Source organism: Heterocephalus glaber, unplaced genomic scaffold, assembly GCF_053883595.1.
Source record: "Heterocephalus glaber isolate CG9 unplaced genomic scaffold, H.glaber_assembly_v1.0 deba00001690, whole genome shotgun sequence".
In the NCBI taxonomy this organism is placed as follows: domain Eukaryota; kingdom Metazoa; phylum Chordata; class Mammalia; order Rodentia; family Bathyergidae; genus Heterocephalus; species Heterocephalus glaber.
Genome location: NW_028258415.1, coordinates 4,538,170 through 4,682,348, shown reverse-complemented (window position 1 = coordinate 4,682,348; position 144,179 = coordinate 4,538,170). Strand labels below are relative to the sequence as shown.

The 144,179-nt window shown below is 36.7% G+C and overlaps 1 protein-coding gene and 1 pseudogene across 5 annotated transcripts; one reads left to right on the top strand and one right to left on the bottom strand.

The window, feature by feature from the left end:
* Window positions 1-7,698: 7,698 nt before the first annotated feature.
* LOC101702544 (rho-related GTP-binding protein RhoQ pseudogene) lies at window positions 7,699-10,633 on the bottom strand (annotated as a pseudogene).
* Window positions 10,634-48,479: 37,846 nt separating this feature from the next.
* Window positions 48,480-142,232, top strand: Ugt8 (UDP glycosyltransferase 8). 5 transcript variants are annotated; one of them, XR_015446540.1, is made up of 9 exons: window positions 48,480-48,716; window positions 69,657-70,480; window positions 109,879-110,021; window positions 111,717-111,793; window positions 115,524-115,743; window positions 118,868-119,013; window positions 125,518-125,611; window positions 139,632-139,695; window positions 142,008-142,232. XR_015446540.1 is itself a non-coding variant. In XM_087199256.1 (7 exons), coding segments are annotated over exons 2-7 (1,410 nt in total). In that variant the 5' UTR covers window positions 48,480-48,716; window positions 69,657-69,658; the 3' UTR covers window positions 125,520-127,977. The 5 variants fall into 5 exon arrangements, 4 of the variants coding, with proteins under 4 accessions (XP_087055382.1, XP_021104124.1, XP_004870091.1 ...); XM_087199256.1 differs by lacking the exons at window positions 139,632-139,695; window positions 142,008-142,232 and having other exon boundaries at window positions 125,518-127,977; XM_021248465.2 differs by lacking the exons at window positions 125,518-125,611; window positions 139,632-139,695; window positions 142,008-142,232 and adding an exon at window positions 62,159-62,227 and having other exon boundaries at window positions 118,868-121,426.
* The last annotated feature ends 1,947 nt before the right edge of the window (window positions 142,233-144,179 follow it).

The window sequence follows — 144,179 nt, the reverse complement described above, 5'->3', positions numbered from 1 at the left end:
TTATCATTATTTTCAGATGACATTATACTCTACATGGAAGATCCAAAAAACTCTTAGAATTAATAACAAACTTTGGCAATGTAGTAGGATACAAGATCAACACACAAAAATCATTAGCATTTGTATACACCAACAATAAATGGGATAAGAAGGAAATTATGAAAATAATACCATTCATAGTAGCTTTAAGAAAAATGAAATACCTAGGAATTAACCTAACCAAAGAAGTGAAAGACTACTACAAAGAAATCTAAAGTACTCTGAAAAAAGAGATGAAAGGGGTCATCAGAAAATGGAAAGATATACCCTGATCCTGAATAGGCAGAATCAATATCACCAAAATGGCCATACTCCCCAAAGTGTTACACAGACTCAATGCAGCCCCAATCAGAATACCAACAGCATACTTTACAGAGCTAGAAAAAGCATTCTAAAATTCATATGGAACCAGAAGAAACCTAGAATAGCAAAAGCAATTTTGGAAAACAAGAGTAAAGCAAGAGGCATAGCAGTAACTGACTTCAAGCTATACTACAAAGCAATAGCGATTTAAAAAAAAATGGCATAGCATTGGAATAAAAACAGATACAGAAACTCCACAAAACACATTCAGTTATTTGATCTTCAACAAAAGGGGCAAAAGCATGTGCTGGAGGAAAGATAGCCTACTCAACAAGTGGTCCTGGGAAAACTGGTTATCTGTGTGCAGAAGATTGAAACTGTACCCTTACCTCTCACCATATACTAAATTAAAATAAAAATGGATCAAAGATCTAAACATTAAAACAGAAACATTTAATCTACTGTAAAATAAAATAGGTAAAACACTCAAAGCCATAGGTATAAGAAAAGATCTTCTAAACACAACCTCAACTGCACAAGAAATAACAAGAATCAATAAATTGGTTTATATCAGACTAAAAAGCTTCTGTACAGCAAAGGACTCAATCAGTAGAGTGAAGAGAAAATCTACAGAATGAGAAGTTTTTCTGTTTTTCTTTCTTTCCTTTTTTTTTTTTTTTTTTTTTTTTTGCAAGCTACTCCTCAGATAGAGGACTAATATTTAGGACACAAAAAGAACTCAAAAAAATTAAACTACTTAAAATTAGAGATCCAGTCAAGAAATGGGTAAGAGAAATGAACAAACACTTCACCAAGGAAGTATTACAAACGGTCAACAAATATATGAAAAAATGCTCAACATCTCTAGCCACTAGCAAAATGCAAAATAAAAAAAACCACTAAGATTCCATACTACTCCAGAAAGAATGGTAATCATTAAGAAATCAAACAATAACAAATGCTGGTGAAGCTGTGATGAAAGAGGAATCCTCTTCCATTGTTTGTGGAAATGTAAATTTGTACAACCATTATGGAAATCAGTACAGAGATTTCACAAAGAATTGAAATTAGAAATTCCACATGACCCAGCAATTCCTCTGCTAGGTATCTTTCCCAAAGAGCTTGACACATCATATTACAGTGATACACTCATGACAATATTTCGAACAACTCATAAGAGCTAAATCCTGGAAGCACTTTATATAACCATTAACAACAGATGATTAAAGAGAATGTGGTATTTATATATAATGGAATACTACTTAGCTGGAAGGAATGATAAATTTGAGGCATTTGTAGGAAAATAAATGCAAAATGTTGAGTGAAATAAACCAGACACACAAGCTTAAACACTGTATGGTATCATTTGAGTGAGGCAAAGTATGAAGAAAGAGAATAAATAAAGGATGGGGATGGACCTCTTCCTTTTTTCTTTTTTTTTTATTAAATTCTTTTATTGGTACATTGTACGTATACAACACAGTTACATTTCTCATTGGGAATTGTACCTTTATATAGTGCATCTTGGTTCTTATTTTTTTCCCATTCCTAGCCCTCCCTTCATGCCCTCCACCCTTCCCTATTTACAAAGACTTTATTTCCATTTTTTCAATTTCTCATCATTTTTCCTTTCCCTTCTTTCCTTGCCCCTGACCCTCCCACTACCCCTACCCTTTGGACTTTTTCTTCCTATTTTACATTATTGATTATTCATTCTAATCATTGGTACATTTTAGGTATACAATATAATGACATTCATCATTGGAAATTTGCACCTTTACATAGTCTCTCTTGGTTCTTATTTTTCACCCTTGCCCAGCCCTCCCTTCAACCCCTCCAGTCCTCGCTATTTACAAAGATTTTGCTCCTATTTTTCCATTTTCTCATATTGATCCCATTCCCTTCTATCCTTTCCCCTAGCCCTCCCACTTCCTTCCCCTTTGCCCTTTTCTTCCTATTTCACATTACCTAGTATACATTTAGTCCTTATTTACACTTTCAGTTTCTCACACCAGAGAAACTATTTGGTATTTACACATGTGTGTCCTATTTATTTCACTTAAGAGTATCACCTCAATGTGCATCCACTTAGCTATAAATGTCTCTAATTTCTCATTTCTTATGGCTGAGTAGTACTACATTTTATAAAAAAAACCCCCACATTTTCTTTATTTAGGCTCCAGTTGATGGGCATTTGGGCTGTTTCCAAGTTTTAGCTATTAAAAACTGTGCTGCTATGAACATGGGTGCACATATATCACTGTGGTATGATTCTTTTAATTCTTTGGGGAAGATCCCCAGCAGTGGAATAGCGGGGTCAAATGGGACTTCCAGTCCTAGTTCTTTGAGGTATCTCCATACTGATTTCCACAGTGCTTGCACCAATCTACACTCCCACCAGCAGTGGAGCAGGGTTCCTCTTTCCCCACAGCGCTGCCATCATTTGTTATTGGTTGATTTCATGATAGCAGCCATTCTTTCTGGAATGAAGTGGAATCTCAGCATTGTTTTCATTTGCATTTCTCGAATGACCAGTGATGTTGAACATTTTTTCATGTATTTATTTGCTATTTCTACTTCTTTGTCTGAGAAATGTCTGTTCATTTCAAATGCTCATTTTTGGATTGGGTCTTTAAATTTGGGAGGTCTGATCTTTTTAAGTTCTTTATAGATTCGAGATAGTAGACCTTTGTCTGAGAAAGAGCAGGTGAAGATTTTTTCCCACATTATGGGTTATCTCCTCACACTGCTGGTGGTTTCTCTTGCTGTGCAGAAGCCTTTTAATAAGAAGAGATCCCACTTGTTGATTGTTTGTGCTAGTTCATGGGCAACTGAGGTTTTGTTCATAAAATCTTTTCCTACACCGATGTCTTCAAGGGTTCTACCTAACCTCTGTTCCAACTTGTTCAGAGTTTCTATTTTAATATTTAGATCTTTAATCCATTTTGATTTGAGTTTAGTGCATGGTGAGAGATACAGGTGTAGTTTGAATCTTTGGCAAGTTGAAGCCCAATTTTTCCAGCACCATTTATTAAAGAGGCTATCTTTCCTCCAGTGAGGGTGTTTGGCTCCTTTGTTGAAGGAGCTTTGTTGATGGCTGAGTGTGTCTGGCATTGTTTCTGCATTTTCTACTCTGTTCCACTGGTCCTCAAATCTGTTTCTTTGCCAGTACCATGCTGTTTTTATCACAGTAGCATTGTGGTATAGTTGCAGGTTGGGGATTGTGATACCCCCTGCCATGTCTCTGTTACCTAGAATTGCTTTTGCTATTCTGGGTCTCTTCTTGGTCCAAATGAATTTTTGGATTGTTTTCTCAAGGTCTAAGAATATGCTGCTAGGATCTCAATTGGAATTGCATTAAATCTATATAGCAGTTTTGAAAGTATGGCCATTTTCACTATATTAATCCTTCCTACCCAGGAGCAGGGGATGTCTGTCCATTTTCTGATATCATCTTCAATCTCTCTTTTCAGAGTGCCATAGTTTTCAGAGAAGAGGTCTTTGATTTCTTTCATTAGGATGATTCCTAGGTATTTCGGTTTTTTGGATGCTATTGTGAAAGGAATTATTTGCCCTATTTCTCTCTCAGTGAGTCTGTCATTGGTGTAGAGGAAAGCTGTTGATTTTTGTGTGTTGACCTTGTAACTAGCTACTTGACTGAATTTGGTTATTAAGTCTAGAAGACTTTTGGTGGAGTTCTTGGGGTCTTCTATATAGAGTATCATGTCATCTGCAAATAATGACAATTTGACTTCTTCATTACCTATCTTTATTTCTTTCTCTTGTCTAATGTTTCCAGAACTATATTGAACAAGAGTGGTGATAGTGGACATCCTTGTCTTGTTCCTGATTTGAGTGTAAAGGATTTCAGTTTTTGACTATTTAGTATGATATTGGCTGTTGGTTTTTCATAGATGGCTTCTATCAGTTGGAGGTAGAGACCATCTATTGCAACTCTTTGTAGGGTTTTTATCATAAATGCATGTTGGATTTTGTCAAATGCTTTTTCTGCATCTATGGAGATAATCATATGGTTTTTGTCCTTGGCTCTATTGATATAGTGTATTACATTGATGGATTTTCGTATATTGAACCATCCCTGCATCTCTGGGATGAATCCCACTTGATCAGGTTGTATGATCTTCTTGATGATCTTCTGCATTCTGTTTGCCATTATCTTATTAAGGATTTTTGCATCTATGTCCATTAGTGAGATTGGCCTATAGTTCTCTTTTTCAGTTGGGTCTTTCTCTGCTTTGAGGATCAAGGTGATGCTTGCTTCCAGGAATGAATTTGGGAGTATTGCTTCCCTTTCAATTTCATTGAAGAGTTTAATCAGTAGTGGCAGTAGTTCCTCTCTAAATGTCTTGTAGAATTCAGCAGTGAAGCCATCAGGGCCTGGGCTTTTCTTAGTTGATAAGTTTTTAATTACATTTTCAATTTCATTGGTTGATATTGGGTTGTTCAGAATTTTTAGGTCTTCTTTGTTCAACTTTGGTAGTTCATACGTTTCTAGGAATCTGTCCATTTATTCTGTGTTGTCCATCTTATTGGCATATAGGTTCTGGAGGTAGGTATTGATGACCCTCTGGATTTCTGCTGGGTCTGTTGTCACTTCACCCTTTTCATTCCTAATTGCACGATTTTGGGCCTTTTCTTTCCTTTTTCTGACAAGGTTGGCTAAAGGTTTGTCAATTTTGTTGATTCTTTCGAAGAACCAACTCTTGGCTTCATTGATTTTTTTGTATCGTTCTTCTAGTCTCCATTGCATTGATTTCTCCTCTGATCTTTATAATTTCCTCTCTTGTATGAGCTTTGGGTTGTCCTGCTCTTCTTTTTTGAGAAGCTTGAGGTTCAGCATAGGTTGTTTAACTGGACTCTTTCTGTTTTCCTAATATGCGTATTCACTGCTATGAATTTCCCTCCTAAGACTGCTTTCATTGTTTCCCATAGATTCTGATCTGTTGTATTGTCATTGTCATTTAACTGAAGGAACTGTCTGATTGCTTCTTTAATTTCCTCTGTGACCCATTGGTTATTCAGCAGTGTGTTGTTCAATTTCCACGTGTTTATGAAATTTTTTGAGTTTCTTTTGCTATGGATCTCCAATTTCAATGCACTATGGTCTGATAATATACAGGGGATAACTTCAATTCCTTTGCACTTACTTAAACAAGTTCTTTGTGTGAGTATGTGGTCTATTTTGGAGAATGACCCATGTGCAGCAGAGAAGAATGTGTATTCTGATTTTGTGGGGGGAAGACTCTGTAAACATCTGTTAAGTTCATTTGTTCAAGAGTTTGATTGAGTTCTAGTATTTCATTACTTATTTTGTGTCTAGTTGATCTATCTATTTGTGACAGTGGGGTGTTGAGGTCCCCCACTACAATTGTTTTAGTGCATATATGACTTTTCATGTCCGTTAGTATTTGTTTTATATAGTTGGGTGCACTAGTGTTTGGTGCATAGATATTTATGATTGTCATTTCTTCCCTTTACAAGGCTGTAGTGTCCTTCTTCATCTCTCTTAATCAGTGTTGATTTGAGATCTACTTGATCTGCCAAGAGGATAGCTACTCCTGCTTTTTTTCAGGTTCTTGTTGCATGCAGTATTGTTTTCCACCCTTTAACTTTCAGTCTATGAGTTTTCTTTTGAATGAAGTGTGTTTCTTGTTTGCAGCATATTGTTGGATTTTGCTTCTTGATCCATTCTGCCAGTCTATTTCTTTTGATTGAATTGAGACCATTAACGTTGATGGTTATAACTGAAATGTATTGACTTGTCATTGCCATGACTTTTTCTTTTTGTTGGGTTCTCCCCCTTTACATTTAATTTCTTGTCATGCCAGATGGGTTCATTTTGCTTTGCTTCCTGGGGTTGTGATCCTCAATGTCTGTTCCTAGGATATTGTGTAAAATTCTTTGGAGTGCTGGTTTGGTATTCACGAAGTTCCTAAGGTGCTCTTTGTCATCAAAGTATCTTATTTCTCCATCCATTTTGAAAGATAGTTTTGCAGGGTACATCAATCTGGGTTGGAGGCTGTTTTCTTTTAGGGCTTGGAATATGTCTCTCCAAGCTCTTCTTGCCTTGATGGTTTGTGTTGAGAAGTCTGCTGTGATTCTGATGGGCTTTCCTTTGTATGTGATTTGTTTCTTTTCTCTGACAGCTTGGAGAACTTTGTTCTTCTGTTGGGTTTCTGGAATCTTAACAATTATATGCCTATGCGTAGATTTCTTTTGATCAAGACTATTTGGAGTCTTATATGCCTCACTTATCTGTATGTCAAGCTTTCTCCCCTGCTTGGGAAGTTTTCTGCCATTATTTCTGTGAAGAGATTTTTTATGTCATCTCCACTCTCTCCGGTTTCTTCATTGAGCCCAATCAGTCTTATGTTATTCTTCTTTGCACCATCTAGCAGCTGCTGGATTGATTTCTCATGTTCCCTTATAATTTTGAAGCAATTTTCCTTTTCCTGGTCACTAATTGCAATCTTATGTTCTATATCTGAAATTCTGTCCTCACATTGGCTCATTCTGTTGTGTAGACTTTCAATGGAGTTTTTCATGTCCTGGAAATCTATTTTCATCTGTTTTATGGATTCCATTTGTTTCTTATGTTGGGATTCCATCATATTCCTGAGCTCCTCTCTAGATTTATTAATCATGTCTTGCACTAGGGGCACAATTTCTCCTATTATCTGAGAAATTATTTCTGATTTCATTTTTTCCAGATCCCCTTTTGTTACCAGTTCAGTGGGTCCAGGTAGTTGAGTATCAGAGTGTTCCATCTCATTTCCCTTTGGGGTTTCTGTAGGTGATCTGAAAGTCTGGTTTTGAGACTTATTTACATGTTTTCTTATTTCAACTGGGGCGGGGGCCTGTTAGTGCCTGCATGGATTACCTCCTCTGAGCTGGGAGAGGTGGGACAGGGGCCGGGAGCAGTGGTAGGGATTGTGACCCCAAAGCCCTTTCCTGTGGGCTGGCAGCAGCGGGAGGGATGGTGGCCGGGAAGCCCCTTCCTCTGGACCTGGAGCAGTGGGATGGCAGCTCAGAAGCCCCTACCTCTGGGCTGGGAATGGTGGGAGGGATGGTGGCCCAGAAGCCCCTTCCTCTGGGCCAGGAGCAGCGGGACAGAAGGTGGCCCAAAAGCCCTTTCCTCTGGGTTGGGAGCAGTGGGAAGGATGGTGACCAGGAAGCCCTTTCCTCTGGACCAGGAGCAGTGGGACGGCAGCTCAGAAGCCCCTGCCTCTGGCCCAGGAGCTGCGGGACTCAGTACCTTGGTCTGGTGGTCTGGTGTCCTCTGGGTCTTTGTAGTGTGGAACCAGGTGGCTGCCTGTCTGCAACGGGGTGATTCAGTGTGTTCTGCATGACTCAGAACCTCGGTAGGGCGTGCGCAGACCTGCCTATCTGCAGCGGGCTGATTCAGTGTGTTCTGTGAGACTCAGGACCTCGGTAGAGTGTGGGCAGACCTGCCTGTCTCCAGCGGGGTGATTTGGCGTCTTCAGCGAGACTCAAGACCTCGGTAGGGCGTGCACAGACCTGCCTTGGACCTCTTTCTATAGAGAATTTGTCCAAGTTTTGGAAAAAGCATGAGAGGTGTGGAGGAGGGGAAGGTGAAATAAATAGAATAAAGATATGCCATGTAATGGAATTTAATAACATCAATTAATATAAACATTATATGCCATAACATGAGCTAAGATTAATAATATCAACAAAAATGAAAAATGCGGTAGGGGAATTGGAGCAGGAAGGAGCAAGAATGGGGAAGGGGGTTAATACCAAAAACAAGCTGTGGTGGATACATGTAACCATTCCTAAAGATGATTGTAAACTGAATAAACTGTAAACATGTACTAATAAAATGAATAAAAATTTCAAGAAAGAAATATAAAATCTAAAAAATTTTTCATAACCATACAATAAAAAATAGCTATTACACTATGTATACTTTTTTTTTAATGGGGAAGATGATGCTTGTATTTTTAAAAATCTCTACAAAGCTCACATACAAAGACAGTACATCCTAGATTTGTGACTGATATAAGCATTTAAGGCTGTCATTTTCAAGTATAAATGTTTAGTGTTGCATTACCCAGTCTGTGCAATACACATAGCTGTAAGTACAAATCATAAAAATTAACAGAAGCCTACCAAAAACAAATCATAATTTAGGCAACAGCAAGTTAAATGTAAGGAAGGCTAGGGGAAATTATGGATTAGATTATGCATCTCTAAATTGCATTAGGTGGCTCACACTTTGTCTAGCACAACTATCTGTTGTTTGGCATCTGGAACGTGGCAGATACACAGCAGACCAAACAAAGAAGGTAGATTAGGCAACAGGACCAGTTATTAAGAATGTTCAGCTCTAACACAGTTCTAAGGCCTGTTCCCTCAGATGATGATAAGAAATGGCTCCAGTACGACATAAGCTTTACAGATGACCATGAAAAATGTTTCCAATTTTTTTTTGTTTTTTAAGCAGAGCCTTTCACCTTGGGACAAATACATACTGCCCTGAGATTAATTAAATCAACATTATCTACTTCTGGCTTAATGGAATATTGTGAAATGTAATATAACTGGAGAGAATAGGTATTTGGAACCCAGTAGTATTCTGTTTAACTTACATTCTGAGTGTGTACATAAATTGTGGTTCTGTAACTTCTGCTACAGTTGCAATATCTGTATCTGAAAAGTGACAACAGTTTTATTACAGAAGCACCTGCTCTGTTTTAAATTCCATGTAACATGCTTAGATTCTAGGTCTTGCCTCTTTAACGTAAATCAACGTTCTCTTGTGTTTTGGTCAGCATACACAGTTCTTTCTCATCATTTGATGTACACAACCAATGTCGGAATTTTAAAAAAATTACCAGAGAGCTAAACTGACTCCATGATTATGGCAAAGTCTGACTCAAAATTTTAATTTGTAATTTAGTATGTATCTCATGCAATTTGGGGAGCATCAAACTAAATCTACAATTGTCAGAAGCCTTGTTACAGTTTAATGCACATTAACTAAAATGTGTACATTTTTAGTGATGATAAATGCAGTTATGACCTTATTACACTTTTGGCATTCTTTAAAAAAACATTAAGCTTTAATATAGAAATATTTAGTTTACCTTTAACTTGTGCTCAGGTAATAATAAACATTTCTTTGCTTTTGATCTCATACATTCTCTCTTCAGGTATGACCCATCTTCTGTATGCTTGGAGCAACGTGGCTGGCCTTGTTATTTCACCACTCTGGATATACTGGAATAAAAACAACTTACATACAAGAACAATTAACTGGAGCAAGAGGAGAAGGTATTTCTTTGTGCAGATTCTGTAAGGGCTATGCAGAAATGTATATGATCAAAGCCAAGCAGTTCCATTTACAGCACTGTTGTTTTTTTTTTTTCTTTAATGTAGTTTCAACATGGTGTGATTGTAGCTTTTTAAACTATGAAAACCCTGAGAGATTGTACCTTCTAGTTGAAATATTTATAATAGATTGTGGCTTCAGATTGTTTGCTACTTCTTAGACCTTTAAGGAACATTTTTAATGAACTTTATAGAATTCTGAGGACAGGTTTTTGTTTTCTTTCAAGTTTGAAACTGCTTCATTACAAGAGGTCTGGGTATCTCTGTAGCATTTCATATGCTTTCTGAGAGAAATTGACAGTTTTCTTGGCCACTGAAGTTGTTTTTCACGTAATCAAACAACAGTTTATACATCTTGATCCTATTCTTTTTTTAACTGTATGTTTTTTTGGAGTTAAAATGGCTATGATAACCTCATGAAAAAGTCTTCAATCCCTTCTGGATTAAAGCTGAACATTCCACATAGCAGCATGCTCCTGTCTCTTCTGCTAGTTTCTGTCCTTGTTCCACACATATAGGGGTTTTTTTCATATCATTCAGTCTTGCTAAAGTTTTGGGGTCATCTCGGAGATCAATCTGAGTTCCTGTTAATAAAAAGGGTACATTTGGTGCGGATTCTTTAAGTTCCGGTACCCACGGTTCTTTCACATTTTGAAACGAGGCTGGATTGACCACGGAGACGCATACGAGGAAGACATCGGTCATTGGATAGGATAAAGGCCTCGGAGGATCACAGTCTTCCTGTCCTGCCATGTCATAGAGTCCCAGGTGGTACTGCTTGTCCCCCACAGTGACGCTACGGCGTAGTGTCGAAGACGGTGGGCACGTACTCCTCGGGAAAGGCGCCGTTGTCGTAGCTCGTGAGCAGGCACGTCTTGCCCACCGCCCCGTCGCCCACCACCACATGCTTGAGCATCAGCTCGCCGGCCCGTGAGCCATGTTGCGGCCGTCCGGCCTCCGGGTGTGGTCACCCCGCGCCCCCGCGCCGGGAGGGCTCAGCCTCAGCGTGCCTGGGGGGGCCGCCGCCGCCGTCCCCCGGCCGCATGCAGTAGCGCCCCCCGCCCGAGGGGCGGGCAGGGGCTGACAGGCCCGGGGCGCACCCCCCGCCGCCTCTGCCTCCGTCGCTGCCGCCCAAGTCCCCCGCGCCGGTACAGATCCCCCCGCGCCCTCTCCGCGGCCCGCCCTCCCCGGGAGACTCAGCCGGATCATAAGACCGGCCAGTCCGGGGGAGACGGCAACTTCGCAGAGGGCGGCCGCGGGGAGGGGTTATGTATACTTATTTTCAAAGTAGTTACTCAGTACAAGACGTAAAATTCAAAATTCATCCTATCTTTTTGTAGCAACTACGCTTTTCACTTTTCAACTTTTTACAAACCAACCTAGTAATTACTGCATAGGAACTTTATCCAGACGCCGATAAACTGTGGCCACAATTAAATGCATATTTGTTTCCAGATCATTTGATAGATTTTATATTGAATATAAAAATTATTATATTTTCATTTTTAATTTGTTCATGATTTTTTTCCTGCTACAGTGTAATAGTTGAATACTCAAGAACTCCCATATTACAGAAAGTTAACTTAAAAATAATTGTTTTCGTCAATAGTAAAGGTCAATAGTAAATGGCCCATCATGACAAATAATTTAAATTAATTTTGAAGGAATTTCTGTGAATCTTAGGAGGACACAGGTACACAATTCAACAAAAATCAGAAAAACAAAATATGAACAAAAAGGAGAAGCTCAATAAGAGATAGAAATCATTAAAAAAAAAAAAGAACTGAACACATTCTGGAATTGAAGAATACAATCAATGACATTTTCAAAATACAGTAGAGAGGGGCCAGGGATTTAGCTCAGTGGTTCCATCACCTGCCTCGCAAGCGCAAGGTCCCGACTTCGAATCCTATAACAACAACAACAACAACAAAAATACAGTAGAGAATAACAATAGCAGACTTGACCAGGGAGAAAAAATATTCTTGTGAGCTCAAAGACTGGTTATTTAAAAATAGATAAGAAAAAGATTTAAAAATATATGGAATTAATGAGACACCATTAAGAGAACTAAATTCACATTTCAGGAAACTAAAAAGAGAGAAGAGAGAAAAAGGAGTAGAGTCTATTTAAAAACAAAATAATGGCTTTAACACTGTAAACTCTGAAAAGAATTACGGATATCAGATATATAGATCCAAAAAAGCTCTGATGAGATTCAAACTAAACAGGTGATTACAAAGGCATATTACAAACAGTCAAAAATCAAAGACAATGAGAGAATTCTGAAAGCAGCAAAAGAAATGAAGATTCACGTATAAAGAAACCTCATTAGGGCTATCAGTAGATTTTGGAATGGGAGTTTTGGAAACATAATGTTAAATGAAATAAATCAGGTATAAAAGCTTAATTACCATATGGGTTCTCTCATTTCAGTAATGTAAAGAACAAAAAAGGACCAAAATAAAAGATTGATAAAAGAAAACAGGGTAATAGATCTTTTGCACATAGGAAAGTGTCCAAGAGACTGAGGATGAGGGGAAGGGGTAGGGAAGAAGACATAAAAAAGATTCAAGGTGTGTCATGTACATGTACCAATACCTACAACGAATGTAAATATTACATAACATAAACACAAACTGTAAAAAATAACAGCAAAAAAAAATGAAAATGGGGAAAGGGGATCTAGAGACCGAAGGAAGGAAGCGGGTGGGAGGGGAAGGGAAGTAAAAGAGAATCAAGGTATGCACACGTATCCATTCCCTAAAATGTATATGAACATCATATACTCCAAGCATGGACTAAATAAACAAACAAACAAATAAATAAATAAATAAAAGTCTAAAACTCACAGGCAATAAAATAGGTATACACTTGAACTCAGAAACTTTGTACTCCAATGGTGGAGTGCAAGTGATTTGCAACTCTGGGATAAAAGTTAAAAATAAAAATATTTAAAATACAATAATTTTAATAGATGAATGATGTAAAAGAAATAAACTGTGACATAAGACTTATACAATGTGGAGTAGTATAGTAAAAAGGGTATAATTTGTGTATGTGATAGATGCTAAGTTATCAGCTTTAAAAAGAACTTTTAGAATTATAAGATATTTTTTATAAATTTCAAGATAACCACAAAATAAAGACTTATAGTAGATAAAGAAAAGAAGAGAAAGGAATCAAAGCATATTATATAGAAAGTCAAGAAATCACTAAGTTACAGCAAAAAAGAAGAAAAGATCTACAACACAATTCAAAAAAATAGCAATAGCAAGTCCTTATCTATCAACAATTACTTTAATTTCAAACAAATTAAAATTATTCAATCAAAAGACATAGGTGGCTGAATGGGTGAAAAAGCAAGATTCAACTATGTGCTGCCTACAAAACTTTAGCTTTAAGTACACAATTGGCTGAAAATTAAGGAATGGTAAAAGATAATCCATGTAAATAGAAATCTAAGACAGTAGGGGTAGCTACTCTTCTATCAAACAACATAGACTTTAAGTCAAACTATAATGAGAAACTAAGAAGATCATTACATAATGATAGAGTTAATTCATAAGGAGAATACAACAGTTGTAAATATATATATGCACCCAACATTGTAGCACCTAAGTATATGAGGCAAGTATTAATCTAAAGGGAGAAATAGTAATACAATAGGGGAAATCAATATTCTGTTTTCAACTATGGACAGATCATTCTGTCATAAGATGAATAAGGAAACATTGGACTTGAGCTGTATTTTAGATTCAATGGACCTAAAAGATAAATACAAAGCATTCCGCACAACAGCAGAATATACTTGATTCTCCAATCCATGTGAAACATGTACCAAATAGACAATATTGCAAGATCACAAGTTTTAAGATATTTAGGAAGACTGAAATCATATTAAGTATCTTTTTGAACCACAACATTATGAACGTATAAATCAAAAAGCCTGCCTGGACAGTAGTGGCACAGGTGCATAAATCCCAGCCGCGGCCCCACCCAGACACAAGCCAAAGGCCCACCTGGAAACAGCTGCACATGTGAGCAGTCCCCAGCCAGAAGCTCGGTCACATTCCATCAGTGTGTGCAGACTCCAGACAGAAGCCCAACAACAGCCCAGCATGGGAATCCAGAAGGCCATCATTCTGAACCCAGGTATTGGTGTAGTGGGGAGTAGCAGAGAGAAGGCCTCTATGAGGCTTGTTAAGAAGTGAAACCCACTGGCAGAGCAAAGAGTCACCTCAAAAAAGGCCCAGCAGACTGCATTGGTTGAAATGAAAAGACACGTAAACAAGTCTCAAAACTTGTTTCTTTGGTGCCAGATCACCAAAGGCAACTTCAAGGGGGAACAAGATGGAACAATATGAAACAACCACCTAGACTCTCTGATCTGGCAATGAAGGAGGATATGGGAAAAAAAATCAGAAATAATTTCTCAGATAACAGCCAAGATTATATTCATAGTGAAAGATGTGATTAATAACTCTAGAGTAGACACAGACAAAAAAAAATAGAGGAGCTTAGGAACATGATGGAATCCCAGCATAGAAAACAAATGAAATCCATAAAATAGATGCAAACAAATATCCAGGAGATTAAAAACTCCATTGAAAGTTTATGCAACAGAATGAGCCAATGTGTGGACAGGATGTCAGATATAGAAGACAGGATTGCGATTAGTGACCAGGAAAAGGAAGATTTCTTAAAAAATAGCAAGGGACTACAAGAAATCAATCCAGCAGCTGCTAGATGATGCAAAGAAGAATAACATAAGATTGATTGGAGTCAATGAAGAAACAGGAGATAGTGCAAATGACATTAAAAAAAAAATATTCACAGAAGTAATGGTAAAAAACTTCCCAAGCAGAGAAAGACCCAGCCAAAAAAGAGAACTACAGGACAATCTCCCTAATGAACATAGATGCAAAAATCCTCAATAAGCTACTGGCAAACAGAATAAAGATCATCAAGAAGATCATACACCCTGACCAAATGGGATTCATCCCAGGGTTGCGGGGATGGTTCAACATACACAAATCAATAAATGTAATATATTAACAGAGCCAAGGACAGAAACCATACAATAATCTCAACAGATGTGGAAAAAGTGTTCAACAAAATCCAACACACATTCATGATAAAAACCCTACAGAAAATTGGAATAGATGATCTTTATCTCAATCTGATAAAAGCCACCTATGAAAAACCAACAGCCAACATTATACTAAATGCTCAAAAACTGAAATCCTTCATGCTAAAATTAAGAACAAGACAAGGATGTCCACTATCACCACTCCTGTTCAATGTAGTTCTAGAAACATTAGCCACAGCAATTAGACAAGAGAAATAAATAAAAGGAATAAAGATAGAAAACAAAGAAGTTAAATTGTCATTATTTGAAGATGACATGATATTCTATATAGAAGACCCCAAGCACTTTACCAAAAGTCTTCTAAATTTAATAAACAAATTCAATAGAGTAGATGAATACAAGGTCAACATACAAAAATCAATAGTTTTCCTTTACATGAACAACAGACTCACCGAGAGAGGAACTGGAGAAACAACTCCTTTCACAATAGCATCCAAAAAAATGAAATAGCTAGGAATCAACCTAATGAAAGAAATCAAAGATCTCTACTCTGAAAACTATAGCACTCTGAAAAAAAAAGAGATCAAAGAGGGTATCAGAAAATGGAAAGATATCCCTTGCTCCTGAGTACAAAGAACCCATATAGTGAAAATGGCCACACTTCCAAAACTGCTATATAGATTCAATGCAATCCCAATTAAAATTCCAACAGGATACTTCACAGAGCTTGAGAAAACCATCCAAAAATTGATTTGGAATAAGAAAAGACCTAGAATAGCAAAAGCAATTCTAGGCACAGAGACATGGCAGGGGCTATCATAATCCCCAGCTTGAAACCATACTGCAAAGCTACTGTGATTAAAAAAAACAGCATGGTACTGGCAAAAAAACAGACCCGAGGATCAGTGGAACAGATTAGAAGATGTAGAAACAACTCCAGACACACTCAGCCACCTCATCCTTGACAAAGGAGCCAAACACCCTCACTGGAGGAAAGATAGCCTCTTTAATAAATGATGCTAGAAAAATTGGATTTCAACTCGCCAAAAATTGAAACTAGACCTACATCTCTCACCATGTGCTAAAATAAAATTGAAATGGATCAAAGACCTAAATATTAAAACAGGAACACTAAACTGGCTGGAAGAGAGGTGAGGTAGAACTCTTGATGACACTGGTATAGGAAAAGATTTCATGAACAAAACCTCAGTTGCATGTGAACTAGCACAAAGAATCAACAATTGGTATCTCATCTTATTAAAAAGCTTCTGCACTGCAAGAGAAACCACCAACAGAGTAAAGAGACAACCCACAATGCAGGAAAAAAAAATTTACCACCTGTTCCTCAGACAACGGTCTAGAATATATAAAGAACTTACAAAAAATCAGACACTCCAAACTGAAAGACCCAATCCAAAAATGGGCTTCTGAAATGAACAGGCATTTTTCAGATAAAGAAGTAGAAACAGCAAATAAACATATGAAAAATGTTCAACATCACTGGTCATTCAAGAGATGCAAATGAAAACAATGCTGAGATTCCACCTCACTCCAGAATGAATAGCTGTTATCAAGAAATCAACCAATAATAAATGCTGGTGGGGTTGGGAGGGAAAAGGAACCCTTCTCCACTGTTAGTGGGAGTGTAGACTGGTGCAACCATTGTGGAAATCAGTATGGAAATACCTCAAAAAGCTAGCATTAGAGGTCCCATTTGACCCAGCTATTCCACTGCTGGATATTTTCCAAAAAGGATTAAAAGAATCATACCACAGTGATATATGTACACCCATGTGCATAGCAGCAGTTTGTAATAGCTAAAACTTGGAAATGGCCCAATTACCCATCAACTGGAGACTAGGTAAAGAAGATGTGGGTTTTTTTTTAATGGAGTACTACTCAGCCATAAAGAATGAGAAACTAGAGACATTTATAGCTAAATGGATGCACATTGAGGCGATACTCTTAAGTGAAATAAATAGGACACACATGTAAATGCCAAATAATTTCTCTGGTGTGAGAAATTGAAAGTGTAAATAAGGACCAAAAGGTATAATAAATAATGGGAAATAGGAAGAAAAGGTCCAAAGGGGAAGGGGAAGTAGAAGGGATAGGGGAAAGAAAAAAAGTAAAGGAATAAATATGAGAAAATGAAAAAATGGAAACAAAGTTTTTGTAAATAGGAAGGGGTGGAAGGGTTGACAGGAGGGCAGGGGAACGGGGAGAAAAATAAGAACCAAGTTATAAGTAAATATAACATAATATAATATAAGATATTAAAATATATAATATAGTATGTTATAAGTAAATATAAAGGGTTATGAGTAATTATACATCTACAAAATGGATAACCTACAAGAAATAAATAATTTTTAAACATATAATTACAAAGACTAGATGAAGAATACAAAATCTGAGCAATCTAGTAATAAGGACACTGAATCATAATAAAAAATTTCCCATCAAAGAAAAGTGCAGTATCTAATGATTTTATTGGTGAATCCTAGCAAACATTTAAAGAATTATTGTCAGTCCTTCTCAAACTCTTCCAGAAAGTGAAAAGAAGTGAATAATTTCAAATAGAAAATTATTCACCCTTAAAAAGAAGGAGATTTTGCCATTTTATATAACATGGATGAACTTGGAGGACATTACTCCAAGAGAAATAAGTCAGACACAAAATGACAAATCTTATATGATCTCACTTGAATCTAAAATAACTAAACTCATAGAAATAGAGAGTAGCTGTGTAGTTACCAGAGGCTGAGGAGTGGGTAAAATGGGAAGATGCTGGTTAAAGGGTAGAACTTTGCAGTTTTAAGATGAATAAGTTCCGGAGATCTATTTGTATATCATGGTGACTATGGGTAATAATAACATATTATATACTTGACATTTCCTTAGACAGTAATCTTAAATATTTGCATCATATACACACAAAAGTAACTGTGAAGTGATGGAAAGGTTAATTAGTTGGATCAAGGTAATCAGTTATACAATGTTACCTATACCAAACTATCCATTATACTTTACTAAAACTGAGGTAAAGTTCATACAACAAGTAATCTTGTAAGAATAGAAGTGTGTCCAAAGGAATACAAAAGATGATTCAGACTGTAGGTGCCACAGAAGTTTACCAGGCAGGCAACTTTCAGTGAGGTTTTTTTTTTTTTTTGTGGGGGGAATGGTGTGGAGGGATGGAATGATTGGTTAGAAATTAGCAGAGAAAGTGGGATTTCATTCTAAGGACAAGAAAATGGAATGTGGTCAGGTAACTGCAAAGTCTATGAGAGAAAAATCGATTAAGCTGCACAGTTGCAGTACCTCATCAGATGCTCTAACATAGGTTACAAGGTGAGGGAGACAGAAGAATGTAAACTAAACACATATTAGTTGTCTATAGATCCCTGAGTTGATCATGCAGTAGTGGAAAAAGGAACCACTAGAGTTGTCAGCCCTTCTCGCTGTCTCTGCTGCCCCCTGCTCCTTTTCCTTCTGCCTGAGCTTCTCTTCCTTCTCTCCAGGTCCAGCTATCTACCTGTCTTCATAGTGCCTTACACACTCAAGTGTCATCCTTGGTAAAATGTCTCCCTCTAGCACCCTCAGTGGCATTTCAAATCATCTCAGGCTCTGAAAAGAACCAGAGTCAGGTTACAGGTGATGTAAATTCCCAAGGTTTTTATATGTTGCTCTCCTCCTCTGCACTGTGTGGAATCTTTATAAATACATGGTTCTTTCTTGTCCTATGGGGAACATGAATCCACTGTAACTAAAGTTATACTTAATATGGATGCAACATTTTGTTGGTTCTTCCTAAATGTTAAATATTAAAGAAAGGAGATGAAGTGGAATAAGAATAAGAAAGTTACCAATAAAAGAGATCCCAGTTGTTCTGGGAAATATTAGAAATATAAGGGAGAGAAATAAATACTTATCAAAATATAAAGTTAAAAAACATTTATAGGAAAGCAGGGAGTGTTTAAAATTATTTGCTTTGAACATAAATTATTTAAAAGTACACAACAAAAAAGTAGTTTTCCAACAACCTTTATTATACTGTTACTGAGAATGCAAAATTTGTTTTACTTATAATTTAGATTTTAAAACATTTCTCCATGTTATATTAAAGTGTGAAGTTTGACTCTCCAGTGTTTTAGATGATCTTTTAGTGAGATAGCTAAAATCTAGCTAATAGCTAAAATAAAATTTAGCTAATAGTTAGCTAAAATAGCTAACTATTTTAGTGAATAGAACATGGTAGTAAAAAAATATACATTTTAATTTTTGCCCTTCTGAAGCCCATTGTTTGCTTCAGCCTGATCTAGTAGACTCCTTGAACTGAACACCTCTGGTTGCATTCTACCCCACACAAAGGCATACTTTAGGGATGCACCTCTCACAGAGAGGTACTGATGGACCAGGAATCAGACTTTGGACAAATGAACATTTCTTTATAACACAGCCTAATTGTTAAAGCTCTTCTTATTGAAAAGAGTAAAAATTTCATTAGTCATCACAGTAGCTCAGCACAAACTCCTCATCCGTTCCCCATAATCCCCAGAAAGAATGGTAGTTTTAAGCTTAGTGCTGAACATTTGGAACCTTTGGCCCTTTCTTACTTTTGTGCTATGTGCATTAAGAGGTATTTTAGTAACTGTTATGAAATAATTATGGTTATAATTTTAGATCAAATTGTATAGGCATAATTGTTAAAACATAAAAGCTCACCTTAGCAACAGATTGGAGGATCAGCTCTTCTATGTTAGGATCATATTCTATGTGCTTATTAGGGATTTATCTAGCCATCCTGAGGCTTATCTGAAATAAAGACAAAAGTGCTTTAGAAACTGAAGGTGCTGTAAATTTAAAGGAATAAAATTTGTACTGATATTTCTTATTGCCACAACAGCTTTTTATTTCAATATCTTTTCACTTTCCAGAAAATATATATATTTTCTCATTTTCCTAATATGTAAAAACTAAACAGAACAGAAAGTCCAGATACAATGAGATTACTAATCTATTGGTTTAAATGTCCTGACATTAATCAGGTGATGACATGTAACTAGTTGGAAGTTCAGCATATCTAAATGGCAAAAAGGTAAAGGTAAGACCACATGCAAAACAAAAACTAATCTTAAAGCCCTTACACTTGAGCAGCCATTGCTAATCGATCATAGATGTGTTTCTAACAGAGACAGAGTTCAGGCTCGGAATCTTTGCCAACCTAGCATACCAGTTGGAGTTGATTCTCAGGATTTAAACCTATGTAACAGGCTGAGATTAGAGACAATTTTTTAAGGTCTCTTTCTTCCAAATATTAGAAGCTAGAGTTGTTACCTGTTATTGTAGATAAATTACATCGTTCCTCTGTTGAAAGTCCTGCAGTGGCTCAACTTTTTATTCAGAATAAAAGACAGGGTCCTTAAATGGCCTACTATACAGTCTCACCTTTATTGCTTTTCTCTTTTGGTCTTCTCTTCATTTTCTCACCCAACCTTCCATTCATACTGGCATACTGTCTGTTCCTTAGACATACCAAGCATACCCCTGTTTCAGAATCTTTTCAATGATTATGCGCCCTGGTTAAAATGCTGTAAGATGCCCACATCTTACTCTCCTATCTACTCTGAGTCTTTAATAATCCCAACCTTTCAATCCACTGTCTGTTGGCCCACTGTCTGCTTTTGTACAGCCCCCAAGTTAAGAAGGGTATTTAGGCTTTTCAATATGCCCTCTACGTAATACTCAGCAGAACATGTGATTCTATTTTTGTGTGATTAAAATAATTCTATCTCCCCATTTTCTGTTTACACACACACACACACACACACACACACACTTTGGCACATATTAGTTACTTGTTATTTTTTTAATCAGTGAAAGAGAAAATGGCTGGAAGGTAAGGGAGGAAATAGCAGAAAAGACTCAAGTTAGCCGGGAGGCAATTGAAGAGAAAATTCTTGGTCATATGAAGAAGTTCTAAACATCATCTTAAAAGTAGCAGGATATGGAAAAAATCTGAAAGCTACAGTTTGAGTTTTAGAAAGATGGCTTTGACTATAACATAAAGGACAGATTGGAGAAGAGCCAGAGTCAATCTGTCAGTTACCTGAGTGAATTGAGACTATACCATTGGATATAGATTTGAGAAAGAGTAGAAAGAGAAATGGACAAGACCCAGAAATTGGTTAGGGACGAAAGGAGAATAATGGAGTTCTCCGAGATGACGTATAGGTTTCTGCATTGGGAAGTTAAATGAATCATGAGAAAAGCATTCTGCCTTTGTAGTGATGAAAGGAGAGGTGGCAGATTCAGTTTCGAACACAGTGACTTTAAAATGCCTGTGGGGTGTGTAAGCACATCCAGGAGGAAGCTGCACATACACCCCTGAGGCTCATGGAGAAATCTTGATTACAGATGGCAATTTACCATCAGATGATAGGTAATAAATAAAATTGTTTTGCACTGGTGCACCTGAAAAGGCCCCTGCAACCCTGCTTCCAATGTCAAACTCTAAAAGATCTCCTTCTTAGGTTGACTTTAACCAGTCCATAAACTGAGAAATAAATCACAAAAGATGGCTTATAAAACTTTGAAAAAAATAACATGGAATTTTTTTTTTAGAATTATCAAGGCCATTATAATGGGAGAGACAGATAATATAGTTCTTTACACTCTGGTACAAAGTTCACTTTCAGCTACTAATTGGAAAATTGTGTCACTAGTTTTCTTGGGTGTCTCTGAGTAACAAACACACATAGCAGATACTGTTATCCTTCAATACTGAATTCATAATGCCATGTAAGGTTTATATGTACAATTGCCTTCCATCTTAAATTAAAATTGCTTTTCCAGTGGACACATCTTAACAACAGAACCTCACTGGTTCTTCTTAGCACTGACCTTTCGTTTTAATTATGCTATGATATATATAGGGAGGAGGATCATGCATGCCTTAGATATGTTTAATCTGGTTGTTTTATAGTGCCAAAAATATTTTTACAAGCAGTTTAATGAGCAGCTTTTATGCTTAGATACAATATAGCACCTTAGCATGCATTGCCTTTCATTCTACCTACTTCTGGCATTTATGCTAAATGCAAACCTTCTTCAAGTATTTGGTTTATTGCCTTTACCTTACAGCATTAAGTTCAACAACAAAAGTACATACATGGTATAGAAGTAGAAAAGAAGAGGAAAAGATAAACTGATGCATGTGTTGGGCATTGGAAGGTGGAATAATTTTTATAAAGCCTTCCTCAAAGGTTTAAAAAAATAAAAATGGGCTTGCCATCTTGCCAAGTAGAGCTTGCAGAGGAAACTACATAATCAAAGACAAAACATGATTAAAATATTTCTTAAATGTATAGGTGATATAGTGGTAAGTGTGTAATGTTTGTAGGCCATAATGAAGGACAGCAAATGCCATGGCAAAGAGGCTAACATACCTTTGGCACAGGCAGACAGGAAACTGTGTAATGCCATAGAAAAACATGATCAGATTCTTATTTTAGAAAGAGTGTCTTGGCACTAGTAGGATCCTGGACTTTAAGGAAGTAAAGTCATAAAATTTATCTCATTTTATTGGCATTGATATCAGAATTCACAATCAGACTGAAATCTCTGTTTATTAAAATGCTGACCCATAAACTCCTGCTTTTTCAAGTCTCCTAGTAAATACAACCCTTATTCTTTTGGGGAGCAATACCCTTCAATCTTTCTTCTTTACTGAAGCCTGATACAGTGGACTCTTAGGAGCTTAGTTTTTTCACGAGGACTCGTTATAACTCAAGTTGGTCAATTGAAGGCTCGGGCTCCTCTGCACAGTCTTCAAAGTCTCTCTCTTGTATAATTTTAGCCACACTTTCTTCCAGGCAAATCTCAATATCCTCGGACATTGGCTCAAGATTTCTTAATTAAGCCGATAAAGGAAAGGATGTTGTAATGTTTCTTCCAGAAGTCTTTAAGAGTTAAATCTGTATATGAGACCATCTGCAAGCACAAGCAGCTTGTATTTGGGTCATAACACAAGACTTTGTTCATAAGTTAAAACTAAAATTCAGGTTGTAATCCAAGTTGTTTGTATGTTAGGCCAGTTGTAACTCGAGGGTCCTCTGTATTCCTCTTGGCTTGCCTTTTGTCCCTATTCAGCCTGAAGCCTGCAGATCAATATTACAACTGCACACCTACTGCCACCTCAGGTTCCTTTTGCCTCTTGACCTGATTGTAACTTATTTTTTTTGCCAAACCTTAATCTAAGATACACCAAGTAAATGCACCTGCCTTTTGGCTCCAAAAGCAACACCTTCTTTATTCATTAAATTATTTACATATTCATAAATCCATTTAAGACCATATCTTTATGAAGTTTCCCTCATTATCCAAGTTAAAATGATTTTTTTGATATCCCACATGTTACTTCATTTGTGTTTTTGGCATGTATTTCATTGTGCTTTCTATTTATTATTTTCAAACCCATTTTACCCAATAATATTCCCCTGAAAAATGAAATGAAGATCATTGTTAAAAATAAATATGACAGGGCCGGGAATTTAGCTCAGTGGTGCCGCCACCTGCCTCGCAAGCACAAGGTCCCGATTTTGATCCCCAGTACCAAAAATAAATAAAGAAGTAAAATAAATATAACAAACACTACTTTGACTGGTATTTTTTCTCTTTTTTTGGTTGCTGTTTTTCAAACTTGTTAAATGAGTATACTTAGGTGAAATACATAGGCTGCTTGGCTTAAATTATTCCTTATTATATATTAGCTACACACATACAATCAAACCAAGTATAGACAGGTTTACAAGTTAATTATAAACATATTAAAAATGTCTAAAGAAATAATTAGGAGGATGTTATAAGGCTGTCTTACTGAAACCAAATCATCAGTGCTAGATACTAGATTTAATGATGGAAAGATAAAATATTACCTTTAAAATGTTTCTGTTTTTCAATTTCAATACTACTAGCCGGGTTTTTTTTTTACCATTTTCTTTGCACAAAGACTACTATTCCAAGTATTTTTTCATGTATTGTTAATTTAATCTTCACAACAATCCTACGAAGTAATTGCTACCACAACTTTACAGATTAGAAAATTAATACAAAGATGTCCATAGCTAGAGTAATAAAAAGACCTGGACTCTAAAGAACTAAAATTTAGATTTAGGCATCTTGATTCTAGAGCTTGAGCATCTGACCAGGAAGCCTTATTCCATCCTTATGTTTGCTAAATCTGCATAATCAAATTTCATATTTAATCATACTGCCTTCAACCAATCTGCAAATGGTTATTAATGAGGTATCAATTAATAACATTCTAGGACTGTCTTTCTTCCCTTAGAGAAAAATATGGGAAGTAAGATCTGTAAGAATAAAATACCTTAACTGATGATTGTTGGGAGAGGAAGCATTTTTTTTACATGTGTATTACTTTATTCAGGGGTGTTATAATTCTGCAAGATGATTGTAGAACAGCATTGAGGAAAATTATAGAAAAAGCTTTCTGGCATGAACCATGGTGCTGCTACTTACATTTACACTGTTTTAACTTGACATGCACAAAGAAGTATATCCAAGCCAGCAAAATATCCAATTATAGCAAGAAGATAATCTGACTATTAAGGATTCTTTGACTCTATTAACCTCCCATTTTTCTTTACTTGAGATACTCTAAAACCTGTTATTCTACAACATTCTGTGTTCTTTGCCCTTCATTTAATGAAATGTATCTATAAGTGAACACAAATGTGGGTAATGGTTCCATGTGGGAAATGATTCCAAGATAAAAGGCTGCCATCCAAAAAGTAAAGGATATACATAAGTCAACTTTTAATTTCTCATAAATTACTCCAGAATATCAAAGAATAAATTTCAATTAGTGAATTTCTGACTTAGAAGGAAAAAGACCATTCTTAGGAACATACACCCTCTCTTAATGCCTTAACATCCTGGAAGCTATATAACACAGGCAAGACAATCAGAACGAGGATCAAAAGAAAGTAAAAATCTTGTTAAAGGCTTAAACACAGGTTAATCAATTACTCATGACTTTATCTTTCTGACTTAAGTCCAGATCTTGCCCCTAAATGACTCAAGGAATGAATAGAGAAATGTCACTCAAAGAGCACAGCACAATAATTTTCAAACTTTTCAGGTCCATAACAGAACTCTATCCTCAGCACAGTTTTCACCCATCTTGGCCCTCTCCTTCCTCAAAATGAATGAGAAGGAATGTTAGATCTCACCAGATATGTAAAGTTTAGGGTGTTTAATACAATTAGCCTAAAAGTGTGAAGAGAGGAATTAAAAGTCTGGAGGCATGGAAACTAAGCATTAACTCATTGAGTGACTTGAGTCAAATCAGTTAATTTATGTTTGTTAGTTTTCTCTTCCATCAGATGTGGCAGTTGGACTAGACCACAGTCTCCGTTGTCTAATGCTGATATAAGTTCAGATGTTCTCCAGAGGCCAAAATGGAGAAAATCATAGCTATGCTTTCCTGCATGGAGCCCCAGTGCTATTCTGGAGCCTTTGTTGTCTGAAATCAGTGGAGTATTTGTGTGCAACTTTCTGTCCTCTTGGATAGGGTTGAAGAGGTGAGTTCTCTCTGTTCCGCCCCACTCTGTAAATTGCACATGGTGATCCAGTGTAAAATGTTTTAGATGGTGGAGTAGGATCTTTTCCTGTTAGGAACAAGTTGCAAAACTTTGAATTTTAAAGGGCTTGATGGAAATGAATAGTTAGTTTAAACAAGGAAAATCTCATATCTTGAAAATCATCTTTCAGGTAAATAATATTTCATCATGTTAGAAAGTGGCAGTTCAAGGGTTAAAATGATTAAAATGAATAATTGATAATTTGAAATAGGAAATAAAGTCCAAAGATGAAGGAGTGAAGGGAGGGGAAGGGGACAGGAAAAGAGGGAAAGGAAAAACTATGAGAAAAGAAAAAAAAATGGAAATGAAATCTATGTAAATAGAGAAGGGCAGAGGGGGTGAAGGGTGCACAGATAATGGGGAAAAAAAATAAGAACCAAGATATATCATGTGCAGGTACAAACACCCAATAATAAATGTAAATGAATGGTATACCTAAAATGTACCAATAAAAGAACTAAAATAAAAAAAGAAAAGAAAGTGGCAGTAAACCTTATTAAGATAATAACCAGATATTTGTGTATCGACTAGTATTTATTTCACAATATAAAGGCACACATGCTTTTGTATGTATCTATGGGGAGACTTCCAAAGGCTAAGCAATGTTCAGATAACTGGTAAAACATTACTTCTGGGTGTGTTTGCTGTGAAGGTGTTTCTAGAAGAGATTACCACTAGAATTGATGAACTCAGTAAAGCACATGGCCCTTCCCCATGTGAATGGGCACCATCCAATCAGTTGAGGGCTCAAGTAGAAGAAAAAGGCAGAGGAAAGGTGAATTTAACCTCTACTTGAGCTAAGGCACCACTGTCTCCTTCCTACAATGATAGGCACCCTTGGTTCTCCGTCTTGTGAACTCATAAGACTTACATATTGGCCGCTGATTTCCAGGCCTTTGGACTTTGATTAAACTACACCATTGGCTTTCTTGGTTCTGCAGTTTGCTAAGAGTAGATCATAGAACTTCTCCATCTCTATTGCCTCACAGCCCAATTCCTATGTCTCCTCTTACAGGTATCACTTGCTACATATATCCAACTGATTTTTCTTCTCTAGAGAACACAAGAAATATATACACACACATATACAGCAGATACATTACATACATATATATCATATATGCACACACATCTATAAATGTACACATACATAGTAAGCCCTTGATTTACAAATGAGTTCTGTTCCAGGAGAACATTTGTAAGTCAGATTCATTGTAAGTCCGACAAAATGAGTCTTTACACACCTTTGACACAAATATACATTGTGTGTTGCTTTGTGCTTCCTAGCAGTGCTCTCCCCATCACCACTGCTTTTCCTCCTGCTTCCAGACATCCTGGGCTCTGGTTGAGCCCTGTACTACTTTGTACTGTCACACTATACAGTCAGCACAGCTGTGACAATGTCCAGCAGACATATGACCTATTTCTGAGATTTGTTCACATCTACAAATGTTTGTAATTTGAGGTCCTTTCATATCTGAGAATGTTCACAACTCAAACGTATGTAAGTTGGAGACTTACACACACTTGATACAGTTATTAGTGACAATCAAAAACAAGCAGTTTGAGCTAAAGAAAATCATAATCATCAATTCCAAATAGAAGAAACCCACAAAATAATAGAGGCCCATCTCTTTGTACTGTGTATTATGATAATCAAACATGGATGGGTCTTTCCTTAAATAATTTGAAGTAGATACTTAATATCAAATTTAGTAACCTTCAAACTTTGAGTTTATAAGAAACACTTGGGACCTGTTAATAGAAATTTTGGCTACTGCCCCAGACTTTAGAAATCTTTCTCTCTAGCCCAGCAGCTCAAAACCTTTATTGCACGTTAAAATCAAATGGAGTATAAAAAAAAATACTTGTGCCTGGCTCATTCTGCACTGTGGCTTGTATACTTGGATTTTAAAATATTCTCTAGGGGATTTTATTGAGCAGATAAAATTGATAACCACTTCTCTAGGAAATAAACCTATCAATTATTTTTTTTTTACAAAGTTTCCAGGTTGATTCTTATCATTAAGCAAGGTTGGTGATCAGTCATGACTATTTACGGGATGTCTTCAGAAACCACAAGGACAGGGCCGGGGATTTAGCTCAGTGGTTTCGTCGCCTGCTGCACAAGTGCAAGGACCTGAGTTTGATCCCTGGTACCAAAAAAAAAAAAAACAGAAAAAAAGAAACCACAAGGATTAATTATGTTGTGGATTCTGATGTCACATCAACTTGGTTCCTGGTTCACACTCATTTTAATGTACATAGCTAATCTTTAAAGCAATGATTTTGTTGCATCAGAGCCTTCTGATCTATAGCTTCTTTCAAAAAGGCAAATTCCTGAGCTGCATCCCAGAAACAATGAGTTAGAATCTCTGAAGATGGAGCTCAGGAATTTGTCTAACAAGCTTCCTAGGTGATTTCTGTGTACACCAAACTTAGAAAGCAAGGGTTTAAACAGTGGATGGAATGTAGAGGAAGAGAAAACAATAAATTAATTGTAGGATCTCAAGAGGCAAATATAACCATCCTGCTATCATTTCCTCCAAGTCACAGCACCTTTTATAGAATGAAGCCATGTTATTCTGTAGTAACACTAAAGAAAACTCACAGAACTTAGTGTTTGGATTGTGAAAACTGCACATAAGAAAAGTGGAAATGACTCACCAGTCAATGTGATTTCAATTTGTCACTCAACAAGTACAATCCACTATATATAAACATTGAATTTGGGGACATGGCTTAAAACTAGGAATGGTAGTGTTGCCAATATATACTCACTTTGTAGCTCCATGGACTTCCTGAGGTTTCCACATAACTCATGAACTTGACAAAATGAACACATTTACTAGCGGAAAATAGAAAACCTTAAATTTATTATTACTATCTTCTATTTGTAAATTGAATTATTATTTTTACCAAAAAAACCCCCCCAAAACTTTAGAAATAAAAGGTATAAAAACCACTTTATATAAAATACCCACTTGTTTAACATATATCTACACGGCTACACTGTTCAGCCCGCTTGGGAACTGCACATTCTGTCTCCCTGCCGCTGTATAACAAACACTGGCCACTGCACCTAGCATGTATGTGATTAAAAGCACTTGCTGATCTAATTTTAGCTCTACAACTTGTTATATATTGTCCAAATATGAAAATCTGAAAAGATTTTCACTTATATGTACAATTAAAGTAGTGTGGGAAACAATTACAGGAAGTGCACCAGCTGGAATAATTTGTCAGCTATAAAACTGGAAGTAGAAAATAGGCAAACACTTTTTATGGCATTTATTTTAGAAAGGACTACAGATATTCTAATTATCCAATTTAAATGTAAAAAGTTACATTCCTGACTACCTCATCAAATATCTCAAAGTCATAAGTAGATATTTAGCTAGCTATCTACATTTGTCTCTCTGCCTTTGAATATATATTATACCTATATGATGCAGTCATCTATATCTCTATTAAAATTGGAAATATTATTTAAAGCATTTCACATAATTGCATAACCAAATGTAGATTTAAATTTGACAGTTTATTTATTTTTTAAAATTTTGACAGTTTATAAGCTTTAAGCTTTGTTTTTGTTAATTATTTTGGTATTTTATTTTCAACTACTTTTATCATCTATTTAGGAAAAGATGACAAATGAATAGGAGTATTTTGTGCATGCGCACACACACACACACACAATATTTCACAGCAGATAAGAGGTGTGGTTACTCTACTGGTCCAACTCTAGTTGCTCATTTTATCACTTTAATGGCTGTTTTAAAACATTGTACAGGTCAGAGTCCATTTCTGAGACACCTTTCCTAAGTGTGAGGTGTGTGAAAGGGGACTGTCAATGTCACAGAGGTTCAGAGGTTGTAAATGCCGGAGGCACACCTTACCCCTAGTACTGGGAGACAAAGAGATAGATTTATTGAATTTTCGGACTTCACAGGAAGCACTCCATGCGTAGGACTCAGCCCTCTCAGGCCGTGGGGTTGCAAATGTCTGAAACCACAAACTGGATTCTCATTCAACTACAGAAAGGATTTCTGCAGCAGGAAGAAGGAACCATGGAAGGCAGCAAGCAGACAGGAAGCCCACAGCAAGGAGTCAGGATAGAACTTCTCTTTCTACTCCAGCCTCTTACACCCCTTGTTGGGAGAGCCTAACAATGCAGCTGGAAAAGCAGAAATGTGGATGCATTGCCTCAAATGTGAATTCCAAAGCAGAGAGGAAAAAGTCACTTTGAAGCAGAGGGATGTTAATGACTGGTGCAGGTAGCATAACGAAAAAAATTACCCATGGTAGATAAGAGCTGGGCCTGGAAAGTTTGCCTAAATATTTCCTGATCCCATCAGTAGCTGTGTCATTTCTGTACTTAATGCTTGTTAAAATTAGTTGCCCTATGTACAAAATGGGAGCAGTGTTAACATCATGGACATGTGAGAAGGAAATCTGATAATGAGATAACTGCTTAATTTATTGCCAGGCATACAAGTATGTGACAAATGCTAATTAGCACATATTTTACTTGGATTATATAGTGAAAGTGCCTTGATTTCTTTCCTTAAAGCAAAACCCTCTGACTATCCTATAAATAAAGATCGATGATTTTCTATTTATGAGAATCCAATACCCGAAATCTTGGATCTATAGAAACATACCTAGATGTTGAAATATACATTTCAAAGAACAGGACTCTGAGAGTATATCTACTATCATTCATTAAATTCATCATTTCTCTATTACGTACAAGGTCCCTGTCATTATAGGATATATGATTTAGCAGAAGATAAAGACAATTGAACAGTTACAATAATGTTAAAGACTAGGTTAGCAGAAGAATAGGCATGCAATAGACGACCAACCTCAGCAAGGGCTCAGCGGATATTTTCTAAGGAACACAAACTTAAGCTGAGACAGGGCCAGAGATTTAGGCCAGTGGTTCTACCACTTGCCTTGCAAGCGCAAGGACCTGAGTTCGATCCCTGGTACCAAAAAAAAAAAAAAAAATCCAAAACACACAAACTTAAGCTGAGACATCTAAGTGGCATAGTCCAGCAAAGTTTGCTGAGAAGAGAGACACACTGCATGCTTTTTAAAATTAAAAATAAAGAATTTGAAAGCAAACGTTTTGGCAACATTAGGAATAATGGAGAAGCTGAATTTTTTCCATTAATTTTACTGGTACATTTTAGGTATACAATTCGGTATACCCTGACTTCTTTTTGTAACTGAGATAACTTAATTTTATAAATGATAAGTTAAATTTTTATATTCAGTTTCACACATGATGTTGTTTGTTGTATTACATCATTGATTAGGAAATCTAGGCTTTTAGTGCAATTCCAGACACAACTTTAATTATTTCTTGTTCTCTGAGCCATAAGTCATGTCCTTGATAGCTAGTTCTCTATAAAATAGATATGATATTTATCTTGAGGCTACCTTCAACAATTGTACAATTGATTAGTAAGACAATGTTTTCAAAGCTATGTGGGCTTCCCTGAAAGACCAGTTTGTTGCATAAGATTAGAATTTAAATAAGAGAATGCACTCATATATAAGTTGGAAATGCTGGTGATAATCCTTTACACTTTGGGATCTCCAACTTTATTAGGAAGGTAAGAGAATTTTTTTTAGTATCTTCTATAAAAAGGAAATGATGTAAAATGCAAACACTTCTATATATGTGTATAGGTATGTGTTGAACAGAAAGTAGTTTGGAGTTGAATAACTGGAAGACACAGGTTCTTGATGCCTTAATTTTAGCAGAGATAACATAAACTGAAAAAGGAACTAATCAAAACATTCACAGAATAGCCATAAATTGTTTAGCAATAAAATGAGGAAAAGACTCAGAAAGGAGAAGTGATTTTTCTAAAGCCACAAAAATAGGGGGATGGCAGAGAGAAGTTATAAATTTCCAACTCCAGATAAAATCTGCAAATAATGAACATTTACTAAGCATCCTATTTGGGAAATATAGGAAGAAGGCCCCGTTCCTCGGGAGTGTGGTTAGTATAGTTTTCAACTCTTCATAGGTTTATACTGAGAAGTAATGTATAGGAAAGGCAGAAACCAAGGGTCTTTTTGATAAAAATACATCATTCTGAGATACTCAGACACTCAAATATATAGATCCAGTACATTTCTATGTAAGTAGAAAAGTTAAAATAATTTTTGGGGAAAACAAAGTAGGGAAATACTACAAGTTGAAGTCAAATAAAATACAGTATAGCTAAATTTTGCAATAGGAAATATATTTACCAAATTAACATTTTTGAAACTCTGAGCATGTGGGACCTATCTATATCCTACACGCAAGGTAACTGCCAATGTCTGACTGTTCAAATTTAAAAAACTGAAACCCCCATCTTAAGATACTATGTCAATGAAATTTTCAAAATACTGATCATCTTTTATTATTTTATATTTATTTGTTCTTATTGTGTATTTAAGTTACAGACAGAAATAATATCACATATAAAGAGTACTCTCAATGCTACTAACTTATCTTTTTGTTTAAGGACTAATTTCTCTTGTTTCAGATGTAGCTAAAATTAAAATCAATCATTTTATGCTGCTACCATAGATAAATACTAGTGGTAAGACTTATAAGTGGACACTTAAAGTTCTAAATGGCAAGGGTTTTCTAATTGCTTACTTCAGAAACTAAGACATCTTCAGTGATGAGAAAGAACTGCACTTAACTTGTGAGAGCTGTACCAACAAGGGCTGTGCCAAGTATTGTGACTATTTGTCATATTTTAATTGTTCTTTCCATGTTGCTGGCCAAATCTATGCTGGTATGTGCAATTATGAATCTATATTATCTATAGAATATCAATCTATATTGCTTTTTAAAATATTGCCTATTTTTCTAAAGTACGAAGCTTCTCACACAGGAGAGTCTTTGAATATGATAGTAATAGGCAGAATAAAATATATTGTTCTATTATGATAGATTGAAGTAGGCAACACACCACAGCTGAGTTTCCAAAAACTTCAAGTCAATAGGAAGATCTTATTTATTACTAGAGTATGTAAATTTCTACTTCTAAGCAAGTATTCTTCAATTCATTACTTATTCAAAGTATATTGCCCCATTCAATTATCCAACAACTGTCTTTTGCATCCTAAGCTCTTAGGATAAATGTCTTCAGAAGTTTGATTACCTCACTCCAAAGATATTTCAAAAATACATATCATATTTTAAGCCATAGGTTTGTGGCTAGTACTGTAAATGATTGGTTTGGTTTAAAAGTAAATATATATATCATTACTCTAAATATTTTAAATGTAATTGCCTAAAATAGTATTATCGTTCAACTATGTTTTGAAATACTGCTCAAATATGTTTCTATTTCTCAAACTAGGTTTGAAAGTTTTCTATTTGCAATTGTTTTAGAGCATGTTAGTAACCCGTATTAAGCATATAAACGTTTCTTATTAGTGATTACTTTTTGACAAGGATGGCTTTATTCAACTTAGCTACCCACTCAGTTTTCTGGGTTTTGCTCAGAATGCTATTAATTGCTAAGAAGCAAATTCATTCAAAGAGACAAAAATATCTTATTATTGGTAATATCCTAAGAATTATATCATAGGCCCTGGCAGCAACTGTTCAAGATTAATTCTATCTTTCTTTGGTAAGTGAGCACTTTGGAAGTGTGCATTTGCCCAAGTATACTTTGCAGGCAATCATTGACTAGAATGTCTAAATTCTGGTATTTTTGTTAAAACAAACTGCTTCATTAATTCACATTTAAAAAAATAGGTGTTGTGAATTAAAGTGTAATGACTCCTTCTGGTACTTAGTTGTTTATAGGTGGTTCAAGTTAACACAGCTCTTACTGCCACTTCATCCAAGCTTTGAAGAAATCATTTGAAACTAATTTAAAGCAATAAAGGGTTTGCAGCCATTTTTACTAATCGTGAAATCAAGGCTAACAAAATGAATGTTTCTGTCACAAAGATTACTGAGAATATATTTGCACGATGCAACTACCATTTTCCTTTTAACAAAATCTGTTTGTGTTGAGGCTGTGATGTGCTGAGCCATGAATTTCTACTGGTAGAAGCACATCATAAAAGTACCTTCCTGTCTGTCAGTGATTAGCTCTCATAGCCTAAGTTGGCCTGTGAAAAGTAGGAGGGGATCTGTGGAGAAATTTCTTCTGAGAAATGTACTCCCTATAAAAGAGAGGTGCTCAGGAAAAAATTCTGTGCTTATGTACCCTCTTGTCCTTGCCTGGGATATTGGACATGTAGTTATGGAATCCACATTGCAAGTATGAAAGGAAAACATAGACACATAAATCCAGATGGGATCATTGGGTCACTGAACAAACTTGGGACCACTAATGTTTAGGCTTCTTATATGAGATATAGATCTTATTGTTTAGGCTACTCTCTATGATTATGCAGTATCTCTAGGTGACAGAATCCTAACTGATATAAGGAATAGGTGATTGTCGAATGAAATTTTGATGATATGTAAAAGCTATTGACTCCAAAGCTATCAGAAGGAGTGATCTAGTCTCCTCTAAGAAAAAAATCTAATATCAATAGCTTAATTTTGATAAAATATGTTTAGCAACATCAGTGAGTATTTTTAACATTATAACATGATTTATATATCACAAATTTTATTACCTTTCTGTTTATTTCCTACAATGTATTTAAAATATCGTACATTACCATCTAAGTCCTATATTAGTATTGTTTATAGACTCTTCCTTGTTATAGAAAATTTCAAGTCTGTTTTTCTCCTAAGCATGTGGTTATAGATTTACTTCAATATTCACTCATCAAATATTCTAAATGTGGGCGAGGGGAAGTTAGAAAAGATGGGGTCAGTCATAAAAATGAGACCACTCATGCCTCCAAGAAATTCACATTCAGATAAACTTAAATAATTAAAGACAATATTTATATCAGAAGAGAGGTGTGACCAGAGAGCTCTGGGTGCTAAATAGTACATGTCCATAGAGATTCTGGCTTTGGTGTAGTGAGAGTTAACAACGGGATGCCTTGAATTCAGGCTGGACCTCAAAGAGATTCAAACAATCTATTGAACATACACAGTTACTATTTTTCTTTGTTTTCTTTTTGTTCAATTGATCCAAGAAGTGGTTTTGTATGTATGTTTAATCAGATGACAGCCACTGCTGAAATTTTGGTCCAGCTAAGTGAGCCAACTAAATGCATGTATATGTGTGAAATTTTAGTGGAAGAAGCAGTTCTTTCCTTTAAATTTGAATTATTATTGTTATTTTTAAGTTATTTGTTCTTATTATGAGATCTTTTCTTTTTCCCAAATTTCTTCATGGCCCCCAGAGAAATTTGGACTAAGACTAGAGTTAGCTAATAAATTAGCTTGACTTTAGAAGCATTTGAAATTACATTAAAATTATGTGAAAGGGCCAGAGATTTAGCTCAGTGGCACCGTGCCTGCCTTGCAGGCACAAGGTTCTGAGTTCGATCCCCAATACCAAAAAAAAAAAATTATGTGAAAGCCAGTAGTGTCGTGTGTGTGCGTGTGTGTGTGTGTTTGTATGTGATTCAGGTCTATAGAGAGCAAATATTTTCTCATTCAGGGGTTCAGTTTTCCAGCATCCATTCATTTATTCATCCAATTGACACAAGATTTTTAGCATAACATAAATCAGGTAGTGTCCTAGGCAATGAAGATACAACCATGAACATAAAAGCCAAAGTCTCTCACCTTAGAGAGGTAAAATTCTAATAGTAAGCTCCTATTATCTTGAAAATAAATTAATTATAATCTGCTGAAATGTTATTCTCTCCAGGAAACTTTCTCAAATATTATTTAGGTTTTGTTCCTCTATCACTTTTTTACTAACTCAACCAGAATTTTCTACTGCCATAGAAACAATTTTCTCTCCTCTTTCTTTCTCTCTCTCCTTCTCTCTCCTTTTCCTTACTTTCTTTTCACATCTCTCAATACACTGTGAACACTTTGAACTACTCGACCACAAAGACCAATATCTTATCATCTTTATATTGAAAGATAATATATTTAGTAAATGTTTATAAATGAGTAAAAGTAATTAATATTCTGTGTTTACTGTGTATGTTAAAACTTAGTGACTTTCACATTGAAATCCCTTTCAGTGTCAGAAATCCAGTGTATAAATTTCCAAGAACATAAACCAAACATATTCCATAACACGTCATGAAGCTTGATGGTAGATGTTTAATTAATGTATAAAGATAAAGCAATTAGGGTTAAACTTTTAAGCTATAAGACATTAAATTCTGGAAATAGCATTGGAGAGAAATGTAGGGAATGGCTCCAATGTTTTGAAAGGGCAGCTCACTAAGCTGAAAAAACATTTTATTTGCAGTGCTGCATATGGAACTCAGGGACTCATGCATGGTATGCAAGTGTTCTTCTACTGCTGAGTAACACTCCCCCTCCCTAACTGAGAATTTATTTAATTGAAACATAATTATACAAAACTTTAATACAGCTGGGTAATGATGGGCATTATCTAATTGTGATCATATAACATTCCATTATTATTTTATTCCACTTAGGCATCTGTATTAGCTTTCTCACCTCTGGGATAAAATGCCCAAAACTTCATCTTAAAGGAGGAGTTTATTTGGTTCCCAGTTTCAGAGGATTTAGTCCATGGCCAGCTGGCTTCAAAGCAGAGCATCATGGTGGAAAAGCATGGTGAAGCTAAGCTGTTTGCTTCAGAGGTTGAGAAGCACAGCACAGGGGAAGAGTGGCAGCCAGAGGGACACCCTCTAATGACATCCCCCCAATGACCAAACTCCCCCAACCGGGCCTCACCTTCTAACAGCATTTCTGCTATGGACATCAGTGGATTAATTCATGAGGAGTACAAAGTCCCCATCCAGTCACCTCTCCAGGAGTCTTAATGCAGTCAAATTGACAATTAAGCTTAACCATCAGCATCTGAGCCTGAGGGAAATACATCATGGAAACTGTTTCCTAGGCATGAAATTAAAATTGAGCTGACACATAAAGTGATTATTGAATAATATACTTCACTTTCACCATGTCTAAACATATTAAAGGAGAATAGCATTTGGAATTCTAGTAGTAACAACCTACAAGACTTCAGTTAACTGTATCCAAGGTCACTATACAGGTTTAATCAATTTAGGAAAAAAATCTGATTTGACTACTTAACATAAATAGAAAATAAATACACTTTCTTCTCATGTTTATTATTATTATTATTATTATTATTATTATTATTATTATTCTGAGAGTTGAGGTCAAATACAATGAAGGGAGAAGTCACTCCTGATATGAGGATATCTCTAGTTAGGTTCTGTTTTCCAATAATGTGTTCTTGGTTTTATTTGTCCAGAAATATTTTCTACCCCTTCAACCTATCCAATTTGATTGAGTTGGACCTTGTCACTGTTTTTTTTAGGAGAAAATTTCTACTGGTTATAACAGCATTAACAGATCCAAGCATACATCAGCCATAAACAATAATTTTGATAATTTCACCCTTTTGTCAGTAGCCCTTACAGACTATATTGTACTGCTATTTGTGGTGTGCATGGGTTGTGGGGGGTGTGGAGAAGTAGAGAGGAAGAGGGAAAAAAAGAGGGTATGTTAATGGGAAGAGAGGGAGATAAGAGAAATGACAATATGTTAAAAATAGGAAATCAAACTCAATTGAAGTTATTTTATAGCTGCAGTAAGGTGCTGGAGTTGAGAGAGTTTAGAGTATTTGTGTAGCCAATGGGATGTATACAGATGTGTGAAATTATCCTTAGAGATTAAGGATGCTGTGAGAGTGCCAGTACCTGTTAATGTGTCTGTAGGTAATTCAGATTGAATCCTTTTTGCCCAATTTTGTTAAGGATTACCCTGACATGCCTATAACTTGTACTGCTTAATTTATAGCACTGGTTAATTCTTATTCTTGAATGTACTTATACAGGTCCCTGTTATCTTTGTGTTGTTAGATACATGGACAGTAGGAAAGGCAAGAAGGTGAGATAATATGGAAGAGAGGAGCACAAAAAAGGAAGGGAAGATAGTTAAAAGATATCAGGGAAGAAACACTAAAAGAGGGAGCAAATCAAAAAGAAAATCCTTGAAATGTAAAATATAACAACCAACCAGTGTCAATAAAGATGTAAGTATCAAAAGAAAGAAAAACGTGGAAACAGGGAATAGATAAAATTCCTGCCAGAATGACCCAATTCTACAACATAGCTAGGATATAATAACTACTTAACAGCATAACAATAGAAACATGAATAAAACCTTCCACACAGTTATAGCTTTAACTCAGAGCTTCCACACAGCTCCCTCTATACTTGCATTAAGTACAGCACCTATCTGAAGCCTTGGGGACTACTGCACCCTTTGAACCTGTGATCTGGTTTTGATCTCTAGGCATGAACCCTTGCAGACCTCTGTGGGTCACTGGCATTCTCAGGTAGGATTTGCTGGGGCCTCCCCATGTGATCCATCAATAGTCATTGGTAAGGCACTGAATACAGACATTTCTTGTTTAATGTCCAGGGTCCTTTCCTGTGACTAGGATGTTAAATGAATTGGTTGCTAAATAAGGAATTGTACATACAATATTCAGACCAAAGAAATGGTCAAACGAAATTAAATTTCAACTTCTTGACTTTGTTTTTATTTGCGTAACTCTTGCATGCAGTGCTGTAATATGTAACAGAACACAAAACTACAGTACTGTACAGTACAATCAGCAAAAATTACAGTACTGTATAAATAGGGTGCGCTGTACAAAAAAAAATCTATTGAGTCTCTATAAACAAGATGTGCAGAATTGTACCCCCCCCAAACCCCCCAAAATATGGATCATAAATCCAAGTGGTGGGTTGTAAGTTCAAAGAGAGCCCCTTGGTCATAAGACCAAACTGTCATTAAATAGGTAGGTTGTTAAATGAGGAATATCTCCCATTGTATGTGGGAAGGATAGACAACATACTATTATTATCTGAGTTTAGGAAAATTTCTCTCTCGGTGGTGGCCCCAGCTCTGGAGGCAGGTGTGTGGTTTCATTATAACTAATTCTACCCCATTCTGTTCTGGCTTCTTTGAATGCTGGGGTAGGAAATGTTTCACTTTGTTGTGCATACTCCACCAGACCATCACTGAAGGGCTAACTTGCTCCCTCTCTCAACCGGTTCCTTTCCCAAGATGGCATGTGCACTGGGTCTGGGGTGGAGGGTGGAATACTGTGATCTAGGAATGGTCCAGTTTTCCCTCATACAACCTCTAAACAATGGCTTATAGCTGGATTTGCTTTTGTTTTATCCTCCTGTATCAGATTTTATCTTTGCCTCTACTTCAGGGTAACTGTTTTGCTTCAGCACTGATCTGGAGACATTTACCCTATCTGTCACCCCTTAGTTAACCATCTTCTCTCTCCCCTGAATTTACATTTTTTAATATTTCTATTTTGTTTTCAGGTTCAAACTTTTCTTGGGACATGTTTTTGCTTTCAAATTCTTAGGACGTTTAGAGATGCTATTCTTCATTGAATGTACTTAAAAACCTGTGTTAAATTATTCCACAAAATTAATTTCGCCTGCAAACAATGCATTAGTATTCTTTATGTGCTTTTGGATTTGTATCTATGTATTGTTTTGATTGCCAGATAGGAGAAGGGGGTATGATTTTTTTTTTTTCTATTTGGTATTGCCTTTCTTGCTAATAGCTTTAGGTGTCAGTAATTGCCTCTCCTAGATCCAGTTTGAGCCACTAACCCAGAAAGTGTAACTGGATTTTAAACTCCCTTCTGAGGAGACACTGGGAGTATCATAGATCTGGCCAATAAAGTCGGGTAGGAACTTGTCTGGATTCCTTGCTTTGAGTTCTCATTCCTTCATGTAGCCACGGTTTTCTGTGTGGCCAGGTCACCAGTCTTTTTATTCCATCTCTGTTCACATATACCTCTGATTTCAAGCAGTGAATCTAGTTTTGATGATCTTCCTGTATGGAACATTTGACTCCATAAGGGTGAGGACGCCCAAGACCTCTGGTACATACATATCACTACCTCATGTCCCTGATGGTAGAAAGAACTACAGGCATTAATGTTTCCTTCGCTGGGTTTCAGACCTGCTCTCGTCTTATCCTTTTCTAATCTTCATTCCTCTTTTCTGAAATAAGAATGTTTACCCTGTACCATTTTATAAATGGGTTATGTAACTTGTTTTATGATTTTTCATGGGTTTACAGCTAAAAGTTTACCTTGAGTCTAAGAGGAGACTTTGGGCTTGAACTTTTGAATAATGCTAGAACTGTTGAGACATGGCATTAGTGCATTTTTTTGTTGAATATTACTATATACATATTAGGCAGAATTAGGACCTCATGTTTATTTGGAGATTGAGTATGGTGTAGGAGATATATTTGGGTGTGAAGGTGACAAGGATGTGACCTTGTATCTATGTCTGGTCCCTGGCCCCTTTGTCTCTGATGCTGTACTCTGCTCTGCTTCCCATGAAGTCAGAAGTTTTATATGGTATTCCTCCATGATATTCTTGTCATGGAATCAGCTGAGCATGGATTGAAACACCTCTGAAACTGGGAGTCAAATTAAACCTCTCCTTCTTTAAGTTGCAGTACCAATTATTTTGTACTAGCAAAAGGAATGCTGACTAATACAGAAAACTTGTGCACAGAATTGGCATCATTGCTCTGAGTATACCTGATCACATCATTCAGAAGTTTTTGGAAATGGTTTGTGGCAGACACTTGAGAATGTTTGGTGACCCTTAAAGCAGCTCTAGAATGCTATAAGCAGAATCTGATGTGTGATATATAAGGGACAGGCAAAAGACTACTTGCTGAAAACCAGAATGCCAAGAAGAATTTGGACAGTAAAGGACAGTCTTGGGAGTCTTCAGTTGGAAATGGGTACCCTATTGGGAAATGGACCAGAGGCTATATGTATTACATTCTAGGAAAGAACCTGTCTACATTTTGCCCATGTCCTAAGACTTGGTCTGAGGCTGAATTTAAAGGTAGTTAAATTAATTGATCTGGTGAAGAAAACTCAATGTTCATGCAGTGACATGTGCACTGCTGCCTGCTTTTAGCCATATCTACCATGAGAAGAAGGGACAAAAAGTAAGTGATTAGAAAAACTTAAATTTTGACCTGAAATAAACCATGTATAAAGTTGTGGTCAAAGGAGGTGTAGTTGCTGAACAAATTAGTGCTGCTGAAAAGAAACTAAGTACAGTAAAAGCTTGGATCATGAGTAACTTGTTCTGCAGGTGTTCCACAAGACAAGCAAGATTTCTAATAAATTTTAACTTGATAATTGAGTGATATCTTGTAATACAAGTACTCATGATGTCAAATGTCACATGATCACAACTGAGTCAATGGTTCCCCCCCTTTCCTTTGCTGTGGGATTGTGGGGGATCAGCAAGAGGTTATGGAGGAGATCTCATCTGTATAGCAGGAGAAGAAAAAGGCAGAGGAATCCTTTACTTCAAATAAAATTAGGGAGATATGTAAAACGTGGGAAACAGTGCAAAATTTTGTAGAAAAGCAGCATCTGAATAAGGCTCTAGTAGTGTGAGTGATGAATCTGTTTAATGATATTGGGGTACCACATTTCTGTGAAATCTTCAAAAGGAAGCGAAAGAAAGTGTCATTGGATAGGTGCCTTGTTAAATTTGCACGAAAAGAAAAGGATTACATTGAGTCAATAGCACTGATTCTGTTAGTGATAGTAAAATAAAAGTTGTCCTACACAATACTTTTCTTTAGATTTTCTTTATTATTTTGTATTCTATTACAGTATTGTAATCATTTTTATATGAATATTTTTGGGTTGTGCAACAAATCATCTGATTTTCATTATTTCTGATAGGGAAATTCACTTTAATATACAAGTGCTTTGGATTGCATGCACGTTTTCAGAATGAATCATATTTGCAAGCCAAGGTTTTACTGTACTTTGTTCAGGGACAAGAAGAAAGATGCAGTGAGGGCATCTCAGAAATCAATAAGACACCACACATCACATGCTTAAAGACGCAAAAGTATTAAACTTTAACTTGAGAAGAGACTGCCTGCAAGGCTATATTGAGAAGGACCTTCTAGATAATTGGTTTCCAGGGATTCATTTCATTGTGCTCAGCCATCTAGGGACTCAGAGGCCACTGCAGCCATGATCCAAGGGGTTCTAGCTATTGTTCACACTAGCAGTGACCTTGGCATCATCCATGTGATGCTGCTTATATCAGCATACACAGTCCAAGAGCTGTGGGGTCAGGGAGGCTTCTACTCAAATTTCAAAGGAATGCCTGAAAGATTAGGCAATTTCACCCTGCAATATGAGTGTATGAAAATGTAGGAATGAACCTGAAGGTATATAGGAGACACAGAAATTCACAGTTGCTAGGAACATGGACTGTCTGCTAAAGAAAACCTCAGGGAGGAAGAGAAGCCAGCTGAGAGAGGGAATGAAAGTTGTAAACAGCAAGGATATAGGGGCTAGTCCAATCCAAGCCTTATGGAGCTCATCTTTCAAAACCATATGCCCTAGATGCTGAATATGGAGCTACAACTTAATGTTTTTCCTGCTGGGTTTTATTCCTGCTTTGGTCTTACTCTTTTCTATCACTAAGACCTCTATTTTAGATAGGAATGTTTACCTTGTGCCATTGTATTTTGTGAGTAACATGCCTTTTTAATTTTACAGAGTTCACTGTTAAGAGTTTGCCTTGAGTGTTAGAGGAGACTTGGACTTGGACTTTTGAGAAATCCTGGAACTGTTGAGTCTTTGGGGAAGGGGTTATTCCATTTTCAGTTGTACACAGGATAGTTGTATCATGTAAAGTAGAATTATGAACTTGCTATTGCCTTATTTGACATTAAGCACGGTTTAAGGTGGTATGTTATGGCTTGTATCTACATGTCCCTCCAGAGCTTCATGTGCTCATAGGTGGGGCTTTTCAGAGATGGCTGGATCTAGGGTGTGTGATGCTGGGATTAAGGATCTGATGCTGGTATTAATGGTGCTATGCTAGGATTAAGGGTGCCCAACCCTGGGTGTGAGTGCTGCCCAGCCAGAGAGCAAGTAGCCTGGATAGAATATAAGGGACAGGCAGAAGGCTGCTTGCTGATTTTGCTGCTTTCTGGCTGTCATTCCATGAACTGTTGTTTTTCCTGTGTCATGTCCCTCTGCCATCCCACCTTGCCTTTGAACCAGCAATGGACTGAAAACTCTGCAAACTGTGAGCTAAATAAACTTTTTCTCCCTTAACTTGGGGATGTTGGTTATTTTGTTCCAGGAGTGAGAAAATTAGCAATGCGAAAAGACAGGTGTTGAGTTGACAAGCAATGAAATGTGATAGTTAAGCTTAATTGTAAACTTATTTGGCTTGGGAACCACCTAGGAGCTTTGTAAAACACACTGCTGGGTATGTCTTGGGTCATGGAGGCATGGCTTTCAGATTTCTATCTCTCTGGTGCTGTTCCCCTGCTCTCCCTCCTGGCCATCATGAATTCAGTAGCTTTGCTCCTTCCACCATAATATTCCTGACTTGAAGCCAGCTGAACACAGACCAAACTCTCCTAAGCTGTGAGCCAAGTTAAACCACTCCTCCTTTAAGTTTCATGTGTCAGGTATTTTGTATTAGCCATGGGAAGGCTGAATAACACCCAGAGTTTTAAAGCAAGTACCTTACTTCTTTCTTGAAATCAATACAAGTAGTTGGTTATGTAAGAAGACAGACGAGAATACCCTAAAAACAATCATAGATCCTGGAATCTTCTCAATAAAAGGGCATTGATTATGCAAGCAAAGTAATGATTAGTAAACTAACATTTACTCATGTTTCTCATTGTAACAGGGAGACATAAAGAAAAATTCAGAAAGTCTGAATTATGCTCCATAGATCAGAGAGCTGAAAATTAGCATCTATAAAAATACAGCTAGTATGGTGAACACTGCCTCATTCACCTAGTGATAGAATATTAAAATTATTTGGTATTGCTTTGAGCCTGCAATATATTTAGTGCAAATAAGGTAAGTTGTAGTGCTGCTATTATGAGACTTTATTCCTAGAAGGCATTATAGGGAAAAATAGAAGGGTCATATGTAAAATATAATTAGGAACACCTACAAAGTGAGTGGGAGGGGAAGCTAATCTTTTTAACAGAGCATTAGCTTTGACGTCACATAGTATGCCCTTTCTCTCCTGTAGAATCTTATTGTTATCACTGTCAGAGACTCAATATAAACTGTGTAAGTATCCAGCTTAGCAAATTTTCTAGTCCTGAAAGTTCAAAGGATTATATGAGAGGACTGACATTTCTATACCTTCCCTACAACTAAATCAATTGGGCCTACCACAAAGTTTTAAAAATTATTTTAAAAGATATATTTTAATGGACACTAGATTGGGAAGCAGAATTTCACTGCTAATATTTTCTAACTGTGAAAGTACTTTAGAACATGTTCATCGATTCAAATAAACCTCAATTCAATCTTCAGTCTTGTTACTAAGTTACTTTGAGCAAGTTTTATTCCCAACCCTGTACTATTCTACCTTTAACAGTGGTGATAGTAGTACCTATGTCTGGGATTTTTATGAGAATTAAGTGAGCTCATTCTTAGCATTGTGGCTAGAACACAGTACTGAGGACTTAAGATAGAGCCATACTTTTCATGATTAGGAACAATAGCATTAAATTAGACCTAAGCAAGCCTTGTGTAAATTCAGATTTTCTATGTTCTTCTGCTCTCCAAAGATAATCATGCTTGAAAGGCTTGGAGAGCAGTGCTGGTTTGGGAAGTCAGTGATATTTTCATAGTATAAAACAATATATTCAAATGTTTTTGGGCCAGGGATTTAGCTCAGTGGTTCTGGCACCTGCTGCGCAAGCGCAAGGTCCTGAGTTTGATCCCCGGTACCAAAAGCAAAGAAACAAACAAAAAAAATCAAATGTTTTTGGATTTCTAGCAAAGGAGTGTTGGAATGTACAGCGACCCAGACTTCTGCCCACCACTGAACTTAAATCTATTCTGGTGTGTTTTTCCTTACATGGGATATATAACACTGTTCAGTGATATAAAACTATGTCACTTATAACTGATTTTAGGAGGTACCATTTTTAAATGTCTTGAAGGAAAATTTACATTATATTGATTTTCAATTAGTAATATGAATTTATATAACTATAATCTTTCATGTGTTTTAATACCTGAATAAAAACTTTTCAATCCATGTTGTATTTACTGTAAAGTAACCAAAACTTCTAGATTTCAGAGCACACTTCTTCTCCAGTATTCTTTTTCATGGTACCTTCATTTGAAACGCATCTCTATCCTGCATTCTCCTTCCCTTAAAGTGTTATATATAATGTATTGTATGTATCTAGCCATTTTATCTTTCATATATTATTTTGTCAGCAGCTTATGTATATATTATTTCTACTTGAAAAACAGAATCACTATATGTGATTTCAACAGAGAACACACAAGAGTCAATGGCAAATATATTAAGGTTACGGCAAACCATGGACAGATTTGAGAGGGAAATAACTAAACCATTCCCTCTCATTGAACTGTAGTCCTGTTTTGTTGACTTACTAAATTTTACTCATCCTTAAAAACAAGTCAAATGTTAATTCTTTGTTGAAGTCTTCCTAGATTTTCTTACATAAGGGTATCTTACTTCCTCTGTATTGCCTCCAGGTTTTCTGTCATTCTTCTATGATTATATGTACAATTTAAACAGTGCTCTCCCTCATAATTCTGTGTTCTTTGAAGAGCTGAGGATCATGTGGCTGGAGTGTCTATAGGGGCTGCCCCTATAGGTGCTCAACTGTCTGTTCATTTGGGTTCAAACAGTGAAAGGTACAACCAAAGCAAAACATTTTAAGTTTAAGGCATAAAATGTCCCTTTTTACTTTTAATACTATGTGTGAAGGTAGTAGTTTTACTTGTTGGGCATATAAAATTGTCCAGAAAGAATTAGTAAGAGACTATTTTATTCTGACAAAAATACCATTTAATTCTTGAAAGAACTAAACCTCCTACCTATTTATTATACCCTAAATAAAAGTCTTTTCCCGAGATCTAAAAAGCCTGGCTAATATTAATCTTCCTTTCTCTTCTCCTTAACAACTATTAGTTTATGATGTACTTGACACTTGATTAAATAAATTACGATTATATACATATTTTTCTAAATGTAAATTTCTTCTAGTCTACGGACAGAACCCATGAAATAATTTTTGTCAGATGTTATACTGACAAATTCTCTACTGTCATCAAGCTGGATGTTTAACAAATAGTTATTAACTGAATAAAATGAATCTAAGAACTATTTTTAAGAAATACTAAGATACTCGTTATAATAAAAGGCAAAACACTAGAAGAACTTTATCACATTAGAAGATTGTATGAAAAAAATGGATCCTAAATTCAAGAGAGATAGCAGCTAAGCATCTGGAAACAGCACATTTTTCTACTATGGTATGCTCCCTCACTAGTATATAAATTTCTCAATAAATTCATCAGTAAATCTAGCAGCCCCTAATCAAAACTTACCAAGCTGACTGACTCTACCATTATCAGACTTACAGATAAGTAACACTAAATTAACATTTATTGATCATTTACCAGATGTCAGGAGGTATGTCCTGTGCAATTCATGTTTCATTCCTATAATTTCACAATAACTTTGTGGCATAGATATTATTATTATATCCATTTTACAGGTAAAGACAGTACAGTTGGGTAACTGTTCAGTAACATGCCAAAGCTCACACAACAAACAAATGGTGTGGTTGATGTTCAGTTCTAGGTAGTCTTGTTCCAAACTTAGTGGTTAATGATTACTAGGTTAATCCAGTATCTCTGATATGGGTGCTAATATTTCACACTAAAACAGCATGGGCTCAAGAGACTGAAGAACTACAAGCATTTAAAAAACCAAGCAATTGAATAAATTGATGCATACAGAAATAATGCATATAGAAACGATGAAGGAATTTTTAAATACCATACTCTACTTTGGCTGTAACTACTTTAAACAGATAAGATGTCCAACTTACTCTACAAATTAAAGATGACAGGAAAAACCTTGTGATAATCTGAATAGGAACTCAAAGGATGGATTAAATGTGAAAAATCTGCAACCTTTCTTAAAGAGGAGTAGCAAGTGCTATCATTCACTTTTCCAACTATTTTGCTAATGATGTTAAGTACTAGGTGTTCGATCTTTAAAGAGATGTCACTGATTTTTTTTTTTTTTCAATACAGAGCTGTAAAAAATTCGATATTATTACAGGAGTAAAGACTAGGAGGAAAATAGCCAGACCATAAATACAACAAACACAGACAAATCCACACATAATATACAGTCATGCCTTCTATATCCACAAGTGTGACAAAAATTTCACGTGACATTCAGTTCACATCATTTTATTAAGCATATGGATGTGAAATAAATTTTAGGATTTTTATGAAATAAAAACTAAAGATATTGCTTTAATTCCTAGTGACCAAGTTTTTACCATGAATGTGCATATTTATTATCAAAATAATAGCTTGCAACTGAAGCCTGACTCTTAAGAAAAACAGAGCTTTTAAAGAAATAGGGTTTAAGTTCTTTTTTGTCCATCATCATCTATGTTAGGTTTAATGTTTTTACTTTAGGTTTTCCTAGAGCAATATACGGTATGTAATCTCCCCTGATCAGGTACAAAGATTTCTAGCCTATACAGAAGGAAAAGTGCATTATCTTTTTTGAAACTGGCATTTAAAATCTTCTCATCACATTTGTGAACAGCCTGAAGTATATGGGCTTCTGTCTCTGCACTTATTACAGACATATTAATAAGATAACAGCAGTGTACATGTTTTTTCATTTAGTGTAAATCTTTTTTTCTTTTAAAAAAATTTTTAAATTTTTTTCTCTTTAAGGGCAGTCCCCAACTGTTTCTGAATCTGTCTGGAGCAAAAAAGAACAGCCTGACTTCGCATTTTAAAAAATTTCTTATTACTTATGCAATATTTGAGGAAAGAGGCAGCAGTTTAGCTGCTGAAATTTATGCCAAGCTTGATTTTTCTTTTCTGAAAGTTGTAACATAAACAATTTCGTTCGCATCGCACGTGTATATCTACGTGTGATGTCACATTATCCATCCAGAGGACGCTCTGAGGAAAGCCAAAGGCCGCTGTGAGACTTACCTGGCTCTCAGGAGGCGCCTATCTACCATCACCATCAGCCCTTAAAAGCACTAGGCCTCCTGGGGCTGGGCGCCCCCTGAAGGCTGCTCCCTCAGGCCTCGCGCAAAGTGATTTCCTGCTCTGCACGCCAACTTGGCAAGGGCAGGCTACTGCAAACAGATTAGTCAGAATAAAGTCACCACAGACTCAACCAAGCAAGGCATAAATGGCCCTTTCAACAGGAGCCCGAGAGAGGCCGGACTTGCCCGAGCCCCACAACCCATTTGACTTTTCCAGTATCCCCAAACTCGCGTTTTCTAACGCTTTCCGCTTCAAATACGGGGCTGGCGCGGGGCCGGTGTCCGGTCCTCTCCCCTTCACGCATGTCGCCCGCCGAGAGCAACTTGTGCATGGGCTCGGGAGGAGGGCGGCACGACAGCTAGGGAGCCCGCCAGGTGATAGGCACTAGCAGCACGCAGGACGCGAGGGGAAAGGCAGGCGAAGTCCCGGCGGGGGTGGCGGGGCCCGAGGGGGACAGGAGGCGAGGCCCCGTGCGTCCCGGGGCTGGCACGGGAGCGGTTCCGGCCGCGAGTGCGTTCCGCCGCCGCCCCGCACGGGCTCCCAGCCCGGCCTCGCCGCCACCGCCACTGCCACCGCGTGGCCCGAGGGCGCGTCCGCCTCGCGCTGCCGTCCCAGACCGAGCGCCCGAAGCCCGGGGCGAGTTCAACTCGGGGCCGGGCGGGGCGGGGCGGGGCGGGGCGCGGCTGGGGTGGGCGCTTGGCCGCGGGCGGGGGGCGCTGCAAGAGGAGCTGGCGCTCTGCGGCCGCGAGGGAAGGCGCGGTGCAACCTTGCCGCCCGCTGTGCGCCTGCGCGACAACCAACAACCGGCCCTCAGCCTCCTTCCCGCGCCCGAGCCCCGAGGGCGGCGACACCTGACCCAGTCGCTCACTCCGTCCCTCCGGTCCCAGATACGGCTCCGCGGCGGGCTGAGGCAAACACTCCCCAACTCGCGCGCCTCAGCCTGGAGCCGCGGTAAGCGCGGGGACCCCGGCAGGGGTGAGGAGAGGGGTATGGAGAGGGGAGCGCCCTGGGCGGCTGCGACTCCGGGGTGGGGTCGGAATCGGGGAGGGCTGACGGGGGTGGCCCGTGGGAGTCCAGAGTGGTCCTGGGGTGAGGGTAACACAGTGGAAATCTGCCCGGGCCGCATGCCCACTCCTGTCTCTTCCTCGGGCACTCGGGCGTGCGGGCACTGAGAGGGGAGAGCAGGGCACGGAGCGGGCGGAGGACCTTGTGTTTGACCCGGGAGGGAGCGATGGACGCAGCGGAGCCTCGAGGCTGGAGCCTGCTGCCCGGCGGGGTTGGGTACCAGGAAGTGCTTGGGGACCTCTGCTACCCCGCGCGGCTCTGTCTTCCTCCTCCGCGGTGCGTTGGGGGAGGGGAAGCTAGGGGCTGTGCGCTGCGCGACCCCCAGCGAAGGACGGCGGTGTCGCGGCCGGGACTGGACGGCGGAGCGGCGGGGCGAGCGGAGGGCACAGGCAGGACAAGGACGCGCTGCGGCGAGCTGGAGGGCGGCGCGCGGACCCGGGGGGCGCGGTGTCGGGGTGTAGGAGGCGAGGCGCTACTACAGTAGATGCGGCGCTCGGGGACCGAGGGCCATCCGAAGTGGCCAGACAGGGTTCCCCAGTCGGAAAGTGCGAACTCATTGTCTTTATTTAGGGCTTATAAAGTTGGGTACACTGGACAGCGCTTCCTTGGGGTTAGGATCTCCTTTCTGTGAACTTGTACCTCGGGTTCTCAGCACCTTTTAGCATCTCGAGGGCAGGAGGTGGAGATCTCCCAGGAGAGTGAGGCAGGATAGCAGCCTGGTCTAGACATTCGCAGCAGGATGAGGGAATGTCACCAGGTGTTATCGGGAGAGTCACTTGTACTATGAGCCAGTGTGAGCGGTGGAGAGAGCTTTTTATTTCAGGAAAAGGCTTAGCAAAAACCACTGAACCCTAAATATTTTCTGTCTTTCACACTGTCATCTTCTAGCAAGGAGTTTTTCCAGATTAATGACAAGAATGTGTGGCAGTTTGGCCTGATGCCAAGTGTGCTCTTGTTTTTATTTTTGATAATTTTATCATGTTTCAAAAAAAAACCAAACCACAAAACCCTGTGCCCTCTGGGAACTCGCATGCCTAATTCCCTTATATTCCCCGGAGGGGAGGTGAGTACCAGTCACAGGAAGGTTAGAAAGTGCTTTTTAATTCATAATAATCAGAGTAATTATACTTTATCCTTAGGGATTAAAAAATTTTTTTTGCTCAAATTCTTTTATTGGTACATTTTAGGTATGCAATACATTTACATTTATCATTGGGTGCTTGTACCTGTACATGATGTATCTTGGTTCTTATTTTTTCCCCATTCCCTGTGAGCCCTTCACCCCCTCCATCCCTTCCTATTTACTCAGACTTTGTTTCCATTTTTTTCTTTTCTCCTAATTTTTCCTTTCCCTTCTTTCCTTTCCCCTTCCCCTACCCCTTTGGACCTTTTCTTCCTATTTCAAATTATCAATTATTCATTTTAATCGTTTTAACCCTTATTTACACTTTCAGTTTCTCACACTAGAGAAACTATTTGGTATTTACACATGTGTGTCCTACTTATTTCACTTTAGAGTATGGCCTCAATATGTATCCATTTAGCTATAAATGTCTCTAGTTTCTTGTTCTTTGTGGCTGAGTAGTACTCCATTTTATAAAAAAACACATCTTCTTTATCCAGTTCCCAGTTGATGGGCACTCGGGCTGTTTCCAAGCTTTAGCTGTTATGAACTGTGTAGCTATAAACTGGGTGCACATATATCGCTGTGGTATGATTCTTTTAGTTCTTTTGGGAAGATACCCAGCAGGGGAATAGCTGGGTCATGTGGGACCTTTAGTCCTAGTTCTTTGAGGTATCTCCACACTGATTTCCACAGTGGTCCCACCAGCCTGCACTCCCACCAACAATGGAGAAGGGTTCCTTTCTCCCCACAGCCCCTCCAGCATTTGTTATTGGTTGATTTCTTGATAGCAGCCATTCTTTCTGGGGTGAGGTGGAAACTCAGTGTTGTGGAATCTCAGAGGGATTTTAAATTTATTGAAAAGTCATAAACTTCAGTATATGGTAAGGAAGACAAGAACTTTGTGTTAATTGAATTAAATCTGAGCCTGTAGACAACTTTCTCCTTAAAAAAAAATTATCTCTTGATAGTTTGAGGTTTTGCTCTGTTCAGGAACTATTTGAGATTGTGGTAGAGAGAGATGCTCTAATATTGTTTTATTTACCTGCCAACAACAAGGTTAAATTGACATCTGTTTTGTGTCTTAGTGGTACAGATGTGCTTAAAAAGAAGCGAAACCTGGTGCCTTGAGATTTAATAAAAAGTCTGTTACTCTTCGGAGTTTGGGCATAATCAAGGAGACTTTTTTTTTTTTTTTTTTTTTTGTAAAAAATGAGATTTGAACTCATTTCTAAATCTAAAGGTTTTAGAACTTTATGTTTGTATTGATGCTTGGTGTATTTGTTGGAATAACTATACAGAATGGAGCATGTATATTCATAACAAATTTATTTTGTGTAAAATTTATTTTTTTGTGCAAAGACCCTGACCATTCATGTTTCTCATTTTAAACTGAAGTAGTTCAGGATACGCATGAAAAACTTACCTGCTCAATTACCATTTAGTATTGCTGAAAAACCCTTCTTCAGTCCTTAAACTCCTTTTCAAAATTACTTGTGTGCCTACTTGTTAAATAGTAACTGTTTTTGTTGTTGTTTACTGTTTAATTTGCACTAGATTTCAAGGTATACCTGAGAATTGCCAAGATACATCTGGGGACTGAAGTTTGGATTGTTTATGAATTGTTTGAGCTAATGCTTATTTACATAAGCACATTTGCTAGATAGTTCACCTCTCACACCAGAAATTACTATCAACTTTTAGAAACTTGGCTGTTAAAAAAAAAATTACTAAATCTTAGTCTGTTCTTGGAGGATATTTGGAGGTGTTATTTTTTGTTGTTGGATTGTCTTTATGAGGATGAATTCATAAAGAATTGAATGGTGCTATTTGTTGAGGTGTATAGGGTTGTTTTTGTTTGTAGTAAATGGTCTCAGACTTTTGGGTTGAAATACTAGAATAGAGACAGAAGTACCATTCTTTTTATGTTTTTTCTGGGTCCTCTTTCTGTTATCAGCTATCACTTTCTTCTGCTGTCTGGTTGTGAGTGGGCCTTGATGCTATGTTATCTGTTGTCTTTTTATTTTTCTTTCCATGAAATGATGTGGGCTGTTGTCTGACTGTAAAGCCTGTGTATTGTATGACAGATACTTTCTGTTCACATGCTATATGTCTGGGCTGGACTGTGAGCTAAGTAGTTGAGGTTCCCAGAAGGGTGGCCTTTATCTGAGGTCTTAATGTGTTTCACGAGAAGAGTGTCTTAATTTTAGACAGTTCAGTCTCTCAAAAGTCTTTGCCTTTCTGAGAAATTTAAGCAGCCCTTTTAAAAGTTTGCTTTTATTACAGCAGGCATAGAATGTTTTTCTTTAGGAATATATATGTATATGTGTACATATATACATACATAGATATATTTTGCATACCTCTTTCTGCCTTTGCAACTCATCAACCTTAAATATGTAATGTTAATATTTCCCTTCCTGGAAGCTAGGAAGAAGTGTAATTTGATAATCATGCTGACCATACTGGGGGCTAGGTCAAGTATTTAAATAGTATTTTACATACCTATCTATGGAGGACCAACATAATCCAATTAATTTGAATGAAGTAGTTTAATTTAGTCTTGAAAACAGTGGGAATCCTATCTTCTTAATCGAAAATGTTTTACCGACATTCATTCTTTTCTCCAACAGGTATTTATTAAAAGCATACTGTGTGCCAGACTTTGTGGTCTGGAGAAAAATTAACACCTTGGGAGGTTGAGGGGGCCGAGGGGGACACAGACAGAAAAAAAGTTGTTTCAGCAGTATAGGTTAGTGCTGTAAGTTTTGTTGAGCTGTGATAGCTACATGCCCAGAGTACCCTGAGTGGGAATTTGGAAGTGGCCAGTTATACATGGGAGCAGAAGACTCAGAAGCTGTGTAGAATGTGATACATGGGATAAATCAGCACAGGCAGAAGAAAGATGATGGACCAGAGTTTGTTATCCTGGGGTGTATAGATAATTATCTGTTCAGGATTGTTTTAAACAAAGGTTTTATTTGATGAGAAGTCAGCTGTCACGGCAGTTGATAAAGATGGATCTGAGAACTTTGAAACAGATAGGGCCACTTAGAAGGTATTGCAGTGACCATGGCAGGATGAAGAAAAGAGTTTGGTCACAAAAAAGATAGGCCAGGCTCAGTGGTGCATTCCTGTACCCCAGCTACCCAGATGGCTGAGGCAGGAGGATCCTAATTTTGAAGCAAGCTTGGAAAATAAGCAAGACCCTATCTCAAAAAATGGCTGGGGTATAGCTCAGTGGTAGAGTACTCCTGGATCTGATCCCCAGTCCTGCATAGAAAATCCAATTGAAGATGTGTTCAGTGAGTCATTGCACAGAAGTTCTGAGCAGAGAAGTCCTGGGCTAGACAGGTAGAGGAACAGATGGATGCTTGGGTGGACTTCTTTAGCAGTTTTCAGGGAATGGGTGATGGTGAGCAATGAGAGTTGAGCGGTTTTCAGGGTGGGTACCAAGAGGGCAGGAGATACCTGGGGAGATCTGAGACTTGGATAAAGAAATAGTGAGCAGCAAAGAGTGAGAAGGGGTGGGTAAGAGAGGCAAAAGGGAGAATTAGGGGAGAAAGATTTTTAGTAGCTGAAGGGAAAGAGCATTTTGAGAAGTGACAGGTCAAGTATGAAAATGAGTAGTATTCCACAGTCCTGATTCTTTGTGACCTTGGGCTATGATATTGTTCCTCAAAACACACACTTTCTATGAGCACTGCAGGAGATTGGCATGTGCAATACCTGGAAGGTTGCTGGTTCATGTTCATAAGTACAAACTGCTTTTATGAAAGCAGGTCTTGGATTTGTGGTTAAGAGGCCCCTGGTGACGTTTGCTTTCCAAAATGCTAGCTGTCAGGTTCTGGGAGAGTGATTGAAAAGCAATTTTTACAATGAAAACTTGATCCTATTTATAGGCTTTTGGGTTAGAGGCCAGTAGAATAGCAGCAGTTGGACATTTTGAAGGAAGCAGAGAAGCCCACTGAACAAGGTCCTCGAAAAGAGTGGAGTAACCTTCAGAGCTGGGGGACATGCAAGGTGGACAGGCGAGCTTCCTTCAGCCTGGAGGGTGGCAGCACATAGTTTTTAAAAGATAACCAAATAGTGAATATTTCAAATGTCTTGTTTAAAATATTCTTGGTATCCTCATTGTGCTCTGGAGCTCTAGATAACCTAACACAAGCATTGATTATTCATTTTAACAGAATCTGAAAACAAAAAACCCCAAACATAAGATGGATATCAAAACTTAACACAATCTGTAATGATTCAGAAGACATTTCCATAGCTTACAGGGTCTTACAGGTCAGCATTGTGAAAAGTAAAGATTAACATGTAATAGTGCAAGGATTAATTCCTATAGTTTTGTTTGCTTTTCTAAAAAAAGTTATGTCCACTATGGTAATATTTAAATATATTTTTTATTTTAGAATTTTCTTTACTTGGGTAAAGTGATGCTTTATATGTGATAAACTTAAATTTTAAAACTTAAATTTAAAACTTAAAAAAACTTTAAACTTTGAAACTTAAAACTTTAAAACTTAAATTCTATGAAATATTTGTATAAATATTTTACCCACCAAGTAGACATTTGGGAAAATGGTTGTATATATGAACTGGTTTTTGTTCAATGATTCAATAAGTGCATTTTTTCAATAAATTGGTTGTAAGGAGTAATGGTACTTAATTAGCTATATATAATGTTTACTCTTCCTAGTTCAAATTAATATGTGTATTTCAATACAGTCTACTGTTATTCACTGCTTATCATGTATTTATATAGCACTTAGAGTAGTATGCAGCTTTTAGAAGACCAAATAAATATTTGTTGAATAAATGGAATTCAGTGTTCTTTATTTTTGAGGTGAGCTGCTGTCTGTTATGTAGGTATCATATTTGACTTTTTGTTTTTTGCCTGCAGTCTCCTTCACTCTGTGTTATCAGCACCCCCGTGTGCTGGAGCTGAGTCTTAGTGCTTTTTGTCCACTGTGCTTAGTACCTCCAGGTGGATGATGCCATTCCTACAAATCGTAGCGCTCTGTGCAGATGGTTTTTGTGTTAGGGTTTCTTCCCATTCCCTGGTACACTTGCACCAACTCAGTTTTCGCCTGCATATTGTCATGCTCAGCTCTGCTTCACAGAAATAACAAACGCCAAGTTGCAATTCATTTAGCTGAGAGTGCTGCACTTAGGTAATCCTTGAGTAGTGGGCAGCCAGGACAAACAGTGCACTTTTCGATTTATGAATGGCATGGTATCCACACCAGTTCCAGATCTGATTCCTGTTCTTGAGCTGGATATAAGTTCTCGGGCTTATATAAGTTTTATACCATTTGGAATAGATGGGAAGAATGTATAATAGGAACATTTTAGAAATAGTATGTGTTTTGCTTAAAGTCATATATATATCTGAATTTTTTAAAAATAACTTTATCATTAAACACACACAGAAATTAAAAGCATTCAAAGAAGAACAATGCAAGCGAAAATAAACAATAATATTCAAATACAGTAGAACTCAACCAAAACAAAACTGAAAAGCACTTAAACATTTTTCCATATAACTTAAAAAAAAGTCTCAAATACCAACAAGACACCAGAGGATGTGATTTGTTTCAGAAAGATCCCCCAAACCAACATTGTACATTGAAATAGTGGACAGGAAAAAAAACTCCAGTTAGCTAGCATACTCCACATAAGCCAAACTTCTCCCTAATTTAAATTTTGATACAGTCATATGAGATGTGATAGAAACACAATCTGAGAAATATGTTATTAGGCCATTTCATCCATGTGTATCCTTAATTACACTTTCAATTTCTCACACTAGAGAAACTATTCGGTATTTACACGTGTGTCCTGTTTATTTCACTTAAGAGGATGGATTCAGTATGCATCCATTTAGCTGTAAATGTCTCTAGTTTCTCATTCTTTATGGCTGAGTAGTATTCCATTTTATTGAAAAACCACATCTTCTTTATCTAGTCTCCAGTTGATGGGGACTTAGGTTGTTTCCAAGCTTTAGCTATCACAAACTGTGCCGCTATAAACATGGGTGCACATATATCTCTGTGGTATGATTCGTTTAATTCTTTTGGGAAGACACCCAGCAGGGGGATAGCTGGGTCGAATGGGACCTCTAGCCCTAGTACTTTGAGGTATCTTCATACTGATTTCCACAGTGATTACACCAGTCTGCATGAATTGGTTTTATTTTAATGGTATAATCAATTTTCATTGGCTTGATATAGATAACAGAAACAATTCTGCAAGTATTTCAGTTCACTAAAAAACTCACATTTATAACTGACTTACTAAATTTTTTCTTGATTTGGGGATGATTACATAATGTGTGCAAAATTGTTTTCCACTTTTTAATGGTTTTGAAGAAATTTAAATATTTTCAAGACACCAAGCTGTAATTTTTTAGTTATAATTAGCGATAAGTTGGTTTAATAAATAGTAACTGAGTCTAATTTTCTTCCAAGTAAGATACTATGTTTAAATAATGTATCCTCATATATTTACAAAGTAGAATTGTATAAAAATATGCTGTATTTGCTGTAATAAGGTGTTCTTGAAAGGGTCCATAAATTAAATCATATTTATGGGATTTAAGATTTCAAAACACCTGAATAGGACAAGCACTTAACATTTTTAAATATAGGGTTTACAAATGTTTATTATATCAATCATTATACTTTTGTGTTAGAAATATTTTCTGGTAAAAAAAACTGATATGATTTGAAAACATATCATATTTTAAATACATGCAAGGACTTTGTTATTTAGAGCAATATCCTTTTAAAAAGGAATCTTATTTGATTCCTATTTTGATTCCTGTGTTTTGCCAATTCAAAATTTTTACACACACACACACACACACACACACACACAGCATCAAAAAAAAAAGTTGGGCACACTGCTAACCAATTTGAAGATAGTCTCATCCACCAGAATTTTATAAACTTCACTTAAAGTCTTAATCTGATTCTTTCATTCTCATCATATCATTCACAATCAGAGTAAGCAATCAACAAGAAATTTAAAAAAAAATTTTTTTACTATTAGCAGCAGGAGTGCTTCTGTGCTGTTGTCCCACAGTTTTGAGACCACTGCTCTGAGTAAGCAGTATGCCAGCTGCTGACTTGCTGTGTGAAGAAAGCCCTTGTGCTTTACATACCTTTTGCATTTGCTCTGCTGTGCCCCTAGACCATTTGTTCTCACTAAGCCAATCAGGAGAGCAGGGCTTGGAGGAAACTTGTCAAACAGGTCTCCATTTAGTGAGGGGGAGAAAGCAGTGAAAGTTAGGGATAAAGGTCAAGGGGTGAAGGTGTTTTAAGGAATATTAATGCTGATTACCAACTCTGTTTTCTCCTTCTTCTGCAAATATCTTGTAGACTTTTCTGCCTATATGTATTAATAGAGATAGAGTGGGAGTAAGGGGAAGTAAGAAAGAGAGTAAGAACAAGATAGGGTGAGAGAAAGGGAAAAACAATACTGGAGAGGAAGAAAAAAAACCCCTCAAACTCAAGAGGAAAAGAACAGCATTTCATTGTCCTATTTGGGCTTTGCGTAAGCTGAGTGTATCATACCAGGAAGCTGGGGATGAGTAATTAAAACAAATGCATGCTGTGGTATTCAGCGTCCAAAACAGGGCCACCATCCAGGTTGGGGCGAGGGTATACACTAGCAGTATTGGTAGGAAAATTTTGTAGTGAGTGTCTCTGTCACTAACCTTATTTGAGAAATACTCATTCCTCCCTAAATAATAATGTTATATCCACACAGTGTTTTTTGTACTTAGCAAATCTCCTAACACTTACATTCTATTATTTTATCCTTATTCTGCCCTTGAGCACTGTCTGGTCTCTACTGGTGTTTTATGGAGTATGATTTGGGGGCAAAGAGTGACTTTGCAAGGTTACCAGGACAATCCCTGATGGACTTAGTATTAGGATCTGCAGGTCCTGGTTCCTCTTGCTCACAGGAACATTCTTGAACTGCCCCATACCACCTGCCAAGTTTTCCCCAGGGTTAAGACCTTGACCCCATTATCTAGCTTAGCCCCTTACCTCCACTAACTCTCTTCTTACCTGCTGAGATTGCCACCTCTCTCAGAACCACCTGTAATTGCTCTTTATCTGTTCTTTAGGTTGTGGGTTATGCCTTTGCTTCCTTCATGTGCATTTTGAAGAACATATTTGGTCAGCGAACTGTGCAGTCTTCTCTCTATATCCTCACTGCTTTGGTGAGGTGATTCAACCCCATGGAACAGATTTTTATTTATTTATAAACAGGTGATCTAGAGTTCTGGCTCTGGTTTCTCACCTACTACTCTCAAAAGGCTAAAGTTCGCACTCAGCTTCCAAACTTGTCCTTATTTGTATCAGTCAGTGACAAATTGGTGTTATTTTTGATTTACCCTCTCCTTTGTCCTTTGTATCTAGTCTGGCCCCTAGCCATTTTTCCTTGATACCTTTCCTTCACCTTGTGCTGTCTTTGTGCAGTCCCTTGTCACTTAACCTCGACTGCATTATTGCTTCTTTCTGGCCACTCCCTTGGCCTTTGATCCCTCCCATTACTCTCAGTCAGCTGTCTTTATTGCTGACCCGAACATCTTCTTTGTTTTTTTGTTTTTTTTTCTGGTACCGGACCAAACTGGGGTCCTTGTGCTTACACAGCAGGTGACGAAACCTCTGAGCTAAATCCCCGGTCCCAGCCTGCACATCTTCTATCAACCGCTCCTCCTTCATTTTCACTATCTTTCAGCCAGACCTTCAGGGCTCTCTATTGTCCAGTTGCATACTGATCTGATCACCCCATTTATCTTCTCCTACCCCCTTACAGGCTTCCACAATCCTTTGGATGTTTGCTTCAGGATATTCTTCTTGAAATATTCTGCCCCCCCCATTATACCTTCAGATTCTCACCTCTTCAGGTTTTGACAGTCAAGTCTCACCTCTGTTCTTTCTAGTTTCACTTTTACTTGATTTCTCCTGTCGCAAATATTGATGATAGTTTGGTACTTAAATATGTTCAATCCTCCCTTTAAGGAGAGTGAGCTTTTAGGAGGCAGAGTCTCCCTTTTTATCTCCCCATAAACTGCCCTGGACAAACACTACTTACCAGAGATAAGATACTCAAACATCATTGAATGATATCTGGTTTCTCACAAGGCAGGGAGGTAGGGAATCCCCTAGTTTCCTATACATATATTGATGCTTTTTCCCTGTTGTTTTTTTTTTTCACCCCTCCCCAACTTGCATCATTCAAACTTAAAATATTCCCCTATTTTGCTTTAAAATGAAATGTTGTGTGTGGAAGCAACACACATTATGCACAGACTGCTGCTTCATGTAGTCACGGTGGAAAAGTCTGATCTGCAAAACGGTTATGGTATAGTTTCATGGAATGCTTTATTAAAAAATTAAAGCTTTTGGTAGGATTTCCTTTGAAATTTACCTGGGACTTCTAGATGGAAGTACATTCAGAGCTATTCTAGGTAAGGCTAATAAAACGAAGTAGTAACAGCAATATAGTTTTTGTTTGGGGTTTACATCTGAATTATAAGTATGCCTGATATCATGAAATAGTGGAGAAAGGAGCGATTACTCAGATGAAAAAAGTAACTTCGAAAACATTCTGACCCCCTCCCCCTTTTACCATTTTATGCAGTGCACCAACCCAGGCACAATGATTGTTTTTCTCTTTCTGGGCTCAGTTCCTTCTTTGATAATTCCCAAAGTTCTTCTGGTTCAAAATGCCTCCCCTTCTGTCTCTTTCTGAGCAGGGTAGTAGGAAGTGGAACAGGAATAAGAATAAATGTACATGTTCAGAAATATCTTAAGGAAAAAAGAAAGGAAAAAAAGAAACAAAAAAGAATGGAAGGAAAAGAAATGAAATCAAGAAAACTATTAATAAGGAGTGATGCTTGTTTGTGTTATTTGTCAATTTTAGATCATTCTTTAAGGCATCGAGAGGTGATTATGTTAAAGTTAGACTTTCTTTTTTTTGGTACCAGGGGATCAAACTCAGGACCTTCTGCTTGTGAAGCAGGGCGGCACTACTGAGCTAAATCCCCAGGCCTAAAGTTAGATTTCCTGAGCATGTGATTTTGGGTATACTTTTTCTTCAGATTTCTAAGCTGCACAGTGCTCAGAATTGAGCTCTGCTGACTTCCTGGCTCCCTTGCTTGCTTTCTCTTCCCTGCTGCCTGTCTCCCTTTCTGGAGATAAGGTTTCTTGTGTTTTAGAGGAATTGCAAGGCTAGGTCTTGATTATTGGCTTTCAGTGGGTGTGGGGACAGGAAGGAGGACAGGAGTTTAGAGAGGATAGGGGTCTGCCCTGCCCTCAGACCTAATTTTTTAATATCACCCTGTGTATTAGTTGTCCAGCCCGTATTTGGGCTCTAAATGCTTTTTGCTTTCTCACCATTTTGCCGGTAAAAATGTTTTAGCTTATTTTAATACTACTTAAAGGTAATCATATTACTACTCTTACTCCTGCTCCCCTGTTCAGAGGAGATAGAAGGACAGACATTTTTGAACTAGATGTGTTGATTTCCTAGAGGTCAGTACAATGACTGTCTGTAATATTTAAGAACTAATTCAGCCATTCATCCAACAAGCAGCCTGTTATGTGATAGAACTCTCTGCCTTAGAGCCACTATGCTTTGTAGCTCTTTAAGGGTTTTATAGTATAAAGTTTTAAGGTCATCACCCAGGCTTTTCCAATACTGCTGCTTTGATTTGAGTACTTTAGAATTCAAGAAAAAGTTGATCTACTTTCTGACATATGGCAGTGAGACCCTTGGAAAGTTTTTATAGAGTACAGGTAAGAGATACTGGATAGGGACCCAGGAAACCTGAGTGCTAGTTTCATCTCTGCCAATGAGTAACTATGAACTAGTTATGTGATGCTAGATAACCACTCCCTAGAGATTTTGTCCCTTTCACTACACATGAGAGGGTTTGGACTCAGTTATATTTAGTTTTGAAATTGCAACTCTGATTTGTTTTTTAAATGAAAATACATGTTTTTATTTAACATACTTGGTATGATTTTCTAACAAACATTAAGGGCCAATATTTAAGTATATTTGTATTATTTTTGTAGGACTTACAACAGTTGGCAACGATACACAACATTATTCTGCACTTACTTCATTGGAGTGAATATTTGATATATAGAAGACACAAAGCTGTACTTTTTACCGGTAGTAATGAGGTGTCAGAGGGGAATTGCATTATATCTTTCTGCAGAATCTACCAAAATCTTTTTCTTTTGCGGATTAATATCACTTTGCTGCTTTAAAATCTAAGTCTTTAACATGCTTCTCGTGGTGAGTCTCCCGGAATTTTATGAGACAACAATAGGAGGTTTGTTATTTTCACCTGTGAGGACTCAAGGAATTGAGTAGGAAAATACCTAGAATTTTTTATTGTTGTTAATATTTATCAAGAAATTTTTGGCCCCAAAACATGTCTGTGACATTACATGGAAACTTGTTTTGTGACTTGGTAATGTTAAAAGTTCATCCAATGCTAATTTTTTTTTTTTTTTGGCACTGGGGATCGAACTCAGGACCTTACGCTTGCAAGGCAGGAGCTGGAACCACTGAGCTAAATCCCCGGCCCAATGCTAATTTTTTTTTTTGTGATCATCATACATTTTTGAGACCTTAAGACTTTCTTGTAATGATTATTTAATAGCAGTTCCCCCACCTATGAAAGGGTTTCATTGTGGGAGTAGATGAAAATTTTGTTTGAGTACCCCCAATTCACTTGCTATATTTCATTAATTAAAATCTCAGTGAAAGAGTTGTAAAAATGCAATGTTTTAAAACATAGAGCATCTGGTTTTTAGAGAAAGCATACACCTGTCAGAATTGTAAGCCTCATTTTCAGTTTCATGACTGATGAAAGTTTCTCATTTGTTAAAAGATGAGGTCAGATTGGAAACAAAAGATTTCCGTGTTGTTTGTTAATGTTGATCATGTGAGGCAGATGCTTGGAGATGGAGAGAACTGGTACCAAGCTTGTCTTAAGAAACTGCAGAGAAACCCATACCTTACTCTGCATTTTAAAACTAGAAATGTGATAAAGACTTGTAGTTCTGTAAAGGCACCATTTTCTATATTAAAAAGGAAAATTGTATTCTTTTAGATTGTGAACTTTTATCCTTTCAGTGATTCTCAGAATGTGGTTCTTGGTCCACAGCATCAGCATCACTTGTTAGGAATGCAGATTCTTGGGCCCCTCTTGGATCTACAGAATTAGAAATTCAAGGTGGGTGCATTAATCCTTGGCTTAGCAAGCCATCCACGTGTTTTTCATGCATTTTACTTGGTGAAACCCATTTCATCTATGATGCCAAATATGCAGTCAGTTCATTTGCTCATTGGATGAACAGTTTGTGTTTGGAGGGTGATTGGATCATGGGGTCACTGTACTCCAGTGGATTCATCCATTCATAAGTTCAGTAGCTGGATGTGCTATTAGGAGGTCCCCTGGTTGGAGGTGGTCACTGGGGCGTGACCTGGAAGGGTGTATTCTTGTCTCTAGCGTCTCCTTTCTCTGTCTGCTTCCTGGTTGGCATGGGTTGAGGACGTTTTTCTCCACTAGGCCCCTCTGCCATGCTGTTTTTGCCTTGGAGCCAGCTGAAACTGTGAGCCAAAATAAACCTTTTTCTCCTTTAAGTTGTGGGTGCCTCATATTTTGACTCAGCAGTGGGCAAAGTAACTAAGACAGGTATTCTTAGTTCAGTTAAAACCCACATACTCCCTGAGATACTAAAAAGAACAACTTGGATTTGTTATTTTTGTGTATTTTGCCACGTTATTGCCTTAAGTGTAGCCTAGTGGTCCTCAATTTTATGATCACCTGGGAGCCTTAAAAAAGGCAAGACACTTTAATACCTGGGTCTCATCTCCAGAAATTCTGATTTAATTGAACTAGGTTGGGGGTGGCAGGTTTTCAGGCATCTCTAGCTTTTAAAGTCTCCCCGGGTGATGATAATGTTTAGCCACAGTTGAACTTTAGCCATATATTTAAAGGTTGGCTCACCTGCTACATATTGGTCTATTAAAAATTGTATGTTAGGTCTATTAAGTCCTTTAATGCTTTAGGCAAATTGTGCTTTGTATATGTCTGATTAAAAAATAATTTGTTTTTCCATAGGTTTTTGGTATTGTTGACTGTTTAACCATGTTTTATGACTGTTTTACCTTTGGGTTTACTAAATCCTGTCTTGTTAAAGGACATTCACTCCATATAGCAGCAATATCCTATATCACCAGGGAGCTTGTTTCAGAAATAAATAATTTAAGGTTCCCACTTCAGACCTACTAAACCCCAATTTCTATTTTAATAGTGTGCCTATAACATTTGTGTTCATATTAAAGATTCTTTATTACATAAAGTTTAAAACCAAGGTAATTTCGTTGCTCTTTTTTCTTTAGTACCCCATTAATTTGTGAATATAATTATATTAATCTCAAGAAACATTTTGTTTTGCCATATGAGGGATTTAATTTAGGAAATGCTGAGCTATATCCCCAGTCCATTCTAAAAATTTTGTCTTATCAAATGGGTCAAGCTGAGCTCAAGCATGCAGTCTCCTGACTCAGCTTCCTGAGTCCCTGACATTACAGGTATGTGTTTCCACATTTGGCTTAAACCAATTTTTAAACCCAGTTTTCAGTTTGATAGCCTCACGTGCAGGTGAAGAAATTTAGGCCCAAAGAAACAACTTGAGCTAAATTAGAAAGGCTATTGATTATGGGATCTTTATATGAATGCTACTTTCCTTTTTTTTTTTTGGTACCGGGGATTGAACTCAGCTCCTTGAGCTTGCGCAGCAGGCGGTGAAACCACTGAGCTAAATAAATCCCCGGCCCACTACTTTAACTTTTATTTTTCCTTTCAGGATAAGTCATGTAAAATGCCATATTTTCATAATTTAAACTACTTGAATAAACTGAAAGGACAGTTTTTAGGTTATCAAATATGATACATCCAAACCCCCAAATTTTAAGTGTTCATTAACAATTATCTTAATTATGCTTCTGAATTGGTCCTTATAGTAGTATTTTGCTTTGTGAACTAATAGTTCACACTGGTTTATAAAATACTAAAGCTTTATTCATGTGCTCCTGAGAGACTATAGGTATTTTGTAACAGGAAATTTTCAAATTGTGTTTGGGGATTGCTTAATTGTTGATTGTATTTTCCTTGGTATTCAGGAATGTAGTTATGCTTTTCTGAATCTCCAGAACAGTTGACTTTAACTCAGGTCTTGGTAGGTTAGATCCACATCTCCCTCATTGTGTTTCTCATATTGCATTTTAAATGTTAAGTACTAGATCCTTATCAGTCATTCTGGTGGAGAATTGCACAAAAATCTCCAGCTTTTTAGAAATGCAGATTGTTGGGATTTTCACTAGCAACAGTTTATCTGCTGAGGAGATCCTGGGATCTGCAGTCTTCTGGCACCTAAAACTTGAGGTTTACTTCATTAGGCGATTATATTTGTGTTTTAAATAGTTAAATTTAATCACCATTATCAAGCATTAATGGCTACAAAGTGCTGAGTGCAGTGTCTCTTGATAGCTCTGTTACCCTATTTTCCGTCTCACAGTCTTACTGCCTTCCTACCTGATGATTGTGGAGAAACTCCCCAGGTGGCCAAAGCCAGCTCCCACTGATAAGGAACAGGTTTGAGTTTCCCATTACAGCTTTAACACCTGTACTATAGATGGCAGAAAGGAGATAAATGCAGGTATTGTAATTGTAGCGAGAAGTGGTAAGTGCAGCTAGCTTCAGTTTCTACAAAAGCAACAAAAACAGCAGCATTCTTTCTAATCTCTTCTTTAAAAGTCAGATTTTGGAAGCTCCTTGGCGATCAAAATCTCCGGTTCAGAATAGTATAATTTTTGAATGGTATCATGAATGGTCCATTCCCTTCAGTATTTTCTGTGTATAAAGAAATATCTCCCTATGTCCTAATGGAGAGATTTATATTAACCTAATTTTCTATAACAGGACAAGTTAGTGAAATGAATGTAAATAATATGAATAGAATATTTTCCATCAAACACTTTCAGATGATTTTTTATTAGAGAAAAACATTTTTAAAAAGCAAAAATGAGTGTTAGAAATTTTAACTAAAAAATTTGACATTGAGCCTTAGATCAACTTATTGTGTTAAATTTATGAAATGGAACTAAATTTCTTCTTCCTTTATATTCAATATTTTGTAGTTTTTTTCTGCAGCTAAACCGTGCATGTCCCTGCAAATTTATTTTTTTCTGAATGAATAAAAATCATTTAGGAAAGTGGTATATTTTGAAAATCTAGTTATTTATCTTCATTTGTAACTGCGACAGTCACCTTCAGTTTTCACAGTGTACAGTTATCACCCAGATTAAAACCTAATCAAGGGAACTGGACTTTTTGTTTTCATTTGGTTTTTGGTGGTGCAAATAAGTCCACAGCAGGTGGGCTTAATTTTTAAATTTTCTCTTCTCTCCCCACTCCAAGCCAAGAAGTTCTTGTTCTGTAATGTGATTTTAGGGAACTCCTTGCTTTTACTTTACTTGCAAATAGCCAGTCATAATTAATTTTACATAATTAACCTGACTTCTGTTACATTGGAACTGCTCTTCTTGCCTTTGTGTAGTTTCTCAGTATAAATGAAATGATGCTCATAAAGTATCACTAAAGAAAGGTACCGACAGGGTCAGAGCTATAGGTGACCAACCTGCGCTAGTTTGCCCAGGACTTTCCCAGTTGCACCACTAAAACTCCCATAGCCTGGGAACTCGTGAGTTCTCGGCAGCCAGGGTATTCAGTCACCCTGCCGCTGTCAAAGGTAAAAAGTGAAACCCGTAAGGGCATACATTAGAAGAAGCACTTCTGCTTCTCGTTATGTACTAGAACTGATGTATATAACTCAAACCAGCAGTTAGAGAGGTGGAGAAATGTTGCCCTTTATCTTTTCGGCTATGAACCATGCAGAGGGCTATCTCTTCTCTGCCTCTCTGTGGCGTCCAGCAAGTCCTAATTCCCAGTTCCCTTTCATATTCTTTTTTTTGGTACTGGGGATTGAACTCCGGACCTTGTGCTTGTGAGGCAGGCGGTGGCGGAACCACTGAGCTAAATCCCCGCCCCCCCTTTCATATTCTTGTTGCTGTCATTGAGTGTAGTGACGGTTCTCTTAGTTATTACATAGTTATCGTATGTAAGATAATTATTAAACTATAAGATAAATATATGATGCATGCATAATATCGTTTTAAAAATTAAAAACTTTATTCTAGAGCAGTTTTGGATTTGAGCAGAATATATGTGTGTGTGTTAAATGGGACTCATTTTGACCTTTCTTGTAGTCTTTCATGAAAATCCTATTATTCTCAGTAAATCTTATTTTTGTTTCCTTCTTTCTGATCTTTATACCTCATTTAATTTCTATTACATGTTTGAACATTCAGAATTATGTTAAATAATAGATATTGAAGGGGAATTTTTACATTGTCCTTAACACTTTGAGCTTGAAAACCATTAATAGAAGTAGATTCATATTTTTGTTGATTGCTTGGGTGGTACTGCATTCAACACTCCATTGAACCCTGTCCTAGTGTAATTATGGAAGAAACTTTGTTTTTTTTACCTTACATACAAAAATTTTATTCTTAGTGTTTAAAATGTCATGTACTGAAAATGAGTTTTGAAATACTCATGTTATCAGTCCCAGTTTATAAGTCAGTTAATTCTTATTTGGGTGTTTTGATGAACACAAAATTCTAAGTGTTCGTATTTGGTTAAGACATTTTGGTACCATATCCTATTTTGTAAATAATTCCCTAACTCAGGTTTAAAAGGGAACATTAAGCCACACGACAGTGGTCCATGTCTATAATCCCACCTACTCAGTCCTGAGGCTGAGGTAGGAGGTCTCAAGTTAAAGGCACCCTGGGCAACTTGCAAGACCCTGTCATAAAACTAAAAAGGGTTGTGGGTATAGCTGTAGCTTGATAGAGCACTTGCCTAGCATGTATGAACCCCTGGTTTTAATCTCAGTGCCACAAAATAGCAATATTACAAGTAGGGTATGATATAATATAATATGTCATAAGACCATTTTTCCAGTACACACTCAGAAAATCCTGGACTAGCAAGAATCTTAATGGTTGTTGCTAGCTATGCTAGTCATTTTTTAATTCACCACAATGGTGTTTATGATGTTTATATTAAAGTGCCATTGTAATCTATCATAATTAATTTTGTATTTGAATAGAAGAATAAGCCTATGAAAATGATGCTGTTTTTGTTGGTGATCAGAATGATGAAGACATTTGAGGATATAGTTGATATTTTTAAAAGCCTTTTGCCGCAAGAATATTGGTATTTATGGATAGTGAGTATTGGAATCTCTGTAGAGAATCTGTATTTTTTTTAACTAAATATAACGAAATTAAATAAAGTTTACCTTTCAGTTCCTCAGTTGTACCAGCCATAGTTCCACTTCTCAGTAGTCACACATGTGTAGGGAATACCATTTGTCAGCAAGGAAATGCAACATTTTCCTTGTCACAGAAAGTCCTAATGGACATTACTATTCTAGAACATAAACACTTGTTCACTACAAACAAAAAATTTTTATGATTACATTTTACTTTGTAGTTATTACTGAAATAAAATAATTAAGATAAGGAAGAATAAGAAACACATTGAAAGGATTTGTTTCCCTACTACTAACTTACATTCTCTTTCTAGGGGTTTTTTTTTTGGTACCAGGGATAGATCTTGAGACCTTGTGCTTGAGAGGCAGGTGGCAGAACCACTGAGCTAAATCCCTGGCCCTCTAGTTACTTTTTATAACATAATTGTTTTAACTATGGTCAGAGAGTACCACTGTCACTTGGGTAGATACAAAACCCAGAGGGGACAGTAGTTTCCTGCCATTAATTAGTCCAACATTTAGTACATTTTCTTGGAAGCAGGCAGTGACAGCAGAATGTGGTAGCTGCTGGAATGCCTGTTTTTGCATAAATCTCATCCCTGGAATTCATAACATGAATTCTTGATTTTTAAATTTAGTAAATTTAAATTTAAACTTAGTGTGACCACTGAGAAGTGAAAATATGGCTGGTACAATTGAGGAACTGAAAGGTAAATTTTATTTAATTTAAATTTTTAAAATTTAGTAAATTTAAGTAAAATCTTGATTTTTTTACTTCTTCCTCAGAACTGGAAAAAGACTACATCAAAGAGACACATTGGTGAGGCAGTATTGGAAATGTCTGGAAAACTCATATTCCAAGATTGGCTAATTCTCTTCCTTCATTGACCTTGAAATTGTAAACCTTCCTATAGAAACAGTACTTTCTCCAGATTTATTTATTCTTAAAGCCCCTATAATAATTCAAGAAACATTTAACATTATATGTTTATAATGTGTATTACTTTCATTTCTCCTGAGAGCAGAAGAGAGTTAGTTAAAAGCTTCTGGAAATATAATTATTTTAGTCTTGATATTGGAAGAATCCAACATTTGCCTGCTGTTGGTTTTTTGATTTTAGGTTGCTTACAGCATTTGAATGTAGAGAAATTTTATTTAGATGGTGGGAATTACAATGAAGTATTAATGCATGGTATGAGTAAAACCATGTGTCATGTTGGTGATGTATGTATAAATCTAGTTTGCATTGTTCATTGAAGTGAAAGTGCCTAGTGCAATTATAATAGACCTTTTCTCTGTTGCTATTTGTGGTTTTAGAATACTAGTATTAATTATGCTGAGTGGGTTAGGGGATGTTGTGTTCTGGCCCCAACACCTAGTATGCTTATTTCTGAAAGTACAATGGAAACTACTTTACATGCAATAGATTCACATGAAAAGGTAGGAGAGATGCCAGCTATCTGGTGTACCGGCATCATCTGACTTGCCATTGGCACCAGAAGTAAAGGTCTAGTGTGGGAAATGTGGTCCTGGACATACTCATTCATCAGTCCCTTCTTCAATATGCAGTTCTTGAGCTTCTATTAAAGGTTTCTCTCTGAAATATGCCCTGATATTTATCAGCAGATTGGTATAAATTGGATAAATACAGCCTGCCAGAATACTGGTGGTATTTATTTAGTAAAGAGGAAATACATACTAAAGGTCATTTTTTCTATGAGGGAAATAGAAATAGTCATTTCTGTGGAATTATTGAACTACTACATAAATGAATTATTTTCTAAAGCATGCTCTCTTTGGTATGCTTTGGTGATGTTTGGGAATGTAATTGCTGAAATAAAACGATTTAAGTAAGAGATGTGTGTTGATATAACTGGAAATCCAAAACAGTGGTTCTTCTTGACATGAACATCGATGTTCAATTAGGAGATAAAGAAATGTTTCATAGATACTGCTGAAAGAAGAAATTTCTTGTATCATTCAACCTTATAGAAATTTTATTTCACATCTTAAAATCAATGCAATTATGCTCCCACATGATCTATTTTTAATATATTTCATTATATGTTAACTTTGCTTCTTATTCTGTATTTAAGTATTTTAATTTTCAAAAATAAAGGTTTAATTAGAATGCATGTTAGAATAATTTCTGAAAGCATTGGATCATCAGGTATTTTTCACAATAAAGGCTTGGGGTTGTTTTGAATGGTCAAACTCCTATTCTGTTTTTAAGTCATTTTCTGGTTGTCATTACAGCTATGAAGTCTTACACTCTGTATTTCATGCTCCTGTGGAGTGCTGTTGGAATAGCGAGGGCTGCCAAAATCATCATCGTGCCGCCAATTATGTTTGAAAGCCATATGTACATTTTCAAGACGCTGGCCACAGCATTGCACGAGAGAGGCCACCACACAGTGTTCCTCTTCTCAGAAGGCAGAGACATCGCCCCATCTAATCATTACAGCCTCCAGCGCTACCCAGGGATTTTCAACAGCACCACCTCAGATGCTTTCATGCAGTCCAAAATGCGGAATATATTCTCTGGGAGGTTGACAGCAATCGAACTATTTGACATACTAGATCATTACACTAAGAACTGTGACATGATTGTTGGCAACCAGCCCCTAATCCAGAATCTGAAAAAAGAGAAGTTTGACCTGCTGCTGGTGGACCCAAATGACATGTGTGGATTTGTGATAGCTCATCTCCTAGGGGTTAAATATGCTGTATTTTCAACTGGCCTTTGGTATCCTGCTGAAGCAGGGGCTCCTGCTCCATTAGCCTACGTGCCAGAGTTTAATTCACTCCTCACAGACCACATGAACTTGCTGCAAAGGATGAAAAATACCGGCGTTTACCTTATTTCTAGAATAGGAGTCAGCTTTCTGGTTCTTCCCAGATATGAAAGAATAATGCAGAAGTACAACCTGGTGCCAGAGAAGTCCATGTATGACCTGGTCCATGGCTCCAGCCTGTGGATGCTGTGCACTGATGTGGCACTCGAGTTTCCAAGACCCACTCTGCCTAATGTCGTTTATGTTGGAGGGATCCTGACCAAACCAGCCAGTCCATTGCCAGAAGTAAGGTTTACTGAACTCTTGGGTCATTTTTTAAAAAATATGAAGGTCATTTTTGGTTTTTGGAAATAGGATTGGTTATTGTTCCGTAACTAAGGCTACTTTTAAGAAGCAGGTAGGGCACAGAGACTTCCAAGGTCCCTTTGTTTGGGGGATCTTACACTTCCTAGAACATACCCTTGTCTTGAATGAGAGTTTCTGTCACACTAGGAGGCTATGCTGCCAAATGGGCGATAGACTGGATAGGATTGCATTTTTGATTAATAACTGTAGTATGTGAGGAGAATATCGTTAGATAGTTAATTTTAATGAGTATAATTGTTCTGGCTTTTAATTAAACACAGAGAGTTCTCTGTGCTCTCCCCAAATAGCACCATCACAGGTTTCTCTGTTGGATAAATTCAAATAAATATATACGTTGAGTAAAGAAAAGTTCTTCTGAGGGATGTCTAAACCATTAGAAAGTTTATGTCTTAGAATGGAAATGTAATAAGTAACTTCCATTTAAATAGGAATCCAGCTAATTTATATTGGTGTGCAAATGTTACTGTTTATAAGAAATCATGACCTAGTGCAATCAATGACTTCAAGAAAATCTGGTGGTTCCTCTGCCTCCTCGCAAACGCAAGAGTGAGTCCAATCCCCAGTCCCCAAAAAGAAAATCTGTCTGTTCACTGTCAGTTCTGAGTTGTTTTTGCTGTAGAACTATCAGTGAACCCCCTGCTCTTCTGTTCTCCATCCTAGCTAGGTTTTAATTGGGTATCCTAAACTAGCAGAAGGTGTACACGTAGCTAATGTGTAGTGGCTTTTCCAACCTCAGGCTGATTCAGCCTTTGATGCTGTTAACCAGGAAGCTTAGGGCTTCTTCCAACATTTTCTTTATTAAAACTATTTCTACTCTTACATCTGGGTATTACATATAAACAAGACTATCACGGCCTTGGTGGGTGAAGTGTAAATCCAGATTTTCTCCTATAGGTGTCAGATAAGGACCATCCATTGGCAGAATTTTCCAGTTGGGTAATTGGGTGCTTGTGATATCTGACCTGTACACTTCTTCTAATACAACCATCAGTTGTACTTATGACAGAACAGCTTGTTATAATTCAGGTAATGTGGAAACATAGACATGGCCAGACTCCTGTCCTGTGGAGCGCTAGCATTTTAAATTGAAGCAGGGCCACAGCTGTGTTCTATGATAGCTGTAGAGGACATGGATTAACCTCAGTTTATCTCTGCCACTCAGGAATTTATCCAAGTCCTGTTGGAATGCTTAAATATTCTCTGCCACAGTCACCTATGTTGCGTTACTCTCCTTCCGAAGGGCAGCTAACATCAGATTTTAGCCAAAGCACCTTCTAAAGGATTTGGTAAACAAGTCTGTCTTTACCTTGATGAGGTTATTTATAATGTTACACACATCACCATGTTCCCTCCAAGTCTTTATCTTTACTCAGCAAACTCCAAGGCCCCGCCAGCCCTTTCCAGTGGTTGTTTTGGTGCTTTCTTCAACCACAGTCAGAAGAAATCATCATAAAAGGGAGTGTTTCCTTCAGTTCCTGCACAGTTGAGTTGCAACAATTTGAACAGCATACTATGCATGTAGAATAATGTTTCATTGTGTTTTTTTATACTTTATTCTTTATTAAAATGAACAGGATGTGAAAAAAAATTTTTCCCTGCTAGCCAAGATCACCTTTTCTCCCATGGATCCTCTGCCCACTGATGTCCTGTCTAGTTTTCCTGTCTTGTTTTACTTTAAAAACATGTTGGGAATGTTTCTTTGGACCCTCATACAAAGAATTACTCAATTTAATTGTTTTGTTTTGTTTTTTGGGGATAGTGTCTCACTGTGTAGTCCATTCTGGCATCAAACTAGTGATCCTCCTGCCTCAACCTCCTGATTGCTGGGATTACAGGCTTGTGGCACCGTACTCAGCTTCAAAATGGTTTTTGATTTGCCCAAATTTCGCTTTTGTTACTGACTTGACCTGTTTTGTGGGATTTCCTATTCTTTTTTCCTCTTTGGGCTTTCTACAGTGATTCTGTTGATAGTGTGCTTTTTATTTGCCACAATTACTTTGTGCCTCTTAGTTGAGTTACTCACCTAGACATACATATGGCACGTGTGTCTATGTTAGATCCAGTATGGTGTCACAAGTAAGTATAGTATTAGCATTGAAAGTTTTGTATTCTAAGTGTGAAGGGCAGTTTTGTTTCAGTGTATATCTATAGTTCTTGAATAAGGAGTATTTTGAAGAATGATGTCTTACTCTTCTAGGTATTCCTTATTTATATGCTCAGGAACACATATCCTGCTGAAAGTGCTGTAGTAGATTTATCTGAAATAATACACTATACCCTAGGGTTCTAAAACTTAATGAGCATCTCCAATTCCTGTATTATTTATAAGCCAAGATGTGGTTACAAGGCATAGTTGTGTCACTAAAACAAGAGGGCCCAGCAAGTAGCAGTGGAGAATACATGATTCAACTAATAATAGCTTAATTGTTCATTGCCTCGGTATCTTACACTGAAAGTGGATTAAGTTTTCCAGATGTTTGGAAATGATTTGACCCTGGGATTTGAATTTCACAGCCTGGATGATGGGTGGAGAAAATTTCCAAATGACATTTTTTTCAGAATCTTTCATAATGTTTAAGTGTAATGAAACCTAGAAAGTATGTAGATCAGATCTGTTTATTTATGTTTTCTTCCCTCAAAATACACAGAACAGACATAGTCCATGCATTTTGTCACATAGCAGATAGAGTTTCAGTGGCTCATCAAAGGCCAAACAGAGAATGTGTGGCAGAGCCAGGCATCTGGTGTGTTTCTTTGCTGTCAGTGTATTGAGATGCCTGCACCTCTTGTTATACATTTTAGTTATTTACACTCTTAATTGTGAAGAAGACTATGTAGAGACAGCAGTTTATCTAAACTTACTTGATAGCTCAGCGATTGTAAGTGCTGAAGACAAGAGTCAGATGAAACCATTTGGACTTTGATGCTGTAGAGATTTGATGATAGAAATCAACCCCAGTCCAAATGCTGTTGATGACAATGTGTTAGGTTGGCCTGGAGCGTGTAAATCATGTGCCTCGATAATGGAGTCATTTTTTGGGCTGGAGATTTAGCTCAGTGGTTCCGCTGCCACCTGCCTCACAAGTGCAAGGACCTGAGTTTGATGCCCGGTACCAAAAAAAAAAAGAAAAAAAAAAGTTAGATGATAGAGTCATTTTAAAATGCACATTCGAAATCGTCTAGAGGAACCACTTTCCCAGCACTGCCACTTACCTGGCTACCTGCCGTAGGAGCCCTGCAACATGTGAATTCAGGAAAAAGGTTTGGGTTGGATCCTATCAGTGGTTTATCTGCTCTGCCATTACAGGGCAGTAAAGAATAAGGATTCAGTATTTAAAACAAGTTTTCTTTGGCCAAAAAAGAAGTCTTTAAATAGGTCCCTATTTGTGAATACGCTCTTTAAATATTAAACGTGGGTCCAAGGATTTAGCTCAGTGGTTCCGGTGCCTGCCTTGCAAGCGCAAGGTCCCAAGTTCGATCCCTGGTCCCCAACAAAACAAAACAACAACAACAACAAAAAATATTAAATGTGAATGAAGTAATGACATCTAATACAGAATGATCATAGGTTTTAATAGTTTTATTTGTGTGTAGTAATAGTAATACCGTCCAAGAATAATACTGTATATGTTTACGTAGGGAGTCTATCAGCTATTAAAATTAGAATGTTTCGTGTGATCATTTTCAGATGATTTCCCTTTGGCTGACACACTCTGCCGCCATTTTCCAGTTTCTGCAGCACGGAGTGCTCAGCAGATGTGCCTTTGCTGTTGGTTTTTCACATAGCATTCTTCTGACTAGGATGTGGGTACCTCAAGTGTGAATGATACCCTGCTTCTTACTTTTGTACCTTGCATGCTTGAAAAATGGTAGGCACTCAATAAATGTTTAATATTAAGCAAACTATATAAAATAGGAATAGTTTTCAAAATTAGGTGATTCAGTAAGTACAGTAATGTTAGTATTATAACCATAATGTAACCATTAACCATTAATGTTGTTAATATTGTACTCATTGTTCCAAATTTTTATCCACATTCCATCCTAGCCATAAATGCAATGAAAAGTTCCAGGGTGAGCTTATTTTAATGTACTAGAATACCTCTGTTACTGACACCGGGAAGAGATTTTCATACATTACCCAACTCGTGAACTAAAATAGTCTCTGTTCCACATGTGCACATGAACAGGGATAGTAGTGAAAGACAGGCCAATGATTGCTGTCTTTAAAGGAGATTTTAGGGGACTTGGGCTTACTTGGTGCAACTCAGTAATATTTTATTGCAAGGTAAGAAATAGTAAGGGTGTCTTTACCAGTTGTGGAGACATAGTTAAATAAGGAAACAGTCATGAGGAGAGACAGTGGTAAGAAAGTGATAAGAAAAATCATTAGATCAGGGACAGGGTCATGAGATACATTCTATTGGTCCTTTTTGTCATGTGCCAGAACTCCTCAGAGAAAGAATTCTTGGGGAAAATGAGAAAATAAGCAAAAGATTCAATAGATTAGCCACTTGTGGTGAGACCAGGATATTAGAAGAATGTGACTAAGCAATAAAACAATGGCTTCCCATATTCACAATTCATTGCTTCACATCAAAGCCATTATTTACAGTTACAGATGGAGATTGAAAGCTGATTTCATCATTAATGAGTGAAGCATTAGGCTAGGATATGGCATCAGAGTCCATGGGGTGAAAAAGTTTGATCTAGGTTTGCAGCAGATGTGGACAGTTAAGGCTATTTTAATAATATAGTTGTAACTTGTGTTGTTTCATGAAGATTCAGATGGGATTCTAACCATTATACCATATTGATTAAAATGCTAGTTCTTAAATAAGTGCCATTTAATTGATCGGGGCGCAGTTGAGCATGCCTGTAATCCCAGCACTCAGGAGGCCTGAGGCAGGAGGATTGCCTTGAGTTCAAGGCTAGCCTGAACTACATAGTGAGACCCTGTCTCAAAAAACAAAATATATATCCTCCATATTTGAGTTTTATTTTGGATATCATCACTCAGATATCTTTTATGGAATGTCTTTATCTGTTTAAAAATCCTGTGCTGTGTTGGGGATCAGAAAATTTACTCTAATGTTTGGAAGAGACTAATCCCATGCACTGATTCTGAGTGCAGATCTTCACAACGTGATAAGCAGAAATGTTAGATTCCTTATGAGAACTCTTTTATGTAAAATGTTCTATAAATCTTTTGCAGTTTTATGATTGATCATACATTTTTGTCTTTATTTTCTACTGAGAAACCAGGCTACTTGCTAGTGAGTCTTATCCAGGAAGTATCAATGAGGCATTGTTGGGACCAATAAATTATGGTTCAATTCACTACATTATGGTTTAATTCACTAATATGGTAGTTAATAAGTTATGGTCTAATAAAAAATAAATTAATGGTTTAAATTATGGTTTAATTCACTAATATAAGTAATTTATAATTATGGTTTAAGTATAAATTATGGTTTTAATAAATTATAAATTATGCCTTAATTATGGTTTAATTCACTCATAAATCATGAATAAATTTGGTTTAATTATGGTCTATTTCACTATAAATTATGGTTTAATTATGGTTTAATTCACCAATATGGTAATTTCTAAGCAACTTTGTAGTTTAAGTAGTTTATCTGCTGCTTCAAAAGTGTTCTGAGCTTAAGGGTCTGACATGATTTTTAACCCTTCTCCCCCTCTGCAGTTGTCTTTAAAGCTTTAATATGCTCTTGAGAATTGTTCCTTTAAGTATTAATCCAAACACTGGCAATGTCAAGAGAAATACTAGTACAAATGACAATTTTCACAACTAAATTGCTATTGACGCCACACTTTTAGTACCATATTTTTCTCAAATACTCTCATTCCAAGCCAAATCATTCTAATTTTGAGATTAAAGTCACTGCTGCCAACAAGTGTTCGATATCTACTCCTGGTGGAAGGTTTGACAGAGAAAGGGGTAAGCCTGAGCTTGTGAATGATCAGTAGGACTGAAGACAAACTTCTTTCTAGTTTTGTTTATGGAATATTGTTTGCCAACTTTCCAGGTGTTGGACGGTATTTTGCAAATTATAAAAACTAAAGTTTTTTAGCCAAATGATCCTGGCTTGTGTGTGTGTGTGTGTGTGTGTGTGTGTGTGTGTGTGTGTATAGGGGGACATGTACTGGGGATTGAACCTAGGGCCTTCACATTGAACTATATCCCCAGCCTTTTAAAATATTTTATTTTGAGACAGGATCTTCCTAAGTCATTAAGTTGCATGAGCTGAACTTGAACATGTGATCTTCCTAGCCTCCCAGAGTGATAGAAATACAGGTGACCATGCCCAGCTTGTCATCCTGGCTGGGATAAAGGATTTGGCTTATTTACATGAGGATAGCGGTATTCAACCTAAAGGGTGTCAATGTAAAATAACAACTTTGCTTTATAGGGAACAAGAAAAATGTTTATTTTGAGCAAATGTAGGTAACCATGGCTTGGGACCATGGATTTAAGTTACCCTGAATGACATGTTCTATCCTGGGAGAGGATACATGAACTTTTATAACAGAAAGTCATAAATCATATAACAGAAAGTCATACATTGAACACTTACATGGGTAGGACAATCAGGTAGGCAGTCTACAGCAAGTTGAGGAAACCTTATAGGTTTCAGATAGCATCCTTATGGGAGAGTTGGTAGGGCTAGAGGTCTGCTAAGTTCAGTGGTAAGTTCAGTGATAGATAAATGTCACAAAGATATTAGGCCAGATACTAAAGTTAAGGAAAATGGCTCTTAGAGTCTGTAAGATAGCCCAAAATAATTTTGGCTCTAGATGTACAACATTCCATCTTTCTACAGTCAAGATGTTTTAGCAGTTTGAAGATCTTTGCTATAGATGCAGCTTCTTTAAGGGTTTTGGTAGATGAGAATCATGACCATACCTGGTGATGGTAGTTCTTGCTCTTATTATTACTGTAACAACTCTTTTAAGATGACCTATAGTCATTGAATCACTGATCACTTCTTGTTTTCCACAAGACAAATACAAGAATGGTTTTAGTAGATTGTGTGGAGGTATAGGATGGATGTGAGGCAGCATCCATGCTTTTGCCTCTATTCATTCCAGTGGCTAACCGTGGTACTTCTCTTTCCATCTTGGGGATTTTATTTGTTCTTCCAACATTGTTTTTTTTGCTGAAGTAGAGGAAGATGACAAATGAGTGAAATAATGGTCCTTAACCATCTGGAGTATCTTAAAAATGGGCAGAAATTTCTGCTGTCTCTTCTGGAAGGTAGAGAGAAGAATTAGAGAGGAGCTTCATGGTACTTCATGATGTTAGCCCCAAAGGTATGGTCTGAGATTGTTTACGACTTTAGTGGAGAAGTGGGCTCTACACCTATCTATTTCTTGTTTTTGTGCTGCCCAAGTCTGAGGGACCTAAGAAAAAAACTCAAGGGAAATTAATGAGTTTCTTCCTTCCAGCCATTGATTGCACCCAGATTCTCCTCTGTACTCAAATTCTGAATCTAAGAATCTCATAATCTTTGTAAGAGACTTTAAATTTCTAACCTGGTAATGTTTAATAAAATGTTTAATATTTTCTTAGAGTGGGGTTGCAGAATCAGCAACCAACCCCATCATCATTCCTGATTTCTTCCTGCATCTCTGTAGTATATCCTTTGCATTTTCATTTATTCCTCTCAGTATTGTTTAGATCAGAAACCTGTGACATTTACAACAATACATGATTATAGGCCACTTAAGTCTAGGATGGACCTAACAGTTAGTACAAGTGATGCTAGGCCTAAGGACTGGCTACATTTTTTTTGTTTTGTTTTTTGTTTTTTTGAGACAAGGCCTCACAATGTAATTCAGGCTGGTCTTGAACTCACTATGTAGCCTAGGCTGGTCTCAAACTTGCAACAATCCTCCTACCTCAGCCTCCCTAGTGCTGGGATTACAGATGTGCACTACCATACCCAGCAAAGACCAGCTACACTTTGAGAACCACTGACTTAAACTCACACAGTCCATGTGAGGCAGAAATTTTAATTGCATTATGTAATTTGTTTTACATGAGGAAGTTTTATTTCTAGTAATTACAGATTTTCTGTTTCAGAAAATTTTCACTGTACATTGTACAAAGAAATTTGTATGTATCAACAACTAGAAAAGCCTTGGATTTTATTGTGTCTGTGCAGCTCATTACCTTACAGTTCCATTTTGTAAAATTAAGATGATGTGTTGAGTATCAGCCCTTTCATTAAGATACAGATCTAAATAGACGCTCCATGACCAGCCATGTTAATAATAGGGAAGGACCTCAGAAATAATAACTTTCAACTCTTCTGCTTTTTTATTCACCTTCTACTGTTTGCTTTCAAAATAGGGAAGGACCTCAGAAATAATAACTTGCGACTCTTTTGTTTTTTTATTCACCTTCTACTGTTTGCTTTCAACTCTTTGTCGGGAAATATTTTTGTAAAGCAAAATTTATTACTATTTGTAGGAACTATTTTTAGTAGGGAGATTCAAGAATTTGGATTCTGTCATTGTAAATGTAATCAGTTGATGAATTGGTTGATGGCATCCATTCTAGAAAGTGCTGTACCGGGTAAAAGTTCTGTGAGATATGGGAGGAAAAGAGAAACAGGCACATCTTTTCCCCAAAGTCTTTTGTACTTCAGAGAAGACTGCATTGAGAGTGGTCATGAAAGCTGGGGCTATAGCTCAGTGGTAGAGCACATGCCTTGCCTGCATGAGGCTCAGGGTTCCATCCCTACAATCACCACCACACACACACACACACACACACACACACACACACACACACGCAAGAAATTTACAATGATCATTAACTTATAATGTAGTATTGACTATGGCTGTCTTTTTTTTTTCTTTTTCTACCGGGGATCGAACTCTGGACCTTGCGCTTTCGAGGCAGGAGGCAGAACTGATGAGCTAAATCCCCGGCCCCTAACTATGGCTATCTTTTGACACGGTGGCTTTTCAGGTGAATTTTGGTATTTAGTTGCAATAGAGAAGCCTAGTGTCATGTTGAGGCGATTATTTCCCCTTGGTTTGTTTCTGCTTGTTTTTCCCCCTCAGTATAGTAAAAATAAACTGATCAAAATAAGTTGTTCTGTGTTATGGTTTATATTTAATTGTTCCTCCAAAGTCTCATGTAGATGAGGTGGAGCTTTTTTTTTTCTGAGGTGGCTGAATCTAGAGGATGTGTTGCTGGGATTAAGGACATGTGCTTACTAAACCACATGAGTGAATAGGTTTGGCACTGTCCTAATCCCAATAGTCTGGATGAGATAAAAGGGACAGAAAGACACTGTTAAGATCCCTTGTTGCTTTTGTTTCCTTCTTGCCACCATGAACTGTTTCTCCTCTGTGATGCCCCTCCGCCATGGGCCACTCTGTTTTGGAGCCAGCTGATGATGGACTGAAACCTATATGAACTGTAAGCTAAATAAACTTTTCTCACTTTAACTTTGGTTATTGGATATTTTGTCTCAGCAATGAGAGAAAACTAACACAACCTGATTACACACTTCATTGACTATAGCAACAGATTAATAAATGTCTGTTGAATTGTTTTATACTCAATTATATTTGAGAAATGTCCTTTTAATAACAGTATAAAAGATTTAATTTGCATAGCTCTAAGAAAAAAACACTAGGTTCTAAAATTTTTAAAAATCTTTTACAAAGAATAAGGGAGGAAGCAAGACTCTGAGAGCTGGGTCATGCTTCACATTGTACCCGCTTTTATATTTAAATACTGTGCTGTGTTGCATGGTATGGGCTTTAATACTTATGTTTGGAATTAATGTAATTTCAGGTTGTGAAAGGTGATGTACTTACCTAATTTATTTTGCAAAAATGAGATAAAATTATTTCTACACTCTAAATTCCCTGTCCTTTTATCATTGAAAAGCAATCCAAGTAGCTTGATAAACATTAAAACTTTGAGGCTGACTACACCCCTGACTGCCAATTTTAGGCTATGGTGAAGAACAGCCAAAATGGTTTGACATTTACTTTTTCACTCTAAAGTCCTTTTAAAACTTTTTCACATGTGTGACAGTTAAAACCTTTTGCAAAACACAAAGGAATGGCCACTCAAAAAAGAGATAGATATCCATTTAGTTCTATATCCAGTGCAGATGGATTGTGTTCTGCTATCTGCCAAGGCACTGAACTTGCCACATGATGCCCAAGTCATAGTTTCTTTGCTCTTGCTGCTTCTCTAAGGGGAGGGGTAGTAAAAATGTAAACAAATTAGTGAGATGCATACTCTCGGTGCTCACATTGGTGTGAAAGAAACCAACAGGATACAATGGTAGAGAGCAGTTTCCGGGTGACCAGAGAATTGTCTAGAGAGGGTGAAGCAGCCAGTGGAGGGAGAACGCACCTATCATAAAGTGGGAAGGGCTGAGCACTTCGAGGAGTTGAGAAAGATGGCAGATCTGAAGAGTTGATGTGATGGGGCTAGGGTGGCCCAGATGAGTTTGGACTGCAGCTGAGATCACATCATTCATGGCCTGGTACATTGAAAGGGGTTGGCTTTCCTGAAGCTTTGAACAGGCCTGTACAGGATTGCATTTCCTTTTAAAAGAGGTCATGTTGGTTGCTTTGTAAAGAAAGTACTATAAGGGGGGAAGAAAAGAGAGAGGGAGGATTAAGTGGGTGAAATTGCAGGAGCTCAGAGATAGGTTGCTGCCTGCAGTGGGATGATTCCAGGAATATTTGGGAGCTGGGGAGGAGTTGAGTGAGGGGGATTCTAAAAAATAAAAAAAGAGCCAGTGTTCTTCCTAGAGAAACTGGTGAATGGCATTTCCTTGACAGGAAAGGAAGAAAGATGAAGATATTTTGGAGAATATTGAATTTGAAAACCCTGTAGATATGTGAGTGCAAATGTTAAATTGACACTGACATGTGTGCCTGTGGCATCGATGGGGAAGGTCAGGGCTAGGTATTCAGAAGGGAATTGTCTTCCAAAAGATGATACCAAAGCTAAGAACATAAATGACATTATATACAGAGAGGTGCACAGCCTCCAACAGTCCAATGTTGAGAGGCTAATTGAAGGAAGAGGAGCGTTCATGGATTCTGAGCAGTTATTACCTAAGAAGTGAACAATGACCAGAAAGTGTAATGTGTTAGCCCAGAGTTATCATTGCTGCTAAATTTGATGTGTCTGTGTTTTAGGTGGGTAGATATAGAAGTAGTCGCTGGACAGTTTTAGTTGTTGTAAGAAACAACTATATTACACTCTCCTTTAACAATCCCTATACCTCTGTGACCCCAGCTCATTGGTAGAGTTGGCAGAGCACCCACTGGGAATAAGGGGGATATTTTCAAGGTCTAAGTTAAGTCCTTGGGAAGATCACTTTACCTTTCTGGGCCCCCATTTCTTGATCACTAAATTGTGGATTCATAAATGCTAAGGCTTAGATTGGTTTTTAAAGTTTTTTCCACTTCAGTGATGATGTAAAAGAGGATATTTGAACACATGTATGTAAAATACGGGCTTCTTTTTTTAATTGATTTTTTTATTAGTGCATATAGTTATACAACTAATGGATTTTGTTGTGGCATTTTTGTACATGAATAAAACACACTTTGATTGTATCTACCCCTGTTCTCCCTATCCTTTCCTGCCCATCCTCCACCCCTCTCCTTTTCTTTAATAGTCTCCCTGCGCTTGTCTTTTTCTTCTATAGTCCACATATGACAGGCAATATATGATATTTGTCTTTCTGAGTTTCAGCCAATTGACTTAAAAAATTTTTAGTTGCATATAATTATACAGGTTAATGGTTTTATTTTGCCAAATTTATGTATGTATGAAACACACTTTGATCATTTCTATCCCCACTACTCTCCTTGCCCTTTTTCCCCCTCTCCTTCCTGTTCTACTTTCATATTCTCCCTCTTTGTCTCTTTCTCCTCCTCACCCTTCTTCCTCTTCCTCTTCTCTTCTCTTCTTCCTTTTATCCCTCTTCCTCCTCCTTCAAACCACAATTTTAGTTTGCATAATACGGAATGTACCCCCCACCCCACACCAGAATATACTTAAATTACCATTGTTACTGAAAGATTTTTTTCTCAAACTGCAATTTTAAAGATATATACACACATACACAGTGATACCTTGGTTCACAAACTCTATTCTTTCCATAATTCTGGTTGCAAACCAAGTTGGATGAGAACTGAATCAAATGCAATGGTTAGGTTCAGTGTTGAAGTTATGGAGAAATTTGATTTGGTTCTCATTCAGTTCAGCTTGTGACTAGAATCATGGAGAGAATTGAGTTTGTGTACCAAGGTGCCACTATATATATATAATTTGGTTTATTCTTTTAAAAAATTAAACTTGTACATTTTAGTTTTTATGATATGGAATTTTTGAATGATATTTTGTAAAATTTTTTTTATAAAAGGCAGAAATTGAAGATATAGGAAAATGCTTCAAGCCTTTGAAAATTTGACTTCATTTTGGTAAAGTAAAAATTTTTTAAATTCTCTTTCCTAATACAGTTATTTTTCAAATAAGTTTGAAGAAACTTGGTTGTAGATAAAACTTCAAAATGAGACTTGTTTACAAGTTCTTTACAGATTTCAAGAATAGAAGTTTATGCTATGTAATGAGTCCATTTTCTCTTATGAAGATATAAAAGTATTGATCTCAACTACTTAGAAGTATTAGATGTGTTAAAAAAGGATAAAGATAAAAGGTAGGATAAAAGGTAATGATAAAAGGAATTTACCTATGTATTAGATTCTGTACAACTTATTTTCAATTGAATGCAAACGATTTTTTAATTTTTCAAAATATATATGAGTTTCTGATAATGTTTAAATGGAGATGATATATAGTTTATCCCTCTAGATTTGTTTAGTAATAAATTTAAAGTTTTTTTTTACATTTATGATTTAATGGATAGCATTTGTAATATGTTCTAGATGTGCTTTCAGCCACATACGCTGTTTAGATTGAAGTTGTTTTTTATCTTTGACAGAAATGACACATACTCCGTAGCTGTTAACCTTATTCACGTATTGTATATAATCAGTGCATACATTGATAGCTTCACTTCTTTTAGCTGAATAAAGCCTCAAAAGTTTTATATCTAGCATTTGAGTACTTTAGTTACTGTCTTTAAAAAGTCAGTATTATGCACTACTGGCTACTACCAGCTGAAGCCTTACACAGCTGTGCATTTAGCATTTAATCATGCTAAGAATTGCTAATTAGAAAATCAAACCAGACAAAGCATACCCATTGAAGCTGATACAATACCATTTTTGTTTGAGAAGCATAAATAAATAATCTTTAGGCGTTAGTGGTTTCATTAATAAGCATTTGTGCTAAGTATGTAAAGCAAGCCATCTTTACAAAATGTCTTAACCTACAAGGAATAATTTACAAATATCATCCTTTTACAGAACTCCAAAATCTCTTTAAAATATGGCCAGCCTTTGTCAAAATTGCTAAGTTTATATCTGGTCTTTCAACGTGTGTGTTTTTTTCTTTTCTTCTATTCTGCTGCCTTTTAACAGCACCTTCCCCTCTGCTTTCTTGCCCTTAATGGAGGCCTGTGGCCAGGATCCCCAAGGGAGCATCCTCAGTTAAGCTTTAAGCTGCCTAATGTTCTCAAACCCCTGCTCCTTTTCTTTTATTTTAAAACAACCTTTTCTCTAAACCTTGCATAAAGTGTACAGTAAGCTATAACAGAGGATGAGGACAAAAAATTTGTTCAGTGCTACGTGTTAAAGGCTGAGAGCAATTTAATGTATTATCTTTCCAGTAGTTAATATTTTATACTGAAATTGGAGGTCTAGTGTCTGTCTGTAAGGCACAAACTAGAAGAGCCACTACCATCAGAGTAATTTGTCTAGTTATTACAAGACAGAAAGGTGACATTTTCAGAGATCTGGGGAACTCTGGGAAGTTTTTTGTCACAGAACTTTCCAGATGCAGGTTTTTTTGTTTTTGTTTTTGTAAAAGGAGATGAATACTACTTTTGTCTGTATCAAAAACATTTATTAAAGTTTAACATTCACTAAAATACACTGAAAGTTCCAGAAATGACCAGTTTGAAGCAGGCTTCCCATAACTATTTCTATACTTAGGTGAAGAGATCTGGAATTACTTCACTGAGGGAGGCCCAAGTTATTCATTTGCAAACTAAGAGTTTGGGCTAAATTAACCTTAGGATTACAGGCTAAATATTGTAACCTCATATATACTTTCTACAGTATTAACATTATATATTTTAAACCTGTAGCAGATTTCTTGAAATGAGTCTTACCTAGAAAATACACATGCATAGAATGATGTGTCTCCCATCATGATCAGCCCAAAAATAACATTTTGAAAATTTTAAATCATTTATTGATTTAAACAAATACATGTTGAGTTTTCCCAAATCCGTAGACTGTTAACTTCTGGGAGCATGGAATTTAGCAGGCAGACTGTTTTTTTGCCCTTAAAGAACTTAAATCCAATGAGAGAGACAAGCATCAGACTATAGATATTAATTGACATTTAGAATTGCTATGAAGGAAAACAAGGAGTACATTATGAGGGCTGAAGAGTATGTTATGAGGGCCTCAAGGATGTACGCTGGAGGTATTTTATTATTGGCTGTGGATCTATGCTGTGCAAATCCTTACTAGGTTAGACCAACATCTCATAACAAGACCTCCAAGGAACCCAGTACTACAGTTCTTGAAAGGAGTAGTAAGGGAGACTCCAGCCTAGGCAGATTTAAGGATGCTCATCTATCTTTCCTCCTTCCTTCTCTTCCTTGCTTTATTCATCTTCTCCATAGAACTTTACTGATGGTCTCCACACATTCACTTTTTTGTTTTTGCCTTTAAGCCACTGAGATTTCTTGAAAAACTACATACATATTAAAACATCTTTATACACATTTTCCCCATTACAAGATCACAAATTTATAAACATGAGTTGTTAAAGTCAGCATCTTGTCCACACACTCACTATTAAGCTCACTCCTATGATGGAGCATTAGGGTGCTCAGAAGGGCAGGCTTGGAGAGGGTGAGTCTTTCTGGTGCTCTCATCCCACAGTGTGGTGTGGTTATACACCCTTCAGCCATGGCATCTAGACTAGAGGCTGACGTTGAATGCCTGCTTGCTGACAGTAGATGAATGAGTACAATGAGTGAATGGAGTCTGGTAAAGAAAGTAGAAGAAACCTAGTGATATTTCTTGGAAGAGAAAAAGTAGTGCTTCCTTTTTCTGTAATTTTTTTCAGCAGGAATAAATTTATGGATTTTGACCCAAGTGTACCCTAGATAGCATCCAGAATAAATGAGGCTGTTTTTCAAAGTCCTAAAGTTAAAATATATGTATATGATGCTTCCTGGGTCACATATTACTTTATTTTATTTAATTCAAACCTCCATCCTAGAAAATCTCACTAACAGGACCGGATAGTTTCATCTTAAAAGTGAAGTTCTGATTTCTGTGACATTTTAATGTCAATTTTTATGTAATTTCTGGGGAGTTCTGATAAACTTTTCAATGTTGCTCTATTTAAAGAATATGAGAGGCAAAATGTAAATTTAATAGCTAAAATTAATAGCCTTTTGAAAGGCCAAGGCTCAAAGTGAATTAATTTGTAATCAGTCTTTGTCAGTTGATAATTAGTTGCTGAATAAATACAAGAGCCCTGATCTTAGTGGCATTGGTACTTTCATAGATAATATTATCTTAGAATGCAGCATCACTATTAGTTTATTTCTTGTTTTCTCCAACTGTGTGAGGGACTTTTTCCTCTTGGCTCACTCTTCCTTTGCTTGTGTTCCATGATCAAAGCAATGCTTAAATTTAAACTATAGTTAATTTGAGTCAGATGATTTCCCTGAATGACTCAATCATAGATTCTAATTCACAGAAGAAATAAGAAAGCTATTTTATAATTTAAAATGTTAGACTCAGAAAACTTTCACGCTATATTAGTTTAAAAAAAAAATCTACAAACCCCATGTTAGATACAGCTTCATTCTTATACTTTTATCTGACCAGAGTTATGGTGAGATGAAGATGTTTACTGTGTTGGTGATATTTACTCATTTATAAAATGAAAGATTGACCATTTTAGTAAAGTCATTGTAGCAACTAGTGTAGTAAACACTTCCTGTTAACTGCAGGAAAAGGAGTGATAAAATGGAGGAGAAAACTTACTAGATTTTGAAAACTTAAAACAGGCACAATTAGGGCCCGGGGATGTAGCTCAGTGGCACAGCTCCTGCCTGGCAAGCACAAGGTCCTAAGTTCGATCCCCGGTACCAAACAACAACAACAAACAGTAAAATAGGCACAATTAAACTTGAAGAAATTATAAGGTTTAAATTTCTCCATTACTTGAATTAGTCTGCTCATTTTCTTCATTGTGACAGAAGGAAAGATTTTTCCTTTACTTATTTTTATCCACCTGTGCACTGAAAAATAACATCATAGGACTATTTTAAATGTGAACTGGATGTGTTATAAGATGAAATTTGGTAGTTGTTAACGACGTGGAAATTCATGTTAAAGGGAAAGAAATAAACATTGATAGAGGAAGAAAGAACTCATTACCCTTGAAGAGTAGAGATGGAAGCCAATGCTACCTTTATACTGAGTAATAGTCTCCTCTTACTGAGGAGTAAACATGACTGTCATGTGTTTACTAGTTGTAGAGCATGAGCTTTTTCAACTTACATTAACCTTACTTGAATTTTCTTTTTGTTAGCATTTATATCTTTGAGCTATTGCTCTTTCAGAACTCCAGAACAGTTCTTTCCCATTCTGAAGAAAAATTAGCAAAGTAGCTATTTCTAATTTTACTCTGATTGAAGCATGATATTGAAATCACATAGCTTATCTGACAGGCCTATAGGTAATTCACAAAATAAAGCACCAGAAACTACATTAAAAAATGATTTCTCTAGATTTAAGAGCAAAATCGTATCTTTAAACAATTAATTGCACTATTTTTCTATGACATCCTATTTTAAAAAAAATTAAATTTCCTTAGTATATGTTTGCAGCACATAATGACCACATTCATTCTGGGGTGTTGGTATACATACAAAATACATCTTAATTATTTTTTCATTCCATCCTTCTTCATCTCTTGGTCCCCTTTCGTTTTGCAAAAGATTTACCTCCCTGTTTCCTATTATCTCTTTTATTTTGCTCTTTATTTATACTTTTGGTTTGTCATATAAGAGAAACCATACTACAACTTATACTTTTAAGTCTTTAAAACAATATTTTTTGGAATAAATACATGTTTGTTATTCCCCAACAGAAAGTCAGACAGTGAACTTAAATCCAGTTGCTTACAAATTAAACCACTATGAAGGAGAAAGGTGAATTGAATGAAAGGAATTTTTATTTACTGCAGTGATGAATGGTAGTTTATTCAGCTGTCTGTGCTGGATGACTCAGTAAACAGTTTGCATTCAAATGAAAATATAGGAGTAGAATTCCGAAAGCAAAATACCCGAAGCCCAGGAAGTTAGTACATAGAAAAGGTTTAGCACAACAGTCTCATACAGGAAAGAATCCATCAATGAAATTCAAAGAAAAATTATAATTATATATTCATCTTGCTACAAGCCAAGTAATAGCTAGTGATGTGAATACCTCCTTTGTGAGGATGTGGCATTAAATAAGGTGTCTGTCCTGTCTAAGCTGGGAAACATCATTGTGAGGTAGACAGTCTCTTCTGAGAGATAAGAAAAGGCCTTTTAGATTTGTTATTTCAGTGTTTTTTGAGTTCGTGTATTATGCAAATAATGTTTGGATGCCAGACAATAGTAATAGAAAGTGATCCTTAACATACAGTTACCAGGTTTAGGTAACGATTAAACACCTAAATAAGTCACTTGGCTTATAGTTGAGACAATTAGACAAGAATATCCTTGAAAAACAATAGTGCTGAGCCTTGTGGTAGCAACAGGTTCCTGCATTTCGTGGTTTTCCATTTGTTGCTGATAAGCATTTGTGAGAGTGAGAAAAAATGTTAGATTATCACATTTTGCTAAGTGAAGTTGATAACACTAAGTCTTTACATAGCTTCAGGACATGATTTTGTAGTAAGGCCCTATTTCACAAATAAAGATAAGTTACTCAAACTGTCTCATTCTGATAGTGCTTAGCTTAGTATTTGGCCCTATACACAGTAGGTACTCAGTAAATCTCTGTTGGATGAGTGAATTTGTCATTTTATATCAGCTTCTCAGGTGGTAGAGAAACTAAGACTTTAAGCATAATTATACAGCAGAGTTACAGAAAGGGAATCCCTTTGGCTAACATAGGCACTCTTTTTTAATATTGTATGTCAGGCTCTCAAAAGCCTTGGCACATAAAAAAGGCAGTGCATATTCTTTGAATTCTTCCCATGCTGCTTTCTTTCTTTCTTTTTTGTCTTTTGGTTTCGGGACTCTAACTCATGACCTGTGCTTGCCAGGCAGGCGCAGTGGCACTGAGCTAAATCCTGGCCCTGTCTACTTTCTTTCTGACTTCAGCAAATACCAGCGGTTCCTCATTCAAGTTGTCATCCATTCTTTTCTGGCCCATTTATTTCCACTTTCAGGTTCTGTTATGGCTTTGTGTGTGAGCAGTAACAGAGCCTACTAGCCTGCCTCACTCTTGAGTCACAGCATCCCTCTCCGCGGAATCTAATCTATGTTAAAAACAATGAATGGTTAACCTGATTTAGGGGAAATAATATAAACCCCAACCTGCTAGATGTCAGATACCCTGATTTTGTGTTTCCCCAAATCAAAGAATGAATTCTAAGAACAACGGAGGTTAAGAGTAGGAAACTTATTGAGAGAGATAGACAGTTCCTGAGAGAAAGAGGGGATCCCAAAGTGGGTTGTCTGTGAGCCCTCTTCTCAAAGGAAGTTTTATGGAGCAAAATCATGAGGTGAGTGACATGGATTGTAACATGGGTTGAAACTATGATAAAGCATTAAGATTACGAGCATAGCCGCTTAGGTACTATTGATCCAATGGAGAAGCAGGTCATGTAGCAAATGTACATAGAAATAATGAAGACCTTTTTAGGAAGGGATGGATCGGGAGGTTCTGGTCACCTATCTGGGTGACTGATATCTATCTAGACTTTATTGGACCAGGTGATACAAATTATAGTATAATCTTCAATTTTTTGCTTATCCCTTGGGGAGGTATGTAGGCCTGGTCATTCCATCTTTATCTTGAAGCCTGTCCTTTGGCAGATGTACCTCCGACCACAGTTGTACTGTGTTCTCATCCTCTGCACTGACTTCCTCAAGGGCCTAGCCCTGTCTGACTGCCAACATTTCTACCTAACTTAGCTGTCTGTAATAAACCTTCAAATAATGCAGCAGTCATTATGTTCTTTCTGTCTTGACAAATTCTTTATGGGTCCATATGTAACCAGTCTAGCCACTGTAGAGATAATTGGGTGTCAAATATGCTAAGCCATTAAAACAAAACAAAACTACTGCTACAAGATGAGTAGTTTTTTTGTGTTTTCTAGACCCTCAAAAGCAGGGTGATTATAATCCACTGATCAGGCTGTAGTACATTCATACATAGTAATATCTGTGCTTATACATCACAGTGTTGAAAACAGCAAAAGACCATCAAATGGTAACTAAATATTAAGTTTAAATTCCTTATAAAGACTTTTTGCAAGATTATAAAAGAAATAGAGATGAGAAAAGCTCTGTTATAGTCATCAGAGGAAAATGTGTTTACACTAAAGAAATAGCCATTCAGTATATATCAGTGGCATCCAGTTGAAATGCTCTCTTGATACAACCAGTTCTACAAAAGCTAGCATTATTATAATTGGGGACTTGATATGATCCATAGTATGGTTTATATTTGAGTTATGTAGGTATAGATTATTGAAATAAGTGGACTTTTAAGACTTTGGGACACTGCTTTTTTGGCAGATATTTATTGAATTTTTCAAGGTGTGATGCAGAGGAGAATGAGAGGTTTCTTCTAGGAGTGTATATTTTTGGTCAGGAAGTCTGATGTGAACAAACAAATGCAGACAAAATACTTTTTTGGCATATATAAAAATATTTCACATTCACATATGACTTTTCAAGGTAGGTGAAGTAGTTGTTTGGGCCATATTTATATAATTATGAACATCATAATTATGGCCCTTTAGAAGTGCATTTTCACCAACATAGGGAATAGGATTTGCATAATTTTCAGAATTTGAGACTGAGCAGGATCCTTTGGAGTTCATAAGCCTGGTTACTGATTTAGGGAAAAATACCATTTTACTGTTCCTGGGATTCTGACCTCATTAGAGAGTGGTTTGATTTTGGTTTTAAGAGAATGCACAGCAAGAAACAGGCTGATAGTTTCCTGTGGTAAATAATTCCTTCTTTTTATAAATCTGTCTTGATACCTGGAATGATTTTATAAATATATCAATTATAGTTCTAATCCTTGAGAAGTCTCCAGGAATGTTGCCCAAGATGTTAAAAAGATTTGTTTAGTGATTGTTTTTTAATTTTGTCATTACTTACAATGAGAGTTAAATAATACTAATACTCACTCATTGAGTGCTTTAATATACCTGCTACCATCCAACCAATTTACACAAATTAGCTCATTTAGACCTCCTTAAATCACTATAAAGTAAGGACTGCCTCTGCCTTCATTTTCCTGAGGAGGAGCTGAGGTCTAGGGAATCTAAGTAACTTGCCCAAAATTACAGAATCAGGGATGGCAGAAGACAGAATTTGAACTTGAGTTACAGGCTTTTTGTTATCACCCTACCTTTGTTCCTTACATCTTTCCCTCACTGTTCCTGCTCTTTCTGTCACTGTTTCCTTATTCTTACTTGTTAGTTAACAGAGTCATGGAAAACATTTTGTGAAAATTAAAAGATACTTCGGCCCATAGATAATGTAGGATACTTGCTATTGTGTGATTGGTTAATGTCAGTGCAGAGTCTTGTTTGCTAACTGGGGAGATTTTCTTATTCCCTGAAAAGTCTAAATTCCAGTTAACTCAGCCTTTCCTCTAAGATCCTTTGCCTCATCTGCATGTTCATATGGTGAAAGGTTCCACAGGTCGAGTCCCTTAATCCTCTTCATCTCCCAGCGTGGTATGCCATGGCATCATGTTTGAGCCTCCTCTGAGCAGATACGGATGTGGTAGCATCACTGTGCATTATTAACACTCAGTGCTAATGAAAAAGGAAGAGTGTGTGTTCCTTGTCTGCAGAGAGGAAGTAGGGTTGTAAATTATGTGTAGATGTTCAGTAGTAGCATTTTAATATTTCAGATGCACAGATAATTTATTTTTATTTATAGTTGTTTTAGTTAAATCAGATCCAGAGAACTTAATGAATGGGATTCAGGCTATATGTAACAGTTTTGAGGAAAGGGTGTTATGTTTTAAATCTTATCATTATAGTACAAAAATGCGATTTAGCTTATACAGTATATAATTCTGCCCAATTTTGTTATGAATCATAAATAAGAATGTGCTTATGAAGAAGGGCTTTTTACATTTTTAAAAACTCCTGTGGCAGTGATTAAGATGGAATGCCATCTCTGGACTAAAGCAAAAAGAAAATTTAAAGGAAAGAAAAAGATTAAGAGTAAATAGGAAATACAGTGTTTATTAGTTGCATCATTAAGATTTCTTTGTGTTCTTCATTGTTTTTGTCTACAAGTGCACTTGGCATGGGTAAGTAAAAAATGTAAACTGGGGAAATAGATGACAGTTTCTCTGAGGAATTTTTTAAAAATTTATAAATTGCTTTAGTTTATTTAACTTTATCCTTCTGAAGTTCTGAAGAACTTAAGAGTTTGCATTAACTAGTAGTGTATGTACAGCCGTGCTAGCATTTTTACCATGAAGGGCATTGGACTGGAACTTAGAACTGGAACTCAATTCTAGTTCTGCTGCTGTTACTACCTGTCAGTTAATGTCTTGCTTTAATTGCTTTAGCAGTAAAATAATGGCTTAGACATAATTTTAGCATTTCTTTAAAATTAATGATGCTGGGATGACATTGGATTTTCAGGTACAACTTTGGTCTATGGGGTATTAAAAGTACTAAAAGTCAATATAGTATGGATAAAGTATTTTAGTTTTAAAGTATCCCAATGACCCAGAATTTGGTTTATATTAGTAATTTATATTGCAGTAATTCTTTAACCTACATGACACAGGGAGATGGATTTGCTCCCTCAGGTGGTACTGCGAGAGCCATGGCCAATTAGCTTAAGGATGGACATCTGTCTTAAATTTGTTCTTTGACATTCTTCTTCATGATTGAATCACTTAGGATTATGTTTTCCTGCACATAACTGAAAACAAGTAAGAATACACAGTGGAAGTTTATTTTGGTATCACCGCAAGGAAGTTCTCAACAAGGCAGTCTAGGATGAAGTGGCTTCTTGGAGAAGTCAGCAGCCACCTAACCACTTTCTGCCAAAGCTCCCATCCTCATGGTCTATTCAGCTGCTCAGTGAAGCCATTGAAAGACCCACTTTTTTTTTTTTTTTGGTACCGGGGATCGAACTTGGGTCCTTGCGCTTGTGCAGCAGGCAGTGAAACCACTGAGCTAAATCCCCAGCCCAAAAGACCCACTTTTGATTACACCTCATTGGCTGAACATCGGCTACTTATGTCTACACTTTGCTTCAGCTAAGTCAGGAAAATATAGTCTTTACTTGGGCTGTAATATTCTTTTTTTTTTTTTTTTCTGTACCGGGGAATTGAACTCTGGTCCTTGTGCTTGTGAGGCAGGCGGCGGAACCACTGAGCTAAATCCCTGGACCTGGGCTGTAATATTCTAGTTGGGAGTTGTGACTAAAGAAGTAGAGAAAGTGAATTTTGCTAGGCAGCTCACAGTCTCTCATAATATACTTTTGTTTATATAAAAAATGAAGACATGAAACTTTATTTGTGGATGAAAATGAACATTCCAGGATAATATATTCATCTTATGGCCTTATAGTTTGCATTCCCTGATACACCTTGGTTGTTCTCCACTTCAAGGAATAATGATTTATATCTGATGATTTTAATTCAGTGAACGATGATTTAAAATTCCATGTGAGCTGTTAACTAAAACCGTTAATATTATGGACTGCACACTTGATTGGTTTGCAGACATTTTCCCAAGCTGAGCCCACATAGAGATTCTGCTTGTGCCCTCAGGACCTGATGTTCTTTGAGGTCATTGATTCCCATCTGCCAGCAGTCTTCACAGTGATGTGTGTTTGTTGCCTTTGGCACCGCTTTATTCCAGAATGACTGTCACTTGGCTGGCCCTGGAGCCCTTTTTCTAACCATTTTACCTTCATATTCTCCTTCTAGAACAGTACACGTTACTCTTGAATTTTTTCCTACATAATCATCCCTCTTTCGTATGAACTGCATTTTAAGGTTTATAGTCCTTGAAGTGATCTATGCATTATTACAACTTACAAATATATTAGTATTAAGGTTAATTTGTCAATTTTTACTTAATCTAAATATATCATCTTATATTTTTATGAAATATTCAGGTATTCTAGTTGCATTAAAAGAATTGCTTCCTGGTGGTGTTTTGATGTGGTTGTTGGTTTTAAATCTATGTTGAGGCATATTCAATTTGTTGGAATTAATTCCCAGGTAACAGGAATCCAGAATGAACTCATAAATTCAGGAATTTTTGTTTTTTGCCTTTGAGCCCTTTGACACCTACTCTTTAACTGGTCATGTTCATTTCTTTTCCATAGAAAATGTTTTCTCCTGTAGATGTACAAGTTTTCTTTCAGTTCTGCAGCACATTTCTGTTTTTTCCATTGAACATACCATTCCTCTTTCCCCCAAAGTCCTTTTTATTCTACCATTTCTTGGCTCAGTCTCATAAATTTTCCTGCCTCAAAGTTACCTCTTTGAAAACTCCTGACTTTATCTTGAAAACATCTGATCCCTCCTTTCCTGGACATTCCTTCCGAACTATGGTTCTCAGATTGCCCAGACTCAGGTTTTCAGAAATCAATGAGATATTGAGATCTTTGCCAACATATCCTTTCCTATTGCTGTTAATCTGGAGGCGAAATGTTGCACAAACTCTTTTTTTCCCCAACTTTTCATTCTAGTGGATAGTTTTCCTAACCACTTGTCCTTGAGCCATGCAATAAAACAACCTAAGCATGTGTTTACATGAAGGTATATAAGCATTTTGACTTAAAAAGATTTAGCAAATAACAATGAACTTTTTCCATTTTTCCTCAATTGAGAATACTTGCAAGCATTGCTTAAGCTTTTTTCTTTAATCATGTTTGTCTTTATAAATATAAAAATCTCATGCCCTCTTTTAATGTCATGGGAAATTTAAGACAATTTCAAAAGGAAAAACTTAAACACTAGCTGGTTTTCCATATATGCATCCCGTTTGCTCCTGTGCTGAAATGCTGTCATTGGATAGACTTCCTTCCTCTCTATTACAAACATACCTCAGACAAAAGGGGCCCTTATCATGCTCACTCTGAAGCACACGCAGAGAGAGGAAAGTTTTGAACCAGACAGTGAGTACCACAATCACTGATGCCCTGGGATAGGAGTAGAGAACATGAATTTGATGTCCCAAGGTTCTTATACATCTCTCAAAAGTCTTTCAATAAATAATCCATATTATACCTGAAGTACTGAAGTACAACTTCAGATATCTCAAATTACTACATATAGAATCATCTTTGGGGAAAATTTATATAGATTTCCAAAAAGATTTATAAATGAACCTTTGGAATAAACTTGTTTCTAAGTTAATCGATTTTTGCATAGGTTTTGCAAAAAATAATTAAATTCAGTAAAATAATGAACATACAGTATAAGCTGTCCGATAGATATTCAGTGAATGTTTATTGATATGCATGAATTATGGACTATACACTGTTTTGGCCCAGTAGAAATTTGAGGGATTTATAGTTTGCTAAAGGAAATGACATGTATACAAATAATTTTATAACCAGTTCAAATATAAGAAGGGTCATAAGAGAGAATAGTATTATCAAGAGAAATAAAGAATAAATTATTAAACTTGGCAAGATCAGACAAGGTTTGATGTAGGAGGCTTGGGAGCTGACCGTGAAGGTCCTGTTGAATTTGGGTAGGCGGAAGTACCATGATGTGAGGGAAATCAGTGAAGACAGTCATCAGAATGGACAAGGATTGGGTAAGTTAGGAGAACTTGGAATGACCTAGTGCAGAGGAGGGAGTATGAAACAGAGGGGCCTCAGATGTCAATTGCTACTTGGACCAAGGAAAATTTTAAGAATTTTCTCATGGATAAAGTAGAAAAAGAAATTAGTGTTGTAAACTTGAGCATTGGCTATTAAGTAGAAAGTACTTAAATAAGACCTCTTGCATATAGTGGTTAAGATTGGGAAATTAATTTTTATGAGAGGGTCTAGGAACTAAAATACAAGGAAATTGATGAGAAAGAAAATTTTTGGTCTGCTACAGATTTCTCTAGCTGCATGGTAGTTAACTGTATCATTGGAAAGAAAGCATGGTTTGGGAATATAAGAAAGAATAAATCCAAATTTTAGTTCTGTATCCTTGGCTCAACAGTACACAATGTTACGAAGGTGTGTTCTTGCTTCAGTTATTCCTAGAGATGATCCTGAGGGGACAGCAGCCTCTCACAGCCATGACTCATAATCTTGATTCTTCATTTATATGACCTTTGTGGGTTACAGCTAAGATCTTCTCCTATTCTAATCTTCCAGTCTGTTCAAACAGAGTGAGATTGGTTATTGTGTTTACATAAAGTAGTTCATGGAGAGTACACAGTCTAGCAGGCTGTTCCCATGGTTCTGTATGCTTCTGCCCACAGGTTGGACACTTTCCCTGAGATGACCAACCAGTTAACTAATCCCAGTGTCATCGCACCACTGCCCATACCATTCTGGGTCATTGGCTTTATTACACAGGAGTCTACTTCCTGAATGGTTGTAGAAATAGATTATATAAATGGGAATGAGGTAGAGAAGGGGCAGATCATTTCCCAGGTATTTAGTCTATATAGTCACTCTCACCACAACAGCGAATCACAGATATTTCTCGTGTTCTTGACCATAAACACTATTCATGCTGACCCAATAGAAGCAGTAGAGCTAATGAAAATATCCACGAGGTTGTGGATACAATTTTATTGCATATCTTGGTCTTTAGTGTCATATATACTTGTTTAGCCATCTGGGAAAAGTTGACTCAGGTGCTGTTGTTGATCTGGAAAGATCTAGTTAAGTGATTTATCCTGGAAATATGAATTACACTGGTTTTAATGTAAAATTCTGCACTTAATTTTTTATGTACAAGTTTATAATCTATATTATAATATTATTGGGAATGCGAGTCTAAAATCAAGGGAAAATTGGGGTATAATTTCCACATACTTTATATAAAGGTACTTTTTGACATTTATTATTTATTTTCAGGTTCCATATTTCCCCAGAGTGTTAGCAGTGAATAAGGCAAAGGCAGTGTTAATGTGATAGTGAAGGCCACAAGTCTGACTTGGACTATGAACTTTTCTAGGCAGGAAACCATATCTTGCTTTATTATGTTCTTGGCATTAGTCCCTGGCACATAGAAGGTAACCAGTAAAAGTCTGTTTAACTATGATTGAATTATTGGTGAAATGCACAGGCCTACTGATTAAATAAGGGCACTATGTTCTCTGTGTGTTGGTAATAGTAGTAGGTTTCAAAAGGGAATGGGGCTATCAAAATTATTTTGGAAAAATACCAGGTTGTTAAATCTTCCTTATTGAAGTATTATTGAGGAACATAGGTTCATGGATTAGGCACTTTGGTACTCTTGGCCTCATCTTTGTTCACTGACTTGTTTTCTAAGAAGAGATAACTCAAATGGGTTTAAACTCACAAGGTCACATGTTTAGTGACTTTGTTACTTTCTATTTACATCAGTCTTTTCAGAGAAAAAATGCTACGGACTTCATGTGGATCTTTTAGCTCTGTTTTAAAAATTCATTTGTGACTTTTTCAGAAAGGAAGCAAATGAAAACACATTCAGATATCCATTCCCTAGGGTTTTAAAAACTGCCTTAATGACATTTAAGCAGCCATTTAATATGTCCAGAGGTGCAGAATTGGGGACGGAAGAGGTTTTTCTGTGCTTCACATGATTTGAGGGCCATAGCTGGAAGACTGAAGAACTAGAAGGCTAGATGTTCCTCAGGCCCATTTTGTCACATGCTTGATAACTGATTTTAGCTGCTGTCTGAGATCCTCACTGGGGATCTTAGCTAGGACACCTATCCTTAGCCGCATGTGGTCTAGATTTGCTGGTAGCAGGGTGGCTGGACACCAAGAATGAACATTCCAAGAGCAAGAGAGACAGGGGGCAGCCATGTCCTTTGTTATGACCTAGGCTTAGAAGTCACTATTCTTAAGACTGCTGTACACGCTTGAGCTGAGATGCCACCAGCCAGCCCAGGCATGAACACAGGCAGTCCCTTCAATGGGGAATTCTGACTGCTCATGTGGGACTGGAAATAGTACCTTAGCTGTTTTCTTGGAAAATGCATCCTCTTGTGCAATGTAATTCTCATGTCTTTTGGTGTGGTTTTATAATTTTCAGTTATGAATAATAATACATGTCTTTCTTCATTGCTTTTACCAGATCCACTACTTGCCAGTCACCTGTATCTAGTTTGTCAAAAAATAATATTCAAATATATGTTAGATGCTGAAATTGTGGCAGTTTATATTTAAAAGTACAATTTAATAGATCATCCAGAACTTTTAAATAAAATTTTATTTATTTAATTTTCATCCAGAATCTGGGGTATTTGTTTTTCTGAAACAGACCCTAATGCCTAGAATTGTCAAGTGAAAAGCTATTTTTCTTTTTGTAATATAATAGTCTTTAAAATAATTATTTTTAAAACAATAGGAGATTCACAGAAAATTTGCAAGTTCAGTTCAAAGTTTTTCTTTTCTTTTTTTACCTGAACCATCTAAGAGTAATTTTCTAGTATGAAGCCCTGTTACCCTCAAGTACATTAGTAGTGAATTTTGTCCATGCAAGGAGATTTTTGTATATAATCTCAATACAAAGCATCAAAATAAGGAAATTAGTAGTGATCCATTACAACCATCTAACTCTCACACCTCACTGAAATTTTCTCAGATCCTCAGATAATGTCCTTCATAAGGAAAGAATCCAGTTTAGAATCGAACACGGTCTTGCGGTGCCAATGGCCCTTTAGCTATTTCTTCTGGAACATTTACTCAGCTTTTCTTTGATTCTTATGCTTTTGACACTTTCGAAGAGTATATGCCTGTTACTTTATAAACTGCCCCTCAATTTGTTTTAATGTCTGTTCCTAAGAATTGGATTCAGGTACCGCATCCTGGGCTGCAATGTCTCAGAAGGACCCTTATTCTGTATATCCCATCTACCCAGGCGGTGACTCCTTTTGACTGGTTAAATTGTTGGTGATGTCCACTTTCCTGAGTTGACTAAAGTCTTGTGATACCAGCTTCTTCTCTGTCAGGTTACTAATTTCACTTTGGTAATTAGTCAGAATTTGAAGCTATTAAAATACCAGTCTTCCTGATCCATACCCATGTCTCTGTGGCAGGATATAATGACAAACAAAGTGTTGGTTGTTTTCCTGTTCATTTTTTTCTAGAAAGGAGGAAGGCAGAGAGACTGGCCAATTTTTCATCTAGGCAGGTCATATACTGTATTAGCTAAACTTGAATTTTAAAATGAGACATTCATTTAAAGTGCTCAATACTCTATTAATTTTTAAGGAAAAGACAGATGAATGAAAAAATACAGCAATAGACTTATTGTTTATCCTTTTAAATAGAAATAATCATTTCTAACTTTTTAAATTTATTAAAAAATATACATCCGCCGCCTGCCTTGCAAGCACAAGGTCCAGAGTTCCATCCCTGGTACCAAAAAAACCCAAAAACATATTTAGTGCTTACTGTGTGCATCTCACAAGCCAGGAGAGAGAAAATCTTGAGTATAAACTCTAGTGCTATAAGGTGTGGTGCAAGAACACAGTCCACAGAGTTCCACTAAGGGATCTGGTCAGGAGCTGTGATGGGAGAAAGAAGTCACAGGCCAAGAGGGCAGGCTGTATTTAGGGAACAGAACGAAAAGTGCCAGAAACTGATAAGTCTTAGTGTAAGGATTGAGGCACAGCCACATTCTTAAGAGTATAAATTCTCTGAAGACAGGAAGTTTTGTTCAGATTTTTCTTTGCTGTGTCTCTGTAGAGCCTAAAAAAGTGTCAAATACCATGCATAGCAAAGACTCAGTAAGTACTGAGTTAGTGAACAGATCTGGAAATCCACCTAACTTTCTGGTTCACTATTTGATCACTGATTGCCTTTTTTCCCACCAGCAGAATTTGACATTTAGCCAGGTAGGTTGTTAGGGAAAGAATGCTCTGGACATGCAGATCTGAGCAATGCTCTTACATGTGTGGAGAAGACATGTGTCTCCTCTTTCTGATCTTTATCTTTTCTCCTACATCCCCTGTTCTCGGTTCAAATAAACATGCTCGGATCTCACTCATTCTTTCCTAACCTCTGAATTCTTAGTTTCCTTTTGTAACATAAGAAAGGTTTAAGTGCCATTTTTGAACACTTCTTTTTCTGGAGAGAGTTTTCATCTCTGTTCCTTTAATATTTCTTGTTATTTTACTGGGGATCGAACTCGGGATCTTGCGCTTGCAAACTTTTAATATTTCTGTTGGTTTTAGATTCCACAGGTCCTTTCTTTACCTCACTACCCTACCATGCCCATAGCCTCAAGAGGTCTGCTTGCTTGCAGTTGCTTGAAGAGACGTCTTAAGAACCTTGAAAATTCCACTCTCTTCAAAGTCAAATCAGGGTTTCACATTTTGCTTACATCTTCTAATTATGACTATACTAACAAAAATTAAAAGCCTATGAGAAAGAAAAAAAAGGTACTGCAGAATATCAGTTCAAACGAGTACATCCTTTTAGATGCTTTTCAGTTCACTCCTGAAAAGGTCACAGTGTTACCGAAGGCATCTTTTGAGGTCTTTTTAAAATAGATCCATCACCTTAACATTGATCTCACTGTTGCTTTGGCTTAGTTTTAGTTTAAATTGCTTTAGATAATCTTAGGAATCATTTGAATTTTCTAGAAAACTTATACTGCATGTCAAACATTTTTTTGCAACCACCTTTATTCTGAAACATCTAAAATATGATGAATAAAATACAACAGCAAATATCTTGGTGCAGAATGAGTTTTTTTTGTTTTTTCCATATAGCTGTATATTCAGCCCCTACTCGGTGTATTACTCATCAGATGTGCTGGCTAGGGAAAAGAACAGACTAATCGTTAGTTGACAACACACTTCGATATATTTAAACTCATTTAGTCTTCATAATGTCCAACTGTAGAGATGAGGAGGCTGGGCCTCAGAAAGAGTAGATGTCTTCATTAAGATCACACAGCAAGTTGTGGAATTGGGATTTGAAGAAAATCTCTTGCCAAAGTAATCAGTGAAAAAGAGTTGCTGAAATGTATTCATGTTCAGTGGTAATTTAAAGATTTTCAGTGGTCCTTTTTTTGGTTGTTGTTTCATAGGTCTTTTATCTGTCTTGGCAGAAGCCAGAGATCAAGTTTGATATTCCAATGTGTCTTTAAAATGTTTTGCCTCTAAATGTTTATTACTTTACCTAGTAGATTATACAGAATAAATATTTCAGTTCTTTATAGCCTACCTGACCTAAGCAGAACATTTCTTTATGTCACACACATTAAAGTGGGAAAACAAGCCTTTTGATGTTGGTGTTGGAAACAAGAGAACAAGAGAAGACCCCCCCCCCCCCCGCATTCTTCTCCCATCCCCATTTGTGTGGGATTCTCGCACAGTCCAGGCATTCTTTCTCTTGGAATGGACTAGGCTGACAAAAGATGCAGTGTTATAGGTTTCTTGCCTCCTCTGGACTCCTCCAGGCTCCCTTTCTGGAGTCAGAGGGAGGGCTAGGGTTGGGTCACAGGGTACCTTCAGGACATATCTTCGGCTGTGTCCGCAGGCCTCACACTTGCTCAGGAAGACTTTGATGTCCTCAAAATCAACCTGGTGAGGACAGAGGTGGACCTACACCATTCAGCTTTTTATCAGTTGTAATTCTATTGGGCTCTGTAGCAGTTTTTCAAAAAGCTATTTTTACATTTCTGGAGCTGCGATGTGCTTTACATTAGCCACAATAAATAAGTTTCTGTTTGTTTTCAGATAAGGAGCTGAGTAGATAAAATAAGAATCAGCCAATGATGGTCTTCTCCAAAAGTTAAAGTGTTTCTTTATACTCCTCTTATGACCTCTCACCAGCTTCCATATTTGGCCATCCATCATGTCAAAATCCTACAAGTATTGAGAATTGTGTACTTTGAGCATTTACTCCCCACAGATAACTCTAGTATGTTCCTTAGCTCTTATTCTGCATCAGTTCCTGTCTCACAGAGCCAGGCCACTGTACCCTGAGATACTGGGCATCATTCCCAAGAGGACTGGCCACCTCTCATTGCTTTCTTCTTGCAGTGCAACCAGTGTATTTGATATGTACTTGCTTTAGGAGAAGAAATAAGGAAATTCTAGAAAACAAATCATTTACCATGATCATTTTAAAAAACAATAAATACTTTAACATTTAACATCTGATTATTATTTATTTATTTATTTATTCCCATTAAGTTTATTGGTACATTTTAGGTATAAAATACAGTTACATTCATCATTGGGATCTTGTACATGAGTCTCTTGGTTCTTATTTTTTTCCCCTTCCCTTGCCCTCCCTTCATCCCCTCCACCCTTTCCTATTTGCAAAGACCTTGTTTCCATTTTTTTTCCTCTTCTCATAATTTTTCCTTTCCCTTTTGTCCCTTCCCCTACCCCTCCCAATTCCCCTGCTCTTTTAGACCTTTTCTTCCTGTTACACAATATCAGTTATACATTTTTTAAATTACAATATTAAGATCTAGGAGACATTACCACAGATTTTACAGAATTTAAAAGGATATAGAAAGCATATTACAAAAATCTGTTTTGAAATAAATTTGACAACTTCTAAGAAGTACCTTGGAAGACAAATTAATGAAACTAACTCTGGAGGAAATATAAAATTTGAATAGCACCTATTAAAGAAAGTATATTCTTAGCTTGAAAACCTACCTATATGACAACAGGCTTGTTTACATTTTAACTGATAAATTATATCAAACAATTAAAGCAGAAGAAAGGAACACTTCTTTCCTCATTTTAGGAACTCAACATTGTGCTAATCCTAAAACTGGATAAAGATAATAGAAGAAAAAAGTATGAACATAGATAGAAATTTGTTTAACAAAACGAACTATTGGAAATCAGATCTAACAGGATCTACAAAGTGGTTTTGTTATAGGGATGGCAGTGTTGGTTCAGCATTGGAAGATCCACCCCCAAAAGTCATCATTTTAACATAGGAAAGGCAAAAGCCAAATGATCTTGTCACTAGTTGGAGAAAAAGTATTGGACTAAATTCTACAGCTGTTCATGGTAAAAGCTATCAGGAGACTAGAAGTAGAACAGAACCTTCTCAACAGATCAAAGACATGTACTCCATACTTCCAACAAAAATTCCTTCTATGATTGGAGACAATACAATGCTTTCTCCTTAAGGTGGGGAACAAGGGCAGATATGCTTACTCTTTATCTGTCCATTAAACTTTGAAACCTAGTCCACACCAAAATAGTCTGGCAATAAAATGACACAACTAGGATAGGATTGGCATGGCAGAAGCAAAATCTTTATATGTAGATGAAATGATCACCTACAGAGAAAATACTAAGAAATCTCTAGGAACCCCTAGAACTTGTACTTGAATTTAGCAGGATTAGAAAACACAAGGTATATATAAAAATTCAGGTCTGTGTATACTTGCTATAAATGAAGAATTGGATACTGAAATTTAAAAGTTATGTAGGAGTACAAAGGACCCAGAAAAGCCAAAAACAAAAACAAAAACAGTGTTAGAAGACATTTAGCACCCAATTTTAGGACTTCTTCTAAAGCTATAATAATCAAGGCAGTGTTGGTGTAAGGAAAGACATATTGATCATTTGAATAAAACAGAGAATCTAGAAATAGAACCACACATATATGATCCACTGAGTTTTGAAAGATTATTTAACATTAGCATTTTATAGAATATAAACTCAATTCAAGAGCCGAGGAAGAGATAGTGTCTTCAGCAAACGGCACCAGAACACCTGGTATCTGTATAGAAAAAATTAACCTCAACTCTTTTATTCCATACATGAAAATAACTCGATGGGATCTATGAACCTAAATAAGAAAGTGTAAAAGTATAAAACTTTAAGAAGAAATTATAAGGGAAAATATTTATGAATTCAGGGTAGGCAAGAACTACCTAGGATACAAAAGACATGATGTATAAAAGAAAAAAAAAGTGATAAATGAGATTCCATCAAAATTTAGAACTTTAAATGACATTATTAAAATGAAAAGTAGTCCTTAAACAGACCATATTTACAATGCATATAACCTATGACCAGAATATATAAAGAATTCTTAGAGCTCATTAATTCTTAGAGCTCATTAATTCTTAGAGCTTATACAACCCAATTAAAATGTAGACATAAGAAGATGATAAATAGCCAGTACAGCACAAGGAATGGTGTGCAACTCTAGAATCAGAAAAATACTAATCAGTACAATAATAAGATTAAATTATACACTCATTAGGGAGATGAAGTTCAAAGTTTTAAAAGCCTTGTCATGAATTTTTCTTTTTCTTGGATTCTCCCCCTTTGCATTTAATTTGTCATGCCCAATGGATTCATTCTGCTGGGTTTCCTGGGGTTGTGATCCTCATTTTCTTTTCCTAGGGTATTGTCTAAAACTTTTTGGAGTGCCGGTTTGGTATTCATGAAGTTCCTGAGGTGCTCTTTATCATGAAAGTATCTTATTCCTCCATCAAGTTTGAAAGATAGTTTTGCAGGGTACATCAATGTGGGTTGGAGGCTGTTTTCCTTTAGGGCTTGAAATACATCACTCCAGGCTCTTGCCTTGAGGGTTTGCACTGAGAAGTCTGCTGTGATTCTGATGGGCTTTCCTTTGTAGGTGATTTGTTTCTTTTCTCTCACTGCTTGTAGAATTTTGTTCTTCTGCTGCATTTCTGGAATCCTAACTATTATATGCCTATGTGTAGATTTTTTTTTGATCAAGGCTATTTGGAGTCCTATATGCCTCACTTATCTGTATGTCAAGTTCTTTTCCCCTCCTTGGAAAGTTTTCTGCCATCACTTCTGTGAACAATTTTTTTATGTCATCTGCACTCTCCCCTCTTTCTTCATTGACTCCAATCAGTCTTATGTTATTCTTCTTTGCATCGTCTAGCAGCTGCTGGATTGATTTCTCATGTTCCTTTACAATTTTAAAGCAATTTTTCTTTTTCTGGTCACTAATTGCAATCTTATCTTCTATATGTGAAATTCTATCCTCCCATTGGTTCATTCTGCTGCACAGACTTTCGATGGAGTTTTTTTAATCTCTTGGAAATCTGTTTGTATCTGTTTTATGGACTCCATTTGTTTCCTATGTTGGGATTCCATCATGTTCCTCAGATCCGCTATTTTTTTATCTGTGTCCTGTCTAGGTTTATTAATCATGTCTTGCACCATGAGCAAAATCTTTGCTGTTATCTGAGTAATTATTTCTGATTTCATTTTTCCCAGATCCTCTTTTGTTGCCAGTTCAGAGAGTCCAGGTAGTTGAGTATCAGATTGTTCTGTATTCCATTGTTTCCCTTTATGGTTGCTGTAGGTGATCTGGAAGTTTGTTTTTGAGGCTTGTTTATGTGTTTTCCCATTTCCATGGGGCGGGAGTGTGCTTCTGGCACCCATGCGACTCACCTTCTCTGCCCTAGGAGCTTGGGGATGGCAGTGGGGGAGCTTCCTTCCAGGTTCTGGGACCAGCTGAGCTTCTCTGCCCTAGGAGCTTGGGATGGCAGTGGGGGAGCTTCCTTCCGGGTGCTGGGACCAGCTGAGCTTCTCTGCCCTAGGAGCTTGGGATGGCAGTGGGGGAGCTTCCTTCCGGGTGCTGGGACCAGCTGAGCTTCTCTGCCCTAGGAGCTTGGGATGGCAGTGGGGGAGCTTCCTTCCGGGTGCTGGGACCGGCTGAGCTTCTCTGCCCTATGAGCCTGGGATGGAGGCGGGTAGCTTCCTTTTGGGTGCTGGGACCAGCTCACCTTCTCTGCCCTAGGAGCCTGGGATCGCAGCAGGTGAGCTTCCTTCCGAGTGCTGCAACATCTGATTGTAAGAAACATAAAACATATTACCCATATTCCTTCATGTTACCCTTTGCCACAAAGGATTTAAGACAATTCATTTGGCATCTAAACTGATTAACTCCTATGAGAATGGAGTTATGTATACTAATAGTGAACATTTTTTATTTCCTGTTCAGCATTTTGATCATTTGGTCTTCATTTGTCTTTTTGAATATTGCAGATTTTTCCTCCTGGATTTTAGGTTCTCTTGAACCCAAAGAAGAAATGAACTCTGAATTTGGGCCTATGCTGATGGAAGCCCAGAGGTCCCTACTCCGTGCTTACCTTGCCCTCTAGTGGGCAGTATGCATATTGCTGTGCTGAGAACTAAATACAAAGTATTAGATGTGCCTTCCAAATTCCTATTCTGATTCTGGTGGAATGGTTATTCTGTACAGATGTGCACAGATATCCATAACACATATGAGAAGTTATACTGCTGATAAATGTAGTTGGTGAGTTAAAGAAGAATGCTTAAAAATAATATCAAGTATAAAAATAAGTAGTAGAATTCCAAAATCAAAAGTAGTAAGAGAAATCTAAACTTCAAATATTAAAATATAAAACAACATTAAATAAAATTCTTTTACATTGGCACAGAAATGATGAGATCAGTGGAACTGAATAGAATTCAGAAATCAACTGAGAGGGTGTTATTTCAAATCATTGAGGAGATGATGACATAATAAATAGTGCTGAGAAGACTGGCTGAATATATGGTTAAAAATAAAAATGAATCCCAGCCTCATTCTTTTCTTCCAAATAAATTCTGGGTGCACAAGAGGTTAAAACCTTAAAGAAATGATACTATTAAATTACTAAAAGAAAATATGGACCATTCAAAGATAAAATGAGAAAGATGTGCTATGTGAAATGATAGATCCAGAGGTCTTTTAAGAAAAGACATTTCTTCTGGAGAAGAAACAAAAAAAGTTGAAAACAATTGTAAAACAATAATACTTAAAAGGCAAATACCAAATTCAATCCTTTAAGTTAAAATGAAATACGATATAGTATATTGGTACCTAATAGATTACTTTGTAGACCATAAGGAAATAATCTGAGTTTGAGATAAAGCGGCTTCCTAAGTTTGTGCTGTTTTATTTCCTTATGTGAATTATTTTCCCAAGTTGATTATTTTCCTCTCACTGCTTTTAGTGTTAATCCTTTGCTGTACATGTTATAAATATTTCTGCCTATTTATTCTTCTGTTGCCTTTCAAAATGTTTCTTTAATTTAACATTTTAGCCATTCTGTGATTTATGTTCATGGAGGAGTAGAACCTTACATTTTTCTTAAATCTGTGTCTGGGTAACTCCTTTCCCTTCTGAAGAAAATTCTAAGCTCACATCTGCACAGCAGTTTGTCTTGCCCGCCACCTTCATTGCTCTGTTCCTTCTGGCAAGACTGAAAACTTCTCATTGGATTGATTCCTAGCTCTAAGGTACGTCTTAACATCTAGAAGAGCAAAGTCTCCCTGTGCTTATTGAAATTTTTTATTCTTTCTTGTACATTTTCCACATAGAATTGTGACTCTTCATTTATTCAAGTTTTCCTTATTTGTCTTTTAGTTAAGTTTTTATGTTTTCTTCATGTACATTTTCCTTAGGTTTCTTTTAGGAATTTATGGCTGTCATTGATGTTGTAAATGAAGTTTTAGTCCACTTTTAAAAATTTAATATTTTTCTGGGAGAGATTCTAAAGCACGTGTATACTTAACAGTGTTAAATTTCTGGAACGAGAATTTTTTTTCAACATGGAAACACATTTATTCTGAAGGATTTTTTTTCCTGAAGAATTGTTATTACATCAATTTGCACTTTATATGTGATGGAGTCTTAAATTCCAGAAAATACTACATCTGTATACATAGAAGAGATGGAACATAGGGCCCCCAGCCCATTGCACTTGGCATACTTTCAGGAAGTCCTGATTCCAAAGTCTTTGCCATGAATTCTGCAAATCTAAGATTAAGATCCCTTCACCTCTGGCTCTTACATGGATTCTTGCTACCTACAGGTCACCTTTGTCAATCATATCCCAAATCCAACCCCTTCATATTCCCATAGAATATGTGCCTCACCAAACATTTTGTGCATGTAGATTGGAGGTCAGAGGTTGTGGCGAGGGTATCCATCCAGGAGCAGCAGTCTGGGTATCATTTGAGGGTCCTTGTTCTCCCTTCTAAGCTTAGTGCAGTATTCTCTACTAAAATACTGAGTACTTTTCCTGAAGAAAACCATGATAAATACAATTTTTCTACTCCCTTACGTATCAGTAAAGACTAAATACATTCTTGTTATGGCTAATTTACAGTAGAAAAAGCTGGAAAATAGTCCCTTGATTTTTGTTTTATATCATGCAGAACATAGAAAACTACTGAAGAAGTATTGTCTGGAGTTGGCTGAAAGTCAAAGACCATTAAGTCTTTGTGCAACGAAATTTAAATCATTTAACTATATTTCAGTGTAAACTTTTCGTAAGTAACACTGACCTTGAAAGTTTCATTAAAGAATTGGGTAGTAGATGATAAATTATTTGAAGACATACCTTTGGGATAAAATGGCATATATGTTTGAATCATTCTGCCATGCAGCATTTGTATTTGTTTTCAGTATATCTGGTTTAGGATTGCTTATAAAACTAAATTTTTAAATTGATTTTCTCTTGCTTCTTATTTTGAATCTGCAGTTGACAAACAACTTTTTAGCACATGTGGTATGTTTGGTAATTGTAGCAGAATATGTTAGTACCTTTAAAGTGGATATCACCTCTTTTCTTTTCTATATTTATAAATGAATAGAACTTTCTGGAAAATAATGTACTTTGGTAAGGTTGTCATCCCAATTACTTAGTTGTAGCCTATTTCATTCACTTAGCCTCTAGGAACAAGCACTTCCCTTCCATCAATGCTTGTTCAAGCAGTGACACCATACACTGATTCATTCAGGACATAAAATCTGGTCCCTCCTTGCTCCTGCTAAGAATGAATGTGGTGGAGTCAGTTGACACAAATTGCATCAAGTGAAAGGGAAAGGAAAGAAAACTTAAGCTTTGTGTTCCATTTAAATACTGCAGCTGTACAGTGATGCTGCTGTGATCTTGTTACTGTGCAGTAGTCCTAGGCTGCTGGTTGGGTTACGCTGGGAGGTGGTATGGATATGGGACCATGGGTGACCTAGCCCTGACAGTAGCTCCTTGAGCTGGAGCAAGAGGACTATAGGGCCAGCTGCCCCTGTACACCATGAGCCTGGGGTGGAGCCCAGGCCTCTGCAGGATCACCTTCTGGCATAGGTGTCCTCAAGAGAGAATAAGCTGCTGTCAGTCAGGAGAGTTGTGTGTTCCTCAAAGGGCTATGGCTCCATTGGTTTGCATATGGGAAACTGAGGCTCTATGTTTTTGGCAAAGATTTACTCAAAAGCATGATTTACCATGAAAAACAAGCTTGTGCTTATAAATAAAGCTAATGGTGTACCTTTAAATGAAGTTTCATTTTTAGCCCAAATCAGTCATATTGGTAAAAGTATCAAGACACTTTAACAAATTTTTGCCAATATGATTGGTCGTATGTCCCGCCTACCTCTTTCAATCTTATCCTCATATAAATTTATCTCTGACCATGTATCAAATTCAGGTTCACTATATTTATCTCTGAGATCTTTGCTTGTTTATTTTTGTTAGTTTTTATGACTGGTTGATCTTATGAAAACTTAAGCCCTCACTATTTCAGGTAGTATTGTCAGATAAAACATTTTAAACAAAAGCTGTTACTTAGAGGACAATACCATATGCTCTTGTTTATAATTGTTTAAGAAAATTACTTAAAGGTTTTTTAAAAACTTGGCTTCTGGCAGCACTGTGAACCATATAGTGGTTCATAAAACTAACTGCCGTGTTTGGACTTGCAGGACCTCCAGAGGTGGGTGGATGGTGCTCATGAACACGGCTTTGTCTTGGTTTCCTTTGGAGCTGGGGTCAAGTACCTCTCAGAAGACATTGCTTACAAATTGGCAGGAGCTCTGGGGAGATTGCCTCAAAAAGTGATCTGGAGGTAGGTAAAATAATACAGATTGTTTCTTTGCTGTTGACTTTCGGATTCACCCCTGAAGGTCCCAGTAGAGCACAGCGTATTTATTTGCTGGCAAGACCAGTGGATGGCCCAGAGTTTTCAGTTTGCTTCTTAGTGCACTGACATTTAAGAATTAATTCCTAAGACTCTCATAGATGAAGAGACCTCTGGCTTGTAGCATGTAAAGAAAATGAAATTTAGCATGATTTATTCTATGTTGGATGCACTTTTATATTTCCTTTAGAATTCTCCCATTTTTCTCTTCTATTCTTATATTTTAGAATTTAGTTTAGTAATTATATACCTTTATATGTCAGTTTTGGAATGAGGTAGAGAATGAAGAATTAATGAATAAGTAGGTAAAATGTTTCATGGATTTTGGGCCATCCATGTTGCCCCCTTTCCAAGTATTTTTGCTTTCTTTATCCAAATGACCGGACCTTTAAAAAACAAGTAACTTACCAGTTTACACTGGTAAAAACAGACCCCCTGGATCTATTACAGCTTCCTTTGAAGCTGCTGCTAATAGGTGCCTGTCTTTAGAATTTAAACTCAAAGATGAAAAACCAGACCTGAGTATTTTATTTAGCATGTGTTTGTTTAGTACTAGCCACTACGATGGGGTTCCAGGGATATTGTAACAAACAGAATCAGTCCCACAGGTTCTACCACAAGATAGTGTCTCTGGTTTTTTTCAGCTTTTGTTTTTTTGTTAATACATATTTGCACCACATAATGATTATCTTCCCCATGGGGATTAGATACATGTACATAACACACCAGAATTCTATTTTCATCTACTTCTCCCTTCCCCTCTCCCTTTATCTCTTGGTTGCCTTTCTTTTTACAAAAGATCTATTTCCTTATTCCCTACTATCTGTCTTTTATTTTGCTCCTTATTTATGTTTTAGGTTTGTCTCTGAAGCATTACCAATACTCTGAGTCAGATAGGTTTTCCCTTTATTAACAAGGTGCAAAAATGACCTCCCTCTTCTTGCTGAGCTCTGAAATGGTTCATGTTTCATTCTAGCTATCTGGGCTTCTCCTTCAGAATCCAGGCATTGAGTTTTCTGTTAGCTTGGCCCAGAAAGCACCCTGCCTGCTTTATTCAGGACAATTCAATCAGCTGCTCACACTCTTCATTCATTCCCTTAGCTGTTAGGCACTTTCCTGGTTTATCTTTAGAAGATCAGTCAGGGAACAGCCTCATTATTTTCTTTGTCCTGCAGACCTCCTCTGCCAGGGGCCAACCTAAAAGAGGACTGCTACTTCCTTCTAATGCTTTTACCTCCCCTTGGGCTCTAGGAGTCAAGGGTTCCTGCCAGGAACGGCCCAGTGCAGTTTCCCCTAAATCTCCTTTCTCAGCCTCTGATATTGGTATAGACTGACTTCTAGCAGTGATTCACTTGGTTGCTTTTTTTCCCTCATCTCTTTGTATAGAGAGGAAGATAATAAATCTTTATATAAACAAATGCATATCTGTCCCTCAATCAGTGAAAGATTTTTGGTTACAAAGAAATGTCATCACCTTTTTTTTGATATTAAAGCATGATTTCATTCTCAGTGTCAACAAATGGTCATGTAACATTCATTCCAACTCTAAACATTTAACCAGTGAGCCCATACCAGGAGTAAGGTTTGATTTCTAAAAGACTCATGGTCTGGTGTACATTTTAGGTTTTCTGGAACCAAACCAACGAATCTAGGAAACAACACGAAACTCATAGAGTGGTTACCGCAGAATGACCTGCTTGGTAAGTTGGTGACATGTGGGTACTTACTTGGCTGTTAGTTGTAAATATGATTTTTATACTTGAGAGGTTTGTAAAGTATGTGTTAGTGTGTGATGGAGTCATTTTGTATTATGTAGTATCTCAATTCTTTTTTGTTTGTTTTGAGACAAGGTCTCGTTCTGTAGTATAGGCTGGTCTTGGTTCATGATGTAGCCCAAACTAGCCTCAAACTCCTGGCCATCGTTCTACCTCTGCCTCCCCTGTGCTGGGATTATAGGCATGTGCCACCACACTGCTCAATTCTTAAATTTCAGGCCAATTATTGTGAAACCCTGAAATGTAACTGGAAACCTCTTCAGTAGGCTCCAGTCTCCTGCCCAGTGTTTGATGCAGGCCTGAAGAAAAAAAACAACTAAAAGACAGAACTAAGAGACACAGAAAGTGGGGCACCAGAACAACCAATGCTGGTGCAACTGACAAAGGCTCTGGCTAGGCCAAGCCACTGATTTTTGTTGGTAATCAATTGGGGTAAAGGCAAGCTGCGTGCAAGGACAGGACTATGTGCAAGGATGCCCAGTCGTGCAGTTTCTATGGAAATTAATGTAAGCAAGGCTTATAAAGGACAAGACAGAGCATTCTCGAATTAGGAACAGAATAGACAAAATATATGGTTGTAATTAGAACATTGTCCTTCTGGTTAGGAAGTTTTAGTTGTGGGAATGGAATTTGGGTGCAAGTTACTCTGACCTTGGCTCATAGGCCCAGACTCCTATAAACAAGCCAATTGTGGGATTAACTCTTCAAAGCCTGCACTGCTTACAGCCTGCTTTGGGCATAATCAATATTGCACCAGTATTTCAAATCTTTATTTGTTGGAGAACAGTTTGTAAAATGTAGTCATTAGAGCCTGTAATTTAAAATTTTTGACCAGTTGCAAATTTTAACTACTTGGAAATATACTTAATAAGCTATATAAATTAGGAGTGGATAAAGATATGCCCGATTAGGCTAGTGAAGTAAAAGTAATAAAATTAAAACAATGAAAATGCAAACATTATAACATGTTTTACTATAGATGTGTCTGAGAACCCAGAGAAATTAGAAATTACTCATTTGTGTAATACCAAAGAGAAGCAGAAAGCCAGGGAAATAGTAGATTAATTTTAACTTCAGTAGTATCATCTTTCTGAATTTCTTCCTAATTTATTAATTTATATTCCAGATAATTATACTTGGTGACTGGCCTAAAATTTTAAATTATAGTATTTACAAATTGTTTTCCAGTAAGTGAAGATTTGGAATGTTGGTCTGAATTTTTTTTTTTTTTTTTTTTTTTTTTTGGTTTGATTGGATTTTTTTTGGTACCAGGGATCAAACTTGGGACCTTGGGCTTGCAAGGCAGGTGGTGGCACCACTGAGTTAAATCCCTGACCTTTGGTCTGAAATTTAATAATTGAGTACTACATATTTATTTTAATTCTAATCAACTCAAAATTAAACTGATTATTACATGCATATCTTTTAAGTATACAAATACTTGAACCTAAGTAATTTAAGACTGGTCAGTAGAACACAGATGGTAAAAATGAAAATTTTTATTCCTTGAATTCTAGGGAAACAGTACCATATTATCCCTTCATATATATTGAGGAAATTATAAAAGTTATTGGTCTTGGTAATATTGGCCACCTCTTGTTCATTAATACTAACACCTAACACTGGTTTTAAAAATCAGCTTTTAGAACAAACTTTGGAAGCTATAGTCTTCCTCTTAAAAACCAGCAGTTTGAACTTCGTAACTATCAAATAATTTTATATATATAATTCCTTTCCATCTAGTTCCTTATCATTAGTTCATGAATGATAAATCTGAGGAGAAATGAACATAAGGTAATTTTTCTTGACATGTGGTTTTTTTTCCTTGAAAGCCTTTCTTACTCACTTCATACTCTGTGAAAGGTAGGAAAGAAGCGGGACAGTTAGGTCACTTGTCAGCTGTCTCAGCAGCAGTGTGACCCTGTTACCCAGGAACATTTCAGTTCTCTCCTGTGTGATGTGCAGCAAGTGTGGCTACTTGGTAAGACCTCAAGTCGTGGCTCCTCTGGGTGCCTGTAGTCTCAGCTCTCTGACTTTTCCAAGACTGGTGTCCTACTCACTTCTAGGTATGACCTTTGCCAGTCCTCCCATGGCTTCTAACTGTGATCAGAAGGTTCCTCATGTATGTGCAGCAAGAACCAAATCAATCTCTCCCCTCCCTTCACCTTGGAATACCTGTTCTTTCCACAGGCCAGGCTTGGTTTCATTTTGTGATTTTTTTTTTAATTGTGAGGTTTGGTTAGTTTCTTAGAAAAATAGCATGCTGCTGCAAAAAACTTTGAAATTCACTTCTGGGGCTGATCCTCTGGGGGCCACTTGTTGCTAAGAGCTACAGACACTGACTGAAAATCCCACTAGGCTTTGGGAAAGGAGCATATGGGAGAACCCCATGGAGACTGTGGCTCACGCACATGATTGGTTTTGTACCTGTGTGTGTGTGTGTGTGTGTGTGTGTGTGTGTGTGTGTGTGTGAGAGAGAGAGAGAGAGAGAGAGAGAGAGAGTATTTAAATGGCTGATATGTCTGCAAGGCCTAATTCTTTTTTGGCCAATAACACATTTTCCTAAGTGCAGTGTTTATTTTATTTTATTATACCTCTGTGGTTCCGGCTCCTGCCTCGAAAGCACAAGGTTCAAAGTTTGATACCCGATACCAAAAAAGAAAAAAGAGGCTCATTTGAAATATAGGCTGTTTACTAGGAGAAAAAAACTGGGTTTTAAAATACTTCATTACAGTTTTGAAAAGTTGTCTCTTATTCCCATGGCAACTAGGTATCTCCCTAATGTCTCATCTTTTAATGCTGAATTCTTAGCAGTACCATCTCTACTCATTAGTATACCTAAAATGTCAAATTGAACCCTAAAATTGTAAAACATGGATGCTGATAGAACATTGTAAATGGTGATTATTATACAGCTTTTTTATTTTGATAAACACTAAACTCTTGATTTCTGAAATCAGCCTTACATTTTTACATAATAAAACTGAGTTTGACTTTAATATAAGTAAGTGCTAAGAGTAGCCATACAGTAGATAGATCTCTATTTTTAGTGAAATGCAGTTGTACCCTGGTACTGTTATTTCTTGCTTTCATTGGCTTCTTATTTATGATTGACCATTTAAATTTGTGTTGACAGTTGTATTTTGATGCTTAAAGTTCTACATTTCAGTTATCTAAAATAGCTTTTGGTATATACAAATCAGGCAGTTTTGGATACGACAAACATTTTAATTGCTGTATAGTGGAAGTCAGTGAAACTATCCCTTAAAAAATCCTGTATTAATAAGAATCAAAATGTATAATTGATATTGTGAAATAGGAAGAAAATGTTTAAAGGAATAGGTGAAGTGGGAGGGGAAGGGGAAAGGAAAGAAGGGAAAAGAAAAAATATGAATAAAGTAAAAAATGGAAACAAAGTCTTTGTAAATAAGGGTGGAGGGGGTGAAGGGAGGGCACGGGAATGGGGAAAAAATAAGAACCAAGATACATCATGTTAAAGTACAGGATCCCAATGATGAATGTAACTGTATTGTATACCTAAAATGTACCAGTAAACTTAATGGGAAAAAAAATCCTGTATCTGAAATATTTGTTTACTATAGGATTATCTGTAGTAATAATGTTGTAAGTTATTTTCTTTCTTATAATTCTTTAGGACACTCAAATATTAAAGCCTTTCTGAGTCATGGAGGTCTGAACAGTATTTTTGAAACTATGTATCATGGTGTACCTGTAGTTGGAATCCCACTCTTTGGAGATCATTATGATACTATGACCCGGGTGCAGGCTAAAGGCATGGGGATATTGCTTGAATGGAAGACTGTTACTGAAGGGGAGTTATATGAAGCTCTGGTGAAAGTTATCAGTGATCCCAGGTAGGTTTCATTTAGTATTAAAGCAGATAGTGTTATACACACACACACACACACCCCCACATTATATTGTCAGTAGTAATATTGTCAGTAAATTATTAATAAACCTTTAGATTCCTGTGATAATGTCTTGCACATATTTGCACTAACTTGCAAAATAAAAATAGCAATCCTTTGGCCAGCCATGTTGTGTCCCTGCATAATAATGGTACCAGGATTTGGCAAACTGAAGGAGAAACTGCAATGGGAACAGTTACTGTATTAGATGTTATTTCTTTAATTTCGTTTTAATAGTCATCATAGCTGTATCTTATAGTTTTTGTTACCCATTTTATAGAAATCAAGCACTTGAGACTCAGAGTCAGTAATTTGCCTCAATCGCACAGCTATTAGTGTAGGAATTTGAGGCAGAGCTCTTGTTGCTACATAGTAAGCCTGGTGCTGCTGGCTTTCTGCAACAGTGGGTACTGCTGAAATGCTGAGATTTATTCCCTGCCAAATCAGAATCTTTATTTCATTTTGCTTTTTAAATTCTTGATCTGTCCTGCATTAATCCAATTCATAAATGAGTCTCAGAGGGCAGAGTCCTAGCTAGTAAAACACAGCATCACTTTCCCTGTTTCAAGACATGATGTTTAATTTGCCATGCATTTCAAATGACATCAGAGGTGTGTGATGCTTTCTGTTTATACCTGGGGATACAGCTGAACACCGGCTGAGAAACACTGCCATATTCTTAGGGTCACCAACAATAAGAAAAATCACTTCACATAAAATGCTATAGCTTTCATGTAAGGTTCTGATTCCGACTCTGGTTCTTCTAGCTGCTTTTATGTGAGCTCAGAGGTCGTCCTCATGGTCTCAGCCCTTAAGAACTCAGGGTCTTGGTGACAGCTCTGGGACTTGGAGCAAGATGGTCCATGATCTGGGGTGCTCCAGTATATCCCAGTTCTGCAATATGTTCCTTTTAAGCTGTATGTATTTGTAAACATGTTATCATTTAAGAAAATGTCTTATATGTTTGTAAAATACTGTACTACAGTTTTTTGGGTAAGAAATTTACTAATACTGGGTCAATTATACAGAAAAGCAAAATGCTGGGTAACATAGAAAATTATTCCAACTGTTTTGATTTTGGTTTTGTAGGGCTGGGGATCAAGCTGAGGGCCGTGCCTATGTGAGGCAAGTGCTCTACCACTGAGCTCCATCCTCAGCTCCATCCAGCTGTGTTCTATGAGGAATGAACTGGACTGAATCAAAGAGAAAACTGGCTACAATCTTAGGTCATAATCCAGTTAAATCCCAGCTAGGGAATCTTGAAATATACATAAGTGCTTGAATTCAGAATATTTTACGTTGTATAGTGAATAAATGTATATTATTCCAAAAGTATGCTTATTAGATAAATAATGAGTTTACTGAATGTAAATCTTGAAAATTTAAATATTTAACTGAAAGGTCTTTTGAGTATTCAGGACAGAAAAATGTCTCAATGTGGAAATGACTATGATCTGTGTAGTATGGCCTTTGGCAGAAGCCTTCTTTAAACTAATTATCACTTATCTTTCTTTGTTTCCAAATACATGGCAATGTTCCACATTTAACATGCAACAATTATTGAAAAGGCTAATTTATATTGCTAATACTGTGTCCAAGATACTCTAGTTTAAACCAGATAAACAGTATTGCTAAAGAAATATGTATTTTTCACTCATAAATGATACTATTATATGTCTTCTTCCCTTATTAGTCCTTTGTGTTTATTTAAGGAAAGTTTATTGCTCTTCTTGTTTGGGGAGGGTTCTTTTTTATTTTATTTTAATAGAAGTTATAAAGAAAGATGAGTTAATCATTATTAACAGCACCTATCTAACTCATGGTCAACTTTTAATTGAAGACATACTTTTATAAAATGTAATGTGTTGTGATTACTCCTTGCAAGTAATTCTTTATTAAAAGCACCTTAGCTAAGTGTTCCTTTGGAGTAGTTTAAGGGTGGCTTGAATGACCATTTTAATCACAATTTTTATTTTTTTTACTTTTGCAATCTTTACATTCTTACTGGAAGGAATTTTGAATTGTAAGCAAACTGTTGCAAGGATAGTGTCACTTAATATTAAATTTGAGGCTAGCTCCAGAGTGGAAAATACCTTCCCTTCAAATATCTAAGTATGAACCCTTCAGGTATCCCTTTTCAGTTGATCCATTGACCTCTGAACAGAACACAAGAACTGAACAAAATCAGATTGGTTAGTAAGCATCCTTTGGAAGGTGTTTTCTTTATATATTTACATGTTTACATGTATTCACATAATGTCATGTGGCTTCATAGTAGTACTTTCAACCTCTTTTAATCTGTTAATGACTTTAAATCATTATTTAATTTACCAGGGATCAAACTCAGGACTTTGTGTTTGCAAGGCAGGCATGGTGCCACTGAGCTAAATCCTGAGCCCTTTATTTAATGATATTTTAAGTTAAAAAAGGTATTGCTTAAAAAAGTGGTAGAATAAGATTCTCCATTTTTTCCTCTATCCTCTTTTAGAATCTAATAATTTTACTCCCTTTCCTGGTTGAGTCTCTTTGTTTTTATACAAACACAAAAATTTTTTTTTCAGTACTGGGAATGGAACCCAGAGCCTTCACACTGAGCTACATACCATCCCTGTTTTATTTTCTTGAAACAGCCTCTTGTTTAATTAGCCAGACTGGGCTCTAACTTTCAGTCTTCTGGCATCAGCCCCCCAGAGTGCTGGGATTACACGTGTATGCCACCATGCCTGGCTCATTGGTATTTAAAAGCATATGGAGAGCTGCAGTTCATAGGACGTAGCATATAAAGACCAGAGGACTAGAGTCAGAAAACCTTGAGTCTGGATCTCAAATTTATAATCATGTTCACATACCTAGTCTCTCTGGTTTTCATTTTCCACACCAGTTTAAAATAGTTTTTATTGGGATAACATAAGATACAATGTTTAAAGCATTTATTTCAATGCCTGGAATGTACTAGGTGCTTGATAAAGGATAGCTGTTTTATTATTTTCCCCATTTTAAAACTGAGAGCTTTATAAACACAGAAACTTGGATACAGATGACCATGCTGTGTTTTACCCCCACTCTGTAGCTACCGCCAGAGGGCTCAGAAGCTGTCAGAAATCCACAAGGACCAGCCTGGCCACCCTGTCAACCGGACTGTCTACTGGATAGACTACATCCTTCGTCACAATGGAGCCCACCACCTGCGGGCCGCTGTGCACCGGATCTCTTTCTGTCAGTATTTCTTACTGGATATTGCTTGTGTGCTCTTACTGAGTGCTGCCTTTTTTTACTTCCTCTTGTCCTGGGTAACAAAATTTATCTACAGAAAAATCAGAAGTCTGTGGTCTAGAATTAAGCATAGCACAGTTAATGGACATTATCACAGTGGAATTCTGAATGGCAAATACAAAAGACCTGGCCATATGAAGCATGAGAAGAAAGTGAAATGAGCCAGAACCCCAGGTGATAGAAACAAATGTGTTCAGTCATTGAATTTTTATTGCAATAATTTAGTCTAACAGCTACTAAAAAAAAAAAAAAGTCAGTAAATAATTCTAATACTCCCTTATTGGATCTTACTAATGAAATTCTGTGGAATTAAGATGGCTGTAGAAGCACAAACCTAAAATGCAAAAATGTACTTTATTCAAATACTGATGCAGAGTTTTGGCACCAAACCTTTTAGAAGCCTTCATTATTTAAATCAATTAAGTGACCATGTCAGACCTTAGTTTCAAATCTTGATGTGTGTCACAGATAAGCAGTGTTTTTTTTTTTCTCTTGATAATATTTGGGTATGTATGTGTGTATGTGTTTGTCATCTAATTCAGAGCGTTGTAGTTTGCTGCTTGTTGTTAGGGTACAACATTCAAGAATGAAGTTAGGACCCAGATGTTTTTCTCCTAGCATTTAACATGTGTGAACTCAGAATACTCCAGTGAATGAACACTTTTCCCTCAAAACTGAATGCAGAAGAAGGAAATGAAAGGATAAATGACAGAGCCTTTTGTACTTTTTATTTATTTTTTTCTTTTCTCAGTTCTTAGGCTATGGACATTTTCAGGGCAAAACATATAATTAAGTAAATGTATAAATTGGTTATCACATTTTACTTTAATTTTCTCCCCACCAATAATTTTCCTCTGGAAGAATTTTATAGTTTTTGTGTTTTGTTTTAATGAGTAACATTGAGTTCAATGCATAACTAAGACAAAGCAACAAAACTCTGCCTTTTGTTCAAACTACTAAAGCGTATTACTCCGATAGCCTTTGCAAACAGAGCCGTTGCTTGAATGTTTATTATGTATTTGAAAGATTTTCCACACTGTAAATTTTGAGTCTTTGGGTGTTACATTTCCACAGTTTTAACCTTAAAACACCATCTTTTTCATCCTTTTTAGTTGGGGGGGGCACACAATCTATAGTACATAGGTGCCAACAGTTTATTCTTTTAAATGAAATGTTTGGGTTTCTCTTTAGTGGTACCTGCTTTGTCTGCAGAGGCCTGAGGTCTTTGTGACAAATCAGACCCTACATGATGCTCAGAAATGACAGAAATTGTTCTGTTGTTTGTGCAGAAGACTTTCTGTGTTCTTCCTCACTCCTGCAGCCCCAGCTCAGCAGCCTTTTTCAGCCACCATGGCTGAGATAGAAGAATGACAGTATTCATTTTGAACAGGGATGCAAGTCACAGCCATCAGAAAATCGGGTCCTCCCTGCTAAAGCATTCACTAGGCAGCAACTGTCAGCTTATCCCATGTCATTCTGTTTACTTAGCATTTGCACTACACACATTGAGTGCATGCTTTATTTATTTGTAGATTGAAATCTCATGTCTGACAGCTGAGAGTAGCGGAGTATATTTACTTAAGTCATTTACTAACATTGAAGAGTTGTGCAAATTCTAGAATGCTGTGAATCCTTGTCATACACAGTGACACATGATTTTATTATTCTCCCACCAGGAGCCAGTCTCCTATATGTAGAAATAGTGTCACAAGTAGTTTTCTAATGTACATGCAGACAAACGCACTGCTCTCTAAATACTTGAAGAAATGGTTTTACACATAGAAGCCTATTAGTTATACCTTTTCACAGTCTTATCACAACTTTGCCATTAAAGGAGAAAAACCACACAGGCAATGAATGGTGGGATGGTAACAGGACTTTAGAGTGTATGAATGAGCTGATTCTGCTTTTTTGGAATTTGATGAAGTTAACAGTAGGTACTGGCTGGATGAGTAAAAATCTCCACTGTGATAAAAACTTAATAAACATGATTTAAAATAGAGAAATGTTGTTGGAATAAAATTTTTATTCAGATTTTATCTCATAATATATATAGTCATTATAAACATGTTTCTAAGATAGGTTGCCCAATTTTTGTATGCATATATGGGTGTGAAAACAATGTTTTAAATGTGAGAATGTATTTTTATTATTTAACATAGGGGTTTACCTTACAATTACATCAACATGGACCTTAAAATTCTGTCTCAGAATTAAGAATGTTAAGAATAGGTATTTACTGGTCATTGTTATTTTGTTTCTAGGAAGCTTATTGTTAGCCAGTTTTGGTAAGTGGAGTGATTTTAAAATTTTCACACTTGGGCCAGTTTCTCTAATAAAGTTAAGTTTTCAAGAAGGTTCTTTTCATGTATTTTTTAGCGTCTCTGACACTATTTAAATATTTCCATAGCTGATTATCATCATGTCAAACACAAGTGATATCCCACCACATAGATATAGGGGCAGGATTTGGATGATCAAGGTCGGAGAGAACTAATGTTTGGGTTAAAGCAATGATTTATGATTGAATCTGGAGAAAGAGATTATCTCTTTAATGCTCAGCTATTCACCAAATCCTCACAAATACTACTAAAATCAAATGACTGCTTCAGAAACGAAATAAAACAAAAAGCCAAACTTAAAAATGAGAGAATGAACATAAGTTAAGCAATAATTTTAAGTGATAATTTAGTGATCTGCTTTATTGAAAATATAATTAATTCATTTTTTATTCTTGCTAAATAATTCAACTAGTTTGTAAATGTAAAGTCACATTTGAGGATTTTTATTTGCAGTTGGTATAATCATCAATTTGTAATAGAAAACTTATCAATCTTATATGATGAGGTTTGATAATTACAAGAATTCTGTTTTTCAAACCTTTCTAAAACATGCCTTGGAGAACGTCTCCCTGCTTCTGAGATGATAAGAGTTTTAGCCAGCTTTTAAAGACATAGCTCATGTAAGGATGCTATTGATATTTTTGGCAGATAGCAAAAACATTGTTAAAACAAATTTTAATTAGAAATACTAAGAAGTCCACAAGATTAAAATGCTCATATTGTTTTTTTTTTACAAATCTTGCAAAATTACAGGTCCTCAGTCAAATGTTACAGGTCCTTGGTCACTAGTGTTTGAGTTTCTGAATTGGGGCTCATGACTCTTCTAATTGGGGCTCATGACTGCTCTTACTGTTCTAAAATAAAATATGAAAACCAAGAAGAACATGATAATTATGGTATTCATGCACACTTGTTCTCTTAGGTAAAGCAGACATGATTTAAGAGAGAACACACATTGCAATCTGATGATCTACATAGATTATGTAATAAGACTAGGATATTTTCAGTAGAGCATAACCAAGTTCAGGTTGAGAAATTACAACCATATGTAAGATTACACTATGTTACTGAAATAAAACAATTACAATGTTAAGTCCAACACCAACATTACTCTCAGGTGTTACAGTATTTCAGGTATTAAAAAGCATTTTCATTCTCTAACCAGTAAACTTGGAATTTCTTGCTGAATTTTATAGAATTACAAGTATTATGTTAGTTTCGACAGAAAGTTTTAAGTGTTTTCAATAAGTGTGTTTTGTATAATAGGTGATAATTCCCTATTGCAAAGAACGGAATTAGAGTTTTGTTAAATCACTGTAGTTATCTACACTTTCCCAAGATAACTTTTAGAAGATGGTGATTCCTTAGTCCAAATATCAGGATCAAATTTCGATTTAGATTAAAAAAATGAAATCAGTGCAACCAAGAAGAGATTTTTAAAATCTGTATCTTTCATGTAAATAAGTACTTTGTATATTGAAGAATCTTACTCTTTTCCTTAGCACAGAATTGCATTAGAGATATATTGTCACATATGTTGAAAAGGTGAATGTTCATGACAATTCTGCTTCGGTTATCCTCATAGAACTTTGACTAAAGTCTTCAAGTATTTCTTTCTTTTAGCAGAAAATGGCAACTTTGGAATATAAATGCATTGGTGAATTGCACGTTACAGTAAATTTCAAGTTAGCAATATATGCATTCTGTTCACAAATCAAAGAATCAGACATCTTTAAAAGTCTATGGCTATGGTATCTTAAAAATTATCAATTCTGCTTCCAGTCCAGATTCTTCCCTCTGAGTATAGCAGAAGATTCTATTTGTGAATAAGAAAGTAATGCCAGGGTGCTTAAGAACACCAATGTGAACCATCACTTAACTCTCATCAGCAAAAGAAAATTCTAATGGTGTATATCAAAGCAGGGTAACTATATGTATCAGTACCAGTTATATGTACCTCTATATGTATAGTTGGGTTTATATATACAGTTCTTTAGCAAATTACATTTTTAAAAGTTTAAGCCAAAAATGCTGTGTCAATTTTTCCTTGAAGATTGTCAGTATTATAGAATTTTAAAAGTTTTAATAAGTTTAAAAACAAAAACTTTCTTTTAAGCCAAAGAAAATTCAAAATAACTACCTTTAGAAACTTGGTCAAATTCTGTCATGGTTTATGCCATAAAACTGAGAAAATATAATGAAAGTATTTTATCAAATAAAATCAAAACACTGCCTTGAATATATTCTTTTTGTACTTCCATCTTCTTACTCTGAAACAAATATTTTTAGATTTAGAAACTTAAACTACACATAGATTCTAGGTATAAATAACATTTCCTCTTACAGTTAATTCAGCTAGTAGTGACACTTTCTCATTCGGGGAACTCGAAGATGAAGGAAATGAAGAAATCTACTTGAGCACCTCTGCTTTCCTTCCCTACCTCTTCTCTCCCATGATCCTGCTTCCAAGCTTTCTGTTTTCTTCTTCAGGTTTTGTGTTGCTCTTGGTAGGCATTTTTTAAGTTGCACCACCATGTCCAAATTTATGGTGCATAACTGGACCTGTGTATCAATTACTTTTTCTTTAACAGAATGTGGAAACACAGTTGGAGGTTCAAGCATCCCAAAGTGCAGAGACCTCAATTGAGAAAATGGACAGCTGTTTAAAAGAAGTTGTTGTTGGTGTTAACTGAACGTCCCCTAGGATGTAACTGAATGTCCCCTAGGATATAAGGTTCATCAATAACCGTGAATGTGCTGATCGTGCCTGCCATAGTATCCTGAGGAATGCCACCTGTGAGCAAGCATTCTATTCCCTCTGGGCACCATCCTCTGTGTGGCCCTCTAGCTGTGGCACTTTGTGGACTATTTGGGATATAGCTCAGTGATTTCTAAACAGTCAATCCACATGTACCTGTTTTTACCTCTCTCCACTTGGTCAGTGAAAATCCATGGGCAACTAGCTTGTACCTATAGAGACTATACCTTCTCCTGGGGGAAGCCTGCCCCGGCCATCCACTGTTGGTGTCCCTAGCAGCATTCTATGCCAAGCAATGTGTGGTTAGATTGACTCTCTTAGTGTCCCTCATATCCTTAAGGTTAACAGCAGGTGCTGGAACTGCAGCCAGCTGTCTGGTAGAGCCAGAGAAAAGCCCCAGACACGTGACAGACATTTGAAACTTCATCTGGACCCAGGATTGTAGCAAGATGGTCCTCCATGTAGCAGTGTAAAGAAAGGTGTGAGTAGCAAAGGCACAAACATCTGAGAAGGGAAGCAACAGGGTTTAGAGATTTCAGATAATAAACTGCCCTAGAATACTTTTTTCTTTTTTACTACTTTTTGCACCGGAGAATGTGGGATGGAGCAAAATCAAGCAGACCTTTAAAGAGCTTGAATGTAAGATCCAGAGGAGTTGGAGGGATTTAGCAAATGCAAGACTTCGATTTTATTCAAGCATCTGTAGTTGTATGGGCCCTTTAACATAGAAGTTCAGTGGTGCAATTTTTAAGGTAGTGATCCCTGAGGGTAGTTACACCACTGAGGGGAAGGTGGTTTGTGCATGCCATACAGGAGCTGAAGAACATTTTTGCTTGGCTATCACTTCTTTTCTTAGAGGGAAATGCCAGCAATTTAGTAAGTTTTTATTCTTTCAAAAGTAAATATATGTAACATTTGCATACATGGAATTTTCTTCTATGCTAAGTGTGTCCTATTTACTACTTTCCAAGCTTGTGGATGCCGGATTTCCTGTGTCTGCTATTCATCACATCCCTGGTTAAGAAACTGCTTTAGCAAATGTTTCCAAATTACACAACAGAGGCCATGGAAATTAAATAGAATAGATGCAGATGAAGGAAACTTTAACGTCAATGGATATTTTGCATTCTTTTAAAATTTAATGTTATTTAAATTGCTTTAACATATCTGTGAAATAAAATGTGTGCCTTCTAGTTTTCTTATTTAATCACCTTAAACTACTCAATTTTTAAAGTTTCACTGTATTGACAGTGTCATCCTAAGATCCTTACAAGTACAAAAGAAGACTAATATTCAAACAGAAAGTTGAAAACTGGATTGTTCATTATTGTTTTGTCTGTAATACAGAACATTGTTCACGGCCACCTGTCACCTGACCACACCCATGTTGCAGCCCTGGAGTCCCCTTACCAATCAATCCAAATGCCCTCACCAGCTCAAGGTAAGAGTACATCTGGTCATGATCAGTATCAAACCACTCCATTCACTCTTGCTCTGGTGTCTCCTCTCCAAGAAGACTTATTTTATTGTAGGTTAAATCCATTTGTATTGCGGTCAATGTCATAAAAAAAGATCTGAAAAATCTATGGAAGTACAAAGCTTTGTGTAGTTCAACTCTAATTTTGTATGTTACCTCATTTACACCCAGCACATTAGCGCTTTGTTCTCATGGGCTGATCATTCTGTTCCTCAGACACCTCGGTGATTTTACCTCGTGCCTTGGTGTTTTGCTGTACAGCTCTTTGCCAATCCAATTGTCCCTCACTTCTCTTTCACCACCCAGTTTATGTCTTTATTCTGAACTATCTGATCCTGGACTTTAGTAATTATCCTTTGGTTATCTGTATTCTCCTAATCCTTTAATGTTAAAACTACAAACTCAATGTTTTTATTTTCTGTTTGCCTCATTTTTATAAGCATTATAATGGAATGTTTATTCTCCTTTGCTTATACTGCAGTTTTTGATCTATTCATCGGATCCTCTTTCTCTATCAAGGTTCCAAAAACACCCACTTGGCTAAGTTTCCATTGTCTTTTCATTTGAAGTCCTTGACTTGCCTTGTTTGCATTCACTTCCTACAGCCTAGCTTTCTAACAGGATGTAGGAATCCTACATTACATTTCTTAATTTTACATCAAAAGATCTCTACTAATTTTGATATCAATTTTGAACATAGTGGCAACTCCCATGCTCCTAAGTTAGATGCCATCTGTATAGTTTATTTTAGCTCACACATAATCAAATCTTGTTTCTTCGCTTATAGCACCACCAAATAATATTCCTTTTCAGTATTCTTCTCTTGATGTCACTGCTTTAAGTACTGCCTTGATTAAAACACAAACCAACATTGTTTTCTGGGTTTCTAAAGTGCCAGGCACTATATGTGGTACTGGGGCTGCAAGGATGAAGAAGCCCCCCCCCCCCCACACTTCAAAGAAACAAAACTGGCAAACAAGCACTTTCAGGAGTTGATGGGATGTATGCTGTGAGATGTGTATGAACAATGTGCCGTTGAGACACAGAAACGAGAGAAGTGTGCTCTTGGAGGTGGTTTTAGTGGATTCATGGGGAATGCATGGAAATTTACCAGAGGTAATTTTGGGAAGGCATGCCTCTGTGGCCAAGGCATTGAGTTATGGGAGAGTGTGGCCCATCAGGAACACACAAGTAGTTTGGTCTGATGGTGTGTATGTGATGAGGAAGAGATGACCACTAACTAAGAAAAACAAAACAACCTACTTTCTCATTGATATCAGCCTTGCTTTAGGCTCTTTGGCTTCTCATTGTGAAGTGCACTCTGCCTTTTATTAGCTATTTAGTAACTTTCCTCAGGATGCCTGTGTATCTACTGTGTCAGGGTGCATATTGCTTAAAAACTGTATTGTGAAGCTTGTACTGCAGGTCATTTGACAATAAACTAAACTAGACAGATGAAGTTTATTTGTACATGGCTTACAAAAACTGAAAAATAGGGCTGAGTGGTGCTCAGTGGTGCCTTAGCCTGCCTCGAAAGCCCAAGGTCCTGAGTTTAATTCCCGGTACCAAAAAAAAAAATTTTACACAATTGTACTGTGTAAATCTAGTTTAAAGAAAAAGAGAGGAGATTTTTTCACCTTAAAATTTGAAAGAATATGTTCCAGGTATGGAAGAATTCAGCAAAAGCAACAATTTGTAAACTAAACTTTTTTAAAAAACTTAAAATGGTGATAAAAACAAATGCCTGGGAGTACTGAGTGACTATACGGAATAATAGTGACAGAGTAAAGAATATCATTCTCCAAGCAGTCATAAATTAAATGGGAGTGCACAGATTATTACATGATGTTGTCTTTCTTAGAAGAGGAATTACTATAGTAACAAGCTACTATACAGAAAATATAATAACTGAATGTGCCATAACTTAGAGATGTAAAATCTAGCCATACACATTACCCAATTTGTACATGTGGCTTCTTCCTGTAATTTTGGATTTTGCTTTAGCAGTCATTACCATTTTCAGAAGTCTCCCTTACACAAAAGCACATAGCACCGCCCAGTCCAGGTCCACGCATCAAATCCAGTGTGGCTTCAAGATCTGCTCAAGTGTGTGGAAGGAAAGGGAAAGCAAACCAAACTTGGAATCGAGTGTAACCATGAAGTGTGGTAAATGAAGAAATTGGCATTTGAATATTGAGAGCTCTCTGCTGAGATTCTTTATCTTTGCAAATCGAGAAAGAAGACAAGCTGTAAGGTAGTAGAATGAAGACATTTTCAGATTTGTGTGTGCAGCCTCAGCAGAGAGCCTCTAACCCCCTTGACCCAGGTTTGATGAAATTGTTGTAGCTCAGTGGGCCCTCCCATGTCCATGGAGCTGGCAATACACAATGCTTCTCCTCCTAGGGAATGAAGGAAAATGAAACACTATTTTTCTTAATCCTGACATTTTGGAGAGAAACTCAGAGAAAGAGGCTGTGGAAGCAAACAGCTTTGAGTTTCCTGCCACTAGAATCTGACAGTGGAACAAACTAATAGATTATAATGCATCAACTTTTGTTCTTTTGAACTGTTTGGTTCCATAGTAAACTCAGAGCTACATTTATATGAGGATTTAAAAAAAATAGGTTTTGATTATCTGAACATGGGAGTTTAAGATAACAGAGGTGGCTGAGCAACCCAAGGTGAGGTGAGAGATGGACTGGTTTTCTTCCAGTGCAGAAAACAGTGACTTAGACATCAACTCCAAGAGCATCATTACATCCCTGTTGATCCCTTCCTCAGGAGTTTTGCTTTTGTCTATTGGAAAATCAAAAATGCGTTCTCCAAATCATCTTAACATTTTCTTTTTGGCTTCTGAGAAAAGAAAACATGAAAAACCTATAACTTACTGTATCCAAGTAATCATAACTAAGCAAAAAAATCACTGGCTTCTTTTATAGCTGCTTTAGAGAACTTAAGCTATGTCATTCGTAGAGGATGTTCTGTTGTCAGTGAGAGGACGACAGCTTTCTCAAAGATCAGACCTTAATATATATTTGTTTAAGAAAGTCAGATTAGGCTGGGGATTTAGCTCAGTGGTTCCGATGCCTGCCTCGCAAGCGCAAGGTCCCAAGTTCGATCCCCGGTACCAAAAAAAAAAAAAAGAAAGTCAGATGAATGGCCCTTTATAGTCTTTCCAAACACTGAATGTGCCATCTTACAAACTAGGATTGGATTTCTGTATTCTTTTCCTCCTTTCTTCAGCCTGACCACCTCCATGCCAAATCTGGGGCTTTTTTTTTTTTTTTAATCACCTAAAGTCTCCACTTCTGAACTATTTTTCTCCAGGATCCCTCTCTCTCCCCTTAGCTTCCTTTCATTTCAGCACCCATTTTCATTATTCACATTGAAATCTGGGTCTTCAATCCTTTATTTACACAATTCTCTTGTCTACACCCACAAGATGTTCCTTTGCTATCCTGCTTACACTCATCCAGGAAAAATTCAGTACTGGAACAACCCAACCACCTCTGTTCTCCATTTTGGTACCTGGACTGATAAGCAATACTAGCAAAAATAAAAGAGCCACATCCATTGATGCTACTTAAAAATCAAGGGTTTAAACTGAGTTCGGTGGCCCACACCTAATCTCAGCACTCTGGGAGGAGAGGGCAGGATGACTGCAAGTTCAAGACCAGCCTGGGCAACTTAGTGAGACTCTGACTCAAAATAAAAATTTGAAAAATTCTGAAGATGTTGATCAGCTCTGGGTCCAATGCTTAGTGCCACACACACACACAAAGGCATTTGTCTTATTTGGACATTTTATTTTATCATTTTATTCAGTTTTACTCCCTTTCTTACTTTCCATAGCTAATTTAAACCTTCACTATTTCTCCTCAGTTTTATTTGCTAGTTTACTTCCATCAGTTTCATTACTTTGCTAAAATAATGTCCATAGCAAGTGTTCCTTCACCTTCTTGCCACCTTCCTAACTTATGTGCACCCACACATCTTTCTCTTCTTCTTATAGTATTAGTGAAAAATGTTCAACACAATGACACTTTGTTCCTAGCACACAAATCTAATCTGTTTAGATTCCTCTTTGGAATTCTTCATTTTTTTGGTAGCCAAGTGGAAAATAGGAAGTATTTGGGTCAAAAACTCAGGAAAGAGCCTGGCAGGAGATTCATGTTTGGGATTTGGTGTTAAATAAAAATTAATTTAAATTGTGGCAGAAAAACAATGACTGGAAAATAGCCCATAATAATACTGGTTGTGTAGTTTCTTGTTCCTGTTCCCCTAATCTTTTTCCTCTGCCTTGTCTCCTCTCTTAAGTAATGACAATAGCATCAATTCAATTGTTCAAGCCAGATATGCTGTGATCACTGTCAAATTTATCTTTACTCATCACTTGTATTCAGTGGTTAACTCTGGTTTCTTTAGTCTTCTCTTTGGCCATTGCCTTACTCATCATCATTCACCTGGCTTGTTCTCTGCTTCCACTAGTATTGCTGCTCACAGTCTCCTACTTGAAAACTCTGCTCTCAGACTTTGCCCTACAACCAGCTTCCCTTCTGCTTGTAAAATTACCTGTCTAAACATGCAAATTTGTTCAGTGTATTTCTTATTACTCAAAGTCTTTAAGTTCTCCCCATTCACAGAAAGATAAAACCCAGATTGGCATATAAGGCCATTTATTACTTGGTGCTTAATTACATCCCAAAACTTATCTCTCTCCATCTACTACACCTTCCCTCCAGCTGGACAGAACTACTTGCAATTTTTCATATACATTATATCTTCTCTAGTGAACACGAGGTTTAGTATATTTTTATTTTCTGGAGTTCTCCCTTTCTTAGGTCTTTTCCCACACTTCACCCCTATCATATCTGCACCTTTTCCTGTATTACTCTTTTCTCTTCAAATCAGATCTCTAACATTAGCTTCCAGAAAAAGGCTTCTCAGTCTGGGTTATATCCTCTGATTCAATTTCTTTTCTAGTTTTCTATGCTTATGGCTACTCATCATAATTATTTACATATTAGTTTTTTTCACTAAAGACTTTATGTTACTGTTCTTTCCATCTTCACTCCCAGCACTGTGTATAGACCTGGGATATAAGAATCACACATGGAATGTTTGCTGGCTGAGTTAAAGGAGCATTCTAGTTCTTCTATTGTCTTACTTCTTCAGTTGTTTCTGGATGACATGCTTGGACACCAAGCTTTGCATCAAATTGCCAAACTTACATGTAAGATTCTTTATGAAGGAAATTATTATCTTGGGCTTCTCTTCCAATTTTTCAATATCTACTATATCTTTATATATACATACATCTTTTATATATATATTTATATATCTACTATAGCTTTAGGATTTTGTGATGTTGGTTGTGGAATAGCTTTTATAAAGGGAACAAAAACAGACATCTGTTCTAAGAGACATAAGAAAATGAAAAGTCACACTTAGCATAGTGTGTCTAGACTATAGACACAAGGAAATTACAGGTCTAAATTATCTAATAATCTCAGAGATGATCTGCAATAGAAAGTTAATTTATACTCATTTTAGTTGTAAACACAATAAATGGTCCACTTATTTTCATGGACTGTTTCCTTTACCCCTCTTGCCTAGTGCCTTCTCTGTGAGTGATTTGGGCTTCTTGGCAGGATAATTCACTTATGTGTTCATTTGAAGAAACATTGAGCACCTGCTCTATCCTAGGCACAGTAGTAGCTATTGTGGATGCCATGTTGAATGAGACATTATCTTTGGTACCAAGACTATAAGAAATTCTTGCTGTTAATAGATAGGTTTTTTTTTTGTAGGTTTGATATGTAGAAAGTACCCGGGCTGAGATTTCTAGTACAATTAACATTCTTAAATGTAGTTTTATTCAACTGTCTAATAAGATGGTGACAAAGAAAAACAAAAACAAAAAGAGTGACTTTAAATGTTCAAGAAACCAAGTAATAGCTAACCATTGGAGAACTCTAAGATAAATTTTGACTAAATATAAAATAACATTGTATGAATGACTAGAGTCCCAAAAGAATGGAATAATAGCAGAACCTCAGGAATTTGGGGCAGGGGATCTTGAAGAATAGGAAAGGCCAGTTTATTGCAATTCAGTTCTTTGAACTCAGGCAAATGCTTGTCAGTCAAAATGGAAACCCCAAGACTTTTAAATGCAGCAATATTCTCACACCCAACTCAGAGAATCATGGCTGGATAAGCATCGTGCATACAAAATATAATTTCTCCTACTCTTAGCATGTAACAAATCTCACTTTAGTCTGGTAAAGGCACACTTCTGGATACATTGGGCTAACCACTGTGCCAACTTCCAGGTGTGGATCTTGCATGAACTCCCATGGGAAAACCCAACCCTATCTACTTATTCACCTGGGAAACCGAAATTGTCTCCCTACTGTGTACCTGCACCAGAACAGATGACTGTGCCAGAAGCGCTGGTGGTCTTTTCTTTTTCTTTTTAATAACTTAGCACTCCAAGCTTAAACAAACTGTATACACTGCTTACCTTGTATTCTACCTTTGCTTAGATTTTCCACTTTTATTTTTTTATTTTTTTATTTTTTTATTTTTCCCCATTGACTTTATTGGTACATTTTAGGTATAAAATAAAGTTACATTCATCATTGGGATCTTGTACCATTACATGAGTCTCTTGGTTCTTATTTTTTTTCCCCTTCCCTTGCCCTCCCTTCACCACTCCACCCTTCCCTATTTGCAAAGACCTTGTTTCTATTTTTTTCCTCTTCTCCTCTTCTCATATTCCTTTCCCTTTTTTCCCTTCCCCTACCCCTCCCAATTTCCCTGCTCTTTTAGACCTTTTCTTCTTGTTACACAATATCAGTTATACATTTTTTAAATTACAATATTAAGATCTGGGAGACATTACCACAGATTTTACAGAATTTAAAAGGATATAGAAAGCATATTACAAAAATCTTTTTTGAAATAAATTTGACAACTTCTAAGAAGTAACTTAGAAGACAAATTAATGAAACTAACTCTGGAGGAAATATAAAATTTGAATAACACCCATTAAAGAAAGTATATTCCTAGCTTGAAAAGCTACCTACATGACAACAGCAGGCTCATAAACATTTTAACTGATAAATTATATCAAACAATTAAAGCAGAAAAAAGAAGGAACACTTCTCCCATCATTTTAGGAAATCAACATTGTGCTAATCCTAAAACTGGATAAAGATAATAGAAAAGTATGAACATAGATAGAAATTTGTTTAACAAAACGAACTATTGGAAATCAGATCTAACAGGATCTACAAAGTGGTTTTGTTATAGGGATGGCAGTGTTGGAAGATCCACCCCCAAAAGTCGTCATTTTAACAGAGGAAAGGAGAAAGCCATATGATCCTGTCACTAGTTGGAGAAAGAGTATTGGACTAAATTCTACAGCTGTTCATGATAAAAGCTATCAGGAGACTAGAAATAGAACAGAACCTCCTCAACAGATCAAAGAAATGTACTCCATACTTCCAACAAAAACTCCTTCTATGATTGGAGAAGATACAATGCTTTCTCCTTAAGGTGGGGAACAAGGGCAGATATGCTTACTCTTTATCTGTCCATTAAACTTTGAAACCTAGTCCACACCAAAATAGTCTGGCAATAAAATGACACAACTAGGATAGGATTGGAACAGCAGAAGCAAAATCTTTATATGTAGATGAAATGATCACCTACAGAGAAAATACTAGGAAATCTCTAGGAACCCCTAGAACTTGTACTTGAATTTAGCAGGATTAGAAAACACAAGGTATATATAAAAATTCAGGTCTGTGTATACTTGCTATAAAAGAATTGGATATTGAAATTTAAAAGTTATGTAGGAGTACAAAGGACCCAGAAAAGCCAAAAACAAAAGCAAAAACAGCGTTGGAAGATGTTTAGTACCTAATTTGAAGACTTCTTCTAAAGCTACAGTAATCAAGGCAGTGTTGGTGTAAGGAAAGACATATTGATCATTTGAATAAAACAGAGAATCTAGAAATAGAACCACACATATATGGTCCACTGAGTTTTGAAAGATAAATAAACATTAGCATTTTATAAAATATAAACTCAATTCAAGAGCCGAGGAAGAGATGGTGTTTTCAGCAAACACCACTAGAACACCTGGTATCTGTATATAAAAAATTAACCTCAACCCTTTTTTTCCATACATGAAAATAACTTGAAGGGATCTATGAACCTAAATAAGAAAGCCTAAAAGTATAAAACTTTAAGAAGAAATTATAAGGGAAAATATTTACGAATTCAGGGTAGGCGACAACTACCTAGGATACAAAAAACATGATGTATAAAAGAAAAAGAATTGTTAAATGAGATTCCATCAAAATTTAGAACTTTAAATGACATCATTAAAATGAAAAGTAGTCCTTAAACAGACCATATTTACAATGCATATAACCTATGACCAGAATATATAAAGAATTCTTAGAGCTCATTAATAGACAACCCAATTAAAATGTAGACATAAGAAGATGATAAATAGCCAGTATAGCACAAGGAATGTTGTGCACTTGTATAATCAGAAAAATACTAATCAGTACAATAATAAGATTGAATTATACACTCATTAGGGAGATGAAGTCAAAAGTTTTAAAAGCCCTGTCATGACTTTTTCTTTTTGTTGGATTCTCCCCCTTTGCATTTAATTTGTCATGCCCAATGGATTCATTCTTCTGGGTTTCCTGGGGTTGTGATCTTCATTGTCTTTTCCTAGGGTATTGTCTAAAGTTTTTTGGAGTGCGAGTTCGGTATTCATGAAGTTCCAGAGGTGCTCTTTGTCATGAAAGTATCTTATTTCTCCATCAATTTTGAAAGATACTTTTGCAGGGTACATCAATATGGGTTGGAGGCTGTTTTCTTTTAGGGCTTGAAGTACATCACTCCAAGCTCTTCTTGCCTTGAGGGTTTGCATTGAGAAGTCAGTCTGCTGTGATTCTGATGGGCTTTCCTTTGTATGTGATTTGTTTCTTTTCTCTCACTGCTTGTAGAATTTTGTTCTTCTGTTGGATTTCTGGAATCCTAACTATTATATGCCTATGTGTAGATTTTTTTTTTGATCAAGGCTATTTGGAGTCCTATATGCCTCACTTATCTATATGTCAAGTTCTTTTCCCCTCCTTGGGAAGTTTTTTGGCATCACTTCTATGAATAGTTTTTTATGTCATCTGCACTCTCTCCTCTTTCTTCATTGACTCCAATCAGTCTTATGTTATTCTTCTTTGCATAGTCTAGCAGCTGCTGGACTTATTTCTCATGATCCCTCACAATTTTAAAGCAATTTTTCTTTTCCTCCTCACTAATTGCAATCTTATCTTCTATATGTGAAATTCTATCCTCCCATTGGTTCATTCTGCTGTGCAGACTTTTGATGGAGTTTTTAATCTCTTGGAAATCTGTTTGTATCTGTTTTATGGATTCCATTTGTTTCCTATGTTGGGATTCCATCATGTTCCTCAGATCCTCTATTTTTTTATCTGTGTCCTCTCTAGATTTATTAATCATGTCTTGCACCATGAGCAAAATCTTTGCTGTTATCTGAGTAATTATTTCTGATTTCATTTTTCCCAGATCCTCTTTTGTTGCCAGTTCAGAGAGTCCAGGTGGTTGAGTATCAGAGTGGTCCATCTCGTTTCCCTTTGGGGTTGCTGTAGGTGATCTGGAACTCTGTTTTTGAGGCTTGTTTATGTGTCTTCTCATTTCCACGGTGGGGGGGAGGTGCTTCTGGTGCCCACTTGGCTCACCTTCTCTGCCCTAGGAGCTTGGGATTGCAGTGGCGGAGCTTCCTTCCGGGTGCTGGGACCAGCTGAGCTTCACTGCCCTAGGAGCCTGGGATGGAGGCGGGAGCTTCCTTCCAGGTGCTGGGACCAGCTGAGCTTTACTGCCCTAGGAGCCTGGGATGGAAGTGAGGGAGCTTCCTCACTTCTTCACTCTTTCATTCTGATGCAGAACTGGTAGTCCGTCATTCAGCAAGTCTGGTCCCTCTAGATTTTCCACTTTTAAATTCTCTTTCATTGCTTTCCCCTCTTTTTCTCCTTAGATGCAGATAATAAGCATATATCATACTTCTTTCAGAAGGCAGAAATAGTCATAAACTTTCTTATATTCTCATCAATATACCTACCAGTCTTCTCTGCTTCATTGGCTATATTCTTTTGCTTCAATTCCTGCTCAATGCATGATGCTTTAGTATTTACAAAGTCAGTTTCTCTACAGTTGAAGTTTGGGTCCTATCCTGGTGTCTCAAGTAACTATGGAAGTTACTTACTATTTTTTCCATGCAATAATTTTTTCCATATATAGGATAATCCCCAAAAGAATAAAAATATTTCTTGATACCTTTCATATTAAAAAATTCACTACCATGTTTCCCTCTAAAAAATTATTTTTTCTCTTTATATCAATACTTTTCAACAAGGCACCCTATTCTTTATGTAACATATTTTGTGGAGGTCTCATCATTCAGTTGAGAATCTTTTTTCTAAGGTTACCAAAATCTTCCATTTTATCTAACTTAAAGATCAATTTTGTGTCCTCATCCTAGTCAATTTCAATCTCTCAGTGTATTTGAGATACTATGCTCTTTATTGAAACACTTTTCTTTCTTAATATAAGTGTTGGTCTTCTTTTTTGTTTTGTATGTTTTTCTGGTAGTCGGGATTGAACTAAGAGTCTTTGCACTGAGCTATATCCCCACCTCTTAAATTCTTTTTTTAAATTTTGAGACAAAGTCTCACTAACTTACCAAGTTGGCCAGTGTTATGCTATTATGGCTTGTATCTAGGTGTGTGTGTGTGTGTGTGTGTGTGTGTGTGTGTGTCTGTGTGTCCCTCCCCAAAGCCTCACATGCTTATAGGTGGGGCTTTTTGGAGCTGGCTGGATCTAGGGTGTGCCATACTAGAATTAAGGGTATGTGGTACTAAATTAGTCCACTGATTAGAATTAGCACAGTTCTGAGTGTGGATAATGGGAAGGCCCACCCTGGGTGTGAGTGGCACCATCAGGTTTATAGCCTGGATGTGATAAAAGGAAAAGGGAGGATTGATTTGCAGTTGCTGTTTGCTGCTCATAGCTTTCTGCTTGCCATGCCATGGACTATTTCTCTTCTGCCATGTCCTTCTGCCTTGGAGCCAGCCTTGACTCTGGACTGAAACCTCTACAACAAGCCCAAATAAATTCTTCCTCCTTTAACCTGTGGGTGTCAGGTATTTTGTCCCAGCAACAAAGACTCTCAAGAGCTCAGAGGTTGGGCTTTTCAAAAGTGAATGAATCACAGGTATAGTATAGCTAAATGTGATTTTAGGAGCCGGGGCCTGGTTGGAAGAGGCAGATCACCAGGGGCCTGACATGCAGGGGCATATCTCCCTCCATGGGCTCCTCCCTTCCATCTTTGCTTTCTGAGCACCATAACATGAACAGCTTTTCTTCCCCTATGCCCCTCTGCTGTGCTGCCTTGCCTTTGAGCAGCAGACCATGGACTGAAAATGTGAGCCAAAATAAATTTCTCCTCCTTTAAGTTGTAGGTGTCAGGTATTGTGTTTATGTGAGAAAATTACGAAGACACCCAGGCTGGGCTGGAACTTGGGACCCTACCACCTGAGCTCCCAGAGTTCTGGAATTACAAGTGTGTGCCACCATGCTCAGCTTAGTCTCCTCTTTTATAAAAGGAGAAATTTAATAAATAGCACCTATGTTTATGTACATGATATGGTTGTGGGGAAGGATTTAATGAATTAACAGTACTATATAATCAGTTTAAAAGAATGCTGGGCATATAATATTTCTAAAAATGAAAGCTATAATTGTTTTCTAAGGTGTACTTTCCTGTTTCTCCTCCTTCATCTCCTCTCTATCAGAGCCAAGTCTTAGGCCTCCCTGCACTGTGGCTGGTTGTGAGCAGCTCAAAGGTTGCCAATTTAGTCTTCACAGAGGTTTCTTTTTTCAAGGTCTTCTCTTAGTAAACACAAATCTTTCTTTCAGCCAATGAACTCCAAATGTGAAAGCAAATCATTTTGGAAAAAGTAATTATATTTTATCTCACATTCAATATCAACAAAAGAAAACAACTTACACACAAAGCTTGATTTTCATTGGGTTGTTTCATGTATGACTCATATAATTTCCAAAAGTCTTCACTTTTATTTTGTCTTATTTATTATAAGACAGTCTCTCATGATGTAGTCCAGGCTGGCCTTGAACTTACTATGACTTTAAAGTATGTGTGGAGAAGCCTGATCCTTTCAGTGGACCATTTGAGTTACAACCAGCCCTCACAAATGAATTGAGTTTGTAAATCAAGGATCCACTGTATATTAGATGTAATTTTTGTGCTTAAGACACTGAGTCTGAATAGGAAGAAAGTGCCTAAAGATCTGCAAAAGAAAAAACTGAAAAAGGAAAAAATGCTAGCATATCAGAGAGGACAAGTCTGTGTTGTGAAACGGAAAGACAGAAAAGACATCTCCTTGTTTCCAATTATTCATAATACAGAAATGACAGAACTTGAAAGAAGAAACGAAACTAAAAAAATTCCAATAGTAGTCAATGATTATAATAATGGTATGAGTGGTGTCGACAGAGTTGACCAACTATCTTGTAATCAAAAAGTGAGGAAAAAAATTATTACGAAATATTTATGCATCCTCTGGATCAAACAATATGGAACTCATTTGTTATTTATTCAAAACAAGGGGGCTCAAAAAGTCATTTACAATTCAGATTAGGTCTAATAAACTAAATAATTGAGAAATATGGGATGGTGAAACACCAGTCAGGACATCCATCATTGACATCTTCACTATTATGTTTAATAGGCAGATATTTTATGAATATCATGCCACCCACAGAAAAAAAGGAAAGGCTAACATGACAGTGTAATGGATGTTGTTCAAAGAAAGACAATAATGCAAAAAGAATCGGGAAAGAGACTAGATACTACTGTCCAGATTACACCATTGTATTGTGTATTGAATGTATTAAGATGTATCATACATAGAAAAGTTTAAATAAATTTGATAAAATTGACATTTTTATATTTCCTCTTATATTTTCTTGTAAAATTACGAAAAATATTCAATTTTTGGTCATCCTGTGTTTAAATAATTGGACTGGTAAATGGCTAATGTCTCAAATTTATATTTCCACTTCTTACTTGTCCCTTCAGTCTCCAACTTTGCCAACCACTTGGATCTCTACTTTACCTCTGATAAAATTTCAAGTTTATCTGCCAAAACAGAACTTACAATTTCTCCATGGATTTTCCCATGTTGTAAATGCTACCAATGTCCATGCAGTTACTAAAACTCCTTGATCACCATAGTTTTCTCACTCTCTATATCTGATTCATTAAGTCTTCTTGGCTTTAACACTGGACATTTTCCTAAAATCTTTCACCTCTCTCCACCTTAGTCATGATGAACACTCCCTCAGTCTACTGCATAAATCTCCTAAAACATCCTCCAGATTTGTATTCAACAACCACAGCCCTCTTCAAAAATCATATAACTTGTCATTTCACCTTCCTGTCGACACCTGCTGGCTTCTCAAACATTTCACTGTAGCCTACTCTGTTCTACATATTCATGCGACTGCCTGTAACATTTTTGACCTGATATTCTATAATTTTCCTCTTTTCTCATTGAGCATCAGCCTTGCTGAACATTTCTGGCTGCTCAGCTGTGCTAAGCCCATCTCCCCCCTGCTGTTCCCTATCCCTGGGAGCCTCTCTTCCCAACCTCCCAAGGACTCCTTTGCTTCTCCCACAGAGCTCTGTCCAGAACCGTGTTGCACAGAGAGGACTTTCCTAATGACTCAACTGAGCCAGATCCTCCAGAGTTTTCTTACCTAATTACTCTTTCTTGCTTCTTCAGAATGTCTAGCATTATCTACAGTCATCTTCTCATGCATTTCTGTCCTAATTTCATGTTTCTCTCCATGAGAACAGGGATCTCATCTCCGAGGACTCAGCATTCAAGACCCCAGGAACATTCTTGCTGAATAAACATTGAGTAAGTGAATATTTAAAAGAGAATATTCCCAAGAAAGGATGGGGACAATTGAGGGCCAGCCCTATATTCTCTGTATTAATAATACTGAATTTCGTGGATATATTTTCTTTAAAACTAAGTGAACAATGAATCATAATGACCTCCTTTGAATCTACATCTGGTCAGTATGGACTTGAGAACCATAAGATATGGGTTGTAAGAAATATCAAATATCATACTAAGGTTTCAAAGAAAGGTTTGTTATATACTCAAGCTGTTTATTTCAGGCTACTGTGACAAGTTGGACAATTGTTTCATTTTCTCCATTCATGAATTGTTGATAATAATGTTTGGCTCCTTGCAAGGATAAGTTGAAGAAAATATTGCCACATTAAAATTGGCCAATAGGTTAGTACTATTAATATTACAGGTGGCATCTGGCTTATTTTCAGAAGTAGGGATTAGTATAGAAAAAAACAAGCTCTCACTTGTCATGATTACTGCCATGAATTTATTGAATCTTTCAAAAAGAAAAAAAAGCACAGAATACCAGGAAATGTATCTGAAGATATGTAAGGAATTAAGCATATACTATATAACACTCTTTCCTGATTATTCATACTAAAGCATATTATCAATGTAATCAATGATCAATGTACCAAAAGTATCATAATTTTTACTTGACGTTACATATGGCAGCCCTGAAGTATGCAACTTCTTTTCTTTGTCTTGGAAGGGTTAAGGTGGTGGTTTGGTGCTTAGATTTAAATGTTTCATCCTGGTCATACTCAAAGAATTCTCCAAAGCACAAACTTTGTCTTTAAGTTGGGAAAGCTACAAAAAAATTACCATTCAGGTCCTAGAGAACAAACCATAATTAATGAGTGTTTAAAAGAAGACCAAAGATGGCTAAACAAATATGGTTCTGATTATGTCATGTCACATCTGTAAAAAAAAGACACTACAGAGCACAGTCACAAAAAACGCTTAATACCCAAATGAATAAAAAAATCTAAGATGATATACTCATTATTTAAATTATTTTATTATTAATTTCCCTTACTGATCTCTTTGGAGTTGAAAATATGCTACTTCAGTGGAATATTAGTCTAATCACCCCCATAAAGGAAAAGAGATGATTAGATTCAAACAAAATAATACAAGTGGCTGGCTCTTTAAAGGAATTTTACCATAAAACTTTAGGAAGAAAAATTATTCCATTATTATGGAAATGTTATGGGATTAATTAAAACTAATAATGTATGTATTCAAATAATTTACACAAATTAATCATGTAACATTATCAAATTATCTACAATGGGGCCCATAATGATATACATATTATAAAAAGTTTTAACTTCACATATTGTTTAAATTTTCCATTTCAGTGTAGTAACTTATAGGTGGAAAAAGCTAGACTATGCTTACTTTTTTTTTTTTTTGGTACTGGGAACGGAACTCGGGTCCTTGCACTTGCGGGGCAAGCGACGGGACCATTGAGTTAAATCCCAGGCCAAATGCTTGCTTTTTTTTTTTTTTTTTTAACAAAAACTGCGAAAAAATTATATGCAAAGATATTTACTATAAATATATATATTCATTATGAAATAATTCAAGTTTATAACACTCAGTATCGGTGCCTGTTAGGAATTTGGAAATGATAAACTGACTTCTCAATATGTATTTGAGTTATTTTTATATAATTTCAAGATATTGTTACATATAAAAAACATTACTAAAACATTGAGGAGCTAGATGTTGCGAGGAATACCTTACTAAAGTTACAATTATCTGATTAAGTTGAGAAATGGAATAATTTTTCTGAGAAGCCAGAGGCTAAAAGATGTGTGTCTAATGACGAGCCAGTCTTTGGTGCCATCTAGTGGTAAAATATAAATTTATTTATTCAGTTTTTTCAGAGTTTAATGCACATTCGACATAATTTTGAGAGATGTTAAAATAAGTTGGAAATTGGAACCAAATGGAGCTATTCAGTAAACTTTTTCATCCAAAATATTTTAAAACTGGTTAAAAACCACAGGAAATTCTGAAGAGAAAAGGCAAAATTTACTAAAGATTTGTACACATTTTTTGTTCAAAATTTGTAGAGAGAAAATTTTGAAATAGTCTGTCCAATAGATTGCACTATAACTATCTTTGTTCTTGTAATTATTTCAACTTTTGTGCATCAGCTTTATTTCTGGGGAGAAGGACCTCACTTATTTGTTCTGTGTGAATTTCTGTAATGTGGACTTTTTCAGTAGTGAGGATTGAATGCAGAGCATTTGGACTGAGCAACAATCCCTTTTTTAAAACTTTATATTTTGATACAGGGCTTTGCAAGTCATGAATTTTCCCAGGATGGCTTGGACTAATGATTCTCCTGCTTCAGCCTCCCAGACTGCTGGGATTACAGGTATGTAACACCACACCTGGCTTCTAAAACAGTTTAAATAAGGGTCAAGTGAAAAACCTGTGTATATATTTTCTATTTTCCATAACATCATTATCTATACATTCTGAAATTACTGAGTGAAGTAATTAGTGGCAGCAAATTTTGTTGACTCAGTTTCTCATTTTATATTCATTTTAAGCAAGATAACTTGACAAAAAATAAAATCTTTGAGCTTTACTATGCTACAAGAGCCACAGTTTTATAAATATTTTAACAAATCCACTCACTTAGACCTTGAGTTCACCTATTTTGGTGGCAGAACCACTGTGCTGAACACTGTCAGACCCTGCCTTCATATGTGTTGAGGTGAATTATTGAATATTTATAAGCTTCAAAATTATTTTCAGAAAGAAAATATTGGATCAGATAAACCCCAAACTATTTTATTTGACAGTCTGCTTTATTTAGTCTTTAGAGCAAAATTCTGCCAAGGAGGAAGAAAAACATTACGTTTCTAAAGGCCATGTCCATATATTACAAATGGAATTAGAATTTTGTTAATTATCTGGTTAATTTAATTACTTTGAGTGTTTAAATCCAAACTTAATTTTTCATTGTGTCATTACCCACATTAATGTGTCTATATTGACTGATTTAAACATTTACCCTCTACTTGTCTATGTTGACTTAGACCCATGAAGTGACAGAGAAATAATAAGAGAGTATATAATAATCCCAACTACTATGGTTAATCAGAGTAAACAGCATGTTTTAAAAAAATACTAGATAAGCCCCATTGCATTAATCATACTGTACATAAACAATCAAATATTTTAAACACATGGTCAGAACTTTAGCCAGTTATTTTTATTAGCCCATTCAAAAATATTGACCTTGTGTCTGCAGTGTGGCAGGTATATTGGATAAATGTACTTTGTTGTGTTCTTTCCCATTGTTTACTGTTGTGAAAAATGCTTTCAGCAAACACTTTGTGTTTGCTCCTTCAGAGAAATTTCTATTGTTTTCTTAAGCTACAGCTGTAGAACTGATATTCCACTGGACAATGGGTAAGAAAGTTTTATGGCTCTAAATGAACATTGTCAAGTGCTCTCCAAAATGACTTCAATTGTTTTCAATATTGCTGTTATCTGTATTCCTGTATCTATCATTATTAAGAGTTAAGCTTTTTTCTCCTTTTGTTTGTTAAGGAAAATTTGCATCTTGTTTTGATTTAAATTTTTATTTGTTTAATAAAAAGATATTTGTATGTATTCCCTGTGTTAGTATTTAAATCTTTTCAAGAGTCACATAAACTGATACATATATATATATATATTTTTTGTACCGGGGATCGAACTTGGGTCCTTGCGCTTGAGAGGCAGGCAGTGGAACCACTGAGCTAAATCCCTGGCCTTAAACTGATATTTTTGACAGATATATCTCCTACTGTATCACTTGTCTTTAAATGATTTTTCCATAATAGCTTAATTTTTTTTCTCATCTCTCTTTTTCTTATTCTTTCCTTGTTTTCAGACTTCCAAATTCACCTCTTTCTTCCAGATTGTTGATAGATACTTAGCTCTAATTTTAGTTGGATGCTGTTTTGTTTAATATTCTTTTTAATCCATAAATTAACTTTTATATTTGACATGAAATATTTACCCAAACTAATTTGCTCCTTAATTTTAGATAAACTATGGCAGCACTCTTTTATTATATGAGTTTCTTCATTCTGATGTGATATTTTCCTCATCATATGCAAACTTTATGTCTAACAGGACCAATACCTGTGTCTTGGTTAAGGAAACTGTTTTTATTATTATTCAGAATTCACACTGTCACATAATTTGTCTATCACTTATCATGATTAATTGAGTAAATGGCTATGATTTTAACATGTTTTTGTTGCCTGATAAACTGACACTCAGATTTTCTGATATGAAGTCTACATGTCTGTCTTCTACATTTTTCTCCTTTGCTCATTTCAATGTTTGAGTCTGTCTTGTGTACTTTGATGTTAGATGTATCACTCAGGGGCTCTGGAAACCTGGGTGTCCTTTCTCAATACAGCACTTTCCCCAATAATTACCCAATAAAAGCTACATGGCTG

Coding starts and splice junctions, on each gene's coding strand:
- Ugt8 (XM_004870034.3), top strand. CDS start 69,659: ATGAAGTCTTACACTCTGTATTTCATGCTCCTGTGGAGTGCTGTTGGA. Junction 110,022..111,716: donor CCTCAAAAAGTGATCTGGAG/GTAGGTAAAATA, acceptor TGTACATTTTAG/GTTTTCTGGAACCAAACCAA. Junction 115,744..118,867: donor AAAGTTATCAGTGATCCCAG/GTAGGTTTCATT, acceptor CCCACTCTGTAG/CTACCGCCAGAGGGCTCAGA.